The following is a 144179-nucleotide window of genomic DNA, read 5'->3' as shown; positions in this document are numbered from 1 at the left end:
TCACTCTCACTAGTTGATTTGGAGTTTTTTAAAGTATTAACCAATATTTTTGTGTCTTTTATTTTTACTTTTATTGTTTGTTTTATTTTTAGGCCCTTGTGCATGGATGTAGGTTTAGGATCCTTATTTTGGGGACTTATGTCCTTAGTTTTATTGATGTTTTATTGCTTTGCAATTTGTAACACCTCTCTCTCTCTCTCTCTCTCTCTCTCTCTCTCTCTCTCTCTCTACCATGATTATGACTTGCCTAATATTCCTACTAAAGTGGGGGCTAGATGTATCATCTTAAAAAGTGTACACTTTATTTGTATGACCTTTAATCCATCCTTAATGGGTTTGGTACATTAGGACCTCCTTTCTCATCTACTTACTTAAATTAGGGCCTTTTCTTCTTTTAATCCTACTCAAAATATGCTTGGCTTCCCATTTATTCTCCCAATCGCACCAATAATTATTTAAATTAATTTTTTGACCATTTTTGTTGCATATGTCAACATTTTTCCTCAACCCCATAATATTTCTCAAATCTGGAGCCCATTTTTAGGCTCTTTCACCTCTAAGTCAGGGACAATTATATCTCGCCTAGGGTGATGGATGGGATCGTCCCATACCCAGGTGATAATGGATGAGATCATCCTTACATGGGTGGTAAGGGTTGAGGTCACCCCTTACCTGGGTGAATTTCCAAATAAAATCATGCACTTGATGTTAAATCTTGCTTATCCTCACTTGGTTGAGTCGACCCTTCTCGATTTTTGTTACAAAATCACTATAAAAGAAGGCCTTATCTTTTTATTTTCCAATCCATTACACATTTAATTTATCCATGTTTATACTCTTAATTTGCATTCAAGGAGTTTTCAACCAAGTCATCAAGCAAGTGTATTTAGGGAGTTTCAAGCATGGCATTCTTCCTCCAAGTATTCAAGATATTCATCATTCATCATGCATTTATTCTCCTAGATCTAGCTTCATTGTGGAATTTTTTCATCAAAGAGGAAATCTACTTTCATATAAGCACCATCCATTGAATCATATTGCAAGTACATTGATACATGAGGTTTTGTCTCACATGATTTCCTTTTGGTTTTCTATTGAGTCAAGGCTATTATATTAACATATTTGATAGCGTACTAAACATAATTGCATTAAAATTTCTATGATATTCTACATTATGATATTTTCTTCTAGTGCATGTTAACATTTCTTTGTCAATTTCATCTCAAATTAGTGTTGATTCTTCAATCGGGGCTTGATCGAGTCAAGCTCCTCCCCACCAATAAAAAATACCTCTTTTTGTGTGAAAGTACATATTTGACGTACAATTTCAATAACATATCCAAGGATTACTTTTGAAGAACTTTTTAGATCTAAAATTTTCCAAATTCTAATATTCCAAGGTTGAAGATGAAGTCATCCCTGACCCTATCATTTTAGTGATAGTTTAGACCCACATTTAATAACCTAGAGTGTAGGTTGGGAGATTTTGGCATCAATTTTTGGTCTATGCCAAGGTCAAGGTCACCCTTGACCTTGGTTCAAGTTTGAGGTTGTCCTTAACCTCTTAGGTCAATGCTGTCTAGTGCAAAAAAGATTCCAACCTAGTTCAGATTTTACAATTTTTAGGGGCTCAAAATAGAAATTTCATTATTATGGGCTTCTAATTAGTAGTAAATAAGTCATTCAACACTTTTCCCCCGCTAATATCTACATTATACACATTTCCATCTCTACTTCTTTCATTCTCTTTACTAGATCAAACTCACATGCATTATATCTACAATTATCTCACACTTAGGATCAATACAAATTGGTCTCCAAAATTGTAAGGTTGAGGTCCTATGCTTTTTCCCTTCTTTCTTGGCTCTTGTTTGATCTACTTTATGAGCAAGGATTCATCCTCTCTTGATCTTAATGTAATTGTGAAGTGTCTACCACTTTATTCATTACAAAATAAAAGGTTGCCTCCCTCATTTTACATCTAATTTGATCTAAGGAATGCCCATTACCAATATATTAATTCAAGACTTGAAGAAAGCACTAGAAAATTTGAGTCAAATCAAGAATCAAGCATAAAAGATATGGATCAATCTCTAGATCCTATCATGAAAAGGCATTCATATTCTTCCTATCCTATATCCAAGGTCAAGACAATTTTCATGCATTTTCATGAAATATCCAACATTTGTGAATGTATAATATTTATCAAGCCTCTACTGCAAACAACACTATCCTTTCCTTAAGGAAATTTCTTTTCATTTTCAAGGTTAATTCATAAGCAAGATTTTGACCGAGGAAAAATTGTTTTCTCCTAATAATTTTGTTGTTTTCTATGTGCATGTGAAACATAAAAGATTCAAATTTATATCTCAAAAGTCCTCATGGTATACTTTATATCTTGGGTTTTGTCTACTCTTTTTGGAAAAACAAGGGTGACTTTCATATATAGGTTCAAGTCCAATAGCCCCTATATATCTAGGTTTCTCCTAGCACACAAATCTAGCTGCAAATTATTGAATAGGTTAGTGGATCAATTTTTTTTTTAGATCTATTTTTGGAACTATCATATTAGTTTGTTTGTTGTCTATCTACTCATATGTGTCTTCCTTGCATCCTATTACATCCTATTTGTTTCATATTCTCATTGAAAATTGCATCAATCAATTCTACTCGTCATCTAAAAGAAATAAAAATTATTTAATGACTAATTTCATCTTAAGCTTAGTGGATAATCCCCTCTTCCCAATGCAATAGAGAGAATTATGAAATATGGGATGTGACATTTCTTGCCTTGTTTTTTCATCCTTGTGAGCACTCACTCCATATCGCCTCATTTATTACCATATTGCACCAACGTAATTGAATCTTGTTATATTTTTTATAGGGAGGCTCTTCAATGAGATAATCTTAACTCTCCTCTAGGACCTCTTAGGGGGATCTTATTAACCTCAAATCCTACTTCCTTAGGAGGATTCAACTTAGTTTACCCCTACTCCTCCTAGAGCTTCTCTATCAATTCAAAGTGCTCACAATTCTAATTAACTCACAAGGGTATGATTGGCTACTAACTTCCTATCACTTATACAAACACCTTGCAGGAGTCTAGGGGTTTCATGTTAGTCATTCCATTAAAAAATACTTCACATTGTTTGATCTCAAAGTCTTTTCCTACCAATTTCTATATTCCTTCTTTTTAGGCCTACTAGCCCTTTATGCCTCAATTAACCCTCCAAATTAGGTTTTTGGATTCTAATTCAAAAATCTAATAAATTACCCTATGAATAAACTCTCATTTAGGATACCCTTTTGGATGGACTCAAATATTTTGGAGGTCTTGCTTCCATGTTTTGTGTGTACATCACCAAACCCTACTATGGGTAGTTTACAAAGGAAATGCATTTAACAGTAATCTTTGAATTGAAAGCTCCCTCAAATGGATTCAACCAAACTCCAATTCATTTCCAAGGATTTATTAGGACAAATAACTTTATCATACCAATGGATTCACAAATCCAATAAAATCCTACAAGTTAAACACCTATGTTACTCTTTGCGCCTAGCTAGGCTATAGCAAAGCTCACCTAAGGAAAGAGATTAAAATTAGCAAACATAGTTTCTTGAGATCCTAGAAAAGGGAAAATAAATCTTATTGAATATATTCTCAGACCTCCCAAGTCCATGAATTCCCACAGTGGAGATTTAGGGTAGAACCATTATTCTGGACCAAACTTTAACTCAACTCAGCTATCAATACTCAAGTTCCTCCTACTGAGCTCTTCATTCTATAAAGGAATTAGGGAATACTTTCTGCCACCTTTCTCAATAGTAAACACTTTCTTGACACAATCATGCACAACCCTACAATCATACTGCCAAGGTCTACCAAGCAATACATGACAACTGTTCATGTCCACTATATCACACAACACTTGATCCTTATATTACCCAATCTAGAAATCAACAAAGCATTTATCCCTCACTTCCAAAGCATACTCACCTTAAAACCAACAAATCCTATAAGCATCAAGATAAGGATGCACAATCACTAACGATTCTATAAATTTTTTTATCACATCAATACATGGAACACCAAGCAAGTATACATGAGATTTGTAACAACACCATTGGTGAGCACACATAGGATATCAAATGGGTCATAGAAGATAAAATTGCATTACAACATTGGAAGAACACATAAATCAACATGTTCTATGAAATTATTTTCATGCATTAGATTCACACCAACATATAAAGGAGGAGGTAAGGGTTATCATAGAATCTACTATTGGAATTATGACACTTACAAAGACCTACATGGAGTTTGAGAAGTAATTTCTCATCTCATAAAAGTACTCAAAAACAATGATAGATTGACCCAATGTCCTTTCCAACACATACATGTATCCTCTTGGGCATACAAAAGAGTCTTATGAAAATATCTTCCTAATGCTTTAATTTTCTAGCTCCTTATACAAAAGAGTCAACTACATCCTAACTTAGAGGATTTGCATCTTAGGTAACAATCAAATACAAAAAAAATACATGGCATATGGAGATCAAGGTATGAACTTGACATCCTTAGGTCTAAAGGATTCCCCATCTCACGCCCATAAAAAAATAATTCCTACAAAATACAATACAAAAATGACTACATAATTTGAATATTTTCTTTTTAAGACACTCAATCCTTTTTAGAAAATCCTATATTTCAATGACAAAATTCTATTTGTCTAACATTAAAATTTCTATTTTTACAATACTATTTTGTTATAGCTAAGTGTTTGGTGTAGGAGCACCATTACAATTTTGGTTTGAAATGTAAGTAAGTGGTGCAATAGCGTAGGGAAACAAACCACGTGGATTGAGCCTAATTAGGTCTATTTTGTTTGCAAACCCTGAAGGATGGACTTTGTCAACTATATGACTATGAGCTACTAGAAATGGTCATGAGGTGAATCTTTCTTAGGAAGGGTTCTCCACGGTATATTAGGAGTTTAGGATGGTTCATAGTAGATTTGGTACACTTAGGAGTGAAATTTAGCATTAGAAGTTGAAAGTTACAAAGTTGCAACTTTGTAACTTTTGGAACAATTTTTCTAGATTGCAACTTTGAGCCAACTAATATCTATTATGAATACGAAAAACTAATCCAAGAGAATATAGAAAAGCCTTGGAAACTATTTTTGAGATTGGTTGGATTTATCAATGAAAGTAAGCAAGTTTGTGTGTTCAAGTTTACTCTGTCTTTCCTACTAGCTTGTCATTTTTGTGTGTTTCAATTCATATTAGTTTCAATAAGTAGGTGATTCTATCTTCAATATCAGTATTTTAGCCTCCTAAAGAATATTTACTAAAGCTCTAAGGTTGCTTGTGTGAAGAGAGTAATGCTTTTGAATTCAAACAGGCTTAAAACCCTTAAAACTTAGGGTTTTGAACTTAAAATGAGTTTTTCCTAGAATTCCATGATAATAATTTTAAATTACTTCTTGGAATGATAAGATTTATCGTATAGTATTTTTTATCTTTTTATTTTGGACATACCAAGATTATTTTCCTATTTTTGCAATGATGCCCTAGATTGATCACTGGGATGTGGTGAGCCACAAAGAGATAAAGATAGTTTGATTATAATGAAAAATGCATTGAATGATGGAATTTATGGTTAGGTTGGGATTCCTCATACATGTACATACCCCATTCAATTGCCAAGACTTCAAGAAAAGTCAACTAGTAAAGGTTTTGTAATCATTGTTTGGAAAGATGGTCAAAAGTTACTCATTAAGCCTAATCTTTCTCAATTTGGGATGAGGGTCTTAGATGCAAAACCCAAGTGAAATTGTTGGATATTGTTTAGAGCTTCCAATTGGGTGTCAGGAACTACAATTTGTTATTTGGGTTATTCATGTGGTTGTAAAGTTAAAAGCCAAATACTCGATAGGGAGGGTTAGTTGAATTAGGCCTAATAGGTCTCTTACAACAACTTGATTAGAAAGTTTGTTTGAGAAAAAACCATGTAACTATTGGTAAAATGGAATGTAACCAATCTATTTGGATACCATGAAAGGTGTGAAAGAATTGAGATCCTAGTTGGTGGAGGAGTTGTGGTAGTTCTCCTTTAAGTATTGTGATTGTTAGCATAAAAACCTTGGGAAACTTTAGACAAGTCCTTAGTGGATATTTGGGAAGGCCATTGGAATCATTTCCATTGGATTGTTAGTGTGACCTAACTGGCTTATTAAGCCTTTTTTAGAAGTAAGACACAATTTCCTCTACATTATATTGGTATCAGAGTTGACATTGTTGTGAGCAATTTGGTGTATGTCATACATTCAAGCATTAGTGTTCTAGAAATCTTTAAGGATAGTAAAATGCCTCCCAAATAAATAAACCTAGAGGCCATTAGACAATTGATGCAAGAAATCATCACCAGAGCTTAGGAGCAAGAAACCAGTAGGGGAAAAGTAAAAGAAAAAGGAAAGTTGACTGAATGAAGAGACATAAAAGATGATGAGGAAGAAGAGAGCCCCACAATAGAGGTGATTGTATCTCCAAAGTTAGCCAAAGAACAAAATGTATTTCTAGATGATTTTAAATCCATAAGTAAAGATCATTTTGATGGGTTCCCTATCTTCAATAAAAAAATCAATGCAGGAGAATTGTTAGACTACACATACGCAATGAAGAACCATTTTGATCATAATGAAGTGTTAGATGACAATAAAGTGAGTGTTGCAAAAACTATATTGAAAGGGTTAACCTTGTTATGGTGGAACATAATTCAAGAACAAAGAGTGCAAGATGGGAAGAAAAAGATCACTTCTTGGTAGATAACGCAGATTAGATTGAAGACCCAATTCTTTCCTATAGATTATGAGGTACAAATACACAAGATGTTGCAAAATTTGAAGCAAAGGGAGTTAGATGTAAATACACACAAAATAATTTCATAAGATCAATTTGAGGAAAAAGAAAAAGGAGAATGAAGTGGATAAATTGGCTAGATATTTGAATAGCCCAAGACAAAATATACATGATGAGATAAGCATCCTAGCCCTTGATATAGTTCCTAAAAGCTTTCAATTGCCATTGAGAGCCAAAGAAAAAATAAAAAGAAGAGGAGATAAAATATTGAGAAGTAGATGTGGTAGAGGATATGGAGAAAGAAGAACCTTTTGTAGAGGTAACATGTCTAACAAAGGTGGAGAAACCACTCTCCACTTCCTTTAAGGGAAGTGGAGAAAATAGTGGTGGAGGAGGATCTTATAGAGGAGGATTTAGAGAAAAAAGCAATTCTAGAGGAATATTTGGGAACCAAGGTAGAAGTTTCATTTTATTTATTGGCATGTTCTATAAATGTATTCAGGTGGGACATACCATCAGAAGATGTCCAAAAAGGGTTCTAGCTCTCATGTAGGAGAGAGGAGGAAACAATTAGTCCAAGAAGAAGACAAATGCAGTGTAACCTCACTAGTATGGAGAGAAGGACTAGTCATGGAAAGGGATAATCTAATACTTAGAAGAACATTTTTGAAGGTGTCATGACACAAAGAGCCCCCACAAAGGAAGACACTCTTTAGAACCACATGTAAGTCTCATGGCAAGATTTGTAAAGTCATAGTTGATTTTGGTTCCACTAGAATTATTATTGCTCTGGAAATGGTAGAAAACTTGAAGTTAAAATATTTTCTTCATACTAGTTCTTACAAGGTGTCATGGTTAAATAAGGGTCAAGTGTTAGTCACTACAAGATTTGGGCCCTAATTGTGATGACAAGTCATCACAATGGTGACAGCCACCCATCACCCAAGTGACACCAATAGGAATTGGCTCCCATTAAACTTTTGTCGTCGCAAATTGTGACAGCAAGGGCTTCCATCTCAATTGTGATGCCAATAGCTATCATGAATTAACATGAGATAGCGCCATACACCATCACAAGAGTGACAACTATACGTCAAAGACGCCATCATGCATGTGATGTTTATGTGACAATAATAATGTGGGTTTGATGGCTAGCTGTCGAAATTGTGACAGCATCGTAATAAAAAAGTATGGAATGTGTGACGCTGGAGAGAGTGCTTTCCAAACAAGTCTCTCCCAAATGAGGGGAGGATTGAAGACTAATGGAAAAAAATTGTTTGTGTCAAGATTGAATGTATAGACAACTTTTTGTCATTAGTCTTCAATCCTCCCCTCAATAGACAAAATTTGAGAATCACAAGAATCATTCGGTCTCTCCCAAAAGATAAATATAACAAGAAAACCAATTATGGGGTTAGAGTGTTGCAGTTTCCTGATAATGTCCATAACCAAAGTTGAATTTTAGAAATGGATTTGTTAGGAAAGCACTCTCCCAACATCACACATTCCTTTTTTTTTCTATTATAATATCAAAATTTAAAATTTATTGGATTTTTCTTGTTCCGTATATATATGTACATACATACATACATACATACATACATAGAAGCATAACTTTCTTCTTCAACTCCTTACACTCAACTCTTCACTGAAGTTATTCTTCCAATAGTGAGAATAGCTGCTACAAATTCTTGGGAGTCAAGGGACCCTAAACCTATGCTACATTTTCTAGAGACATGGGAGGAGTTCTCATAACAATCTGGATCATATAATGATGCCCAAATTAACAACAACAGTAGATACTTGGAATCCTTGTAGGGAGAGTGTGCCAATACATGAACAATTACATCCTTGGCTTCCATTGTTGGTCTAGCATATGGATCCTTTATATCAAACCACTTATTATAAATTGGGGAATGTGCTTCATGCCTAACATTCAAGTGATGCATCTACATATACAATTTTATCACCTTGGAAAATAGTATTTGATTCATTTTATCATACCTAATCTGATGATAGTTATACAGGAATTTGTAATCAACCCAATTGATCATCAACTAGACCAATGAATCACAGTGACAAAGGCATAAAATCTATGACTAAAGTCCCTAAGAAAAGAGATTCAAACAATGAATCATTTGAGAAGGTACCAGAAAAAAGGGAAAAAAGGAGAAGATATGATCATAACCATGATAGTGAAAATAAAAACTATGGACATACTGGAATGAATTCAAAGAAATATAATAGAAAGTCTACAAAAGGTTCTGATCAGAGGAATGAGATCTATGGAGGTACCAAACATGATGATATTATATATGATGCAGAGGGGAAATACAAGAACATACATATGGAAAAGAATTTTTCTGATCGTAGAAATGGTAAGCATCGTACCTTTGTAAAAAGTCAAGATGATACAGAGCCTAGAAGGGTTGAGATAATGGGAGAAAGAAGTAATTGGGATAGAGATGCTAAGAGTGATAGGTAAAAAGAACAAGGAAGACAGTAATAAGAAAGTTCTGCTAGCTAGGAACAACTGATTGTTCATTTTATTGTACCTAATTTGATGACAGTTCTACAGGAATTTGTACAATTTAGTTTGTACATGGTGTGAGGTTTGTTTTCTCTTTTTGTAGACATGTTACTAAGAAGTAAAAGGTTTTATATTTTAGTTTTCCATTGACTCATAATTTGGAATGGTGGGTTATATATTAAAATTTGGTAATCGCAAGATTTGTTTTTTGTTATATTTCAAAATAGGTTTCTATTTGTAAATTAGCCAAACAATATTTATGGGCTCGCCATTTTGAAAATAATTAGTAGGTTGTTTGATTAATATTAACAATGTACTCCTCTTGAGACTTCATTGTTACCTTGAATGCATCATGCAATGAGAAATTATGTGTGAAAAGTGTATGGGCCACTCATTTTTGGTGGTGCTATTTCTTAAGTTATTCAAAGTTAACCTCTTGTTGGTTCATGGTGGATTAGGATGCATCTAAAAGGAAACAATGAATTTGTCAAGGTTTTGTATCAAACTACTTGTTACTTTTAAGTTGTTACTAAAAATGAAAATGCAAGCAACAATGACAATTCTCACTCTTGTAATAATGTTGTTACTAAAGTCTTCATAAAATCAAACTCATACTAAAAAAGCAACAATAGACTTGGTGAAATAAAAATCACTTTAGGAAAATTGGCGTTGAATTAAAATTCAAGAGTCATTTACTTAATCTTGTTTGTGATGTATATACATAAGTTAGTCAGACATAACCCAGTTGACAGTATTATATCAAATAGGAGATGTTCCATGTTTTGGAATCTAAGACTATATATACACACACACACATTCATACATACATACATACATACATACATACATACACATACATATATACATCCATTGCATGGTTTAGAGGTAATGCCATTATGGCAATGGCTTCTGCAAGGGAATGAACCTCGTCAGTTAACATATAATGTCTTAAAATAGTTAACTTCTACCTAATGATGTCCAAGGCGTCTACACACTAGAGGCATACTCCACCTACTAGGATGCCTACATACCCATATCCATGGGATCAAGACCCTTGAACTACTTATTGTAACGAATATGTAGTTTTGGTTTCTAATTTTTTTGACGTAGTTGTATTCCTATAACCACTGGTGAGGTTTACTCACCTAATACATCTCTTTGTCGTCATACACCCACTCAGGCCAGTCAGGTAGTTTTCTATAATTACAATACTATAATACCCTTGTCCAACCTTTGTGTTGTAGTTTACAGATAATGTAAGGTTAACCTATATACGTCCTAACTCACTCCTTATATAGTTATGTTTAAAAGCTTGTGACAAAATCTTGTTTAAAATCACATATTCCTTTTATTAAATGTAAGGTTGATTGCTTGAACATCCATACATGTATAAGCATGGTAAATTACTTGGAATATCATGAGATCAATCATTAAAGTACATGAAATGTCCTCATCACCTCCTACTACTCTCAAGAGAAGTCCATCTTCATTGCTCATGAGAAATTCATCACACAGGTACATCCAGGAATGTCCTCATCACCTCCTACATATAAAGAATCCATATAAGGTTGCTCTGCAGGTAAAGCTTTTACAACTTTACCTGGAGAGGGCATTTGAGTTGGATTACATGGTTTTCTTACATTTACAGCTTTACCTACATAGCAACCTTACATGTGTATGTAAATGTAGATCCCAGGGATTGGCAAAGGATACGTATACCCATTAAGGATTATCTACAAGAAAAATAAAAATAGAACTACATAAATATAGTAGAAGGGAGGTCATATATATGCCCCCATCCTTATAATGTCCATGTAGTCATATATATCATAAGGAAAAGAATCAAGTATACATACTTCTAGCAACGATGAGATATCCTTAAATAAAAATGTATGTCATAGGCTTCGTAGATAGCACAAACTCTTATAAGATAAGAGAATAGACAATTGTGAAAAGATATTTTGCATATAAGAAGAGGTCCTTGATAGGAAGAGATCACATTGACAACACATCTACCTTCAAGAGTATTAAAACAGATGTTATCTTCAAGACAAAAGAGGAGGAGGAGAACAAGAATGCACCCATTTAGCTCCCAAGTTCCAGGTAAAATATGGATTCTTGATGAAGGATGTCAAACTTTAGATCACACGATAAGGAAGCTATTTATAATATAAACACAATTTGCAAATAAAGCAGAGGTGATGATCAAGGATATACACCTCTTTCATGTAAGAGAGAATCCTGTTGAAAACAAATCCTTATAGGAAAATAATGTCACTTGATAAACAAATTCCATTGTACTAAGGAAAGTTGATTCTTAGACAAAGAGAGAAAGGATGTAAAAATCACCTTTCCTCCCATTATGAAATTATATCGATATCTAAAACTTGTGATTAATATTGGCAACAATAAATGTAAATCTCTCCCAAAAGTAGATAAAAAACATTCCCACAAGATAAGGGAATATGCCCAAAACAATAAATAGTTTCTAGCACTTCCCTCAACAATTCTTCAACACCAACCCAAGATCGAGACCACAAGGAGAAAAATAGAAATCCATGAAAACATGCATCTACTTCTTAAGAAGCCCACATAAGTTCAACATTCAAGATTGATGTACAAGAGACAAAAATATAAATATTAAAGAATGCATGTAATTATCAAGCATACAACACCTCTGAGGTCATTGACCTATTGAATATACAGAGACTAGGATACAAATTTCCATCAAGTCTTGTGATGGACTCACATCCATTTCTAGGTAGAGGGTCCATGATCTTTTTGTTGAAAAACTTTATAGCAAGTGACCATTCCAACACATATATCTCCAAGGTAAAGAAATATTCGGCCTAACCTAATTCTTTCTAGCTTCCATGAGTGCACAACAATCCATCCATGGTAACTTCAAATGCGAGCTAAAAATCAAGAAGCTCTAAGAAAATGATTAATAATCAAAACCAAAGAGAAAGCATCCTCTCCAAAGGAAGAACAAAGACAACTTTATTAAGGAACAGTGTGGTTCATGCATTAAAATAAGATATTAGAGCCTCTTTAGAATGACATGAACAATAAAGAATGATGATTGCAACCCAAGGGCATAGTCTAATAGCTCTTTAAGACACCAAGAACCTTTACAAAAGATCATCCATCTTCTAATTGAATATTATTATCATGACTCATTATGCACTACAACAATAATATCTTAGTACCAAGATTTTGAAACAAAGAGGATCTACTGGTGAATACAGATATCAAAAGATAATGACTTTGCCTGATAACAAACGTGAAAACAAAATCTATTAAAGAAACCCTGTTTACTTCAATCATAATATGAATTTAAAACACTAAATTGGGAGAAGAAAATAACTTATGAAATAAATATAATAGTGGATAAATGCCTAATGGCATTATAAATAATAAATAATTATAATTGGTGTACAGTTAAATTTTAAGAGGAAAAGAAATATAGGATAAATGCTTTTAACGGTATTAAATTTAATTTTAAGAACAAATTGAAGAATGTTGAAAGCGGGGGGCGTTGCGAGAATCGAACTCGCGACCTCTCGCACCCAAAGCCCAGATATGTTTTAGTGAGAATTGCTGGTATTTGACTGTATTAAGTACACGTTTAACTTTCCTTGGAGAATCTGGTGATTCCCAGTTTAAAGCAAGTGCCCGTCTAGCTCAGTTGGTAGAGCGCAAGGCTCTTAACCTTGTGGTCGTGGGTTCGAGCCCCACGGTGGGCGCAGCTTGAAGTCGTATCTTTTCCGTCGCAGTCGCTCTGAAGCTTGTGTCGTGTATTTTTGATGCACCAGCTAATGTGCCGTATCATTTAACACGTGATTCCTCTTTCATTGACGTGCTTCGAAGGGATTCATTTTATGTTTGGTTTATTTGTACTACTGGATTGCAGTGGTGGGTAAGAAGGAGCTAGTGCGTTCGCTTCGTAAGCGAAAGGTCGCGAGTTCTATCCTCGCTGGGGGCTTAATCGCAACCTCTGGTCGCCAGTTGTCCAATTGTTTCATTTCCTGCCACAAGCTATTCTTTTCACTCTAAATCGAACTTCAGTTTCCATTTTTCACTCCAAATCGAACTTCTCCGCTTGGAACAATTTCGCCCTCATGGCCAATGCGACCTCCACCTACTCTTATTTGCAGCTCCTCGTGCCAAATTAACGATTCATCGTCATGGGTGCCCATGATTATCAATGAAGAAAAGGGAATAAAATTGATTGGTTGGCCCAACAACGTTCACACAAAATGAGTTTGTCAATATTTGGGCATCGATTTTCATAACAAACTCAATTGGGATACTTGCAAATCGAAAAGGAATCAAGGGGGCTGGAAGGCTTTAAACTCTTTACAAAACAAGTGCAAGAATGCAGAATTATGGGATTGCACGACCATGAAAACTCTTTTTAGTTTGCTGGTCACTCCAGTTATTCTATACAGATGTGAAGTGTGGGGCGGTAGTATGTTCGAACAGAAATGGCGGGAAGTAGAAAGAATTCAAAAACACTTCATCACATGCAATCTTAAAGTCAAGACCACAGTTCCGTATGAAATCCTTTTGACGGAGGTGGGTTCCTTTCCATTAGAAGCTATCTCATTGATCCAGATGCAAAGCTATTTAAAGAAAACCCAAGGTCTGGAAACACATCGTTGGCCCAAGTTGGTCATAGAGGAAAAACTTGTGAGGCGGAAAAGCACATGGATGAAGCAAAATGACAAATGGATGCAAAAATGGGATATCAACATCCAAACTTGTCCGGATAACATTAAAGAAATCAAGAATTTTGTCAATGAAAAATTTCGCAATATTCTGTGGACAAGACACATAGGGCGAAAAAAATCTTATTACATTAAAGAATTTAATCCCACTTCTAGTCATAATGAAAAGGCCTATATAAAGGCACCTATTAACTGGAAAGAAAAAATGTTGATGGCACAACTTAGAACTAGTTCACATCAGCTATGATGTGAAACTAGTAGATGGCAAGTTCCAAAAGAAGAGTGGGCAGACAGAACATGTTTATTCTGTAATATGAGAACAGTTGAGACAGAGCAGCACTTTGTCAAGGAGTGTCTGGCTTACAACGACATCAGATCTGATTATACAAAAATACTGCAAAACAAGGACTTCAACTATTTATTCGAGGAAGATCAAGTGAAGAGAACAGCGGATTTGATTATCAAACTTCAAAGAAGGAGAGACAAGTTAACCAAAACTTTGCAACTGACTAGTTTCGCTCCTGACTCGGGAGGGTGATTGCATGGGTCCCATAGACTACTTTAGTCTCTTGGAGGTCATTAAAATCTATCATATCATATCATATCATGCCATTGCGTGCACATGCTTAGCTTTTATTTTTTTTTTGGAGATCTCAGTGCATGTCATGTGTTTGTTTGAATGAATGTTTAGCTATTTGTTCTACGAATAGCTAAACGTGGAAACATATGCATACACATAAGAGATTCTATAATAAATGTATCGTGGTGTCTCTTCTACTATGCTGTGGATTTCTTAGGTTAGGATCTTCCTTCTTAGTTTTTGTGGTGACTAGTGCCTGACTTTTTGGTAGTGGCTTGTATCTAGAGATGGGTTACCTCACATTTGAAAGCCATTTTGAACATCATCCAACCAAGGTTTGCTTTTGTGTCTCTGATTGCTTGCAAACCGTTTAAGAAAATGTTAGACCATTGTTCGTCCACTATGACCTCCCAACCCAACCCAATCACATTCAAATAGCTACTTGACCGCATGACAAAAGTTGAGACTGACAATGCAACCCTGAAAGACATTGATGTTGCAGCATCCCCACTCTCCCTTAAGCTTTGTAATCAGTTGAATTAGAGAATCAAACTCTTTGTGATACCGTGCAGTCCCTATGCGAGATAGTTAAAAATTTTAAACAACATGTTGACAACTCTCTCATAGGTATATAGATGGATTTGAAGGAGAAATTTGATTGCTGCCTACAATAGAACTAGGTCACCAACCCAGATAAAATTCAAGATAACATCCGATGCACAACGCAAATGATGGATATCCATGATTTGAAGATGAAGCAAGAGGAACCAGATAAAAAACAATGCTCCCTACAAACCGAAACAAAATAAAAGCTAAAATCATGGGCATTTATTTGTGACAACCCCATTTCTTCCTCCCCTCCTCCTTCTACTACCCTCTCCCATGTAGAGAAGCTAGTCTAGACTAAGACAGCAGATGAAAAGTTCAAGTGTGCCTATGAGCTAAACTTGAGGGTCCGCGGTCTCCCTCTTCCTTGCCCCGAACCTCTTGCAACATGCTACTCCTTCCTTAAAGACCAACTTGATATCACTGACATCTCACTTGAATGTGCCTGGGTTGGGCATGACAATACCCTCTTTATTTGGTTCTTTTCACTTGTTGACCACCTTCAAACTCTTAGGGCAAAGAGGAAACTCTTCTCTCTCCCCATCAAGATTTATCTTGATGAGGATCTCACTAGATCGCAGGTGGTAGAACTTAAGGAGGTTCAGGCTCTTGTTGTGGTTGCAAGACAGGAAGGTAATGGTCAGTGATCAAAAACCTCAAGGCTATGATTCGAGACACTTTCCCTACTGGTTGGGAGTCAAGATCGAAGTAAAGGCAAGTGGCAGCACTTTTGTCGTTCTTCTTTCTTTCTCTTCTCCCCCCCGCCGCCCCCCCCCCCCCCCCCTCTCTCTCTCTCTCTCTCTCTCTCTCTCTCAACTTGGATCCCTACTCCTTATCGAGGTGGTTCTTGCTCACTTCTTCTTTTGGTTTTTGTTCTTGTTCTTTCGCGGACATCGTTTGGTGTTCTCCTGTTTGTTGCTTTCATGGTTATATGTTCTCAATCCCATAGACCTTCATTGGTCTTTCATTGGACATTAATAGAATTATCTTATCTTATCTATATGATCTCCTCTATTATTGGATAGCTTATGTATTTTCTTTTTCTTTTGTATTCCCATGATTTTCTATGGTTGCACTGGGCTTTGTTATATTGTTGTTAAGGGCTATGTTGGCAAGGTGTCATGCTTATCTATGGATGGAACGTTATGATTTTATTGTCGATGGATATGTTGCTAATGTTCATGCTGATTTTTTGGGAGGTCTCATTGCATGTCATGTGTTTGTTTGAATGCATGTTTAGCCATTTGTGTGAGTGGCTCTCAATGAGGGGACTGATGCATAAAGGTCCCACCATGGTAACTCATTGAAGAGCACTAATCAAGTGAAACCATAATGTAGAATAAAATAATGGGATTGGAGTGGCCATGGTTAGTTAATTATTTATCTTAACTTCCAATGGCTCATCATAGCTTACCATAAAGGTCGATGGGTGAAGAGTTCACTCCATCATAACCTAGAGCATTTACATCCTAGGCCACAAACAAATACAAACAAAATACATGGCTTAAGGAAATCAAGGTAGGAACTTGACATCCTTAGGTCCAAATGATTCTCTATGTCACTTCCATGATAGATTTAATCCCTACAAAATACAATTCAAAAAACAAAATAATTTAAATTCAAAATTTTCAAAGACACTCAAATTTTTAAGGAAATCCTAATTCTTGATGACAAAGTTTGTATTTTCTAACATTAAAGTTTTTGTTTTTCAGGAATAGATTGTTGTAGCTAAGTTTCTCAAACACTTTTTTTTTTGAATTGTGTAATGATATTTCAAATGTTAAATGTTAAAAACTAGAAAATAAAATATTAATGAGATTGTTTAATTGGTTGGAATCAACTTAACCATTCACTAATACAATCTTTTCACACAAAAAAATGCCATATCTATTCACTTGAGTTAGGCATTACAAAAGCGTGGAACTTTTCTCTTATGTCAATTCTTCCATTTCTCCAACATGATATTGGAGTTGTGGTAGGCATGGTAACGACGAGTTCAAAATGCTTCACTAGCTAAGTTTTTTAATAATATTTTTCTCTAAATTTTCTTACACTTTATACAACATACCATTTTAGGTTTTTAAAAGCAATCTACTATTTATATGACATTTGTTTACTATATTGACACCATCAAAATTAGTTTTTTTTGTCAAAAGTTATTAGGGACTCCAAATTTGAATGACCTTTACTCTTGGGAGTAGTCCATCAAAATTGATGGTGATATTAGATGACATTAGTTGCTTCCCCCCCTTTTTTTTTGTTAGATAGAATAGTGCTCAAAATTTCTACCTAACGAGGTCCTTCATTTTTCATTTTTTCTTTCCATTCCTAAGTTTCTTCCTTTCATTCCATTCTTGTCACTATTTGGTTAGGAAGAATGTGAAATTTTATAAATATGAAAGTAGAGATAAAGCTAGAACTATTAAAAAAAAACTTGGTTATTTGCTGATTAAAATACTTAATTGTCATAACAGGGGATCAATAGGTGAACATACACATATGGATAAAGGTTATTTGATGGGATAAAGCATGTGGAAATGGAACCAAAGAATTTTTATCTATTTTTTACCACATCATTCTATGTTGTAGCAAATTGATTATGACCTATAACCTTATAGTAGTATTTATATTTAGTCCCTATAATTTGTTTCATTCATTATTGAACTATTTTGATTGTCTAGCTTGCATCCTTAATCAATTATATATAGTCTATGTATTTTTGTATTTCTAGTTAGAGGCCAAATGTTAGTTTTAAATTCCATATGATTTTATTTTTATCGAACTCAATAGTTTCTTGGGTGTAGGCCATAAAATAACATGTAACTTGTCGATGTCCTCTCTTTTATAAATATGTGCACAAATAAAGACTTGACATACATATGTTAATATAATATCTTTTTCTATTTGAAAATCATCTAATGTGTGTGTTTGATCGAGTTGAGTTAGAGAACACATTTATACTACTATTATCAATCAACCAAGTAGGCAAAGCCTGGTGAAACAAGTATCCACCCATGTTTTTGATAGTATATGCTATGTTTATCTTAGTTCCTAGTATGTTCTATCACATTGTTTATCCTTTCTTGCTATGTGTTTCAAATACTTGTTATATTTGTGGTTGGATTTCCAGCATGCAACAACATAAACTTCAATTTCACAATCTCATGGTTTTATGGGTTAGGCATTCATGGTTAAAAACTTATTGGTGAATAGTAACATCTTTCATAATATTATGCAACACACACATGTTTATCATTTCTTGTTATGTGTTTCAAATACTTTTCCTATTTGTGGTTGGATTGCTAGCATGCAACCACATAAACTTCAATTTCACGGTCTCATGGTTTTATGGGTTAGACATTCATGGTTAAAAACTTATGGGTGAATAGTAACATCTTTCATAATATTATGCAATACACACATATGATAATCTATAATTATGTTTTTATGGGTAGTTAATCATATGGAAAATGAATATATGTTGCATATCGTATTGGAAATATATTGTTCCTTATTCAACATTTATGATGCAAGCCAAGTTCATTAAAGAGGAATGATCCAGCAAAGTGCCCAAGCAATTAAGCATGCAGACTCAATATTGCAACTACAAGAATGGTATTAGGACCAGTCCAAGAGTAAACATTAGTGACAACTAGGTTGAGGCCAAGTCAAGAACAATGTCCTTAATGCTAAGAAAATCTAGGAAGTAGTGAGAACTAGATATGCTCTTCATGGTCATTGAATTAGTTTGTGTTCCTCATTTTATGGATGGTTTTGCTCCTACTTCTTACTATGAAATAATGACATCCACCTATTACCTTGATGTGATTAATTAGTAATTAGTTTTCTTGATAAGTAAGTGTTACTCTCCTGGATGAGAATAGTAAGAAGTAGAGAAAAAGAGGAGAGGTGAATTGTGTAAGCAACACATTCTGCTTTATCTAAGTTCATGAATGCAATCAAATGTATTTCAACATTAATTCAATAATGGAGATTTGGATATCTATCCTTTGTAATTGGGTTCTAGATACTCTCTCAAGGGGCCTATTTGTGAGCAACCCTTAGCAGTATTAGTTTCTTTTCCTGCAGTTTATAGTTTTATCTTTGGAATTTAGTTTTTTCCTACAGCCAAGCAGAGTAGTTCCTACCTTATTCAAGCTGAGCATTATTTTAGATAGTCTTGTAAACTCAGTATTAGTATTTCTTTCAACATTATTACTTCAAGATTCTATTATTTTTCAAGCATTTCTTTCCTGCATCCATAAAATAGGTTTCTTCCAAGCATTTATTTCTTGCAACTTAGAAGATAGTATTTCTCTATTTGGCAATTTTGTTACTTTTCAAGCATTTCTTTCTTGCATCCATAAAATAGGTTTCTTTCAAGCATTTATTTCTTGCAACCTAGAAGATAGTATTTCTCTAGTTGGCACTTAGTGCATGTATTGTGTAGTCCCATCTCAAGTACACATCCTTGGGTTTGATTATTAAATGATCCTTCATGATGAGAAAGATAGCTTCTTGGATAGGAAATCCAATCCACGAGTCAAGTCATGAACTTAGTTATGAATCCCTTTGTAAATTCAAGCATTTATGGCATCATTTCCAGGGATGGTGTCAAACTAAGGACTTGTTACAACCATTTGTAGAAGTTAGTTTCATGCTTTCCTTTCTTATCCAAGTTAGAATTCATCGACAAAATTTTAGATAAAGTTAAATCAATCCACCTACATGAATAGAAGGAGAAGAGATTCACTAGGAAGATTACTTAACAAAAACCCCAATAACTAATTAGGAGAAATCTTTGTCAAATAGGAAGAAGAAGAAGAAGAAGAAGAAAACCCATTTGTTGATATTGCTCAAGACTTACCAAATTTCTCATCTTCGTTAAAATAAGAGCCTTTTCTTCTAAACATCTTTTAAGAACCTATTGACCTAAAACCTTTTGCTGAAATCTTGGCCAACTTGCACATTAATCCTCCTAACCATCTAGTCAATCATGACCAAGTTGATTATAGAAAGCTCTAGTAATCTATCAACGAGGAGGCCTACCAAGAATGGAAGCTCCTCCAAATTTTCCATTTCCTATTGCTGATCAACTTGACAATAACATCCCCAAGAAAATTCCCTCTTCAACTCTTCCGAAGTTTTATGGCTTAGCTATAGAGGATCCTAATATCTCTCTCTTTGAGTTTGACATCCTTTGTAAAAGCTATGACTACACTACTGATGGCCACATGCTTAAATTCTTTCCAACAACTCTATTGAGATGGTTCATAGTCCTAGACAAAGATGTTCTTCATGATTGGGATAAAATGAAGATTCAATTCTTGAAAAATTAATATAAAGAAGACTATAGAGGAAATGATTTAAGGGGAGATGGCATCTTTAAGATGACACATAAAGAGGACGAAAGCTTGGAAGACTATATATATCAAGGTTCCTATTTAGCCTACAAAAGAATACTCAACTTGAGCTCAATAAGTCACAAAAGTTGCTCTTTCTTATAGGAGTGAATACAGGATACACAAAAGCCATGAAACTACTAACATTAGGGGATATCACTCAATTTTCTTGTGATGATGTTAAGAAGGCATGTCTCAATTAATCAAGAGTTGTTGTCAAGAAAGGAATATGATACAAACCCACCATGGGTAAATCAAATGGTTATGGAGTTTTAAGGATAGAGATAACCCATCTTTTGTCAAATTTCAGGTGGGATATTATCAACATGACAACACAATTGGACGCTATGCAAGCTAAGAAGAAATATGAAGAGGTTGAGGTTCTGTGGGCTAAACATTGTCCCCATTGCAGACAAAAGAAGAATTAGAGATACAAGATGGTGGCTAATTTTGAGACCTAGCAAATCCCTACTAAGTTTGCTAATAGAAGGAGATGATGAGCAAATGTTCTTTGTTGCACAAAGGTGGTCATGGTCTCCAAGACAAGGTATGCCGAAAGACCCTTTGACTTTTAGTTGTCTTTATTCCAATGCATATAATAATCAATGACAACCTTCTTTTAATTATCAATCCCATCCTTGAAATAACTTAAACCTCAATGGCCAAATTTTCAAAACCCTTCATCTCAATGGCAATACCCTCAAAGGAATTGACAACGACCCCATAGTAAGTGGAAACTACCTCAAGGGTCATGGAGAGTACCACAAGGTAATTGTCAACAAAATATGCAATGTAGATAAGGCCAACAATGAAAACACCAACCTCAAGGATTCTTCCATCCACCCTCTCAAGGATGAAAAGGAGTTCAAGTCTATACAAAATCTTAAGGACTACAAACATTAAAAGTTGGAGAGAAGACAAGAGTGAGGGTGTATTTAAGCATAGTTGAGCTTGTAAATTATTCAGACTATTATGTTTTCCCTTCATTATATTGGATTAGATAATATTGAATATTTGAGTCTCATACAATTTTGGAGTGACCGATAGAAGATTGTACAATTATTCAATGTATTGCCCTATTTATTTTCTTGTATTCATCATTTTTATGGTTAGTGAATCATTCAATTGAACTACTTATTTTCTTCAATAATATTGGGCATGTGAATTACCTTCAATTGAATTACTTATTATAGTCATTAATATAGGATTTGGATCTCGAAATGTTTTATTGCGTACATTAGTTACATTTTATTCTATTATAGTTCATACAACAGAAGAATCTGTAGCAAGGGATTATACAATTAAGTTCATAGATGTTAAGTTGTATTATTGAATTACAAATTTGGTCTTACAAAGATTAGAAGTTGTTATTCTCACACTATTCAATTGTCTTGTCTTGAGAGTTCCATGATTCTTTGCTCTCTTACACTACTCTAACTTATTTTTCCCTAAATCAAATCTTTTTTTAATTGTTTTCTTATTTTCTTTATATATCACAAGAAATTATATGAATTAGTTTTAAACTCACTAATTGCAAGATTTTTATTATCTTATTATGTAGAAAATATTTCCTTATAAATCAAAGTTTCAGTAATTATTATTATGTATTGAAGATTTTATTTCTCTCAATTTTTTACAATATGATAATTTTTTTCCTAAGATGGAGGCTTCTTTGAATAGGATTTATTTACAAAGTAAGTTGGAGAAATACACTTGCTGTGATATTTTTAGTTAAAGACAATTTATTTCTTGCAAAACAAAAAAATTAATTTTTTATATTATATTTATCTTTCTTTCCATTAAAAAATATAAGTTCTATTAGAAAATAAGCTGGCTAATAAAATTGAAGCAATCTACACAAATAATAGTAATATGATTCAATCATTTGTAACATCCAAACTTTCCAGGTCTAAATTAACATCTAACATAAGCATAGAATACAGTTACAACTTTGATTTCATAGGAAGGCAGTTGCATCATTCATGTTCATGTGAATAAAATTTATTGTTAAAAACAATTATACAAAAATTTTTAACTAATAACTTGAATTTCCATCAAATGAAATTACTACCAAAATTGAAAACCACAGACCTCGGAAAAACTGAGTTCAAATCAAACTAGGGATGCTTCTGCAACCACCTGGGTTAGTCCACAAATATACTATAACAATTTCATATGACAATTATCATCTAAAAACCGCTATCTTAAAATCAAATTAAATATTGCTATCATTCTAAATTAGGGCATTACATACCACTGTATCAATTAGGGCATTGTTTACCTTTGGTTCATTTAGGTCTTCTGATACCGCTATCTCATTTAGGGCTTCCAATACCACCAATTCATTTTAGAGCTTCCACGACCACGAATTCAATTTAGGGCTTCCAACACCATAGATTCATTTTAGGGCTTCCACGACTAGGGATTTCAACTAAGGTTTCCAATACCGCTATATCAATTAAGGTTCTAGTTGTCACCCAATCAATTAGGGCTTTGGATTTCTTTTCCTTCCGATTACTTATCTATGACAGTGTCTCAAGATTAGATAAATACTTATATTCAATATTCATATGAAAGAAAACAATTTCACAAATCAATCCAGGTGTAAAATAATGATCAGGATGAATTTAACTCAATTTAATCTTACCTCTTCATAAATAAGAATGATATTACCTATTTTTGATAAACAATTGAATGCATAGCTTATTTTTGTCTGACGCGTATCCGACATCTTGAGAGAGGTAAAACATTGTAAGGGGCTTAACCACCCAACCTCGGACCACAATATATATCCCCACACGATCTCTAACGAGAAATGCCCTCCCTACTTGAAATTAACAGCGAATATCATTCCATCCACTGGACATCATTATATATAACATGCCATATGACTTGGTAGCAGGAGATCACCATAACAGGAATATGCATGAGCTATTATTAATTCATATTAAATGATATATATTAAAATGTCATAACTGATATTACCGGTTCATATAATTGATGATTCTTTCCTCACACCTCCTCACCCTCTTCAAGCCTCCAAGCCGGTGATTCCCAGCTGCTTGTTTCATAATAATAATTTCACTCTTGCAAGGTATGAATGATTGTAATACATTCTGAATTGAATTAGTTATTCACAATTATCATTGCATGTCCATATCTTTTATACATGTTTAATACTCCATTATGAATAAAGAAACATCTATGATTAAAGACAGTTTCCAAGAACTAGAAATGTTTTATTGACCACCCCGATTTAGTTTGCAATTATATTAATAAAAAGAGACACGTTGAACATTCTTGATTCAACAGCTACATTAAAAAGAAAATACGACTGGCCATTCTAAATTCGGCAACATTCTTACTTGTCTCCTACGCTTATATCTTCAACCAATTTTTCAAAATCTATATCCTTGAAAAACAAATTCTCAATACATAATAGTCGTATATGATGAAAGAGTTTATATACAACATACAGATACAATAGATGAGCTCATAATATATCCATCTTGCAAACTAGAAATGAACAACTCAATGCACTCACGATCCATCTTGAATGCTCACAATATATTCTCTGCCACAGTACTATTAGATTATACAAAAGATACGAATATTTCCTCTACAAACAAATATATATTTATATAGCAATGATGATAAATGAAAAACAATCGGCAGAATAGAAATAAGACAAGTTTCAATGATTAAGTAAGGAGGCATACATACTTCAATATAATGAGAAAACGACATTCTGGCATTTAAGTGCAGTAGTTTTATATACTAATTCGGGTTTCACTTCCTCAAAAATAACCTGTCGGCTCAAGGATGCAGTCTTAAACAAAGGAAAACATAACACAATTACTAAAACCAAATCATCTTACACGACTCTATAAATCCAATTTTTCTTGTGATGAATCTCCATTGATATCGATCGTATAACCTAGCTCACTGACTGTGGAAACAATACTGTTTTGTTTCAGGGCAAAGTTACTATCTAGCTGTATTCAATCTCTAACTAATTCAATTAACAATGGCTTTGGAATGTCAAGAGGTAGGAAAATGATAAAGTGTACAGGAAAGAGAGAATGCCCAAGGCAAAGATGAATGCCGATATGTTTAAGGGTTTATATAATAAGTTATAGCCTGACCTTACGGCTACCAAACAGTTAAAAAGAAACCATACGAATTTTCAATCCATTCGGCTAAAGCAAGAAAGAAAGAAAAGAAGATACAAGGTTTTTAAAAAGTTATTTTTAATTATTAACAACTAATAAGCAACATCACTTATTAAATAAATAATAAGAGCCCAACTCTATGGCTTCCATTAGTTACAAGAAAATCCCAATGAAAATCAAGATGACCATTCGGAATCCAAATATTAAATTGACTAAAGAAAAGAATAAAAAGTTGGAAAGAATTGAAAAATTAAAATTCGAAGATTATAATAATACAATTATTATAATCCTAACATTATTATAAAGTACGACTATTAAATTAATAGTGCCAAAACAAGGTTATATTTAAATAAACATTTATAAACTATTATTAAACATACTACGACAAAAGGTAATTTAAAATCCTTTGTTACGATTTATAAATAATTTAATTATTTTAATTAATTAATTTATTAAATAAATCAATTATTTTAATTAAACTATTTATTAAAATAACTCATGCGATTCCATAGATGTATTCTATTCCAAGTCGCTAGGTCCTTTATCTGTCTGCCCAGTGATGGTGACGCCCTACCTAATTCTTTTCTAACAATACTTCCACCCCTTCGGCATGCTCCCTGCAAGGAATTTCTTCATAATTAAATTATAAATTATATAATCATAACAGTTAACCAACTAACTTACCATTTCGCCAGATTATATCAAATTAAACTACCAACGGACTTCATATGAACCTCAACGGCTATATTTCAAGCTAGGTCAAAAATTGGGATGTAACATCATTCATCTGTAATTATCAGCAAGAACACATTGTCGACTCCCTCCGACCTTATATTGTTGATTCCCTCCGACCTTGTAGTAATATTTTTTATATTATATTTATCTTTCTTTCCATTAAAAAATATGAGTTTTATTAGAAAATAAGTTGGCTAATAACATTGAAGCAATCTACACAAATAATAGTAATATGATTCAATCATTCATCTGTAATTATCAGCAAGAACACATTGTCGACTCCCTCTGACCTTATATTGTTGATTCCCTCTGACCTTGTAGTATATTTAGTTGTTATGAAACATCCAGATTTGCAAACATATAACAGTTCAAATGATATTAATAAAAGGAACCCTATAAGATACAGTACTACAAAGTGCAAAATGCTAGTTCTCGGTCTCAGTCAAGACACTTTCCTTCAGTTTATTTCTTCAAACTAGTTGAAAGAGCATTTTCCCTTTTTCATTGGGCACAAAAAATCCAGTCTCTGGCTCATACACAATGGATGATTAAACTGGAAAGGTAAATTCTCTAGACATGAATGGGCCACATGATAATTTGTTGCAAGCTTTCTTGTTACAAAAATACATTAAGGGGCTCAACCTTACTGGTACAAATGATGTAGGTTTCAAAATGGTTAATAACTGACCATGCCTAGCACTGTGCGGTGTTACTGATGCGAAGCTTATAACATTCTTGCTTCTTTTACAAAGAGCGTGGATACATTACAGCGTGTCTGTGCATGTATTTGATCCAACATTTGAGTAATAAGCAGTCGAAATATATCTTGATACAAAAAGTGGATGTTCATTTATCTCAAACGAAAGTTATTGCCATCAATAACTCGTTGCCAGGGCTGTGACAAGCAAACCCAAAACAAGAAACGGCTGTGCACTAGCCTGAATAGAAAGAAAGAAGCATTTTTTTATCAATAGTGCTCATAAAACATCTCATGACCATGATTCTACAAAATTTCAAATAATATTGTTATTGAGAGGATACTACCTGATACTTCACATCGTATTTAATAGGGTCCTTAAGTAGGTATTGGAACTGCCAAGAGTAACAGAAGTTAGAAAACTAAGAAGGCCTTTAAGGAATATTCAAATATGGAACAGAAGAATCACAGCATTGTTCAAGTAAAATTGGAAAGTTTCGCATGTTAAATTCACCATCTATCATGTGTTTGGCAAACAAGAACATATACAGTACGGAAAAGATTATAAACTTTTCCTAGATGGAGTTGCATTAGTAGAAAATAAGTAAATAATATACAACTGCCCCAAATACTTCTGCAATTTAAGCAAAATAAATTCAGGAAAGATAAATTTAAACCCGTGTCTTATCAGATCTTACTAAATATAACTAATTAACATCTTTTTTGTGCCATAATACGAGTCACGTATAATACAAAAATGGCATATCCCATGAAATTAGAAATTAAGAAGTGAAATTTTTGAGAGTTTACCAATAAGTTTTCCAGATCATATTATATTTGATGATGTGTGCTCTGACTAGGTAATGCACAGGGTACAACCAACTAGCTATAGCGAAGGAGAGATTAACCTAGAGTAGTCAGCAGGTTACATTGACCCTGCAATGGAAAGTAAATGTGAATGTGAAACCACAAGCAAATAATGTATGCTTTTCTATACATCTTGAATAAGATATGAATACGAGTCCAAAGTTCCACTTCGACCAGGCTGTCTTATTCCCATGTTTTTTTATTAAGTTCAATAGCTAACAAGGGGACTGACCCTTACACAACCACAGCCAAAAGGGATTAAGAGATCAACAGCGCATAAACAGAGGTGCTGGCTACAAGTGAGGGACCATTAACAACACACTAGCAGCACAGCTAGTAATCCACATCAAAAGTGGGAAGCCAACTCACTCACAGTGGGGTGAGGAGAATGAGAAGTACCATGATTCTTCCTTCATCAGAAGACAACTGTCCAACTAGGGTCCCCAACTACAGCCCCCACTGTGGGACCGTCAACACTAGCAACAGAGTGCTGACAACATTGTGCATGTTGTCGAAGACTAGTGCAGACTCGGAAGATTGTTGAACTTTTCTAGTGTAGTGCTGTTTGGTGAAGACTGACGTGTTTTCTGGAAGATTTGCAGTGTATTTAGCAGCAGTGCAAAGAGAATTTCAACACTCCCATTTATAAGAGTTGCAAAATGAGGTGAAATTGATTGATCTCAGCCAAGCAGACTCAATATTCATTCAAACTGCAAGAAAAGCTGATATGAATAATGCAGCGGTCAATTTTGCAAGAGCTCTGAACTTCAGTGGCCTGAACTGAGAAATCTGAAGCTGAAAATATGTGATGTGCAAATTCCAATGCTGTAAATTTTGTGAGGTTGGTACAAAACCCATTAAAAGTCTCAGTGTAGTCTAGTATTCAACTACAAGATGACACTTTCCTTACCGAAACATTTGCCTTCTCTTGGAAATGAGGTGTTCCTGTTGTGTGGGTGGCCAAAGGTGGACACTTAACCTGGAGCTGCAAAAATGTGTACCACTTCGCCTAATATACATGGTGTCTCTTCTTCACTGCTTGAAATAACTGATTCATGCCGGGTATTGGATGTCTCAAGGATTTCACCCTGTTTGATGGTAGTTAGATGTGAATCCAAATCTACCAGATGCTAACTACTATAGTCTCAAGCAAAGATGGGATATGTAGCTCGAGAAGCTCAACATTGAAGACTAGATTCATGCCCAACTACAGAGGAAGGTCTACAAAGAATTATTTCTCCCCAGTAGTCCAACTTGCAGTGTATAATCAGAAGGCAATGGTTTGAGTTTGCAATGGAAGCCTCGAAATCCCTCTTGCAGCTGCATCCAAACTTTTCACCAGTCTGAAATAAATGTAGAGTTCAATGAGAATCATGACAGTCTCTGTACTTCTGTTGATGGTGAGAAGGGTTCATCAAGCCTGGTGATTCACTAGTTGAATGTGCTCATGAATTTACTTTTCTTCATTGAATTCTATTGCTTGTGTACTAGCCTTGGATATTGCAAGGTGTGGAAATGCATTTTGAGGGGAACTGAAAGCTAGAACCCACATGTATGCAATGTTTACCGTATGGGGTAAATGAATTAATGCATACAGACAATGAAAACAAGAACATGTAACAGTAGTATTCCTTTTATTATTCGCATAGGACAAAGACATTACATTATGCTTATGATGATGATTACAATGATCTTGGAGGGTGTATATATACTTTCCAAAGACCCTTCCCGAAGGGGCTGTCGGCTACACAGTATTTACTGATGACATCAACCCATCGGCTACACAATATTTACCGCCGACATCATCCCCCCAAAAAGAAAAGTCATCTCCGGATGACAACACAACAAAACTCAAAAACAACTAATTACATTAATTCATAGATAAAAAACAACATAAACATCATGAACTAGAAGGATGTGTCTCTAACTGTGTAGACCGGTTGCATCGTAGCTGATACACTTGTTCCGTCCGGACCTTTAAATCAGCTCTGATCTGTGAGTTCTCCTCCACTAGCTCCTTTAGCATCAATGTGACCTCTTGGCATTCAGCTTCTTTCTAATCATGTGCTTTCTTTGCTGTTTCCTTCTCCTGTAGCGCTGCTACAAGTTGTTGATCTGCCCCCTGCTTCCCTCGTGCAATTTCCTCGAGTTGTGATAACAATGCTGTCCACTCCGTTTCCCATGCAATCTGTTGGGTGGCAAGTCAGTCGGCCATCTCCTCCCAAGCTTCTTGCCCAGCCTTTGCCTGTCGTCTCTCTATGAACACCAACTCTGCCAGGCACTTGCTTCTCTTGGTGATGTCACTGAGGCATGAATGGATATCCTTATCCTTTTCCTTTGCTACTGGTATGGGACCCTGCGTCTGTACCCTTCCTTCTGCTTTCTGTGGTGCCGCTACACTTTGATCTCCTACTTCTGGTGATGTGGGGACCTCGACAACCTTGTTATTCAACCAAATCACCTCTAATTGAAGATCCTCTCGCATGGGAGACTGAATGGAAGGACCTCTAGTAACAAGGGCAAGTAGTCGTCGCCTCAGATACTCACTCAACCAACTCACTGAGCTAATTTGTGCGACTGCTGGCACCTGGTGTTCAGCTTCCGGCATGCCCAAATTAGCACCCTGAACTACTGCATCATCCAACAGTATGTCGGCTATCATGACTGCTACATCTGTCCCAATCACCTGTAATTGGACCTGCTCCTGTGCCCTTCCCTGACTACCTCCTCCCTCCGTGGCTGTCAACTCTGCTAATGGATGTGACTAAGGTAGACTTACTGCTACTGATTGAAGTGATCCTTGCTCCTGAGGTACAAAGGTCGATTTCTAAACCGCTGGTTGAGGTTGTGTTCCCGTAGGTTGCATGTCCGTAGGGGTGTCCGCTAGTGATGCCATCCTCCGGCTTCCCGAAGGTTGGGCAGCCCCTAACTGTGCAACTGATCCTGCTACTCCTACTGCTGTCTATGGTGATCTGGAGTTTAGGGTGAACTGGGGTCATCACCACTGGTTGCCTAAACTATCTGAAACCTGGGATGTGAACATCTGCCATAGTGTGGACATGCGGAGCTAAAAAAGATGTAGCTGTTACCGTTGTAGCCATCAACTGCCGTGGAAAGCAAAGTGAGGTTGCTAAAATCAGCCCGACTTCCTCATCATCTTCCTCATCCTGCTCCACCTCCTCCATTTCCTTTAAGTCATCCTCCTCACAAGATGTATCTTGTCGGCCACTATCTGTGTTTCCAGATTCCTCCATCTCCTATCGTACCCTCTTCTGGCCAACGCCTTTCTACCCTCCAAGTGTGTCTAAATGCCTCCATTGCATTATTGGAGACTCACCAGGTACTATCAAACTCGGCTAGATTTCCAACTTTTCTTTGGCTTTAATCCTCGCAATTGCCTTCAAAAAGAATCCGATGGCCTAGTGCGGTATGTAAAACGTTTTATGTTGCAATGTCATGAACTCATCCATGCGTATGGCTAATAGAGAAGCCCAGTCATAAACCCTTCCATTCATGAGTCCGTTCATCATACTAACCACCGGAAAGATATTTGACGTCCTACTAGACCCTGTAAATCTACTCTTTATCAAGTCCATGAGACACCTCCAATGGCCTCCTCTGATGTCAAATTTTCGCAACCCTCTTCCCCTCGAGGTGTCGGTAAGGGCATCTTTCTTCTGTTGTACCTGATCCTTGCACACTAATTCCCCCAGCTTCAATTTTCTCTCCTTGTCCATCTTTCTTGGCTTACTATCGAGTTTCTTTCCTCCTTGTGCCATTCCTGGTATGTTGAATACCCTAGTAAAGTTAGTTGGCCGGAATGATACCGCTACATCGTATCCCAGGTACAAAACTGAACTTTTACGAGAGTGCCTATCATATGCCTCAATCATGATACGCAACACACCTTCAAAATCTCGGATACAAAAAACCGGCATTCGAATTGCCCACTCTACCTGTGCCTTCTGTATGCTTGCTTTGACGAGGTGGTCATCCAAATTTTCATTCCACCATTCCTTACGTTCCAGCCCATTCAACCCTTTGAATGCTACGTTATGCGGTGTTATCTATAAATATGGCTGGTTCTACACTTTGGCCCTTTGTTTTCCTTGTCATTTCCGGTTGGCCGCACTCTTGAAGGTCCTACTTGTGTATTTTGACTCATAGCTGAATTGTGATCAAGTTTCTTCCTCCAAGCCCTTTTTCCGGCTGACTGCATACCTATTATTCCGTTAGGTCAATTACTTTTCCCGTATATCCTGCGTGAAAAATTCTTCTCCCTCTGTATGGATTTGTATGGTCTTCCTTTAATGCCTTGAGAATGGTTGGTTCTCCTATGTTCTAGTACAGCCCTACTGCTTTATTTATCCTGAAGGGTACTGACTTCACTGTACAGATGCAACTAACTACTCCTCCATGCGTCGTACGGCTGTACGGCCTCCTCTTTGCTTGCTGGTGTCAAGGATTTACTCATGCACTAGATATGTTGAAGGTGATTCTCCAATGCCCTAAAACGTGCACCAATTTCTTCAAAATTTTGATCCTTCCACGAATCCAAGTCTCCAATTGATTCCAAATCCACCCAAAAATCCTCTATGTTTGCAAATCTTCACTAACTCCAAACAAAGTTCCTACAAACCCTTGGTCCGAGGAGGGCCCACGTTTTTATTAACTTGTCCTAACAACCTCGATGTGGAATTTGCAATACTCTACAATTTTGGCAAGGATTTGACCTCTCATTGAGCAAAAGTACAGTGATTTCCATGCGCATATCCCCAATCATTTGGTTGTATACTTTGTAGAGCGGCGGCGGCAACAAGGAGAAAAGAACCCGACCCTTTTCTTTTTTTTTCGGAATGTTCTAACTACCTTGAAACCCCCTTCTCTATATTGGTCAACTATCTTGTTGAACACGTAAGGTGAGCATGCTTGTGCTATCGTACTTGATGGGTTTTATATTGCCATACAGTGTTTGCCTAGAGGACTTCATAATGTCGTACGGTGTCTGCTTGGAGGATTTTATATTGCGATACGGTGTTTGCTTCAGGAGGACTAATGTTTTTGTATGGTGGGGGCACTTAACACCATACAGTGGTCGAGGCCTGGGTTAGCTGTACGGCAAAATGGAGCATGCTGCCGTATGGTGAAATGGACTCACACTGTCGTACGGTGGGGGCATGTTGTCGTACGGGACTTTAATTTTTCTTTTTTTCTTTTTTTTTCCACAATCTATTTCTCCCTCCGAGTTTCGTCATTCTTTGATGTTGCGGAGGTCATTCTACATGGTACATCTTTAGCTTCGAACTGTTGACTGCCTCTAGTATTTCTTGTCCGTCTAATGTCCACAACTTTATTGCTCTGTTGTCGCCTACTTCCCATATTTGGTACAGTCCAACCCATTTGACTTTAAACTTGCTTGGTTTAATTTCGTTTTGTCCATCATACTTCAACACCAACTGTCCCGGTTGGAACTTGTTCAGTTTCAGGTGTTTATCATGCCATGCTTTGCGCCTGTTCTATGTCACCTCCATGGCCCATTGTGCCAATAGCCACTTTTTCTCGCGTTTGTTCAGATTATGCAACCTTTCCCTCATGCTTTCCATGTCGCCCAACTTGTTCTCCAATGCGATCCTCAGACTCAGTATCATAAATTCTACTAGTACCACTGCCTCCTGTCCGAACATCAACTGGAACGGTGTGTGTCTCGTTGTCACCTTGTATGTCGTGCAGTATGCCCAAAGGGTTGATGGTAACTTTTCTTCCCAATCTTCTCCCTCTATTGCACAAGATTTATAAATCAATCCGATCAAGATCTTGTTCGTTGCTTCCGCTTGTCTGTTGGCTCTCAAATAGTACGGGCTCAACAATGAATGATAGATCTTAAATTCAGTAGTGAACAATCAGATAACATGGTTAACGAAGTGTCCTCCCCTATCACTTGTCAACTGCAATGGAATCCCGTACTTGGTAATAATTTGCTCATATATAAAACTCGGTATACTTACTGCCAAGTTATCTGGTAGTGCGCATGCCTCCACCCACCTAGTCAGATACTCCGTAGACAAGATAATGTATCGGCAGCTTCTAGTTTTGCTCACCTTTAGAGGTCCAATGAAGTCCAAACCCCATCTTTCAAAGAGTTCCTACACGTGTGAGGGATTCAAAGGCATGAAGTCCCTTTTTAATGGTTTCTCGGCTCGCTAACATGTGTCGCATGCAATGACCCACTCCTTGGCATCATTGTGTATAGTTGGCCACCATAGTCCTGCTAGGAGTACCTTCCGCATAGTTGTGTCTGGTCCCATATGTCCTCCTACTGATCCTTCATGAGTTTCCTTTACTACCTTTGGTATTTTCTCCTTCAACACACTGTCGCAAGATGTGATCCGGCCCCATTTTGTACAATAATCCATTAATCAATTGAAATGTATGGCTCCTTAATATCAATTTTCGTCTTTCATTCTGTGGCATCTCCCTTGGTGGCTGTCCCATGGAAAGGTACTTCCCAATAGTCGTGTACCATTCTGGCAGTACTGCAATTTGAAATAATTGTGCATCAAGAAAGTCATCATTCACGCCACTGTCCACTGGTTCACTTGTTTTAATTCGCGACAAATGGTCTATGCTGACATGTTTCTTCCTAGCTTGTACAATGATTTTGAAGGTGAACTCTTGCAACAAAAGTAGCCACCGACTGATTCTTCCTTGGATGATAGGTTTATTCACCAGGTACAACAGAGCCTGATGGTCTACATAGAACACGGTCTACATAGAACACGAACAGTGTCGCCAGCAAGTAATGCCAGAACTTCTGCACTGCGTAGACCATTCCTAATGCCTCCCATTCCGTTGTACTGTAATTTTTCTCTGCCTTAGTAGTCGACTGGCAAAATACACCAAGTGATCTAGCCCGTGGTTACCTGTCTATGCTAGAGTTGCTCCTATTGCATAGTTAGATGCATTGACATGAATATAAAATCCCTTGTTCCAATCCAGGTATGCCAAGATAGGTGCTGTGCCAATCATACCTTCAACCCTTCAAATGACTCGTCCTGTTCTATCTCCCATTTGAACAGTTCCCCTTTGCATATTAACCTATCCAGTGGGTATGATACTTTGGCAAAAATTTTGATAAATCTTCTATAATAGCCTATGTGTCCCAGAAATGACTTTACCTCCGTTACATTTGTAGATGGTTGCATTTCCATTATCACTCTGACTTTGTCTTGATCTGTTTCAATCCCTCTTTACAGACTATAGGCCCCAGCAATCTTCCCTATGGAACCATGAATCTACATTTCTTTGGATTTAATACTAGTCGTGCCCTTCGACATCTTTCCATGCATTCGCCCAATGCTGCCAGATGTTTGTCTTCGGTGCTAAATACAGACCAGTCATCTAGGAATGCTTTGAAATTTCCAACGGACATTTTTTCGAATATGTGCAATATGATTCTTTGGAACGTCGTCGGCGCATTGCACAGGCCAAATGGCATCCAGTTGTATGCATACACTCCATCTTCTACCACAAATGTCGTTTTCAGCTTGTCCTCTTCTGCTATGCAAATTTGATTATATCTCGAGAACTCGTTCATAAATGAATAAATCTCGTGTCCAGCTACCTCCTCCAATATACTATCTGTGAATGGTATCAAGAAGGGGTCCTTGATCATTACAACATTGAGACATCTGAAATTGACACATATCTTGATTTCAATGGTATCCTTCTTCACGGATATGACTATGGGTGATACCCATTCACTTGTTTGAACCTTAAAGATAATACATACCTCTAGCATTCAGTTGATTTCTTCTATAACCTGTGACGTGTAATTCTTATTCATCTTGTAAGGTCTCTTCCGTACGGGCACTGCACCTTCGACCAGCGGGATGCGGTGAACATAGCTCCGACGGGACTCCTTTCAAATTCTTATATGTCCAAGAGAATACATCTTTGTATTCCAAGAATATTTTAAATGCCACTACTTTTAGTACTGGATCCCAGTTATCCCCCACCAATATGTTTTTTGGTCCGGCCTCATCTCCCAAATTCATGGTTTGCACTGTGGCTTTATTATATTTGATCGGCTTCCCTTCACCGAATACATGTGCAAGTGTTTCATCCAGCGATGCATCTCCTTTTATTTCCGTGAACTCTTTTGGAAATCCGTCTCCGCTATGTCCTTTCCCTATCATGAGTATGTTGCAACTTCGGAATAGTTCATAATCTTCCATCTGCCAGTGAAATAATCCGTTCACCAAATCCAAATCATCGTCCGTCAATCCGCCTTCCAACCGTAGGACTCTTTCTGGATCTAATTCCATTCACTGCTTTCCTTCATCCTCGTCTTCAGAATCAAATGAGAGAGCTTCCTCGCCCACCATTTGTGTGTGCAGATCAATAATGAATTTTCGCCCTTTGCTTTTTAGTGATAGTGTATTCTTCTTCCAGTCATGCTTGACCTTTGCTTGCACGAGCTATATACGGCCCAAAATGGCGTCATATCCTCTCTTCAACAGGATGACAAAATCGAGTAGGAATGGCTATGTTCCAATAGTTCCTAGTTGTGCCATCAGGATGCTGAGAGGTTTAATGTCGTGTTGGTCCGCCGTCAGTAATTGGAAGGTAGGTGGCCACAATGTCGGTTGTCCCAACTTCTTCCAAGTATCTTTTGGTAACACATTCACGTCTGACCCTCTGTCCACAATTGTCTGTCAAAATAGTTCCCAAAATTCCCATCTCAACAACCGCCAGATGTCATCCGGATGTGAGGGCTAGTAGCATCGAGTCCTCTGTACTTGCTCCACTTTCCTTGTCCCTTCCATGTTCTCCCAGTGATTTGGTAGATGGAGCAATGTTTGTGAGTGCCGATCGAAGTTGGGGCATTGTGAGCAGCAGATCGTTTATTTTGACCGGTACTTCAGTTTGTAGTATCTGTTGTACGATGTCTTGTTCTGCGCAGTTCCTTGTTGAGGTACCAATAGTGTCCTTCCATTGTGATTTCTTTGCCTACATTGCTTTCTCAATTTGCACCTGCACTTCTTCCAATCTCTTCTTTTCTTTCGTTGGGTTGGGGTATAGTTTTGCTTGCTTCCGTGTGATTGCCAGAACCTCCTCGTTCGTCCCTATGGTGATCAAATTGACTCCTAATTTCGGGCACTTGGCATCTTCATGATCTCCCAGACCGCACCATTTGCATAACAACTTTGGTGTATTCGCTCTTATGCAATTTCGTGCAAAGTGGCCCCACAAATTGCATGCTCGACATTGAACCATAGAGCGGTCGTTCGCATCGTACCTAGATTCGGCTGTGGCTCCCATTGTTATTGTTGGTATTGCTATTGGTATTGGCATTTTGCCCTCTCCTATTGTTTCTATACCCACCCGAAGTGGCTCCATCACTACTGGTGTTTGCACTCCCTCCGGACGCAGAAGCCTCCTGTGTCAAGAGCACTTGTTGAGGTCCTCTCGTTTTCATATTGAAGGGGCATTATTTTATGGAATGTCTCATAACTTGGCAGATCTCACAGAACTAGTTCTTTGGACAGGATCCCTTCATGTGACCTTCCATCGTGCATTCGGTGCACCATAGCTCACTTCCCTTCATCTCTTTCTGCATATTTTTAAATTCCTTCATCATTCGGATCATATCCATCTGGAGGGCTTGGACCTTTCTGCTGCCCTTTTCGTCATCATTCCTATCTTCTTTCGTAGACACGTCATCTGAGTCGGATGAGCTACTTTTCTTCTTGTTTTTCGTTTTCTGTTCACTCTCTAAGTCCATCGCCCGATTGTATGCTTCAGTGTATGATGATGGCGACACAATCTTCATTTTCTTCCTTAACTCCGGGCGTAGTCCCTCAATGAACCATCGCTTTTCCAGCCCATCTGTCGGCTTACATTCCATTTTATTTATTAATTCTTTGAGCTTTCTAGCATATACACGGACAGTTTCATTTTTCCCTTGCTTTGTGGTGTAGATTTTTGCTACAATTTCATTTTTGTCGCGCAGCAATTGAAACTTGATGATAAACTTCTTTTTAATGTCCGTCCATGTAGTTAATTTTCGGGGATCCGTGTTGGCAAACCAATCAACTGTTACACCCCTTAGGGTTGCTGGAAATTGTTGCACCCATTCATTTGTGTCAGTTACGCCATTTGCCGTCCAAATTGTTTCAAATGTCTTACAGTGTCTGATTGGATCGATCGTTCCATCACTATCAAACTTCAGCAACTTTTCCTTTGGTCCTACCATTATTACTGGATTTTGTGTACGGGCGTTGTTCAGTACTTCTCCCCTAGCAGTGTTCGGCACTGCAACACCAGCACTGTTCTGCACTCCAACATCGGCACTTTGTATCTCGGCGGTTCGCACTCCGACACCGACGCTCTGTATCCCGACAATTTGTACTCCGACACTGGTGCTCTATATCCCAACGGTTTGCACTCCAACACCGGCGCTCTATATCCCGACAATTTGTACTCCGACACCGGCGCTCTGTATCCCAACAGTTTGCACTTTGACATCAATGCTCTGTATCCCGCCAGTTTGCACTCCAACATCGGCGATGTTTCAGTCAGTCGTCTTATCAACAACTACGTTCTTTGGTGAAGAAGGATCGTCCTTGAGCGAAGTTGTCCGTTTTGGAAGTGTATCGTGGATGAAGAGTTCACTCCACGCTCATGCTGCCTCAGCACTCCGAGCCGTGTGAGTTAATTCCCTTCCGTCTGGATTCTCTTCCCTCGGCGTATATAGGTTCAGAAATTCCTCCCTTGCTTCTTCCACCAAGTCCAACTGCTGTCAAGTCTCTTCCAACAATTCATCGGTGCTTTGGTGTCCGTCGGCAATCTGCTAAAACCGTCTACGCTCGGCTTGTTGTGCCAAAATTAAATTTTCTTGTGCGGTGCGTATTCCATCTTTTCCCTTTATCTTATTTCTATCCATCTTAAGCTGATTTGGCATTAGTCTTCATTCCTTTGCCCTCGTTTCAGGTCCATTGGGCAACGGCACCAAATGTTTACCATATGGGGTAAACGAATTAATGCATACAGACAATGAAAACAAGAACATGTAACAGTAGTACTCATTTTATTATTCGCATATGCCAAATACATTACATTATGCTTATGATGATGATTACAATGATCTCAAAGGGTGTATATATACTTTCCGAAGAACCTTCCCGAAAGGGCCGTTGGCTACACAGTATTTATTGACAACATCAACCCATCGGCTACACAATATTTACCGACGACATCAACCCGTCGACAACACAATATTTACCGAAGACATGCAATAGGGCATGCACAATAGCTATCTGATGAAAGGTACTCCCCTTACTAACCCAAACACATACAAATTTATAACACAACAGAGAAATAAACAAAATGTTTGCAAAAACCAAATAATTACAAGAACAAAAACACTTGCCTTCTATTATCTTCAATTGAAATGACTTTACAATATTCAGAAAATAGCGTACTATAGTCACATGGACATTTTCATTACAATAATATACAAGTCAGAGCCACCATATGCATGATCAGAACTGCTTGTGGTAGCCCCTATTTGTCTTCTTTATATTGGGAAATTTAACTGCCCTAGAAGGTTTTGGAAATTGTAACCCCCCTTTTTGAGGTTGACCACCTTCTATATTATTTTTCCCTACTTTGGAATATGCCCAGAATATACCTGAAATGGGTCTTGCCACTCATTGGAGTATTTGAAGTGATTTTATTTTTGCTCCTAAAGTGTGCAACCTCCGAAGGTCATAACTTGTGAACCATGTATTCAAGTGGCTATTATAGCCACATTTTAGAAACCTCTCGATCTACAAATCAATTTGCAAAGCATCATCCCGGACAAAGTTTGATCCCCTTTCAGAACGTCTAAGGCCCTTCAAAACTGAGTTCAAAGTGTTTGTACTTTGTCCCATTGTACTTTGTCCCAGCCACCCGCACCCCCACCCCCCCTCAAAAAAAGAACAGAAAATTCAATATCTTCAAAACCAGACTTGATATTGCCATGAAACTCTACCAGCTGCTTCTATATCCAAAATGAACCTTCATAGAAGTAATTGGAACAATCTGACTTCAAATGAAAACTTTTTTAAAATAGGAAACTTTCCAAAAATAGTAACCCTAACCAAAATAGCTCTTATTGAAAAACTACACAATATTTTTGGGTGACGCAAGATTGCTCTTACACCTCAGATGCTCCTACACCATCCCTGATATGGGCATGTTGAATGTATGGTCATTTGTCATCTCATGTGTAGGGAAGAGAACTATTATACATTCACATGCATTGGAAAGATGTTTACTGCTTTAGTTTGCCAATTGACCTAAGCATAGATTGTTGTCAATTTATCTAGAGATCTATAGAGAATGTTCCAAAGAGCACACAGAAATGACTAACCTGCTTGGCTATTTATCAAATACAGTGGAGTGGGCAATCTGACAATATGTTGGATGAAAGATCTTGCAGTGTCAAGTGTATTGGTTCTTTTTATCTATGCTATCACAATTGTGACCTTTGGGAAATGATCAACAACAACAAACACATAGTTGTACTAATGTCTACCCATCAATAGGCCAAATAAGAAACCCATGGTAAGTGATTCCATAATTTGGACACAACTGGAAGATTTATGTACAGTCACAATTTAAGGTTCATTCAGTTGACCATGCTGCAAGGAAAACAAGACGTACTTTGTGCACAAGTGCTCAAAAGAATGCTCTTTAGATGCTTCTGGTGTCTTAGTAACTCCAAAGTGGTCAACTGATTTAACGTAATGTGCCTTCTAGATGAGCTTTATACAAGATGTGCTCAAGAAGACACACACGTCCAAGCTAGTAGTGACACTTGTCTTTCAGACAATTCATCTATGTCCTTCAGAAAGTGGGGCAAACTGAGGTTTTGAAACCTAAACTTGAAAAGCATTGCAAAGCACAGCCCAGAATGTTGTGGTCTCAAGCATTGTGCAAAAACAACTGGAAGTTTTCTCAGGTGGTCAGCTACTTTCTTGTCATTGCTCTTCTTGTGCTTGATCACCAAATGAGATTGTTGCAAGTACGTTGTCAATTACATATGCCTTGCTTTCTCCAATCAAAATTGTGAATGAAGAAACTGAAGAGGCTTGTTATTAAAATGAATGATTATCTCCTTACCTGTGATATAGCATTGCCATTGCTTTACAGATTGAGCTATTGCAGAGGGCTCTTGCTTGCAAGTAGAATGTCTTTGCATATCAATAAAAAATTTTCAGCGGTATGCAACTTGTTTTCAATGTTGAATGCGTATAGAATCAAGTAGAAAATCATGTCTTATTCTCAAATTCAAAGGTCTGGTTGATGTGTTTATCCGATTGCTTTTGGATTCAACTGTGTATCTACCAGTCAACGTTTTGGATCACACTAGGTGATCCATTATCAAGAAGAGAAGAGTGATGGACCGTACCGTAGGCATTGCCTTTAAAAGAGGCGAAGGGAGTACATGATATGACCAGAAAACAAAGGACAAGACATGAAAGAAAATGGGATACATATAGGGGAGGGAAAGATGGAATTTTAACGAAAATGAAATGTGGAGATGAAATGCATAGGCAAGTTTATGACTGAAAAAGTAGGATAAGGCATAGAGAATCAGATACTAAATACATAATAACGCAAATCAAGAAATAAAAAAATTAGAAACAAGGAAATAAATCAAGACAAACATCATAAAATATAAGCACATAAGTTGGGCCACAAATGTAAACTATTTAAAATTATAGGTTAATATTGTATATCATATCATCTATCTCTCTATAAAAGAGACCTAAGTTACCATATTCGCCCCTCAGAATGCAAATTCGACATTCGATTCATAGATAATTCAAAGTCGGTCTTGGTTCTTGTCAAATTCATCATTTGTTTGATGAATTCCCTGTGGATTCTCTTTTTTGAACCTTGGACGAATTTGGGCGAATGTCAAGCGAATTTTGTAGTTGACGGAAGAGCCCAGGAGGAATGATTGCGAATTTGGGCATGCAAACAAAAAAGTTTGACTTTTTAATGTTTTTATTGTTTTGTAAAGGTGTTTTTTTGGTTTAAATATAATCTGATTTATTGTCCAACTGACCCAACCCTAAAACACACCCGTACTTCATATAGTGGTGTATGAAATTATTTGCTGCAGCATATTTCTACATATATATATTAAAAAAAATAAAAATCATGTATGGAGGAACCCAAAACAAACCCGAACCTAACCCCAAAAAAATCTGATCGAATTTTGAACTCACATCCGAACCAGAATCTGAACCAGCAACTTAGAAAGAGATTATTACCCCAAAAAATTGAAATTTTTGGTCTCCTTGGAAATTAAATTCCCCCGTTTTGCCTAAATCTTTGTTGCCATCCATGTTGCTCCTACTAAACACCCGGTTGACCCAACTTGCGAAGCGCCCATACTTAACTTTCACTCAACTAAAGCTTGAATATTCCTCGACTTCACCAACTGTGTTAACTCCTTACTGTCAGATTGTCAGCTGAAATCCACCTAACCTTCATAACAGTTCGGGTATTTAATGAGCCCCTGATTGCCCACGATGCAGCTTTCACCAAACCAACTCCAGATGGCCGGTTAGTTGAGCTTATTTATTCTCGACCTTGGGCATAAGGAGTCATTTCTAAGATCATTTTGAGAGGACCAAACTGCAACTAACAGGGATGAAAATGGGCGCATTATACAACGCTTCCTTAAATGACCTCCAACACATTACCAACATCAAAACCACCCTACAACAAGAAACAAAATGATTATTTGTCTTTGCAAATCTCATAACAACATTTTGGATCACCACCAAGACACCTGGAGAAACTTTCCTCCACTTATAAACCCATTGCATATATCTATATTGGCACAAAAACATTCCTGCACAGCAAAGGCTATTGTGCAACAAAGAGAACATCCTATGGAGCAACTAAATTTCACTTGTACAGACCTCGTCCTTCATATGAAAATAAGCTTTCATTGAAATCCATGACAAAGAATAGATAAAAAGATCTCTCAGTTGTGGCTTGGTCATAATTTTTGGATCATTGATCTAGACTACACCTTTAGCATATTCTTGGATAGCCTTGCCAAGATATTGCTAAAGATATTTTAGAGTCCAGACAGAAACTGACAGCAATATGAGATCTTTGAGTAAAACCAGATACCAAACTTATTGTGGTTCAAGATAGATGACTGGAAGTCAAGATAGTGCATATATCTGTGTCTAGGGATAACTCTAGAAGCCACTAGGTTGTTTACACTAAATTTTAAGAGTCTAAAGATCCAAGTTTGGTGATGCACCATTCCAAGACAAAGATTTGAAAAGTGATTTAATTCTAACTTGAGAATAACTTTTTTGCATTTTTACCTTTTTCATTGGGCACTGATGCTACTTTACACTTAAGATTCAAGACTCTTTTACATACCTGCTAATGCATCTATCTATATCACTACGAGAAGGTATAATATGGGCATGAGCAAATCTATATTGCAATGCTAGCAGATAATATCTGCTTGGCAAACTCTTGGGATTACAAAAAAGCTAGATTATCTAAGCAATATCTTCTAATCTCATGAGATGCACAACTGAATGTGTTGAAGAGCCTCTCTATTTTATAGTATATGTCAATAGAGATACGCTTCAAAGATATACACATTGTCATCCACTTCAAAGGTATACACAGCCAAACACATATCAAACAAATTTAGTTTGAATTAATAAAAAGTACTGAAAACAAGATCAACATTTATTCTGAATGTAATTGCCATAGGATCTTACTTGTAAAATAACTTGTGGAGTGACCAGACCAAGAAGGGCGAGACCATAATATAATTTCCCTGTTGCAAAAAGATAACCTGCAACAAGAAGGATGCTAAGTAGTGGAAGATGCTTGTCATATGTCTAATTTAAAGTCCCACTCAACTTTCAAATCTTCTTTCATTTTAAATATTAAGCATTTCCCTTTAAGTGGTTCACAACATTAAGCCACACCTACAAATATAAATAACACATAAGAAGAAAAGTTCGATGCCTATTTAAGATGGTAGACATGAATATTGGTTGCAGGCTGCTAAATATTGGTTGCAACCTAAACGCTCCCAAAATTACACCCAATTAATGCAGCTATCTTAATACAGTCAAATAGGATGAGCTTTACAAAAGCCTCAGGGGTTTCTTAGTAAAGCAAAAGGTTTAAATCCCAAGAAACATTTTAGGAGATGATATTGACTAAAAAATTGCATCCAAAGTACAGCAAGGTATGGCATATCCACAATGAACAAAGCTGAGTGCAAGTCCCAGGTGAACATGATGGAAGCTGTAGCCCTCAGTCCTGGCATCCAATCTTAATGCTGCAGGGGAAATTTACCCCAAACAATAAAAAGATATCAAAATAGCACTGCATTTAATTTGCAGAGAAATAATATCTGAGGATTTTGAAGGAGCAAAATTCTGCTTGAGGAATATCATGATGAGTGTATTATGCCATCAGATAAGTTTATGAAACCACATGAGATAGATATCAAGTACGTCTAATCCATTGTTATTAGCTAGCCTGCTGGTTTCAAATGCGGTCTTCAATGAAGGAATGCACACAAATTTGAAGTTTTGAGTTTTCAAGAAAACAATTTCTATGCCAGCAATTTAATTTTATGCATCAGCCAAACCATAAACTATGCCTCAATCAGATCCAACATTTGTCTTAGGGAGAAAGAAGACTAAATGCCCAAAAGATTAACCTTATTTTAAGCTTGTCTGCAGTAAGCTACAGAAACCAGTAAAGCTAGATAGCTAGCTGCAAGATTTTATTTATGAAGACAAACCGTAAAGATGTGCCATCATTTATTAACCGGTACCCCAGTCTTAAGGAGGAATAGTGATGTAGGAGCATCCAGTGGTGTAAGGGCAATCCTGTATGACCCAAAAATATGCTTAGTGTTAGTTTTTGTTTAATGTGTCTTTATTTCTGGATACCCATTTGGGTCAAATAGAGATTCCAACTCTTATAGTTATTCCGAATTCTTAGAGTAGACGACCCTATCAATTATTCAAGAAGATTACATACATACATCATTTGACATTCTATGATTACATAATTATGTTCTTTAAAAGATTTCAAATTTGAATGTTTAATTAATTAAATTAATCATAACTAGATCCTTTTCCGCGTTCTAACAGATTAACTTCACCTCTTCACCATTTCATGGCTTTCTCTGCCGGTGAATCCCTTGGTGTTGCAAGTATTTGAATTTGTTCAGATAAATTGTGATAACATGTGTATTGATGATGATTCATATAAAATTGCTACAGCTACCATATGAATTTGAAATGATATTGCATTCCACAGAGATAATACTAAGAATATCCCGGTGACTCTATGGAATTACAAGAGATTAACAGCATAGTATTTGATTCCAAACAAAGTATAGTCGGCTGTAAGAAAACTTATGACATACAAATGCATGTAATATCTTATTCACATTCTTAGCAATGCATATCCGGCTACAATCGGACTTAAACTTCAAAGAAGAAGGATTGTGAATACATATAGTGTATCAATCAAAATCCTAGCACTGTGAAGGCGGCTGCAGTCGGGTTTAAACTCCGGTAGAAAGAAATAAAGAAACACAAAACCATGACCTGAGTATGGCTTGAGGTTTGTTTGGCATAGCCCCTCTTGTCCTCTACCAGAATTCTCGTTGGATAGTTGTTTCATCCGCTAGCAAAGACTTGTATGCAGATTTCTTCAAAGTAATCACGTGACCTGTATGCAAACTCGGATTCCTCTTTCTGCCGGTCGGCTGTATATTGCTCTATTTGGAAATCCTAACGCTGTTGGACTTAGAGGAAATCAGAAAATGAACTGGATTTTAGAGCAAGGAATGGTTAAATTCTCAAAATGATATTCACAGGGCTCAATATTAAAATGTAGTAGGTTGGGAGGAGAGTAAAGAAAATGCAGAGAGGAAGAAGAGTCCCCCCAAATCGACTCATGATATTCTTTATAATAGTTGGCCATGACTACTCGGCTACCATCGGTTATCAAGAAGAATCTTCAGATACATCATAAATTCGAATTGAAAAAGGAGAGAAATAAAGAGGAAAAGAAAATAAAAGGTTGGAAGAGAAGTTGGAAAGATTAAGACAATTCAAATTGTCAGATATTAATCATGCCAAGTGTTAATCAATTAAAAGCAAAAATATTAAAAAGAAAGGATAGAATTGGAAGATTATAATTAAAAATTATAATAATTCAAATATTATTATAATTCGAACATTATTATAATCTTATATTTATATTTACATGTGAACATCACTTTATTATTAAATTATAATAATGCCAAATCATTTTTATATTATATGCACATATATAAATTATTATTAAAATAATATGATGAAAGATAAATTAAAATTGTTTGAGATAAGTTTTATATTTTGACTCAATTATTTTAATTAAATTAATTATTTAAATAAATCATGCAGTTCCACATCTGTATCCTGTTTCAAATCGCTAGGTCCTTTACCCATCTGCCCAATGATGGTGATGCCCTACCTAATTCTTTTCTAACAATGCTTCCTCCCCTTTCGACATGTTTCTTGTAAAGAATTTCTTCATAATTAAATTCATATTATCATAATAAATTATTTAATCATAAATAATCACAACGGTTAACCATCTTCTCAATTCTATGAATTCGTGATAAATGATCAATTAACTTGATACTTTCACTTGAAATTATAACGACTATCTTACCATTTCGCTAGATAATAACAAATTAAACTGCTAACTGATTTCATGAGAACCTCAACGGCTATATTTCAAACTAGGTCAAAATTTGGGATGTAATATACCATTCCCCTTGTGGTTCATCATCCTCGATGAACTTGTAATTGTAACAAACATTATAAAGGAGTATTTTAAAATTGGAATGTAAAGTACCATTCCCCTTTGTGTTTCATCATCCTCGATGATCTCTGCAAATTAGATACTAAAAGAATATTCCAAATACAAGATATATATATATATATATATAGCATCATGATATCATCAAAAACATAATTGAAACTCAAAGATCCATTTTTACTTCAAAGTTTCCAAAAAGATACTTGGATGGTAACATAAAATTAAACACGTACTCACCTGAGTTCACTTTACCATAATGGTGGTCATCTTAGCATCGATTGAGTTGATTCTATTTCATATTCCTATCATACTCATGTAGACACTCACCATATCATTAGTTCGATTTCATATTGGGATTTTCAGGGTTCAATGATTTAAGTAAGATAAGTATTTAAAATTGAAATTCTTCACCCAGCAAGTTCTAGATCATAACTTGATCATAATTTAAATCACTCATACATACCATCTGGCATATGGTCCTCATTAATGGATAGATCATCCTTGCAAACTTACAGAGCACCTGTAATAGGTTAGTGAATCCATGTTTTTCCATTGTAACCTTGGCCTTCATGCCCAACATTTCATTAGAATAATCATCTCATGATAGGATATCTCCAAAACAATATACAATAGCTCAATATGTAAAGTCAACATCGCATGTGTATTATACATTTATAGCAATGTGTCAAAGGGTAAAAACATGATATACTATGCAAGATCATCATACATCAAATCAAGTTCATAAGCATCTGAAACAATTCATAAGATTCTTATCGAGTGGCTCATCACTCATCAGCAAAAATCTAGAGGTTTATCTTTTCCATTTCTATGATTTAGGCTTCCATGCCCATCTCGTCAAAGTTTAAATCTGTAAACAAGCATTAGTAGTCTTAATTATGCAAGTGTCTTTACTCCATACTAAAGTACATAATGATCTTGTCGTTTAACCAACATCAGAAAGGATCATGGTTCACAGTTTCGTTTTCCTTCAGTTCAAGTTCAAATAGGTAACAATTTATTTCTGCCATTAATTTATTTAGCCATCATTATGGATTTTGATAACGTTTTATCAAGATTATATAAACTGTTCTAGATTGCGCAAGCCTCGGCCTTGAATCATACTCATCCCTCACAATTCTAACCTTTTAGAATGGCTCCCACGAGATGTTTATCTGTCTGACCATCAGAGTAATTAGGTGGTTTGAGTGTCCCAATAGTTATTCTCCAAAATAACTAAAGCGTATGGACACAAAAAAGATCTTATATTCGGCACATCTACCCATATCTACCCTAGCCAAGGATTTCAAAGTTGGGGTCGTAAACCCAATCTCCACCACTCAACTTGCCAATCATTTTTATCTTCTTAATTAGGTTTCTTCTTTATGATATAACAATTTATACATTTGTCCACTTTATATCATTTCAGCCTTCCCAGCTATTCTGAATGGTTTTCCAGTGTGATTTTGCAATTTTGATTGCAATATCCAGCTATGCAAATTAAATCTTTATCAACATTGCATTTTCAGTTTTTCAAAAACAATGTTGGACCCAAGGTTTCAGCATTGAACCCAGCACTATGATACCATATGTAACATCCCGGCTTCTCGGGTCTTAAAGAACAATTAACATACTCAAAAAAAATACAGTTATGACTTCGGTTCATAGGAAGACAGTTATATCATTCTTGTTCATGTGAATAAGATTTACCATTAAAATTAGTTAGACAAAATTTCTTAACTAAAAACTTGAAACACCATGAAATGAAATTACTACAAAAATTGAAAACCACATACCCCAAAAACTGACATCGAAATCAAAACTAGGGATGCCTCTGCAACCACCCGGGTTAATCCACAAATACCACTATAACAAAATCACATGACGACTATCATCTAAAAATTGCTATCTCAAAATCAAATGATGATTACAATTAAATATCACTATATTTAAAATTAGGGCATCACATACCACTGTATCAATTAGGGCATCATTTCATTTAGGGCTTTTGATATCGTTGTATCACTTAGGGCTTCCGATCTTACTAAATCAATTAAAGCTTCTAATACCACTGATTCAAATAGAGCTTTTGATACCGTTGTATCATTTAGGGTTCCAGCTATCACTCAATCGATTAGGGTTTCAGATTCCTTTCCTTCCGATTTACTTAACTGTGACGGTAACTCAAGATTAGAAATTTACTTATATTCGATATTTATATAAATGAAAAACAATCCATGAATCTATCTCTTGCATCTAGGTGTAACGATGAAATAACTCAATTTTTCTTACCTTCTTGCATATTAATCATAAAAGTAAAGTTACCTGTTCCGATATAAACAATTGGATACACAGCTTATCTTTGTTCAACGCACATCCGACAACTTATGAAGAGGTGAAACATTGTCAAGGGCTTAACCACCCAACCTCAGACCAAATCTTATCCCCTCACGATCTCTAACGAGAAAGGCCCTTACTACCCAGAATAGACAGGGGACATCTTGCCATCCTCTGGGCCTCCTTGTCATGTCCCCTTTCTAGAGTGGACATCAAAGACGATAGAATTAGCCTATCAGGGAGTCTCGTAGGTTGGTAGTGGTGTTTAGAGACTCAGTCAGGGTATACAGTGTTCGGATCTAGAGTTTCAGACAATAGGAGGGTAGTTGAGAGTAGTTCCTTAATTGTAGGAGGAGTTTCCTACATTTTAGGAGGTGGAGATGGGTTATAGTCTTGAGTCTCTACGAGATCATTCTATGGTTTCAGTTTCGGGAGATTTAGAGACGTTCCTACTTTTTAAGAGTATCCCTAATTTTGAGGGATGAGACTGTCAGTTATTTTAGATTATCCGGAATCAATCACAGGAGGTGACGAGTTCAGTTTCAGCTTGTAGAGGTGTTTTGGCTATCAGTTTACTACTTGGGAAATATTTTAATATATTTAAATATTCTCCTAAGTTAGCGTTTCAATAATTTAAATAAGGATAAGTCATAGCCATCATCTGGGTGAATATCCCTTGGTGTAATAGCTTGTTGGAAAGGTCTTGAACTTTTTTAAATATTTCTCTTTTGACTCGAAGCATTTCGGAGAACAGATTTCTTTCTATTGGGAAAAAGGTCATTTTCTGGATACTTGACCACTTTAAAAATGAGAAATATATTATTTTATACCTTAACGCCACATGGGGACACTTTTAGGGTTCGAGCTAAGTTTGGTGGGTTATAAGGAGGTAAAGACAAAGTTCGAAGGCATTATTGACATATTACATCTTGGATTTGTGTTTTGGGCTCTGATTGAGCTTTCCACATTTGGGACGCCAAACCCACTTGCTTTGCCTATTTGGGAAGTAGCCCCAAAACAGTGGTCTAGATTCTTGCAGTCAGAAGCATCTTGGAGATTGTGCATTGTTTCTTCTGGGGAATGCAGTATTGAGTCAGAGTTTTAGTTGGGGTTTGGGTATTTTACCCATGTGTGGGCACTTTGCAGTTGTACGGCCGCGCCTGGCAGCCATCTAGTTTTCCACGTACAGCATTTGAGAGTTGGATTCTGGCCGTAGCTTCCTTTTGGGCTCATATTTCACCTTCACGCCTTCAGGTTGGCTTTATTCTTAGTTGTAATCATTTGGATATTATTGTAAATCTTCATCTGGTTACATATTAGGCGTATATTCAAAAAAATCTGCTTGAAGCGACTTTGCTCTAAATGTATTTGGAATACATTCTCAGAACTGGTTCATGTTATTGTACTTCTATTATTACTTATTGAAAAATCATCAAAAATATAAAACAATCAACTTTTGTCTAGCTCTACAAGAAAATTTTAATAAATAGGGAAAACAAATTTAAAAATATAAAATTACAGTAGATCAGCAGAACAGATCCATCAAGGATCTTTCAATGGTATCAGAGCCTAGAACCTGCCAGCCTGTTGGAAAAGAAATCTGTTCAATTACAGGCCAATACAATGGTTAGAAATAAAAATGGATGCTCTAAGGTTTCATCTTCGTTAACAAGCACAAGTAAGATGCCTCTTGCCAAGACATTCAATGTTGCAGTTATGAGCAACTACCATCAGTATTGTTCTCTTCCTGAGGAGATATGCAACCTCCTTTCCTTTACAGAATTTATGGGTGTACATGAAGCAGATGATAACTGGGTATCTACAAGCTCCTTTCAGCAGCAAAAAGAGAGAAATATTAAATGATAATAAAGAAGCCATTAGTCACAAATTGGAAGAGATTACAATCAGGGGCCAAACCATTAGAGATGTTGGAAATGTGACACCAAGGTGTGAGGCCTATTCTGAAATTTGCAACAACAGTTTAAATCATCAGGCAACATTTATTTCAAATGGAGGTAATGATGTTGATGATGGTATTCAACTTAAGAATGGGATGACAAGTTTAGTATGCAGGCAGTCTGATTTTGAATCTCATAGAAGCCAAGTTGAAGACTTCTTTGAGCCACTTATATCTAAGCATGTGAAGAATCAAGATGGGGTGTTGTTTGATGATTGGAATGGAAGCATGGAGGAGGCTCCCACAACTCTGATTTGGGGCAGCGATAGCTTACATCCTCCTTGTAATATGGTAACTCTTTCACTTGGGAATAGTCATGAAGGCTCATATGCAAGTGGTGGTCATGAGGCTTTCTATGATAATACACTTAAAGGGGTCAAAAATATAACTAGAACACATCATAATAATTCTGAAGTTCATAACAGCAATGACACAATTTCGTTACCTCAAGATGTGGCATCCTTTGGTCAAAAAGAGAACAATGATTTGTATTCTATATTTGAGAGTACACATGGTGCAAGCATGGGACATGATGATGGGAATGGTACAAGTCATCATAAGCCTGATTTTGTGTACTTTGGGGTAGATGATATAAAACATTGTCAGAGGTTGAATAAATATTGGTTAGATAGAGCTATGCAAGCAAAGATAGTTGCTGCCCAAGCAAAAGATACTTCATGAAGACGCTTTTCACTTAAGAGGCTTCAACTTCACAACAACAAATTATAACATGAAATATCATAAGGTGCTTCAATAATAATAAAGCCTCATTAAAAATTTAATAATAATTTGGCCACTAAAATAATAATAACTCCCAATATACTTATCCTTTAAATATGTCGTCTAAAACAGGAGTCACCTATTATTTCCTCATGTAACCAAATGCACTTTCCTAAAATAGAAAGGGTCCCTCTCAATCATCACCCGACTTGCCATAAATAGCGAGTCCATGAAACTAAGCCCAAACAAAATCCAATCTGAGTCAAACAAAGACCAAACTAGAACATATTGAATCGCGAACAAGACAAGACCCTCCCACAGCCAAGATTAAATTAGTACCCTCAAACCCTCACAGAAGTCCATGGAACACACCATTTTTGTGATTTTCTTCTGAACCCATACTCTTTCTGTCAACTGCTTATGTTTTCTTCACTACCTATTTATGTCTTTCCCTTCAGTACCATATGTTATTCATTGTGAACTGTTTTGATTTGTCGTCGTCATTTTTTTTTTAAACCTCCTAGCACCCTTCTTTTGTGTCCGTATGGCAATCGTCTCTTGTATCTATTTTACAACTTCTCTATGGCTGTTGTACGGTGTACGACACTCTCTCGTTCGTATGTTCTAAATAGGCAAGTCTATACGGTATTCCACCTCTACCATACGGCGATCACTTTGACTACCCGTACAGTAATGTCTTTCTTATGTCGTACGGCCGTACAGTCGGCTTCTTCTTTCCAAAGTTGTTTGTACAGTGGCTTTTTGTTCTCTGTTTGGTAGCAATCCTTGGTTGTACGATGCTTAGTATTTTTTGGCCTCCAGTCCGTACAACACTTCTTATGAATCCTTGTGTATTCCGTACAAGATTCCACTTATCCTGTTTGTTACATACGGTGATGCTTCTCTATCTTTTCATGCCTTCCTTGTAACCATACGGTGCTTTCCTCTGATTGCCCCTAGCCATACGGTATCCACAGTTCTTTGCAACCTCTGTGTCTACCGTACGGTGTATGGTGATCTTTCCCTTCCAATCGCTTCTATACAGTGAACTTCTACTCTCTACTGGCCATATGGACTCAATATATGCTTCCTTTCCATACAGTGATCTCCATTCCAATTTTCCCATATGGTAGGCTCTCTACTTCTTGTTTGTGTGCTTCTCAAAATGCTTCCTTCTATACCATACAACTGTACAGACGACCCTTTCCTCCAAGTGTTCATACCGTGAGCTTTCCTTCAAGTGTTGGTTGTACGATCATCTTTTATTTAACTATTCACCATACTATATGGTATCCAATGCTAATTATCTGTTTCCCTACTGTATGGCCATACAGTATCTTTAAATCTCCTGTTGAATTTTGTTCACATGTTTTAGCAAGACCATACGGTATAGTACTTTCCTCATACATATTCACCTTGACCATACGGTGTATTTATATAATCTTCAACTTATTTGCTCCAATACATATTATAATTTCTCAATCTCCAATATTATAATTTCTCTTTTCTTTTACGTTATTTACATTTATTTTACATATATACATTACTTATCTATTATTTATATTCTCTCTGAGTTGTTTGTCTGCAGAGGTGTTATTTCTTTCAGGGTAGACTTTCAGTTTCAACCCATTCACTGCATTGGGCACTTCCTTCCCATTGAACATTCATAATTTTATTGCTCCATTATCGCCCACTTCACGGATTTTATATGGCCCGACCCATTTCACTTTAAATTTGCCTAGTCTGATCTCGTTGCACCCATTATATCTCAACACTAGTTGGCCTAGTTGAAATTTGTTCAATTTTAAATGCTTGTCATGCCATGCCTTATGCCTGTTATGTGTAACCTTCGTGGCCCATTGTGCCTACAGTCATCGCTCATCAAGTTTATTTAAATTATACAATCTCTCCCTCAGAACTTTTCATATTTCCAAGCTTGTTTTCGATCATGATCCTTAAACTTAGTACCGTGAATTCTGTAGGCTACCACTCCTTGCCGTCATTAACTGTATTCTTGATTCTAGGACCTTCGCTTCGTACTACTGAAATTTTTATTAAGCCCTTCGTTTTTGTTTCTTGTGCAAACCGTACGATGTGTTTTCCTTGTTATCAGCACCTTTCTACTAAATCCGTGCTGCGACGTAACCTTTTCTTTCCACGCAGTCCGTTCACCGTGTACCATATGGTGGAATCTTCCCTTTTGCTAGGTTCATGTGGTATGTTCTTTCTCTTGTACTAGTCGTACTGTATGTTCTTTCCTTAGGCTTCAATTGTAACCGTCTTTCCTTCTTTCACTTCTATGTATTCCTTCAAACATTCATTTTCCTCTCCTTCATTACCTTCGTCGACCCTTCACATATTACAGCTCGAAAAGAGCTCGTAGTCCTCCATTTGCCAATGGAGTAGGCGGTTCACTGAGCCCAAGACATCATCATTAGACCCTCCTAGTTTCAATACTCCCTCTTCATTATTTTCCATTCTCTTCTTCCCCTCATTGTCCCCTCCACCTTCACCTTCAAAATTCGACGACACTGCCTCCTCACCTATCATCTATGTGTGTAAGTCGATTACAAATCTTTGGCCTCTACGTTCCATGGATAAGGTATTTCATTCCCAATCATGTTTCACCTTCACTTGTACCAGCCAACCCCGTCCAAGGATGGTGTCTACCCTTTTCTTTTTAAAGGGATGACCACGAAATCCAATAGGAATGGTTGTGGCCCAACCATTACAGGTTGCGCCATCAGGGTCCCTAAAGGCTTAATCCCATGTTGATCTATAGTGAGTAATTGAAATGTAGATGGCTGCAACATAGGTTGTCCCAACTTTCTCCATATATCCTCTAGTAGTACATTTACTCCTGATCCTCCATCGATGATTGTGTCTGTGAGTAATGTTCCCAAGATACCCATTTCTACTACAATCAGATGTCTTCCCATTGTGAGTGCCAGTAGCATTGGGTCTACTGCAGTTGCTCCACTACTATCCTTTCATGTCTCTTTCGTTGCTTTTGGGAGTGGTGTCATGTTCAGTATCGTCGTCCGCAACTAAGACATTGTAAGAAGGTCATATAATTTTATAGGAACTTCCAATTGCATTACCTTTCTAATCATGTTTTGCTTTGCCAAGTTTCTCTTCGAGGTGTCGGCAATGTCTTTTGCTTGTAATTTCTCCATTTCCATTTGTTTTACCAATTTCGTTCATGCTTGCTGCAACCTCTTCTTTTCTTCCTTTTCATCTGGGTACATTGCCTTCATTGCTTGTTCGCTAGTGATGGCTAGTATCTTCTCATCACATGTTTCGATGCTTAATAGGTTCACCCCTTGCTTCAGGCATTTCGAATCCTTGTGGTCTCCCAGACCACACCATCTGCATAACAGTTGTGGCATTTCCTTCGTAGTACAGTCTCTAGCAAAGTGCCCCCAAAGGTTGCACGCACGACATTGTATCATTGACCGTCCACTCAAGTCGTACTATATCTGACTTCAGCCTCCATCATTGTTATTATCATTATTGTTATTGCCTCGTCTGTGCCATTTATTGTTACAGTATCCTCCTGAGGTTGTGTCGTCGTTCGTGTTCGTTCTTGCTCCTGAAGTGGATACTTCCTATGTCAATAACACTTGCTAGTGTCCATTCGTCTTCATATTGAATAAGCATTCCTTGGTAGAATGTCCCGCAATCTGGCAAATATCACAAAATTGTTTAAGATTTTTAAATTCCTTCATCATCCATAACATATCTTTTTGCAACACTTGAACTTTCTTACTCGATTCTTCGTCACTGCTGCTACTTTCGGAAGATGAATCGTCTGAGTCCGATGATTTGTGCTTCTTCTTTTTGCTCGTCTTCTGCTCACTCTCCAGATCCATCGTCTGATTATACACATCTGTGTACAATGTTGGAGGTACAATCTTCATTGTCTTCTTTAGTATCGGTTGTAGCCCTTCAACAATCCATCGTTTCTTTAATCGGTCAGCCAGTGGACTCTCCATCTTCCCCACCAACTCTTTCAGCCTTCTTGCATATACACTAATCATTTTATTCTTTCCCTACTTTGTACTGTATATTTCTGCTACAATTTTGTTATCGTCCCTTAGCAGTCAAAACTCTGCTATGAATTCTTTCTTAACATTCGGCCATGTAGTTAGCTTCTTAGGATCGACATCCGCAAACCAATCAATCGCTGCACCTTGCAGGGTTGCCGCAAACTGTCGGACCCAGTCATCCTGGTTTGTTACACCATTTGCCGTCCATATTGTTTCGCATGTTTTTGCAATGTCTGATTGAATCTGTCGTCCTATTATCATTGAACTTCGACAATTTTTCCTTTGGTCCTGCCATTACTACTTTCTTCTGAAGCAGTGGTGCTTGTTGCGCACCCACGTTGTTCTGAACATCCGCGTTGTTCTACACAACCGCGCTGCTTTGGACAACTACCCTACTTCCAACAATCGCGTTACCTGGTGAGAAAAGATCTTCCTTAAGCAAAGTTGTTCGATTTTCTACCTATATCTGTTCATCAAGTGTATCAAGAATGAAGAGTTCACTCCACGCTCGTGCTCTTTCGCCACTTCAAACTGTGCGAGTTACTTCCCTTCTGTTTGGATTCTCTACCCTCAGCTTATACAAGTTAAGGAACTCCTCCCTTGTCTCTTCCACCAAATTCAATCACTATCAAGTCTCTTCTAGCAATTCCTTGGCACTCCTTGATCTGTTAGGTGAATGCACTCCCTCCATTTGTGCTCTTTCACCCCCTCGGTGTCCATCGGTAAGTTGTAGCTTCTGTCTGCACTGCGCCTGTTGTGTTAAAATTAAAACTTCTTGTGTTGTATGTATCTCATCCTTATCTTTTATCTTATTCCTATCCTTGTTAAGCAGATTTGGCATTAATCTTCATAACACTTCCTTCATTCCAAGTTTGATTAGCAATGACACCAAATGTTTACTGTACAAGGTAAAAGGATACTTATCGCATGTAGTACAGTAAGATATAACACAAAACAGATACTTTATTCATATACGCAATACGCACTCCAATGCTTACAATATGATTATGATGATTCTGATGATGTTCCAAACTTCGTTCCGGACGGTGTACACATACTTTCCCAAAGGGGTGACTCAACCGTCACACGCCCTTTCAAATATAATTCTACCCGTCAGCTACAATATAGAATTTACTGACAACATCCTCTACATCAGAAGATCCTCTACACACAATAATTAACCTATGAGGATCATAATAATAGGATAATTTCTCAAACTTTGATGCTTACAAAAATGGGGACATTACAAATCTGTAAGGCAATTCTTGTACATATTTCCTAGGTTGTTCTCCTTTGTTCTTTTGTAGTAGCTAATTTATGCACTTGTGAAAATGCCTTTGCCTTACATGAATGAAAATCCAATTTTTAACCTTTTTCTCCCATTCAGCTACCTTGTGCATGTATCTTGCCTCGTATTGGGTGTTGCTTTTCTGTATTTCAGGTTTGTATGCATTTGTCATATCTGATCATGAATGATGTAGAGTGAATGTATCTTTTCTCATAAAATATCATTAGTTCTAACCTGCAAATGAGACATTGTGAAATGGATCAGAGTGAGACTTTTGTATGTCTGGGTGCTTTGTTAGTGTAATGTGTAACTGTTGGCAGGGAGAAACCATGTTTCAATTTGATGCTTCACCTCCTTTATACATTTTTGCATTCTCTCTTCCACTTTTCCCTACAAATTAATAGTTTAGGTAGAATAGGTGTACACTGATTGGAAGTCAACCTTTTTTGAAGGTTCAACCTCACATGCGCAATGTCCCACAGTTTGAGATTGATTCAATGTTTCACAAAGCATACCTCAAGCACGAGTGCAAACTTTAGTTATAAAAGTTTTGGCATAGCAGGTGGGACAAAGATTCAAATTCATTCCATAAGTCCACTAGTTAGCCAATATGAATTCCATTCACTACGAATTTGGATGGTTTTCTCAGTGTCATCAGCCTTCGTAGGCATTTTGTCAAACACCATGGTGACTTTGCGTGCAAAATCTATTGGTTTCAAGTAGTCTAGGTGTTAATATATGTAAAGATCATTTCTGACCTGTCATTTTTTTACGAGTTTTCTATGAAATAGTAGTTTATTTGAATGCCTAATGGACTCCTTTTATAGAAATGTATATTATTCCCCTACATATCATGAAATGCTCCCTATCAGCCCTCTTACCACTAATATCAACCTCAGCCTCAGCCCATTTATGGCCCAAATTCCTTCAGAACATCATATGGCCAGCATATCAAATACACTTACTATCCTCCCACCACCACTCCTCTGATTCCAACATCTTAAAATGTTGAACTTTACCCATGATATTGGACTTCCAAAGACAAATTAACATGAAGTTTCAACAAAGAATTCTAGCATTTCAAGACCTAGACATGAAGGTAGATTAAATTGCAAGGCAGTAGGAGTAAGATATGCAGCAATGGGTAGATCAACAAGTACAACATGGCAAAGACCATATTTATCAGGATTATCCTCATCAGCAACAAGAGCCTGTTTATCAAACCCACTTTCACTCTCTTGAGTGGGAGGCACCACAAAGGCAATGTGAGGAGAAACTTGCAAAAACAATTGTTGAAGCAAAGGAGAAGACGATGCTTAAGCTTTCTTAGATGCAAGCATCTGAAGCACAAGAGGCTCGTAGCCATAAATTTACCAACTTCAGATCGACAAAGCCCCCTCCAGTGCAAGAATCTACAGAAGTCTGAGACCCACTCGCCCACACATCGCTACGTCCACCATCTGAAGAAGAACCACTCAAAAGCAAGTTTGTCAACTTCAAAAAGAGTGAGCCTCCCCAAGTTGACAATCCAAACATCAAGGCCCCTTAGCCCATTGATGTGAACCCTCCACCAAAGGAGATTGAGTCAAGGCTACTGCCATGGTGTACATTTGGAAATTATGAGTTGCAGCAATATGTCGCCATACGAGAAACTAAAAAGAAGGGAGAGGACTTGGTCCTCTCATTTGATTATCATCCCTTCTTCATGGAGGGAGAGTTGTCTCATCTAAAGTATACAAAGGAGCTTCTCCAAAAGGCTATTGAGAAGGTTATACAACAACAAACCTCTCTATAGACTAAGAATGACGTAAAGAAGATCCAATCCACTTATCTAATGAGTTCCCAATTTTGGTTGATATGGTGGTGGACGAGAAGAAAGAAAAAGTGTGTGTTCCTATCCTTCAGGAACAAATTATATACAATGATCCTTCACATGCATGTTATCGCTCTTGGTCTGGGTTTGTGTTTGTCCCCGCATCATCTTTGTCTATTGTTTTTGCAACTTCTATCTCAACTACAGCTTCCCACAGCCAGTCTTTAGTCATTGCCTATCATTCTAGGTTGATTTGTTGCCTCTTGCCATTGTGGCTTCTTCATAAACTTCTGCATTTTTTGAGGTTATTTCCACCTACTCTAGGCGCGTTTTCTCTACAAGTGCTTCGTGCTTTCTCTCTTCTATTAGCACTATTGTATGGGTGTGTTCCTACCTATTGCTAGGGGTTCTAGGCTTCCTTTGTCGGCTTCCTAGGTTTTCTACAATGTTGGTCTAGTTTCTAATGACTAGAATGGATATTGAAACTCCAACACTGCCCACAACTATCATAGACCAGAGGCTAATTGGCCAAATGTCTAAGTTGGAAACTGACAACCAATGCCTACGAGATACCATGCATTCCCTTTCTGTGACTATGCTAAACATGAAACAAAATGTTCACACTAACACTGCATATTAAGGGTTTTTCTTAAATTCTTAGCATTGAAACAACAAACCTTTAAAAAAAAGTTAGCCCCAATAAAGAATAGGTCCATGAAATCTGTAATATCAAGGGCAAACATGTTGAACTTGATTGCAAGTAGACTTCTCTAATGACAGAAACGGAACAACAACTCAAATCTTGGGCCTCCATTTGAAGCAACACCAACTTCACACCCCTTTTTGGTGTAAAGAGCTTTTTTAGGCTAGTTTAGTAGATAAGTGTATTAGGCAAGTCCATTGGCTCAATCTAAGTGTTTGGAGCCTTCCTCCCTCTTTCGTCGATCCTATTTGAGCAGGTCACTCTTTCTTCATCAATCAACAAGGCATTACAAACATTACATTTAACAGGGCCTTAGTTAAACATGATGACACCCTCTTTCTTAGGTTCCTTTCGTTGGCTGACCATCTTCAAGTTCTTAGGGTGAGGAGGAAGCTTTTCTCTCTTCCCACTCAAATTTATCTTGATGAGGATCTCATAAAATCACAAGTGGCAAAGTTGAAACACTCCACAGAGCTTGTTGTGGAGGCCAGATGCATCGGGAAGTGGGTTGTTATCAATAACCTCAGAGCTATTATTCAGGATTCCTCCCCTTCTGGATGGGAATCGAGGCTGGTTTCCAAGTCCAAATGATAGTCTCAGTAGAAGTTAGCCATGCGAGAGCCTCACAATGGTCTCATGTGTGTTAGTTGCTAGAATGACAATGGTACTTTATGGTCCTTGTCGGGTCTCTTTCAAGATGCTATGGGTTTTTGTAAAAACCCCTATCCGGCTATATCCTTAGCAAACATCAATTTGCTTTTGATAATCAACTATTTGATATTTTGTCAAATATTTGGCAAGCAAATTATTATCACTCAATAAATAATGCTTTAAATTCACAGCCAGCTGCTCACAATTTTAATTGATTAAATCTTTATCAATTTGGACAAATGAACACCACTAAACAATTTAGAAGTAATTCTATAATTCATGGTAATGCTACTAATATCCAATCTAAAAAAAATTTACTTCTGGAAATTTACAAGCATGCAATAATGAACCTAGAAGTTGACTTCTAACAGATGAAATATGAATCATATCTCTCAAAAAATAATCCAATTTACTCGCGGTGCTCCTTGCTTATAATCACAAGTGCTCTAAAACCTGATCGCTGCCCTCCAATAATTGATTGCAGCCTTCCACAAAGTCTGAAATCTCTGCCAAATACAAGGACGACAGTCACAATACATTCCTCTTATAACCATGCCAAACAATAGACAATAATGGCATTCCAAATCACAAATTCTCCAGCCACAATGAAATTCCCAAGTACAATACATAATAGTCAAGAAATACTATAATTTAATTAAGACAATTCTTAGAATTAATTCACAATACCTTAGTTGTGAATTACCAGGCACTTTTTAATTCCAAACCCTTATACTTCAGCAAGGGCAAACAAATCGGCAAATTCAGAAACTCTTCGTAGGCAACAAAAGAAAATATTCAGTTGGATGCTTTTCTCATCAAATGTCCTCATATTTATAATCTCCAAATGGCACCACTTTCCCAAAAGAACTCCACTTAAGAAGCTTACTCTACACAACATTAGAATATGTTAAGTGTCATTAATATAATTTATTAATTACTTTTGGCTCCAGAAAATGACTTTTTCCACCATAACTTAAAATTTTGACACACAAGGCCACTGTTTCTTGTTCCCATGATTTAAAACTTTTTGTCCCGGTTCTAACGAGCTACAATACTGAGGTGACCAACAAACAACACCAACAAAAATAGCAACCTCAGCGTATTTAGATGAATAATAATAATTCACCCGTCTTGCGAAAACAACTGAAGAAGCATCAAATTTGAAATCTGACAACACCACAGTGATCCTAATGATGAAAGATGGTGAATGAACTTGACTGGGTGACTTATTATAAATAGATGCTTTCTCCAAAATGCTTGGAGTCCAAACCGAAATTCCAAAATAAAAACCGAGAGCATCACCCGACTCCTCTTACTCAACTGAGCTCGTCGGAACAAACAGTTTGACACACTAGAAATAGTAAGTCCCTCAAATGGAGCCAAAACACACCATAAGTTGTTGGAAAGCCTATAACAACATAACTGAGACCCTCAAATCCTACTACCAGCTCATGTGGGCCGCGATGGTGAACTAACCTCGCCAACTGCAGGAAGCTACTAAAAAAGGGGACATTACAGTTTTGCTGACATTTTTTTTGTTATGGAGACTCATGAGAGCCCTATCCATCCTCTTCCAGGCACCAACAGTTACCAGTGGTTGTTTGTTTATAGAGACGAGGTCAGGTTGCCTAGCAAGGTCAAAGGGTCGAGTAGTGTTGCTTGTTTGGTCAGAGACTGTCTCTATAGCGTAACTTCTATGGTTCATTAGTATCGAGAATCGCCATGAAATTGCTTGAATCACCAGTTTGGCAATTCAATTCATGGTTTCGATTTTTTTGGAATCCGTGAATCAGTTTAGTGATTTCATGGCATGAATCGCATGAATCACCTCTATGAATCATGAAAAATTGGTCGCGCAAGTAGGGAGCAAGTCAAGTCAAATTTTAATAAAAACACATTTTTAAAAAAAAATTTGCCTTTCTTCTTTGTTTTAACCCTAAAGGGCCTTCTAATTGTTTAGCATGAGTACAAGAGAGCAAAAGGGACAGAGAAGAGAAGAGAAAAACCACAAGCTTGCAACCAACAAGAAGGAAGAGCACCAAAAAAGGATACGTTTACAAATACTAATAGACATACATTTACAGATACTGATAGAGATATGTTTCATGGATCTTGATTCTTCATCTTACATACATTTATGATTTTGATGTCTTCTGGATCTTCATCTTACATACATTCTATGATTTGACTCATTATGATCCTATGATTTCTATTTGCTTCAGCTACAATTTACATTTTACGTGTAACATAGTTACGTATGTGATGGATTTATCATGTATGTTCCATGTTTATGTATGTTATCTTCTATTTGATGATGTTATAATGTGTTTAAGTTATATTCAATAAAGGGTGCATGAAATAAGTTTTAAATTGCTAATATCTATTTTCAAGAGATTTTTTAATTTGCCAATTCGTGGCCAATTCGATTTTGATTCATGGCCGATTCACAATTCGATTCGGCCTTGACGATTCAAATTTTTGTTACTTTGGTTCATTCTAATAGCTCGGCCAAATTTGTGTGGATTTGTATCGATCATATGACATCACTTTACAAAGACATCTTTATCACAATTTTCTATTTCCTGTCAGCCTCCACGTCCTATGCTATACACAGTATGGAGAGAGGTGGCCCTTATGAGGACTTACATCAGAACATTACTAGGTTTTTGACCTTAGGGGACATCATCATTTTGGGAGCCTTTGATGTACAAACCAGAGACTATTAGACCCCTCCCCATGACCATAGAACTAACTCGATTTGTACTTCTAAGTTAGATCCAAGCATGCTAGGATTACATCGATCTTCTGAGGACAATGGTGGACCCCTCAGGAGATACAGTCACCATTTACACCAGCTATGTGAGTCCTTAGACTTTTTTATCTTGAATGCGTTCTTTTGCTTTCCTAGATCCAATTTATGTACCTGTTGGCCTCAATGCAGTGGTGCAAGTGTAGTAGACTACGCCCTTTTCTGTGCTTCCTTCATTCCCTCCAACAACTTCATTGTTTCCCCCATTCCTTGGCCAATCACACTCTCCTCAGCCTTACTCTTAGGGTCTCTCCACCACCCTCACCTCACCTCACTACCCCCTCCCATGAGACGACCCTCGCCTTTTTCTTTGCCGATGATGACTGTGTCCTCTTCGTTCTCCATCTTAGATGGATCCTTCCCTAGGATCCCTTCATTGATTATGTGGGTGCCTCCACCATGTTTGATCTAATTGCAGCCGCTCTTTCGAAATTCACCCTTCTCTCCATCCCCCACTACACCACCTCCTTATCCCACAATTCCAAGCGCAAGAACTCTTGTCCTATGAATTAGTAGTTTGATGAGGACTGTAAGTCCTTTTAACACTCAATTTGCATGGACTTCTCCACCCATTAACCCTTATTTTCTCAGTCGAGGCTTGCTTATGGTTGTTTTCTTTGCCATAAGAAGTTTGTTCTTTGCAATGTAGTGTAGATCCCTTAGTGCCTCTCTCCAGGTGTTCCCCAAGCTCTTCTGGCAAACTTTGTTCACCCACCATCTCGTCCCCTTCCATCCTAGATCACAGGTCTTTGGTTTCGCACAACTCCACTCTCTATGATATCCCTTGCCAACCTCTGTCCACCTCACCTTGCCCATTTTCCATCTCTTCACTTTCTCTAACATCTATGAGGCAGTAAGATTCATGAATAGTACAAAGATAGTAGACGACGAAGGATTCCAAGCGGAACTCTTCAACCTTAGTAGGACATTTTCAGGCTCCTTCCTCATAGTGCTCTTTAACAGAGTGGTTTGTACTAGTTTTCCAAATTTTTTGATCACAACATATTATCTATCTAGTTCATAAGACAAGGCCAATCTTGAACCTTGACAACAACCGGACCGTCATGGTTTGGGCGCACTTTTGTCAAACTATATACCATCATGTTGAACACTATCTTATCCAAAAGAGCTTGACCAACGTCAGTGTCAGGAGAGGGGACAAGCTGACTTTAGACCATCGACCACATTTTGACTTTTCAGGCTATCATCAAGGAGGCTTGACACTACTCAATGAAAGTCTACTACTACTTTGTGGACTTTTGCAAAGTGTTTTATTTTATTCCTCAAACAGCTCTTTTTCAGAGCCTTAGAGACATTGGGATCCCAAAGATCCTTCTAACAAATATCATGAGACTCTATGAGAGCGTGGTGGGTAGATTCACGATCCTACAGGGTTTCTTGAACTCTATCAAGAGCACCATTGGGGTGAAGTAGAGTTCTCTATTGTAATAACTCCAACCGGTTATAACTTCAACAAATAACAAATTCTTTTATAATTCAGTTGTTTGACATTTCATCAAACACTCTGCAAGCACACTCTGATACCACTATAATAACCCCAACCAGTTGTAACTTCAACAAACAACAAATTCTTTTATAATTCACTTGTTTGACATTTTGTCAAACACTTTGCAAGCAAGAGATATATTGCATATCTAAATTCTGATTGCTTTCTAAATGCCAAACTTCAATAAATATGCTTGCAAAGAACACACCAAACAAATAACAATGAAGATGCAATTGTTTTTGTATAACACTGATTACAAATAGGAAAATATGCATCTACATCAATAAGACATTAGGGCAACAAATTCTGATATAAAACTCTGATATAAATCAGGTTACAACAGATTTTACAAACCTTACCAATGCCCTAAATATCTACTCTCAAACAATGCAAAATGTAGTAGATAAAAACCTAGAATTGCTCCAAAAATATGAATTTCCCTATAGTAAATCATTGTAGCAAGTCACTATAGCAGCGGTACTGTAGCAATATCCAACTTATTCCCTACTCCACAAAATTGGCCTTAGGCCACAAATTTGGCACAATGAAAAAATTGATTTGTCTTCTCTAACAGTCGCAACCCTTCGGAAGATATTTCACCACCTCAGTTATGCAAATCAATGGGAGTGTTCATTCCCAATGATCAATGTAGCAACTATAGAAACCTTTGGCTCCACAAGTTAACCGGAAGAGTAGTTGGCAACACATTCGATGCTCAACAATGAGGCTGCCCTCCCTATTTATTATTTTCCTCCAATAGATGGACCGCCTTCTAGAACAAATAAAGTAATATTTAATTCCTCCTTCTAGAAGATTCTTTTAATTTATTTATTTTAGTCACTTTTAATTAAATTAATTAGAAAGAAGTCACCTTTTAATTTTAATTTTTTAATGACTTTACAAGAAATTAATTTAAACACTGTCTCCTTATTTCTCCACTTAGCCTTCGAAGAATGTAAAGGCTAAGAACTCCACTGAGAAGCTAAAAAGATGGGGACATTACAGTCTGCCCCTCCTAAAATTGCTTGTCCTCAAGCAATGTCAACTCCAGATGCTACAAAATTTCCTCACCTTCCCAAGTAGCATCATTAACCGGCAAGTCCTTCCATTTGATCAAATATTCCCTGGTAACTTGTCTCCTAAATTGTTTCTCCCTAACATCCAATATAGCCTCAGGTACCAAAATCAACTTACCCTCATCATCTAAGCGTGGCAGAATTGTAAAAGGGACCACAGGATGTCCTAACGCCTTTTTGAGGCGTGACATATGAAAAACATTATGGACCTTACTGTTAGCTGGTAACTTCAATTCATAAGCTACCTCACCCACACACCTAATCATTCTGAAAGTTCCATAGTATCGTGGCTTGAGCTTCCCTGAACTGTTCTTTTTTAGTGTAGAATGTCTATAAAGCTGTAGCATTAAGTACATCATATATCCTACCTGGAATAAATCTTCAACTCTTCCTTGATCTGCATATTGCTTCTGCTAGATTTGTGCTCTCTGAATATTCTCCTTGAGAGCCCTCATGATATCTTGATTTCCCTGCAGCAAAGCTCCAACACTAGGCACTCTACTATCACTCATCAATAAATCAAGAAAGTTGGGTGCCTCATAACCATACAAGACCATAAATGGTGTCATCTGAATAGAAAGATGGTAGGTAGTATTATAGCAGTATTCACAAAGACATATACACTTAACCCATCCCTTTTGCTGCCCTGCAAAATAGTTCCTGAGATAGCCCTTCTTGGTTAGATTAGAAAGTGGTGTTGCATGTTGTGAATATCCATTAACAAATCTGCAGTAAAAACTACATGAGCCCAAAATTCCTCTAAGTTGTATGAGACTCTTGGGTGTAGGCCACTCAACGATTGTCTTGACCTTGTCTAGATCCATGCATACTCCCTCTATGCTAATGATGTGTCCTAAGTACAACAACTCTCTAGAACCTAACTCACACTTGAATTCCTTGATATGCAAGGTTTGTTTGCCAAGAATACCCAAACCTATATCAAGATGTGTAATATGATCCCTCCACAATTTGTTGTACACAAAAACTAACACAAACTGCCTCAATTGTTGTATGTCTAGATGATAAGCATGATTTTTCTGCTCCTCATCTATTGGCATCAAAACACAATCTATGTCATGACGCCATGTCATCCACAATACCATATCAGCATCTCCCATATTTACCACATAATAATATGCATTAAAATCAAAGCTATTCAAATGCATGGGCAGATTTGAAATCTTCCCGTCACAGCTAAGAGTAGCCATTTGTAACCTTACTCTTATACCCTCAAATACCTCCGTCTATATGTTGCATCTCTCAACCAACCAAGCATCAATGAAGTTATGTGTAGCTCCTGCATAAAGCAAGGTAATGATCTTCTGCCCATCTAAAACTACACACATCCTAAAGGAACCCTCACATTGTATGTTAGTGAGTCATGCTTCCTATTGCTGAACTGACTCTTCCCTTTTAGCCCTTTCTTCCTCATGTTCTGATCCTGCTAGCCCAGACCCTTCTTGATCAAATTTTTTATCTAAATTTTCAGATTCAGAATTCTCATTATATGCCCACATAACACAGTCAATCTTCCCCTTACACCCTAATGAACAATCATGGTTTGCATCATGCACCCCTTTGCAAAAAAAAACTTATTTCTACTCAAATCATTAAGCATTTCTCTATCTAGGGGTGCTGCTGATTCCCCCTTTGGATTTAACTTTTTTTGAACTGCCCAAATATGATCCTCAATTTGTTTGTGCATCATGTCATGATGAAATAATGCTGCAATAATCTCATCCTCCCCCACCTTTAACCAAGTCTCCAAGCTATGAAGAACTTCAGTTACACCTAAAGAACCCTCAAACTATTCTTGTTTCTTCATGTTCGTCATCTTTACCAAATCCTTTAGTTGACTAAACTCATCAACTTCATTGTTGTCATTGGAACTAGGTACATTTTCAGATTCATTCTCTGATTGAAATAAGAGTCTTCTAATGTTATCCATCCTCTTTTTCCTTGCTATGTTAAATTTAATGGACATGCAAATCTGAATTAGGAAAATAGTATGACAGACTAGTGCGATGATTTTTCTAATGAAATAAGAGTCTTCTAATGTTATCCATCCTCCTTCTAGAAGATTCTTTTAATTAATTTATTTAACTTTAGTCACTTTTAATTAAATTAATAAAAAATAAAGTCACCTTTTAATTTTAATTTCTTCAATGACTTTATAAGAAATTAATTTAAACAATTTCTCTTATTTCTCCACTTAGCCTTCGAAGAATGTAAAGCAAACTCGGTCCGAAAGCAATCTCAGCTCGAAGGAGATCTTGTCCTGAAGGGAATCTCTTTCTGGAGGTAATCTTGACCTGAAGGGGATCCCTATCGAGAGGCAATCCTGATCTGAAGGCAATCTCGAGTCGAAGGGAATCTCAACCCGAAGGGGATCTCAACCTGAAGGCAATGACTTCCCGAAAGGGATCTCGGCAATCTCGGCCCGAAAGGAATCTCTGTCCGAAGGCAATCTCCATCCGAAGGCAATCTCGACCTGAAGGCAATCTCAACCCGAAGGCTATGACTTCCTAAAGGGGTTCTTGACCTGAAGGCAATTTCTCTGATACCATTGTAATGTTTCAAAGGCAATTTCAACCGACGGCAATCTCTGTCTAGAGGTGTTTTCTGAAGGGATTCAAAGGTCACACAGAAGGAAGCTAAAGGTCCCACGAAAGGATGTTGAAGGTCGCACAGTAGGGAGAATGAATTACAACAATCAGGTGTACAATGGGTGTGAAGTTGTCAGAGATGCTTGATGGCATACGGCCAAGGAGTAACGAGTAGCATACGGTAACAACTATGAGTCGTACAATGGAGGCAGAGGGTATGGTGCGAATCATACACCATTCTATAATAAGTGTGGGGTGTGTAAAACTTATGGCCAGGTCGTACGGTGGAAATAGGAGGGTGTCCATATGGCAATGACGGAAAAATGAAGATGGATGTGCTGTGATTGGTGGTGCGGAAAGTATGTCAGATGTACGGTTAGGTGGTCATACGGTTGGGGAGGATCGTACGAAGCGATGAAGGGGTGGGAACGGAGGATGGCAGCGAACTACCTTTAATGAGATAATGCAGTTGTTTATCAATCACAGAAATATCAATATGAGCCAAAGCATACACTGCTACACGTGAACAAATAAATATATATAATCTTCCAAAAACAATGATACTTGCAAACAAGAATGATGCTTTGATTTTCTAGATCCGAGCCAAGTAATACAAAGATGGAATAGGGTGAGAGTTGAATCCCACCAAAACTAGAATAGCCAAATAGGGAAGATCTTTCACTTCCGAAACAACAAACAATACTGAATTCCAACGAGAATTCACAATACAAAGAAATAATCCAAATCACATGACAACTTCTACCTACATGTCGTACTAAAATACCCTTCAGAGGAACTCTCCAGGGTTTACAAAGATAGTCCATGACAACACCCACAGAAACAAAAAATAAAAATGGATCCGAGATATACTGAATCAATCGGAACCACAAATACAAATATTATTAACTTGGTCCACATATTAATTAATTAAAGTAACTAATTAAAGATCCTTTTATTATATTAAAATTCTCGGACCAATTAATAAATAAATTAACTTAAATTATTACATTAAAATTTAGGGACATGACATTGTCCTCTCTGTCCCACCTTATTTGGCATATACATCGACGAGCTCGAGCCCTTCCCTCAGGATTTCTCGCTCCTTGATGACCATTTCTACTTCATTAGATTTTAATTTCCATTCTATTGTTTGTAGATGATGCGGTTCTTATGGCCTCCTTCTGGAGTCTCCAACAACTTCTCAATGGTTTGACTTCCTTTTGTGACTTGCGGCAATTGGTTGTGAACTTGGGCAAGACTCAGGTGATGGTCTTCAACTGCTTGAAGACCTCCCATCTCCACTTATATTGCCAAAGCAAGGAGATTGAGGTTGCATACTCTTACATTTGCCTAGGGGTCAAGTTCTCTAGACCCCACTTTAGTATGAGACCTCTCGTACAACCCTATGTTAATAAGGAGTTTGGTCCCCTTGCTATGTCGGAGAGCTAATGTTTCAGACACCACATTTAGGATATTATGTCCAAGATGTCTCTTTTGGAATCCTTAGTCAAGTTTATTGTACTTTATGGCTCTATTGTGTGGGGATCCTCTCTCCTGGAGTTAGATTGTGCTATGATCGAGAGAGTCTTGATCTTGCTTCTTCGGCACATCATCAAGTATCATCAATCCACTCCTCGTAGCATTATTTTGGCGAAGTTTGGGGGTCATACTTTCAAGCTCAGAGCCATCTTTGATCTAGTTTGGTTCCTCTGTCTTCAAGGTTTTGTTGACTCGATTGAGGGTCGTCATAGATACTCTTATTTAGCCATTTGCTCTTCTGAGGTGGTTGTGGGTTTTGATTCTGCTGGCAAGGCCTATTGCTAATATGCCCATGCATCTACCTTGTTGGGTTCGGTTGAGGTTGAGATGGATCATCTTCCCCCCCTTTTAGTTCTTTCTAAATGCCCCCGCTCACATCCTTCCTTCTCAACATGAGATGAATGAACATGTCAGACTTGACATATACAAACAATATATTATCATGACATGGAGTAATTCCCCAAGGGGCTCCATCGAAGGATGGCATTTTATGCTGAGCACTATGCATCAACGAGCTCGAGGCCTTCCTTCAAGAGATCTCACTCCTTAATTGTCATTGCTAATTGCATCAGATTCTGATTTCCATTCTACTATTTGTGGAAGATGTAGTTCTTATGGCTTCCTCCCCACAGGATCTTCATGTTTTCTTGATGGTTTGGTTTCCTTCTGTGACTTGCGGTAGTTGTTTGTGAACCTGGACAAGACTTAGGTGATGGTCTTCAATTGCTTAAAGACCGCCCACCTCCACTTCAATTTCCAAGGCGAGAAGATTGAGGTTACATCCTCTAACATTTACCTAGGGGTCAAGTTCTTCAAACTCCATTTGAGTAGGAGACCTACCGTGCAATGCAGCCCCGTGTTAATAAGGGGTTTGGTCCCCTTGCTATGCTGGAGAGTTAGTTCTTTAGACAACACATTTAGGATACCACATCCAAGATGTCTCTTTTTGACTCCTTAGTCAAGCTCATTGTGCTTTACGACTCTATTGTATGGGGACCCTCTGTCCTCCACTCGGATTGGGTTGCGATCGAGAGATTCCAGATCCTACTTCTTCAGGGCATCATCAAGTGTCATCAGTCCACTCCTCACAATGTTATTTGGTCAAGTTTGGGACCCACCCCTTCAGGCTTGGAGTCATCTTTGATCTAGTTTGGTTCCCCCATCTTCAAGGCTTTGCTAACTTGGTCGAGGGTCATTACAAATACTCTTATTTAGCCTTTTTCTCCTCTGAGGTAGTTGCGAATTTTGATTCCACTAGCAAGGGTCGTTTGTAGTACACTAGGCATCTGCCTTGTTGGGTTTGGTTGGGATTGAGATGGATCATCTTCCCCCCTTTCAGTTGTCTCTAGATGTCCCCGCTCACCTCCTTTCTTCTCACAAAGAGTTGAATGAGCATGTCAAACTAGACATATGCAAATAATATATTATCATGACATGGAGTGTCCTCCCGTGGGGGTCGTCCAAGGATGGCTTTTTATCTTGAGCACTATATGGATATTCAAGATGGGATTACTACATGCCTTCTTTACCTTGCTTGACATTGGACCCACGCCTTCTTTCAAAGTGGGCTCCCACAGGCTCCATAGTCAAAGGGATCATCAAATTGATAGAGAGAACTAGACATCTTGACTCTGTCCTTTGGGGGAAGTGGAAACTAAAATGCACTTTATTTTTTGTTGTCCAATCTACTACAAGATCAGGGGAAGGTTTTACTACCTATTCAAGGAGTGCAGGTCCTTTTCTTCTTTCTTCAAATATGACGAGCAATGATGTCTTGCACTTTCCCTCTAAGAGGCCACACAGCTCTGGGATCACACCTTGTAGCTCCAGTTCGCATAGACATAGGCTCTGGGTCGGCTTATCACCTCCTTCAAGTCTATTTCTCTAACCTAGGGCAAGAAGCAGTCACTCAACCCTCCTATTTCAAGACACACCAAATGTGTGAGACCTTGCAAAGTTCACACTCGGCAGCAAAACACCACCTCCAACATTTCCCTAAGATGGCCCGAGGCTCACTCTCACCCTGGACCTTATCCTTTGGTTCTGGACTATTTCTTATTAGCGAAGAGGGTTCAGTTGCACTTTATTCAATACTTTTGGGATCTTGATTTTAATTCTTTCTTGCTTGTTCTTTCCCCAAGAACCAATTTGGTGTTCCCACTGCTAATTGTTGCCTTGTTTGTACTTCTTCCAATCCCCTAGACCCTCTTGCCGTCTCTTGTTGGACATTAATAAATTTATCTTATCTTATCTTGATTTCAAGGATGTATTTATTGACCCTCAAGCCAGAAGGGACATTACAATTGATGAGCATTTTACCTCCTCTAATCTCAACATTTTGCATCCAAAGTGGGTTCTCGGGTAAGAAATCTTGTTTTCAGCTTGTTTATCATTCATTACAAGTTGCATTTGATGCCCTAGGCTCCATTTTTGGTTTTCATTACCTATGCATTTGATTAAGTCAATATAGTTGCTATTCTTGTGCATTTTAATCCTCTATCATTCAACACGTGGCAAGAAACAAATCTTGACTCTAAAATGCATTCATTTTAATTGGATTGAGTGAAGACTCGAAATCTATATAAGTCTCTTTATTTCAACTTTTCTGAATCAAAGAATCTCTTCGATTCGCTTCTGATTTTGCTCGAAGATTTGAAGAGAATTCTCTTGGTTTTTGTGGAAAGAGATAAGAATTGTTGTATTTTTCGTAGGGCTTTCTTGTATATATTTGTGTTCTTATCGTTGTTGCAAATCATTTCATTTCATTTTCAAATTTGCACATGCTTTATATTATGACATGCTCCTATCTTTTGTCTCAAATTCTCTAAGTTCTATATGCAATTGGAACTAAAAACCCCGTTCTATGATTGGAATTACCAAGGAAATCAAGTTCATTTTACAACATGTTAATGCATCCATCAAACCCATTCTCATGCTTTGCATGCCCCTCATCCACACTTAATCTACCATTTCCATGGGACTTCAACTTCATGATGGTAGTTGCTTTCTAGTTCACTTATGATGAAAATACGACACTTCAATATAAGTAGACGTCATAACTTGCACCTTTCATGCATTGTTCATTCATAAATTTTGTTGTCCGCACATGCAGTCACCCTCTGAAAACCCGTTTTTGGGTTTTTCCCAGCATATAAGCATCCATTTTGAGTTTAACCTTATACATCCTTTCCTTGTCCCAAATTTCCAGCCATTCTCGTTGTGCAAAACTCTCAAAACTCATACTTGTGCATCAAAAAAATGTGTGATGGATCCATCACATGAAGATGTTCTCACCTTTTGAATTTTTCATGTCAGAGTTATGTGCACACGCAATATTGCTATGTCAGGGGAAATTGTACCAGGTAAAAGTAAAGAAAAGTAAAAGTTTAAATATCAATATGATAAGTACCACAACCATATTCCTCCTTCACAGGTTACCTTATATTGTGAAGATATCAAGGACCCTGATATTTCACACACTGATATTGATGACTTCCTCAGAAAGTGAACGTTGTCATCACAGATGACATTTTCTACATAAACAAAGCAGCATACACTTAGTTTCCACTTTCTCATTGGCTGCCCATGAACCAGAATTTGTACATGCATGTGCTAGGAACTTTGAACTTTCGTCTCGAACCATTAGAGATCAAGATGGAAATACTATTATTAGTCTAGACCCAAAGACTATTGATAGAGCCTTCCGAGTTCCTCTTGCTCCATTGGCCGCCAACATATCAAAGCAAAAGGCTTTGGACAGATGGAAAAATGATACCATGTATTGCATCAAATACGTGAATAATAACTTGTTGATCAATAAGAGGCCAAATCTTGTCAGATGGCCAATGGAAGTGCATCACACAGATTTCAATCTCATCATTGCAATTGCATCGATGGTCTCAAAGGATCTAATACCTTTAAACAAATGGATGTACAAGTACATTTCTCTCATTGTTAGAACCAAACAAAGGAAGATCTTTTGGGGATAAATGATTAGTGATGTGCTTTGTGAGCAGCTGTCCCAAGTCACTACTACTAGGGCATTCTATATGAATTCCTAATTTTTTGCTCCTACCCTGGGTTCTTTCTCAGGAATAACTACCAAGGGAGACAAGATATCAGTATCAATTTAGGAATACTATGATTAGTTGCCTTTAAAGGCTAGTTGGATGCATTATAGGAGGGTACAAGATGCCTTCTACAGGCATTATATGTGCTTATTTGACAAAGAAATCCCAAAGAAGTGTGTCTGATGAGGCATGTACCTAGTAAATGAATATGGCTGCCTGCTTCTCCAATTTCCCAACTTTACAAAAATGCAAGTTGGGTACTACAAAGGCGAACCATACACACTCCCACGGTACCCCACTAATAAAATCATTTTGATGGAGTTAGCAAGGTAGTGCAGGGCGGTACAAGCATATCGGTCTACATTGTATAGACTGGGGGTGGGGGTTTCCTCAAGAAATCCTCTAAAGATTGGTGGAAACTCTTTGAACATTGTGCCCAAAGCAAAGAATATGGAGTTTGAACTCGAAAGGATCACCCTGAAAATTTCATGCCTAGGACTTGTTTTGACTGGCAAGGCCTAAATGACAAGATGAGGAGGTAGTTTGTGCATGTTCACCATCTAAAAGACATATGGATCGATTTGCACTCAAAGGTAGACAAGGATGTACTATTGTCAATTAACCATCAAGCAAATCATTCACTTCAACCTTGCATGGACCCCTCTTAGAGTTGAATATGATGATGACATTCTAAAACCAGACTACACAAAACATCATGTGGAGAACTTGCCCATTCTACCTCTAACATGGTCATCCAAGGAGAGTACCTTAATATGGGACCGTTCTCAGTCCATCCTTGCAAATATCAACAATTGGTTGAAGAGAAGGGAGCTCAAATGCATCAAAATCAAACTAGGGAAAGACTTTAATCCCACTAGTCCAATTGATTTGAATTCTGAAATAAGGCAAGGGAAAAGATGGCGCACCAACCTCAGCTTCAGAACCCATAGTTGCCTTGCTTCTAAAACTCACCATGAAAGGAGGCAAAGCAACAGAGTGGGTACTTGAGGTGAAAACTACAAAACCTGAAAGGATCTAGATTGATTCAAGTAATAATGAGTTGCCACCATAGCCAAAGAAGTCTACTCCTATGGCACCTCCTCTTGTGGACATCTCAGTTACCACAACATTTCCTGATTTTGCACCTGTGTCAGATGAGTCACTTGATTCACTTTCTCCGCAAAGCAGGCACTTGTTGTTGAGGACCCAATTTTAATAACACCAGCTACCTATCTCCTCAATTGCTCTTATGATCCTGTCAGTGGACCAGTATCAGTGTTTTGAGAGTGTTTGATGCATACTCCATTACTATTTCAAGTAGGACAGTTTCATTCATGAACTTGTTGGATACCACTTCAGCACAATTTGAAGAATTTATGGTTGAGGTTACTCACAACAGTCCTACTCTAATCGCCATCCAAACTGAGACTTTGCCTATTGTGACTACGGTTGCATGGGCTGATTTAGCATCCACATTGGTTACCGCACCTACAATTTCTCTCTTCCTCCTTGGCTCAACGCAATTACTTAGAAGAGAAAGAAAGAGGAACTCCCACCTAGAGATCGTGATTTCAAGCAAGTTGCTAATACTAAGGCCCCCAAGAGCATAAAGGCAAAAATAGTTTCAAGGGTCGTGGTTGGCGAGGATGAAACCAAGTATGCAGAGGTAGTTGAGCCTCTTGTTGAGAAACCTATGGAAGAAATGCAATCCACAGACTACAAGATCACCAAAGTTGAACTTAGTAAAGAGACAAATTTGGGTTGTTAACAAGATGCACACGATCTAGTCAGCTTACTCACACAAAAGAATGACAAGTTGTGGGAGAAAAAGAACAAGTTAAAGGAGGAAAACACGTGACTACTAGACATCATAGAGAAGATGAAAGCCTCTTCTCTATCGGCAATTCTATCTCTACAAAACATGTAGTGCGAGTTGAAAGGAAAGCGAAGGTCATGGATGATTGATGCGGTCACCTAGAATCACAAGGTGTGGGCGTAATTCAAGATAGTTACAACATACTCAGGCATGGGAGAGAAATTTCAGCCAAGTTGGATGAGCTTCTTACTTCTTTCAATCAGCATCTCAAATTCCTTGATGTAGATCTTGACTTAGACGTTTAATGCGATTGTGGGATCATTTCTTCAGCAGAAATGCACTACAATTATTTGCATCTAATGGTCAACAAAGAACAAGATCTACAAGGATTAGTGGTTGAAAGTAATGCAGCAATAGAATGACTTCAGAACCAAGAATGCATGATCAATGGATGCTTTCAAGAAATGACATGTAATGTAGTTGTTGAAAATGACGAAGTTGCTGAAGAAGAGAGTGTTTTGATAGAGATCACAAGAGTTATTTGTCTACAGCTTGAAGCAGATAACTTTGACTTTAGCACGATTGATGTACTAACAAGCTACAAGACTTCATTGAGTATTCTGCAAAACAAATTGGAAGAGTGTAGTATTGTAATATCTGAGAGTGCAAGTATAATCCAAAAGGTAATGGTCAATGCACAACATACAGGTGAACCGGATAAAGCACTTGTACGTGAGTATCTGGGACAGTTTGGACAATTTGTGGATACTCTATGAAGATGTCATTCAAGTGTCCTAGACACTTCATTTTTTATGCTCTCTAGGAATAAGTTTAGTTTTTATGGAAGACTGCATGAAGAAGCAAAACGTTATGTAAATACAGGAAAATATGTACCTGTATAATCGCTTCATGCAATCAAGTTGCAAGTGCATTAGGCATGCAAGTTTGAATAAGTCATGGGAAGTCCTTGAATAAGTCAAGATGGTTGAGGGTTTCCCGTTTTCTCTGAAGTCCTTGAATAAGTCAAGATGGTTGAGGGTTTCCTGTTTTCTCTCCACCTTTCTCTCCCCTCTTTTCCTATATAAAGGAGAGAGCTGATTGTAAATAATCATCTTTTGTTTTGAGCAAGGAGGCTATGCTTGCAATATTATCTTGTTGAAAACTCTGTGTTTAATAGTGCAATTTTCAGAATTGAATAAGAGAAGCAAGACTTCCAAACTTCATGTTGCAAGTTTTGGGATTAAATAATGTTTTCTTATATTGCATTGTTTAATCATTCTTGAGTTCATTTTATAGCTCTGTTGTGTGACTCAATTGAGTTTTTAGTTTGTCTTTTGAAAGACTTTGAACTTCGAAAGGGAAATTGCTATAGTTAACATTGGTTGTAAAATGCTAAAAGCTAAAGACGTTGAGCTTTAGTTGTAGGTATTGTTGTTCTAAAAGACACTAGCTAAGACAAGTTGCACCTTACTAACTGCTTGTTGAATCAGAAATTTGAGATGATTGCAAGAGACATTGGATTCCTTTTATTATTTCAACAAACTTTATAATTAACTGTTGCCTTAGGAGTTGCTCTTACGTCAACCACCCGAGTCACCAGTATTATCGTAGCAATAGGATCTTTTTGTTAATTTTGAGAATTAAAGTTGTTTGCACATCAGTCCTAAAGAAAGAGGAATTGATTATGAGAACCACCCTTTTTGTGAGTTCTAGTTAAGTTTCTATTGAAGCCACCTGCAGTAAGAATAGAGCCTCCTCAATTAGTAAGAGGAGAGATTATCTCACTATACCATTGCCTAAAGTCACAATTTTGTAAGTTGTAGCCATGGTGACTTACAAAGGTTTTAGCCAACACAATGATGGGGCTCAAACCTGCAAGCACATCAGCCAAGGCATACGCATACAATCACAAAGGCCCAACGGAGGAGTTGGTGTTCATGACAACCCCACCACTTAACCAACATACAATGGGATCAACCCCAACTGATCAGCAATTACATGATGTATTTGATATATATTACTCAAATATGCTGTGTAATTGATTTGACAATAAATTCCAACATTTTGAGGGTTTGAGGTGAAATTTCCAGTCATTTGTTGTTGTGATCAGCATTCAGTTTAATTTCAGTTCAGTTATTAGTTTCATTTTGTTTCCAGAATTCAGGAAAAACAGAAAGATCATATAATTCATAAAAATTCAGATTGGGATATTGCTTCTTGACCAGAAACCAATGGTAGTTTACTATGATGTATGTCATATATTGTTTTTGTTAAATATGCTTTTGTTATTTACAAGTTTATTTATGAATTATTGATGTCTCCGGGTTGTTCATGTAATTAATCTCTATAACTCTCATCCAGTTAGCACATCGGAATACTTATCACTTTGGTCGGTTGATGTTAATAACTCTATGCAGTTAGCACATGTAAGTCATCCCTCAATATTCATTCATAGAGACACCTCTAGGTCATTCCATGAGAATTCATTCCTAAAGAGATGCCTCAAGTTTATTTTGGAGTTGACAGTCACAAGCCATCCCTTGAAAGATTCCATCATGGGAATAAAACTCTTCAGTAACTTAAGGCGTCAAGCTAAATATTAATTATTTAATTGTAGTACTAGTAACCATCCACCCTGTCACCTAAATGCACTGTGTAACACTGATGAATGAAATATGCAACACTGACTTGAAATACTCCATCTTAAATGATGCAATAAGAAAAAGAGGAAACAATAAATGACCGTGTAAACATCAAGAGTTGATTAAAGGGACTGTAGGGCTCATAAAGAGAAACATGTAGACATACATATCATGTATACCACAGCACGGTAACTCAAAAAAGATAAAGTTAAAAGGATACCAATGATTTTCCCCTTCTTGACAGTATAGTTCACATACCTGCAACTGACAGTTGGGTAATGTCAATTGCCCCAACACAAATCCACTTTGCAGTTTCAACTCCAAATGCAACTGGAAGTGACTGCCACAAGAAATTTTTTTAAAAAACCACAAATAAATCTAAATTGAAGTGATTGCCACAAGCAAAAACAAGGAAATCTGCACATGGATCTAAAGTTCTGAGTCCATCATAATTAACAAAAATTCAACATTTTGAACATGAGAAATACCTGCAGTCCCATGGCTCGATCTCCTTCAATACTCTTGAAATCATTTACAATAGCTATACCCAGCTGAAATGAAGCAAAGGAAAGAAAGGTATAATGATTCAGTTTGTATCTTCAATGATCCTACTAGAAATAAAAGCTAAAGAATAGTTACTGGACTAAAACTTGACATACCCCTGCTATACTGTACAAAACAGTTAACACCATTATGTCTGGTTTAAGAGTCCCAAACAATGCTTGACCAGCCCACCTAATTATTGAAACAAATGACAATTTCTTGAGTTGAGGCTTCCTTCCAGTTCCAAACAATGAAGCAAAAGCCGCTAGTTCTGATACAGAAAGAAAGAAACCTAATTGCATTTCACTTACTGAAAATTTGTCATTCTTGGCATTGGCCATGTACAATACATATGTAATAGTTCCTCCCACTTTTCTAGACAAACTACTAAAAACAAAATTTCTGAGCTAGTGATGAGGAAAACATATTGCAAAACATCAACATAAGACTACAGAACCAAGAAGCATTCGAAGGCGCTGACCACCATATCCAACTTACCAAGGCAAACATATGTAGCTTGAACCTAGGGCGAAATTCCCAATCCAACCATTCTGCTTGAGCTGTTTACAAGAAATATTTTCAAGCTATTCAAGACATGGTTCAATTTCACCATATGAACCCTCAAGGTCATTGCAAATGTTCCATGTCCCTTAAAGGATCTCATTTGAGTTCCAAATACTCAAGAAAAAGCGACTCACCTTTAGAGGTGGAGCAGAGTATATGTATGAGAGCAAAGAACCACCAACAGCAATATAAAAAACAGTTGGAAAGTTATGCCCTGCCTGTACAGAAACAAAGTAACAGACAATAAAAGGAGCTAAGGAAATCATCTAAAGCATTATAGATGCCAAATATGAATTTCCAATATTTACAAAATCCACTTCACAAACTGTGCATATATTCTGAGTACTTACCCATACATCTAAAACAGCTGCCAAGCCCAGGCCTCCCAGAAGAAGTACCCAAATCTGGGTTATAACCTATATCACAGAACACCAGATGTAGATCCACAAGGACAATTCTTTTTTTCATTAATTACTTTATATTCATTTTTGAAGTGTACAAATGAAACTCTAAACTTATTCCACTAGAAATATCTACATCTACAGTTCAAAGTTTAAAGGAGAAACCCAAATATAAAGTATTTGATAATCACACATTTAAGTCTGCTATTGCAATCATAAGATGATTAATGAAAAAATAGACATTCTTTAGATAAAACATTATGTACGAGTCAGAGTCCCTCAGATAATATGAACCTGATCAATGACAAAGCAGAGTTCAATGTTCCTCAACTTAATCAGAAAAATGGCTACCTAAATATTCTTTGGCCGCCATTTACAATAAATAAAATAATCTTTGTGAAGGGAGCTGTAATATTGATTAGCCCAGAATAAAATGAATGATAATGTTAAAAAAATGTCACTCGTATAGCTTACTGTAAAATGCTGCATGACAGCCTAATTGGGTTGAAAAAGAAGTTATTGTGACAATTCAAGAGACAAAATGACTTTAGCAGGCTATGGAAGCATAATTAACGCATACATGATGGCATACAAATTGGATGACTAGACATTTCCATAACCAAAACTTTGAAGCCCTTATCAGCTGATCTTTTTGAAAAAACTCACCAAGTAGTTTTAACAACTGCTTTGGAGCCCCTGTGAAATCAAGTTTTTTATTTCTCATTGTAAATATTATGTGATTTGCCTTTCAACGAAGGTATAAAGATTGAGTTTTATCTCTTCTGCCATAGCACCATCTGGCTGTCATGAACTTGTTATACTTTTCAACCACCTTCACTCATCACTATATCTTCTACATGAATCTCGCAAAGTTAGCCTCTTGATTGATTTCGGGATTATATATGTTTCTCTATAAGCATCTTTCAAAGTTATCCTCTTCAGCACTTGGATAACGGTAATTCCAACAAAGGTTAGAGGGAAAATTTGGAACTTATATTGTGGATCACAAATAAACACAAGTAAACCTTTATATGGAACAGCAAGTCAGCATGTATCACAAAAACTTTTTGATATTCAATAAATTGCTTGATTAGAATCAAGAATCAATCTACTCACTTCATTCTCAGAAATTGCTCCTGAGGGGATTGGTCGGTAAGGTTCATTGATTGCATCAATTTCTCTATCATACCAATCATTTAAGGTCTGTGATCACATTCATGTAAAGAAAATGAGAGTTCCAACCATGTATAATGAAGAACAAAGAAAATATTACAATTCCCTGCTACTAAATAGTAAAATTTGAAACTATTCACAAAGCAATATACTGGCAATGTACTGCCAGAAGAGCCAAATACATTTGATCCTGCCACAGAATAGGTACCTGTGTATAACCAGTAAGAAAGGGCCCTGAAAGGATCATGCAACATAACGACTTCGCTACATCTTCAACATTCCAGTGGAAGTTACCTGCAAAGAAATGTGATGGTAATTTTGAGTAGTGAAATATGACTCTAAACACCTACTTAACCAGAATGTGGTGCTACTTATTAAATTATAAAAACTTCAGGTACCAGGATTCAGGAATGCACATCGACATAAAGAAAATCATGAAACTAAAATTGATCCAAATTTAAGGCAATGCAAGCAGGAACAAATGAGCTCTCTATCTACTATGCACAATCATTATTCTTCACAGAGCCACAAATGTGATTTTAATGTACCATCGCTAAACTACATTTAAATTAAATTGTTGCACATTGCTTTATATGATAAACATAATTAGCTCACCTAATAATTTTGGTAAAAGACAATTTCTTTATTCAAACATAATGAAACCCATTGTACTTCGAGTGTGAGTGAGAAAAGATCTTATAAAGATACTTATCCATAGATTCACAAACAAATACAGAAAAATATAAGGACCATCCAAGGAAAAAAGGAAAGGCATCATATTATAAGTTTTATTGGAAAAATCAGAAAAGCACCAGAGGCAGCAGCACCACATACTACTCCCCAGATCAGTGGTGCCCAGGTAACCGGCTTTGTAAGTTGTAAGCGAATCTTCCACTTATCCTGCAAACCAAAATGCAAGATGTATTAGTTAACTGTTAAATACCCCCAAGCTAGAAAGCAATTCATTACTTTGATGTGCAAAGAGCATAGCAACCATGTTCTATCATTTTCACCATACCCTTTGCAAATTTGTTAAAAATGATATGCATATCCTCAGACAGATGGACATAGCATAAACGCTGTATCTCAGAGTATGCCCCTCATCAAGTGAAAACAACTTCCATAGGCAACTAATGAACCAAGATCACATGCCAAGTCGAAATCCAAGCTTTAAGTCTTGCATTTTTTTCGTTTATTTTTGCTGGGTAAAGAATATATTTTTATTAATTAAAATAAAGCTTTACATCACACATGTAATATCCTCCCCTGATTTGAACTCTGACTTGTACAAATTTAACTTAAGGAATATTGTCAAACACTTTGTATGCAAACTCATAAAGCTGATTTCCTCAATAAATTGCTTTCCAATGAGTAGATTTACGAACAACTATGAAGTGACATTAAAATGCATAATACACATCATAACATCTTCACAAACACTTGGCACACATTCAACAATATATGAAAAATCTGGAAACTCTTTCAATCTACTGATAAAGGGTGATTTTTTAAATGTAGATGTGCACTTACAGCTGCCTTAAAGGCTGCAACAACTATTCAGACTTGTATTCAACAATTATTATGCAAAGTATCAAAATTTGACAGAAGAAACCTGGAATTAGTTGCCGTAGTATTTTGCAGATGTAGTCGGCAGCCCTCCAAACTTCTAATCAACCGGAAAAACAAGTAAACTTGATACCAACACTGTTCACACCGTACTATAGCAAAATACTGTTCATGCCGACTGTAGCAAAATACTGTTCATGCGGCACTATAGCAATAACTAACTTCAGATCTGCATCTCAAACCCTTGTAAATTTCTTTATGCGAACGCCCCAAATGAAACCCAGTGTGTTTCCTGAAGTGAAAACACCCTTGATCCTCCTGACTGTGTCTTCCAACAGCAAAGAGAATGCTAGCAAAGAGGGATTCCGTCCTCCAAGCCCGATAATCAGATATCCAGCAACATAACATTAATCTTCATCCAAGCATACAAAAAAAAAGCTCTTCCATTTCTTTTATAGTGTTCTCACAAGAGCTCAATCCTTCATTTTCTCAATGTGGGATAAAACATAACTCCCTTTATGTACCTTATGTCTCCAATGTGTTATAAAAATAAAGGGAATTCTTTTAATTTAAATATTTTCCACAAACTATAGTCTATGCATTAATAAAGTTAAATATTTAAATTTAACTTTATAAAATGGCTTTATCAATGCATAACAAATCTTATCAATGATAAATAAGTTTTCCTATCGATTTTAAACAATTACCATCGACATACCACTGTGACTGAATGTCCGGCCATGTCCAAGATGACTTACTATAAATAGTAAGTATGCCCAAAGTTGCCCCAGAACCCCTCAGAAAGACCTGCAACTGAAACTGTCTAAGCCAAATGGCCTCTAAGCCCCTTTAATGTCCTAGTTAGCCTACGGGACTGTGGGGAAATAGGCTAACGACAACATCATGCTATGAATGCTAGAAAGGGAACATTACAGTCCGCCCTTCCCAAAAGTGCTTGTCCTCAAGCAATTTCAGCTCTGGATGCTGCAATATCTGCTCATTTTCCCAAGTAGCATCCTCGATAGGTAGGTTCCTCCACTTCACTAGATACTCCCTGATAGTCCTCCTGCGAAGCACCCTCTCCCTGGAGTCAAGTATGGCCTCGGGAACCAAGATAAGCTTTCCCTCATCATCAAGAGGTGGCAATACTACTGAAGGCACCACATTGTGACCCAATGCCTTCTTAAGGCATGACACATGGAACACATTATGCACTTTACTGTCTACAGGCAACTCCAACTCATAAGCTACTTCGCCCACTCTCCTGATTACTTTGAACGGTCCATAGTAGCATGGTTTCAATTTCTCTGCTCCACTCTTCTTGACAGAGGACTGTCTATACGGCTGTAACATGAGGTACACCATATCTCCCACCTCAAAAGACCTCTCAACCCTGTGCTGATCAGCATATTGCTTCTGCTGATTTTGTGCTTTTTGCAAATTTTCCTTCAAGGATCGCATAATGTCCTGGCACTCCTGCAAAGTATCCTTGGCCTTAGGCACCCTGCTGTCCCCAAATAACAAATCCAAAAAATTAGGAGCATCATACCCGTACAGTGCCATAAAAGGGGACATTTGAATAGACATATGGAAAGAGGTATTATAGCAGTACTCCCCTAGATGTAGCCACTTCACCCAAGCCTTCTGCTTTCCTGCAATGTAGTTTCGAAGGTACCCCTCAACCCATTTGTTCACTATCTCTGTCTGCCCATCAGTTTAGGGGTGGTAGCTGGTACTCGGAGTGAGCTCTGTTCCACATAACCTGAACAACTCCTGCCAAAAGTGGCTCATAAATCTGTTGTCTCTGTCACTGACTATGCTCCGTGGTATCCCATGTAGTCTGAATACCTCTCGAAAAAATAGTTCTGCTGTTTGTGTTGCTGAATATGTAGACGAAATTGCAAAGAAATGTGCAAATTTCGTCAATCTGTCTACCACAACAAAGATACAATCCCAACCCTGTGCCTTGGGGAGGCCTGTGATAAAATCAATGGAAATGCTATCCCACTTCTTCTCTGGTATGGGTAGGGGCTGTAGTAAACCACCCGGAAAAGAATGTTCCTGTTTTTTCTGCTGACACACAGGGCATTCCCTCACAAACTGAAGCACCTTTGATTTGAGTCCTTCCCAAGTGAAGTGCTCTCTCACCTGCCGATATGTCTTAAAGAATCCGGAATGTCCTGCCATTGGTGAATCATGAAATGCCCTCAAAATCTTCTGCTTCATAGCAGACCCGGGTACTAAATAAATCCTTTCCTTGTAGATGATTAGATCATTTACGACAGTGTATCGACTATCTTGAATAGCTCCCTCAATAATGCTAGATGCCCAACTACCCTTAGCATATTCTGCCAAGATCATCTCTCTCCAATCATCCATGACTATCCCAACAGCAAGCAAATGAGGCCTTCTAGATAAAGCATCTGCAACAATATTTTTCTTTCGTTTGACATAGGCTATGTCGAAATCATAGGCCTGTAATTTACTCACCCATTTCTGTTGCCTGTCATTAAGGTCCTTCTGTCCAAGGAAATGTTTCAAGCTATTATGATCTGTTTTTACTGTGAACCGGCTTCCCACTAAGTACTGCCTGAACTTAGCTAGCGCGTGCATGATTGCTAGCATCTCTTTGTCGTAGATGCTGTAGGTTCTCTCCACACCTCGTAATTTCCTACTCTCATATGCGATGGGATGTTTGTCTTGCATGAGAACAGCTCCTATGCCCTCTCCCGAGGCATCACACTGCAGCTCAAAGGGCCTGGTGAAATCTGGAATGGCTAAAACAGGACATGTACTCATCAGCTCCTTAAACCTGTCAAAACAATCCTAAGCCCTCTCTGACCACTTGAAACTATCTTTCCGTGTCAAATCTGTAAGTGGTGCTGCTATCTGTGAAAATCCCTTCACAAATCTGCGGTAGAACCCACAAAGCCCGAGAAATCCCTTGAGTTGTGAAGTGTTCCTCGGTGGTGGCCAATCCCGAATGGCCCTGATCTTGTCTGGGTCAACCCGAACACTTCGTGCACTAATAATATGCCCTAGATAGAGCAACTCTGTCATCCCAAACTCACATTTACTCATCTTGGCATATAATGACTCCCTCTCTAGAATACTGAGCACTGTATCAATATGCTTCAAATGTTCCTCCCAAGTACGGCTGTATATCAGTATATCATCAAAAAATATCAACACAAACTTCCTCAACTGATCTCTGAACACTCTATTCATACAGGACTGGAAAGTGGCAAGGGCATTTGTCAACCCAAAGGGCATGACTAAGAACTCAAAATGTCCATAGTGGCATCTAAAAGCTGTCTTCTCCACATCCACCTCTCTAACCCGTATCTGATGGTAGCCGGATCTCAAATCAATCTTGGAGAAGTAGCATGCACCATGCAATTCATCAATAAGCTCATCGATGCGCGGGATAGGGTATCGGTTCTTGATTGTCTTCTTGTTTAGCTCCCTATAATCAATGCACATCCTCATTGTACTATCCTTCTTCTTTACCAATACTACTGAAGAAGCGAAAGGACTTTTGCTTGGCCGTATGTGCCCCATGTCAATCAACTCCTTAATTGCCTTTTCTATTTCATCCTTACATCTCTTCGGATGGCGGTAAGGTGTGATGATAACTGGCTTAGCCCCTTCCTCTAATTCAATAACATGCTCGATTCCCCTATCCGGGGGTCTCCCTGGAGGTATCTCACCAAACACCTTAGTATGTTTGGTTATTATTTTTTGTACATCAAGTGGATACTCTAGTTTATGCTGCTCTGTCATCTCAGGCATTACTCTAAACTCTGCTGCCCAATGCACCTGATCATGTCTAAAGAAACTCTGCATCCGCTTGAGTGACACCACTCGAAGTCTCCCATCTGACAAACCTCTGAGCACTATCTTCTTACCATTTGCCTCAAACCTCATTTCCATTTTCTCAAGGTTAAATGTAAACTCTACCAGAGACTTCATCCAGTTCATCCCAAGCACCATATCCTGATCACCAATGTTGACCACAAAGAAATCTCCTGTCATGTCATAATCTCCCAAACGAAGCTGCAAGTTGGAGATTTTCTTGGTACATTCAATTTTGAAGCCATCGGCAACCATTACCTTAAATCCCCTATGCTCCTCTGTATGTAGCCCTCTGCGTGTCACAAACTTCTCATCAATGAAGTTATGTGTCGCCCCTGTATCAATGAGTGCCACAACTCTCTGTCCATCCAAGGTTCCCCTAACTCTGAAAGTGACGGCCTCCTGTATACTTGACAACTGAGCTATCGTGCTATCACCGCGTGCTTCCTCCTGTGAAGAACTATCATCATCTCCATCTGATTCGGATGACTGCTCTGAATCTCCATCTACTGACTCTTCAGCTGAAAAGTACTCCATCTGCTTAGCTTTTGCTTTCAATGGACACTTATGTGACAAATCTCAAGGCTCCCTGCAATGAAAACAAAGCTGCTTCTTCCTGAGATCATCAAGTGTCTCATTGTCCAACCTCTTACTTTCCTCCCTAGCTGGCTGAACCTCTTTATGAAAAGGTTTCCTGTCCTTATCTTTCCTTGAAGGGAAACTCTTTGCCTGGAATTTATTTTTTGAAGATGAAGAGGAATCCATGTCACGAGCTTTCTTAATGGCTTCCTACAAAGTGGGAGGGTTGAGAGCTTTAATCCACCCTCTCAACGGATCAGCTAACCCATCCATAAATAGAACTAGTATCCTCCGTTCAGATACATCTGTTACTAACACTACAAGTTTCTGAAACTCTGAAATGTATGTTTCCAATGATCCCCACTGTTTAAGCTGAGCTAACTCCTTGAAATGGAGTTCTGGATCCTTCCTATCAAAACGTTCAATCAGCCTCTCTGTAAACTCCACATATGAGGTAATGTGTGCATGTCCCATAGTGACCATACCATGATGCCACCACTCGTGTGCTAACCCATCCAGATGAATTGCTGCGTACTTAATAGCTTCTTCCTCGGGCATAGGGTTCAATTGAAAGTATGTGTCAAGCTTTTGAACCCAAGCTCTTGCTGTAGACTTTCCTGAGCCATCATAATATGGTAACTCAAGTCTCCCTACTTTCTTCCGTAGCTCATAGCTCTGGTTCCTATCATGTCCACGTGGCATATGTTTCATCCGCACATCCATATACTCCCTAAAGGTAATTGCAGCAGTAAAATCTGGCCCTCCGGCTTCCCAATCTCTCCTCAACTGGTCCTGTATATCAGTAATCTGGGGCTCTGGTACGAGCTGCTCTGGAGCTCTAGGAGGAAATGTAGGAACCATGGGCCTTGAACTCACTGTCCTAGCTCGCTGGGGTGCATGACCGAAATTGTTCCCAACTTGTTCATCTCCATTATGTGTCCCATCCTGATCATTTCCATTCTGATTGTTACCATTCTGATTATTTCCTCCACCCATGTTAGCATTCAACCCCATTTGACGAGCCATCATCTGCATCATAAGATCCAATCTCTGATTCTGTTCCTGTGCCCTTTGTTCTGCTACTCGCTGACCCTGTACCAAGGTCTCTAATAACTGTAAGAATCTTTCCTCTCCAGGCTCTGGACCGGCATTTCGGCCTCCACCTAATCTTGTATTCCTGTCATCTCGGTCACCCATATTGCTGTCTTGATCAAAGAATACCTCCGCTGTGTCTGTATGACTGGATTCTATACCCCCCTGTACGGATGAACTAGACTGTTTGCTTTGCAGGTCTGAACTCCTACTTTGTCTTGCTCTGGTATTGCGGAAATTATAAGGCCCCTGTCGCATGCTCAAACATAAATGCTCTGATTTTAGTGTTTTGACATTTCATCAAACACTTTCCCCTCTATCCGCCAGTTCCAAATTTCCTATAAGACCTCCACAGGATGGCAGGACTTATAGCTCTGATACCACTGTAATATCCTCCCCTGATTTGAACTTTGACTTGTAGAAATTTAACTTAAGGAATATTGTCAAACACTTTGTATGCAAACTCATAAAGCTGATTTCCTCAATAAATTGCTTTCCAATGAGTAGATTTACGAACAACTATGAAGTGACATTAAAATGCATAATACACATCATAACATTTTCACAAACACTTGGCACACATTCAACAATATATGAAAACTCTGGAAACTCTTTCAATCTGCTGATAAAGGGTGATTTTTTAAATGTAGATGTGCACTTACAGCTGCCTTAAAGGTTGCAACAACTATTCAGACTTGTATTCAACAATTATTATGCAAAGTATCAAAATTTGACAGAAGAAACCTGGAATTAGTTGCCGTAGTATTTTGCAGATGTAGTCGGCAGCCCTCCAAACTTCTAATCAGCCCGGAAAACAAGTAAACTTGATACCAACACTGTTCACGCCGTACTATAGCAAAATACTGTTCATGCCGACTGTAGCAAAATACTGTTCATGCGGCACTATAGCAATAACTAACTTCAGATCTGCATCTCAAACCCTTGTAAATTTCTTTATGCGAACGCCCCAAATGAAACCCAGTGTGTTTCCTGAAGTGAAAACACCCTTGATCCTCCTGACTGTGTCTTCCAACAGCGAAGAGAATGCTAGCAAAGAGGGATTCCATCCTCCAAGCCCGATAATCAGATATCCAACAACATAACATTAATCTTCATCCAAGCATACAAAAAAAAAGCTCTTCCATTTCTTTTATAGTGTTCTCACAAGAGCTCAAGCCTTTGTTTTCTCAATGTAGGATAAAACATAACTCCCTTTATGTACCTTATGTCTCCAATGTGTTATAAAAATAAAGGGAATTCTTTTAATTTAAATATTTCCCACAAACTATAGTCTATGCATTAATAAAGTTAAATATTCAAATTTAACTTTATAAAATGGCTTTATTAATGCATAACAAATCTTATCAATGATAAATAAGTTTTCTTGTCAATTTTAAACAATTACCATCGACATACCACTATGACTGAATGTCCGGCCATGTCCAAGATGACTTACTATAAATAGTAAGTATGCCCAAAGTTGCCCCAGAACCCCTCAGAAAGACCTGCAACTGAAACTGTCTAGGCCAAATGGCCTCTAAGCCCCTTTAATGTCCTAGTTAGCCTACAGGACTGTGGGGAAATAGGCTAACGACAACATCATGCTATGAATGCTAGAAAGGGGACATTACAACACATCACAATATATTTTGCCAGATGAACATGAACACCATCCACTAACTGAAATCCAAACCCAAAACAGCTATCCACATCCCCTAAGATTTTGCAATCCAATTGTAAACATCTATCAACAAACTTATAGATTAAAGAACACTATATTTGCATAAAGACCTGACTAACAGTAACAACCCATCCTCCTAGCCATAGCATCAAAATTTTTCCATCTCATTAAAACAGAATGATGATTGCTCAAAAATCAAACTACCTCTCCAAACCACTACAATGTAATTAAAAAAATGATCATGCATGGACTCAAAAAACCAGTTACCCTTACCCCTTATGAGCTCATGCTTGTCTGCAATTGCAAGCTTTTAACTGCCACCCTCGTCTATGGTCTCCTTCGTACTGTGTTGTCCTGCTTTTTGTTACCACAAACTGTAGGTAACAGTACAAAACTTTTCAACTTAGTTTCACATTTCTTTGGTTTTAGTTCATTATTTAATTGGTTAGTATTGGTCAATCAATCGACCCCAATTGATATAATGAATTCTTTTGTTGAAGGCTTTCATCAAGTCTTTTTAGTTTTTCTGTTTGAGCCTATGCTTGATTTTTGAAGCCTTCAGTTTTTGAGTGTGCATTTGTTGGTTTTTGGTCCTTTGGTTTTGCTGAAGTTATTTCTTTTAGTTTTCCCTTCGATTTGGTATATCTTAGGGCTTAACTGGAGTTGGCAATCAAAAGATATGACCATTTTAGTGTTCAAAAAGTGGACCTTTTAGATGCAACAACAAATTAAAATATCATGTTATATTTTGAAGTTGACATTCATTTTTGAAAAATATAACATAAATTCATGTTTTTAAGTTACTTTATCACTTTTATTGTTCACTTAAAATAACTATACAGTGCTTTATGTTATATTTTCAAGTTGACTTGCTTTTTAATTTTTCACTTAAGTGACTACATTAACAATATAGTTTGATTTAATTTTTGAGTTTTAAATTAAAACATCCTAGTAAATATTAGTTTTAAAACGATATTTGCACATTATATATTTGTCTATATAGTGTAAATATTATTTATGACCTGTCTGAGTACTATTTCTTCAAAAATTAAATTGACATGTGCTTAATTCGTCACTTAAGTTGTGCATAACATGTCTACAAGCACATTTTCATCGAAGTATGCATTTGCGCCCAAAAAGTGGGATTTGAATGAAAAGGTCATTTGAAAACACATAAAACATGTCATTACATGTGTTTTAAAATATGTAGTGACTCCAAAAGGTGACACATGCATATTTGAGTGTTTTCGAAACATGTAGTGACCCCCAAAACGTGTGATTTTGCACTAAGGGTCATTTGAAAGCAAATTTTAAAATATGCAAATGCATCCAAAAGGTGTGATTTTGCTTAGACTTCATTACATGTGTTTTTAAAACATGTACATGCATCCAAAAAGTGTGATTTGCCTTCAAATGCATGTATATGTCTTCATGAAACCCGAAATCAAAGATTCAAGGGCAAAAAACTTGATGTTTTCCTCCTCCAAGAACATGTTTTTCACCAAAAATGCTTTGATCTGCCCATATAATGGCTTGAAATCCATCACAAGAGGGGCGTGTTTGAGTTTTAATGCATATATATGCATTTGGGGGTCAAGATTTTGCATATCCAAAACAAAAAAGACCCAGATTTTTGCTTTTTGAGCCATGTTTTTTGTGAAAAAGGCCCAAATTTAGGGCAGTTTTGATCACTTTTTGGCTCAAATAGAAGTTGTTTTGAGGTTTCGATCCATATATATGCTATTTAAGATAATATTTTTGCCTTTAAATGTCAAAAAGTTTCATTTCATGCCTTCCATAAATCACATTTTTGCTAAAAACGCCCAGAAAATTGGGTTTTTTAATCCACTTTTATGCGTTTTGAAGTCACGCTTTTGCATTTGGGTCCATGTATATACATTTGGGGAAGACGTTTTTGCATTCCTAAATCAAAAATGACTCAAATACATGCATTTTTTGGCCACGTTTTTACAAAAACGACCTATGTTTTTGCATGAAAAGGGCACATTTTTGTGAAAAACACTCAAAAAATGGCATTTCCAGCCCATACATTTGGATTAATGGGGGTTGTTTTTTAGTTTTAATGCATGCTATTGCCTTTGGAGACCACGTTTTTGGCATTCTCATGTCAAATTCAACGCTTCATTGCTCATTAATATTTATTGAATCCAAGTATAGAAGAAGTCAAATTATTGTTTGGGAATCCGAATTTAAAGGAGAATTAGTCTTCAAGTCTATGATTCTTGCTATTTTGGCTCTTTAATCTCCAAGTGGACATTTTCAAACTTACTCATCAATTCATACTTATCTTGCTATTTCCATGCATACTTTAGCTTAAAGTTGCACACTTGTTGATATATATGCAATGAAAAGTGCATTTTTTCTCTACAAATGATAAAAATTCTCATTTCCATACTATAGGATTTTTCCCAAATTCCAAATTCCAAATTGCTCTTGAAAGCAACTTGCTTCTTGACATGTTTGAGTCGAAAACCAAAGGCATGTGTTTTTTTGTGCTTGTTTTCATTGTTTGTTTGTTTGTTTTCTCGTTTTTCTTCTTTTTGAAGAAATTTCAAGTTCTTTCCCAGGAACTTGAGCACGTTCCACTTCACTCCACCTTCCACCTCTTCGTGCAAGTGCACCATTTCATTCCATATTCACCATTAAATGCCAAGGCACATTGCATCCATTCCTTTCATATGCAATTACACTTCAAGAACAATTACATGTAATTCCACTTTCCATGTCATGACACATTGCATCTCATTCTCCACATGTGATTACATGTAATCTCACCCTCCATCCACATTTACATGCAATCTCATCCTCCATTCCCATATATACGCATTTCCATCTTTCGAACCTAAATGCATGTTCGTTTTATATGTAATCCACTTTACGTGTAATTACATCCAAAGAACCCGTTTTTTACTAAAGGTCACACTTTTAAAGTCAAAAGTTATCATTTGCACACATTCATATGCATCCCAACTCGCATTCTTGGCCATACCCACGAAAGCCTATCATTGCCCACATGCAATCCATCTTTCCAAGTCTGACTTTGGCCCTATCCATCCAAATACATATGCTTTCTGATTATTTTCCAGCCATCATATGTGTTCCATAAGTGTTTAATCCATACTTCGAATACCCACCCCTCATGGATTCATCATTGTAACTCAAATCCCAAAATTCTCAAGGATTCAATCTTATTGGAAGATGTTATCATCTTCACATTGTAGTACACTTTTCAAGATATGTCAAAACTTCTTCAAAAAATGGAGATATCCCATCAAGAAGGCATGTGTTGATTCTCAAGGAGCAGTAATTCATTTGATCTTCATTTTCCCAATGGTTGTCCGAGAACCTGAGTTCGTGTGGGAATGTGCCAAACACTTTGTTTCAAAAGAAAAAAAGGAAGTTGCAGATGCTTGTTGGAAAGTTGTTCCAAGTTTACTTCTAGACATCATTGAGAAGGTCTTCAAAGTGCCGAAAAATCCAGAATGTGCAAGTCCAACAAAATAATTCATAACTTGGAATGAGGAAAAGCTTGATCACATTGATTTTTCAAATCACAATTGCAAACTCGTCAAAGAGAATACAGTGGCGCAGAATACAAGAATCCCCGATCCTGTGGTCATCTGGGATAGCATCACTAAGTACAAGGCCTTTCAGAACAGTCCCTAGGATTGTTTCATTTCTCTTTCCTCTTTCTTCTTCTTCTTCTTCTTTCATGTTTGTAATTAAAGAGGATGTATTATATGAAAATGTGTAATTATATGTAATACAATTTACATTTGAAATGACCTGTAATCTAATAATTTCTCTTGTTAGTTAGACCAGGTCAAAGTCGGTTGAGTTGCTCTCCCTTTTTCCTCATTTTTCTCAACTCCTTTGCCTATATAAAGGAGTGCCCCCTCATTGTAAAAATCATCTTTTGTTGTATGCAAGAAAGCTCTGTCAAACTTGTGCAAGCATAACTTTGATTGTGTAGTACCAATTTGAGAGAAAAGTGAATAAAAGAAGCAATTGGATTCGAAGCTTTGACTAGAAGTAAAGAAAATTAGAAACTTTGACTGTAATTTGTGCCTATTGTCTTTGATTCATATTATTATTGTGTGTTCAATAATAAAGCATAGTGAGTTAAGAAGCAATCGAAGCCGAAGCTTTGACTGGGAGCGATTGTGGTGATACATAGACTAGAAGCTTTGACTGTAGTCAAATTCATGAAAGATAGTTAAAATTTCCCTACTTCTGGAAGACTTTATGCCCCAATGGTAGTAATTTTTCTTATAAATTAAACAAACAAGATGTAGAGCCAAACTGGTACGCTTTCAATCGGCCTTTGAGTTGGTGTTGGTTTATCGATATCACCGTTTCTAGCTACTAGATAGAAGTTTGGTTAGATATTTCATCTTGCCCATTACTTCCTCCACAGGTAAGTTAATTCTTTCCTGTAAGTTAAGAGGAAAGAATATTGGTAATACCCTTTCAAATGTCTCGACTTCTTGCTTACCTTGATTTGATCCAAGGAACGGTGAGAAGGGGGAGAGGCAAGAGAGACTCTTTCTCACACATTGTGGCTGGTCATCATATTTTGTGACTAGATTTTACCCAAAACTGTTAGTTGCGAAATATCTACCCAACATACCATAGCTAGGAAGTTTCTCGCAGCAGAATTGACCTCAAATTCATGGTGTCTGATCTCCCATTCAATCAAGATCTACAACTTATATTCTTCTTTCTCCACTTTGCCCATCCACCTTACAAATGGAATAAACCCATAATCTCGCACCTCCTCTTCATCAACAATCCCCTTTGAGATGCCAGTTCCCACTCTTGGCACTGCCCATTCAAGAATTAAGTCCAGACACAGAAACAAATCTTCTTCAAATAAGAATTTTATAACCCATTTCACCATTTCTATGTCTTCACCAAGCCCCAAATCCCGCACAATCACCATGGAAATAACATCAATGTTCAACCTCTAGCTGAGTGTGTTCTCCTAAAACAATAGACCCAAAACACCTAGCATAGAATCTGCCATTTTGTCTGTCTTTATGTTTAAGAGGCCAAGAATTCTCTCTTTACTCACTGGAAACCCCTTATGTTGTTTCTTTGTATTCACAGTGAAGTTTTCTTTCATCAGTGGTACAAATCTACCTCAAGTGTTGCCAACATTCACAAAACAAATGCACTTAATTTTGTGTCTTTCCAAAAACTTACCGCCATTTAAGAAATTTGCCAATTGTTTTTCCATCTGACTTGAATGCCAATAAGACATTCCCCACCTAAAATCTCTGCCCACCATCATGCTATTTTTGGGAAGTTGCAAAACATGCCTCCCATGATCCTTACCATTCAGATTCATTAATGCACAGACATTTTAACAACCCTTTGTAGACTGTAAATCACTATGTGATGAGTCCCTTAGCTCGTTCGAGCTTCGACCACCATAATCTTTCATAAATCTCTTCACACTTTTCAAAGTTTAATATTCGTGCCTTGTCAAAATTGTGCCATCCTTCATTTAGGATGAAAAGCTGTCAACTTTTATGTGTCCTTTAAAATCTGAAGCCCTCCAATTTAAATTTATGTTCCTCATTGAAAGATAAAAGCCTACTTCAATAATATATCTGCATCTATGATCCCTTCTCTTAAAATGTGGTTTACTTCAAAATCTTCAAAACAGGCTAGCATGTCTAAAACAACATCTACAAATAGTTGTAAATGCGAAGCCTCTGACCATCCTTTGATGATAGCTTGGATCATAATTAGTAAATCCCCCTTAAGATGAATGCGCTTGAACACCATTTGTTTACCAATCTTAATAGAAAGCATGGCTTCCTTTCCTTTTGTCATATTATTAGTTCCATTTGTAAACTTTTGCGCCCCAATTGCCAAAGTTCACCTTTGTAATCTCAAATGATCACCGCTACTCCTAAGGCTCTTGATTGGATTGAGCGGCCTAATCGAAATTTACCTTTATCCAATCCACACCCAATTTTTGCCATCTTACCTCTGACCGTCTTGTTAAAGTAGTTTTATCTTGAATGTTCTGACCTGCACTTTTAACTTTAATCCCCAGCCAATTTAATTGAATCTTTTGATCCCAATAGTGTATAAGGCACCCCTTTACTGAAATGGGTTGTAGCATCTTCAACTACCTCCTTAATCAAGAGTGTAAAGTGCCTTGACAATTTTTGAAGTTTTATCCCTATTTTTCTACCTTAGGAATTTTGTCAAACACTTCCCTTGCAGCCTCAGTTTGCTGATGTTTGTTGTTTGCTATGATTTTTGAATGCCAATGATATTGATGAATACAAATGATTGCAAAATAACTAATTGGAAGTCAAAGTGATATGCAACTTCTTTTTATTATTTTCCAAATGCAAGTACATGAAATTCTGATGTAAAATGCACACCTACAGCCAAGAGGTATTTTCACAAACACTTGGCATGCATCCTATGAATGACTATGTAATGAGATGTTTTTACAAATATTTGGCATACAAACTGAACAGCTGAATTAAGTTGATTTCCCTTCAATATTTCAATGTTTACAATGACTGAATACTTTGGTAACAAAAAGACATATATTACTTGTCAAATCTATCCATCTACAATTGCCAAATGTAAATACCAAAAGAACCTGAAATAAGTAGCTGAGATGACATGTTTTTTGGCTTTGCTTTTTTCGGATTTGCTTTTTCGGACTGCTTTTTTGGATCTGCTTTTTCGGCTCTGCTTTTTCACTTTGTTTTTTCGGATTGTTTTTTCAGATCTACTTTTTCGGCTCTACTTTTTCGCTTTGCTTTTTCAGATCCGCTGCGAAAACTAAAACCTTTCTCCTTGCCAACTGATGTCAAAAATTAGATGCACGGGCTGAACAAAAATCAGTAAATATTATCTCCCAATTAATCACAAATGAATTGGCTGAATAACAATTCCTCCACTCCCAACTAGGGTTGATATTTCACAACCGAAATTGGCACCTTAGAGTCTTCAAACCCTCAAGCAAGTATGCAAGCACTAAGGCTCTCTGCACAATAGATGAATATGCAACTCAAGATGTGTAAAATGACCCCCCAAAGGCTCCTTATAAAGATTTCACAAGCAACTCCAAGAAGCTTCTAGAGGAATCCAGCACTTTATTCTTTTAAGTGACTTTCTGATATTTTATTATGTTAGTCACTTTAATATTAAATCAATTAAATATAAAGTTACTTTTTGATATTTCATTGTTTAGTAACCTTATAAGTAATTAATTTAATATATCTTTTCCCCCTTATTTCTTCCATTTTTAGCCTCTGGGGAAAATAAAATAAGTAGCTGGTGCTTGTCAAAAAGGGGACATTACAGTCCTCCCTTCCCGAAATTGCTTGTGCTCAAGCAATTGCAAACTCGGGTGCTGTAAAATCTGCTCATTCTCCCATGTGGCATCCTCTAGAGGCAGATCCTTCCATCTCACCAAGTACTCCTTAATCACTTTGTTCCGCAATTTCCTCTCTCTGACATCAATGATCTCTTCAGGCACCAAGACCAAATGTCCCTCCTCATGAAGTGGTGGAAGACCCGTGGAAGAGATAACCTGCTGACCTAATGCCTTCTTGAGGCATGAAACATGAAATACATTATGAATCTTGTTGCTCGCAGGCAGTTCTAACTCATATGCTACCTCCCTAATCCTCCTGGTAACCCTGTATGGACCATAGAACCTTGGTCTTAGTTTCTCTACTCCACTCTTTTTAAGAGAGGACTATCTATAGGGCTGCAATCGTAGATATACCATATCACCAATCTCAAAGCTGCGCTCAACCCTGTGTTTATTTGCATAAGTCTTTTGCTGATTCTGTGCCATTACCAGATTATCCTTGAGTGCCTTCAATATATCTTGGCTTTCCTGAATCCAATCTTTTGCTTTAGGTGCCCTACTCTCACCAAAAGCCATCTCCACGAATGAAGGTGCATCATACCCGTACAAGGCTCTGAAAGGACTCATTCCAATGGACATATGGTGTGTGGTATTGTAACAATACTCTCCTAAATGCAACCACCTGATCCAAGCTCGTTGTTGTCCTACCACATAATTACGCAAGTACCCCTCAACCCACTTATTAATAATTTATGTTTGCCCATCAATTTGAGGGTGATAACTGGTACTGGGTGTCAACTCAATACCTGTCAATCTAAACAGCTCTTGCCAAAAAGCACTCATAAACCTGCTATCCCTGTCGCTGACTATATTCTTAGGTAGCCCATGCAATCTAAAGATCTCCCTGAAAAATAGCTCAGCCACCTGTGAAGCCCTGTACTCTGTCGGAATAGCAAAGAAATGTGCGTATTTTGTGAGCCGGTCTACCACAACAAAGATGTTGTCTCTCCCCTGTACCTTGGGTAGGCCTATGATGAAGTCCATCGAAATGCTCTCCCAATTCTGCTCAGGAATGGGCAAAGGCTGAAGTAACCCAGCAGGATGTGTATGCTCGAACTTATTCTACTGGCAAGTCACGCACTCCTTCACATGCTTCAACACATCATCCTTGAGGCCTTTCCATGAAAACCTCTCTCTAATCTGTCTATAAGTTTTGAAGTAGCCCTGATGGCCTACTAGGAGTGTATCATGGCAAGATTGTAGTATTTTCTCCTTCAATTTTGATTCCGGTACTAGGTAGATCCTATCCTTGTAGTAAATCACATCATCAACTATCCTGTACTTATCATCTTGAATCAATCCATCCATCAACTCACAAGCAAATGTATTCTTGGAGTACTCCACCAGTAAGATGGATTTCCAATCTGCCAAAATCTCGGAGAGTGAGCAAGCTGAAGGCCTCCTGGAGAGGGCATCTGCAACAATGTTCTTCCCCTTAACATACTCTATGTCGAAATCATATGCCTGTATCCTACTAACCCACTTCTGTTGTCTCTCGTTCAAGTCCTTCTGTTCTAAGAAGTATCTGAGACTGTTATGATCTGTCCTCACCACAAATTTTCCCCCAACTAGATACTGTTTGAACTTCGCCAAGGCATGCATAATGGCGAGCATCTCCTTATCATAGATGGAGTATAGTCTCTCAGCTCCCCTCAACTTACGGCTCTTAAAGGCGATAGGGTGTTGATTCTGCATCAATACTGCACCAATACCTTCCCCTGAAGCATCACACTCTAGAATGAAAGGCTATGTGAAATCAGGAAGTGCCAACACTGGACAACTGCTCATCACCTCCTTGAGCTTATCAAAAGCTCGTTGCGCCTCTGTTGTCCAACAAAATGCACCCTTCTTGGTCAAATCTGTCAAAGGTGCCCCCAACTGTGAGAACCCCTTAACAAAACGCATGTAGTAACTGCACAGTCCGAAGAAGCCCCATAGCTCTGTAAGTGACCGTGGTGTGGGCCAATCTAGAGTAGCTTGTATTTTCTCTTGGTGCACTTGGACACCCTCTGCACTGATCACGTGTCCCAAATAAAGAATCTCTCTAAGGCCGAACTCACATTTCGAAGCCTTAGCGTACAAGGACTGCTCCTCTATGATGGTAAGGATCTCATCAAGTTGCCGCAAGTGTTCTTACCAAGTTTTACTGTATATGAGCAAATCATCAAAGAATACCAAAAGGAACTTACGCAACTGTTTGTTGAAGATATGATTCATACAAGACTGGAATGTGGCAGGTGTGTTAGTTAATCCAAATGGCATCACCAAGAACTCATAGTGCCCATAGTGGCATCGAAAAGCAGTCTTGTGCACATCTTGTTCCCTCACTCTAATCTGATGGTAATCCGATCGAAGATCAATCTTTGAAAAATATACTGCCCCATGTAGCTCATCCAATAACTCATCGATCCTGGGTATCCGATACCTGTTCTTGATTGTTTTCTTATTGAGGGCTCGGTAATCTATACACATTCTCATGGTCCCATCTTTCTTCTTCACCAAGACCACTGAAGAAGCGAAAGCGTTGGAACTAAGATGAATGTGTCCCATATCAAGCAATTCCTTGATTGCTTTCTCGATCTCATCCTTAAATTTCTTAGGATGGCGATAAGGAGAAGTAATCACTGGCTTGGCCCCTTCTTCCAAATCAATAGTATGCTCGAAGCCTCTGTCTGGTGGCCTCCCGGGGGTATCTCACCAAAAACCTTGTCATGTTTGCCCAATAGCTCCTTGATGTCAATGTGGACTGGCTGTCCTGAATCTGTAGATTCCCTAGGAGTGATCACACACTCTACTGCCCAAACTATGTCATCATGCCTGAAAATACTCTCCATACGTCTAGCTCAAACAATCTTAGGTGCTTTAAAGCCATACCTCTAAGCACCACTCTACGCCCATCAGCATCTCTGAACTTGAGTTCCATGGTTTGGAAGTTCTGTGAGTACTTCCCTAATGACTGCAACCATTGGACCCCAAGTATGGCATAGATATCACCCAAGTCAACCACATAGAAATCATCTGTAACTATGTGGTTGCCCATCATAATAGACAACTGTGGAATCCACTAAGTACAAGCTATCTTATGCCCATCAACCACCATCACACTGAATCCCTCAATATCCTCTAGAGGAATTTGTCGCTTGTTCACCAATGATGCATCAATGAAGTTATGAGTAGCTCCACTGTCAATCAATACTACTATCTGATGACCTTGTAGGACCCCACGAACTTTGAAAGAGTTGAACTTAAGAGCACTAGAGATAAAAGCAATGATCTCGTCATGATTTTCCCCATCTGAACCGTTATTGTCTTCCCTTTGAGGTTCCTCTTCCTCAGAACTGCTCTCATCATCTAATATCACCTCAATTAAGTGAGTCTTGCCTTTCCCTAGGCAACAGTGTCCACTAGACCATTTCTCCTTGCAATGATAGCAAATCCCCTTAAGCCAACACTCTTGTCTATAGGCTTCATCAAAGTTCTTATTACTTTTTTTCTGGAATCACTTCTTCCCCTTATCCTTATGGGATGTGAAAGGCTTGCTAGGAGCCCTAATGCTAGATGTAGAATATTACATGTCTCTAGTTTTCTTGATAGCATCCTGGAGAGAATCTGGTTTGAAGGCCTTAACGCAACCACGAAGAGGCTCTGTCAATCTCTCAATGAAGAGCATAACCAACCGCTGTTCTGAAACATCTGTCACCATAACTGCCAACCGTTGGAACTCTATGATGTAAGCATCCACTGAATTAATCCGCCTGAGTTGTACTAACTCCCTAAAGTGGAGTTCAAGATCCTTACGGTCAAACCTGTCAATGAGCTTCTGGGTGAAATCCAAATATGAAGTAATGTTGGCATGCCCCAAGGTGACAAGTCCATGGTACCACCATTCATGTGCTTCACCTTCCAAATGGAGTGTGGCATACTGAATAGCCTCTGTTTCCAACATAGGATTGAGCTGCAAATATGTGTCGAGCTTCTAAACCCAAGCTCTAGCTGTACCTTTGTTACTTCCATCAAATGATGGTAAGGTTAGTTTTCCCACCTTACACTGCAAGTCTTGATTTTGCACTCCCCGTTGATTGTTTCTTGGTCTATTTCTCAATTTAAGACCACAAAAGTCTACTAGTGACATGGCAGCCTTGAAACCATCACCTAGAGAGTTGTACTCCCTCAAATAATCACCATATCCCTCTTCTCTTACTTGCTGGTCATGATTTGCAGCACCCTGTTCTCTCAAAAATGTAGGCATAAGAGGCCTAGGAGTAGTTCTACTTGCTGTTCTAGCACTGCTTTGAGCTATGTCATTGTTTTCTTGACCCCCATTGTGTCCATTCTGCTCATTAGTCCTATTATGCTTCCTATCATTTCCATTGTTTCTGTTATCTACCAGCTGTCCAAGGATAAGTGACAGTTCTTCTCTTCCTCTTTCCATTTCATCTCTCAACTCCTATTGCCCTCTTGCAAGAGCATTAAGCATTTGCTGGATATTGCTTTCTTCCATGAGTTCTAAAGGACTTAAGCCCTTTCTTGCCCTGTTATAGAATTTATCCAAAAGATTTATGAATGGAACATTTGGAAACTCTTCACTCATAACCCATTCAGGATGGCAGGAACTTTAGCTCTGATACCACTGTAAAGTGCCTTGACAATTTTTGAAGTTTTATCCCTATTTTTCTACCTTAAGAATTTTGTCAAACACTTCCCTTGCAGCCTCAGTTTGCTGATGTTTGTTGTTTGCTATGATTTTTGAATGCCAATGATATTGATGAATACAAATGATTGCAAAATAACTAATTGAAAGTCAAAGTGATATGCAACTTCTTTTTATTATTTTCCAAATGCAAGTACATGAAATTCTAATGTAAAATACACACCTACAGCCAAGAGGTATTTTCACAAACACTTGGCATGCATCCTATGAATGACTATGCAATGAGACGTTTTTACAAATATTTGGCATAAAACTGAACAACTGAATTAAGTTGATTTCCCTTCAATACTTCAATGTTTACAATGACTGAATACTTTGGTAACAAAAAGACGTATATTACTTGTCAAATGTATCCATCTACAATTGCCAAATGTAAATACCAAAAGAACCTAGAATAAGTAGCTGAGATGACATGCTTTTTGGCTTTGCTTTTTTCAGATTTGCTTTTTCGAACTGCTTTTTCGGATCTTCTTTTTCGAACTGTTTTTTCGACTCTGCTTTTTCACTTTGCTTTTTCAGACTGCTTTTTCGGATCTGCTTTTTCGGACTGCTTTTTCGGCTCTACTTTTGCGCTTTGCTTTTTCAGATCCGCTACGCAAACTGAAACCTTTCTCCTTGCCAACTGATGTCAAAAATTAGATGCAAAGGCTAAACAAAAATCACTGAATATTATCTCCCAATTAATCACAAATGAATTGGTTGAATACCAATTCCTCCACTCCCAACTAGGGTTGATATCTCACAACCGAAATTGGCACCTTAGAGTCTTCAAACCCTCAAGCAAGTATGCAAGCACTAAGGCTCTCAGCACAATAGATGAATATGCAACTCAAGATGTGTAAAATGACCACCCAAAGGCTCCTTATAAAGATTTCACAAGCAACTCCAAGAAGCTTCTAGAGGAATCTAGCACTTTATTCTTTTAAGTGACTTTTTGATATTTTATTATGTTAGTCACTTTAATATTAAATCAATTAAATATAAAGTTACTTTTTAATATTTCATTGTTTAGTAACCTTATAAGTAATTAATTTAATATATTTTTTCCCCCTTATTTCTTCCTTTTTTAGCCTCCGAGGAAAATAAAGGCTAAAATAAAATAAGTAGCTAGTGCCTGTCAAAAAGGGGACATTACAGAGAGATAATGCGGTGCTTGATCCTCTCCATTGATTCTACTTTTCTAGTGAAAAATTCTATGATTGCATTCCTTCTGAATTTCCCACACCACTATTGAATGGCCTGTTGTCCACACACTAGACCACTGAATTTTTTTGCTTGTAGGGCCAGCTGGTGAAAACTTCCTTAAAATTATTTTACAATGGGCTCTATGACCCAAAAATATGCGCAACGACATTTCCCATCAGTCCCTTGCCACCTTACCTTTTCCTCCTTTCTCCAGATATTGTTCTACCTCTACCAGCCAGCCAAGCAAAAGACCCAACTTTAGGCAAACAATCCTTCCCCCAAACAAATGGTCATTCATCCATCTCTCCCCGTCTATATATAATCTAATATCCTATCTTCACCAAATAGTTCCCAGTTTTTGCAGCACACCAAACCAATTGATCCTCCTCATTGGTAAAAACTCCCTGCCTCAATCTGAAAATAGCATTCATCAATTCTTTTTGTTGTTTACTGAGGTCAAGTCCTTCTAAGAATTTCCACTTCCATCCTGATCCTCCAATCCCCTATCTCAATTCTATATAATCCGTACCATTATCACCCCATACCTATAAGAAAAAATTTCTCAAGTCATGTAGATCTACATTGTCTTTGAAAATCGGAAGAACATTCCAAGAACTGTCCAAAAAATTTTACTTAAAGCCATTGCCAACCTGGCCAAGAGATATAATTAGTGATGGCTGACCTATAGTCCAAAATGAAGTTCTAGATAGTTGAGCCCTTAGGAGGGTTCCTCACTATTAAAATTCTACCAGTTGCCATATTATCCAAATATTTGGCTTTCAACATTAACCCAGAGAAAATCTGGATTAGAGTAAATAGACCAAACAAGTTTGGCTCCAAGGGGTGTATTCACCATTTGCCAATCTCTAATCCCAACACACCCACCATTTTTAGTTTTACAAATTTCCTTCCATGCTAAAAGAGGCCATTTGTCCTCTTCCAGAGACCCATTCCAAAAGAACTTTCACATTTTTGTTCAATAGTTTTAATCACTTTCTTCGGGATTTTTATACACGTCATTGAAAAGGCAGGGATAGCAGAAATGTTTGATTTCAACATCAAGATTCTGCCCGCTAAGGTCAACCATTTGCTTTTCCACCCTTCCATCTTCTTGAAGCAACTATCCACTAAATCCTTCCATAGTAGTGCCTCGGAAGCACCCCCAAAAAGAGGGACACCAAGATATTTGCTTAGAAGAACAACTCTCGTTCCAAGAATCCTACCAATGTTCAGTTGTAACTGTCTGGTAATATTAAAGAAATAAACCTCTGATTTGTTAAAATTAATGCTTTGCCCAAATGCTTGATTGTACTTATCAAAAGTGGATCTGATTATTCTTGCTTCACCCACAGTTGCTTTCCCCATTAAATATGTATCGTCAGCAAATTGAAGATGTGATAGAGGATCAATCCCTTCTGCAATTTCAATGTCCTTCCACTGTCCATCCAATCACTTCCTTGAGATTAGCTTTGCCAAAGCTTCTACCATTATGACAAAAAGAAAAGGAGACAGTGGTTTCCATTCACAAATGCCTTTGCTTGATTCGAAGAAACCTTGTGGGCTACCATTGACCAAAAGTTAAAATCTAGGAATGCTTATGCAGCTTTCCATCCATTCAACCAATTCCCTACAAAAACCAAATTTATCCAGTGCCTTCAACAGAAACTTGCAGTTAACTGCATCGTAAGCTTTCTTTATATCAAGCTTTATCATCATCCTTGACATTTTTGCTGTCTTTACTAAATGGATTGCTCCATGCACAACGATGGTGCCTTCATAAATATATCTGTTTGGGGAGAAGCCACTCTGCTCACTGAAAATCACTAAATCTAGAACCAATTTGAGCCTACTAGCTATTGTTTTAGTGACAATCTTATAAATTGTGTTGCACAAGGAAACAGGTCTGGAATCACCAAACCCATTCCTTTCCTCCTTTGTCGAATAAGTGCAATGGATGTATTATTCAAGTCCTTCGGCATAAATCGTCCACTCCTCAATTCTTCTACAACCTCCCAAATTTCATGTCCAACAATATCCCAAAACTTCTGAAAGATGGCTAGAAAGCCACCCAGCCCAGGGGCCTTTTGCCTCCCCATTGAAAAGAGTGACTTTCTAACTTCCTCTATAGAAATAGGACTCATTAGCGTTTGATTTTGTGCTTCTAAGACACATTTGGAGATAGCTTCCAATATATCTATATCTGAAGTGGAGCTTACTAAGTTATCCCAAAAAATGTTTTTGAAATAGCTTACCGCCTCAGTATTTATTTCATCTAGAGTTTGCAGCACTTCCCCATTTGCATCCAAGATTGAAAAGATTTATTGACAAACCTTTTGACTTTAACTGAGTTGTGAAAAAAATGAGTTCTTTTGTCCCCAACTTGGAGCAGTATTTCTTGAGATTTTTGTCTCCATTAGACCTATGAGTTTTAGTTTCTGGATTTGATTGTGTGTAGTTTTTTATCATCAACGTTTCGGATCATACTACATGATCCATCATCAAGATGCCAGAGAACATGAAGAACAAAAAATGATGATGGATCATGTAGTATGATTTGAAACGTTGATGATAAAAAACTACACACAATCAAATCCAAAAACTAAAACTCATATTCATGGATTGTGGAAATCTCATAGATCCATTAGACCTCTTCCCTAGCTAGAAATTTTGCACAGAGATTATTCAAATCATGCTACAATTGGAATTCCACTTCATCCATACCCTTGTTTGTAACTATCCAATGTAGATTTGAGAGTTCATCATCAATTTTTAGTTTCTCCTCAAAAATATTCTTAAAAACCTCCCTATTCCAAATCTTTAACTAGTCTTTACTATATTTTAGCTTCTTGACAAGGATGAAAGCTTTATTACCTCTTCTCGACAAAGCTGAAGACCAACACTCTCTAACTTTGTTTTCCGAATTTGGGTACTACAACTACATCAACTCAAACTTAAAAGGATCTCTCTCAGGGGCTACATCTTCCTCAACCCACAAGCAAATGGGGTAGTGATCTAAGCCTATGATAGGTAAAATCTCAGCAAGCACACCCAACTCGACTTCGCCCAATTCGCTGCTATAAGAAATCTATCAAGCTTTTCTTCTATATTGCGAAAACCACTTCTTTTGTTGGTCCAGGTGAATTGACCGTTTCTCACATCAACTTCAATCAACCTATTTTCAGTTAATCTGATCAAAGCCTTGCTTACTTTTCCCCATCCAACCCTTTCCCCCTAATTTTTCAGCATGGCTCAAAATGGTGTTAAAGTGTCCCCCAAAAACAAACATGTCATTAATATTGTTTTATAGAATTTTTTGAGATATCTTGTTTTATATCCTTTTCATTATTTGATTGTAGGGCCCGTAAATGTTAATAGCTTGGAAAACTGTCAATAATTGTTTTGATACAACCTTCACCCACATCGAATTCCTACTTTGAAGCTTAACCCTTACATCAACCATTCAATCTAACCAAAGAATGCTTAAGTTGCTTGAAGCACCAATGGAGCCAATGAAACACCCCTTCCATTTTGAGAAGCGATCTGGAATGAAACAATCTCCTCACCACTTAATTTGTTTCTTGCAAAAAGATCAAATTTTGTCACATCTGATCAAAACATCTTTTGATTAGGCGTCTCTTGTTCGAGGCATTGTAGCCCCTGACATTCCACAAAAGGAGCCTCTACTCTCAGGAAAGGGCATATCCCTTTTGCAATCTCAAGAGTTTGGCTTGGTTCGCAGCATTCCCTATCATGGCCAATTTCACTTTAGTAGATCTTGCACCCCACTTTTTATTTTCCCTCGTATTTGGCTTTTTTCTAGTTGTTGGAGTTTGCTCAGTGGTTTTGTAGTCTAGGACATCTGGAATGTCCATGATCTTAAAATAATTTGGTGGCACCTCATCCTTGTGTGAAGCATCTTCATAAACCGAGTCCTCTACACTCTCACTACTATCTCTAACCCCTTCAAGGGAGCTCTCAAGATTGCAAATAGGTGGAATCTTAATGTCTTAGAAGCCATTGTCAGCAATTAGATCCCCAACACTCTTCAACCCTATATCTTCCACTTGTCCAATCCATGCCTCAGATCTACTTTGTTGGAGATCCAGCTTTAAGACTGGTTTTCTAACCTATCATTCTCCAAAAAAAAATGGTGTCTTTGATTGCAATTAGTCAGGGATTATGGCATGCAATGTAAAGCTAAAGCTTGTCGGCCATCATGTTCTTGTGAACCCCCCGCATTTCATTATCTACATTTTGTTTCTGCTCTTCATTCTTTGGCTCCACAATAGATTCCTCCTCAAGGGTGTTTGACATATGTAAAGCACCACACCTTGTGATTTCAACTATCCATCCCTTTTGTTAAATTGATCTTCATCTCCTAATGTAGACTTGAATTCATTTGAATTCGTTGAGGAATAACCACCATCCTTTTCAATAAAAGTGATGATTTATGATTTTTTTCAGGGATCCCATTAAGAGAATGCACTTATGCCATTCATCTTTGTCCATGAGTGATCCAAAATAGCACCTAGCACCAATCCTTCAAATTTTATCCTCTTTTTGCCCTCAAAAAGCTTAACACATTATTTTTCCAAACAATCTTTATCTTATCTTTTTCCTTTCTCTGAAACTGGCTCTATGTCTCGTTTGGTTATATCCTTCTCATTAATACCCGTATCCAGACTGATGTCAACTTCGAGTCTTTTCTTCCATAACCCTTCTCTTGTTTGGGTTTCTATCAAATCAGGGAGAGGGTGAACCTTCTACCATAAAATAAGCATGCAAGGGTAAAGTGAAAAATCCTTTTTATCCACAGCTTCTTCAAACTTTAGAAAGGTGTTGAGTTTGTCCCCTGTGAACTTTGTAGTTTGTGAATCACGATATTCCTAAGGTAGGTTTGGCATTTTGATCCAAACCAAAACCTCCATTACCTTTTCTACATCTAGGTAAAAATTTGGAGACAAGTCTACAAAGTATAAACCCTTTCATTCTATCAAAAATGGCCCATTGTTAAAGACTCATTCCTTATCTTTTGCAATGGAGCCAATTACAAGGAAGGACCCATTAGATAGGGTTTCTAGGGTGTAATCCATTCCTAAATGCCTTTCACACCATTGCCTTATTTCCACAAAGGAAGGCCATCACCCCGCCCATTTGAGATAAAAGGCACTTGAATTCAAAAAAACCTATAGTCTCACTCCATTCTTTGTTGTCAATCAGCATAGAAGCAACCAAAGTATGCTCTACATCGGGGCTTACTGGTTTTTTGGTTTCGACTGTCACCTCTTTCATTTTCGACTGGCAAAATTTCTTCTCAATCTATTTAAAATCGGAACCTCTTACTATCCTTAAAGAGTCATCCCCAAATAGCACCTTCCTAAAGCATTTTTGTTGACCTTGAGTAATCGGACTATCTGGTCCCCTCTAAAAGATTACATTGGAGGAGCCCCATCTTTGTTGCCACTGCAAATCCACCCTTGTTTTGTAACTTGGCTGGTACTTGCGATTAAACGATCATCCATGACCTACACGTCTACTACAATGCAGCCCACCATGCCTGTAAAACCCTAGTTCCAGTGCCCACTGATTCTCCCATCATTGTTCTGTCCCTTGATCTTGTCTTTTCTATTTTTTATTAGACAAGCTAGGTTTTGAAAGGATCCAAAATCCTTTTACAAAAGAAAGATGGAGCAATAAGCAAAGTACAAAATAATAAACCAGCTCAAAAGAACAAACAAGAAGCAACCATGAAACAACAAAGTAAACCAGCTAAAGGAACCAAGAGAAATGTTGTGCTCAATTTTGACATCATAAAATTGACGCAACCCTACACAATTTTCTCATGGATTCGTAGGTGCAACCTCTTTGTTTTCACGCATCGATAAAGTATCATAAAGACACTTCATCATCCCTGAACTGTGCTTTGTGTTGCTCTATCTATGCTTTCTTTTGAAGGTTTTCATTGAATTGAATCCCCAATTGTTTGTTAGTAAGTTTTTCTTCTCTGACTGAAAACACTCGATTTTTGGCAAACGTTCATGTCTTTTCTTTGTTTATTATTCACCAAATTTGCACCCTACTATTACTTTTAAGCTTTAGTAATCTAGCATAACATGGGACTCAAATTCTGATTGTGGTATATGCCATTATGAATATGAGACCTCCGGATTCTAGGCCGGTTCCTTATGGATAATTATCAAACTTGCTCTTTAGTACTTAGTGAGGAAAAGGGCAAAAGATGTTGCAGAAAACTGGCAAAAACTTGAAAACCTATCTAATAGGTGATTCACCAAAATATTAACACAAAACATATGACTGACTTCACTTATCTTAAGACCCTATTTTGATGTTTAGACACTTCAATTCTATAAAAGTTTGCAAAAATATTTCACACTAAGGTCATAAAATGACATAATGTTAAGGAAAAGATGATATTCACTTAACAATCCTTACAAGTTCAATAGACACACAATGCAACTTGCAAACAGACTTACACTTCTGTAATTTTGATAAGAGGTGAGACAAAACAAAAAGGAATCCAGAAATTCACTAATTGCTTTTATTTATCACACGTTTACACAAAATTGCAGAAAAGAAAAGGACTTTGTAAATCTTGCTAAAATAATCGAGCCATGATATTCAATATCCAAAAACTGAGTTACAAAAGATGCAAAAATAACAAGGACACAATAATTTGTCACAATCTCTTCCATGCATAATCAGAACTGAAAAACTCCAAAGGAGTCTCAATAGACTAAGTACAAACTCCTTGGGATCAAATCCATGAAAAAAGCCTCCAAAGAATGAGTCAATACTCATCAAAAAGATGATTCATTGGCTGATAAACTGCACTAAGTCATAAAGGAACCTATGACTCCCTCCCAATTGCCCATGAAACGCTCCAACTGGCCATAAAGACCTCTAAACAGACTGGGTAAAGTCAAATTCGACCTTGAACTACCTCCTAAAATACTCTTCGTGACTTTAATTGATAATACTAAGTCTTCAAATATAACATCTCCATAACTCCTAAGACTAAGTATTTCAATACCTGTCACTTTTGACCCATTGGTCATAAGAGTAAATTAAGATTTCACTCTTACTTGTAGTAGGAAATAACAAAAATATTTAAATGATTTATAATTATCATTTAATATTCTTGTTTTACAATATAGATTGAATGCAAATAAAAGTGTCCAAATAACACTTAGCTCTATCTCCAAACATTTTCTAAATATCCCCCTCCCCACTGCATACTTGGAAAATAAAATAAAACAAACCTCATGATAATACTCGGATTCCCAAATTAAAACACTTTAGTTGTGAAAGACAAACATATGCATCTTCAACTAGGTATTCCTCACTCATTTTATCGTGAGCAATTTGGAAGGTTTGTGAGCCAAGAAGAAAAACGGCTAGGGTTTGGGGACATTTTACTCCATTTTGCAGTTGTTTTTGGAGTTGTTCTCCTTGTTTCTGAGTACATCTGGAAGGTTTGATGTCTGAAGCATGATGATATCCTTTTCTTTGTTTATCTCCATTGTTGTCGCTGCTAGGGTTTGACGAATTCTCACAAACTTTGAGTTCTTGTGATTTTGAGCACATTTGGTGCTTGAGCTTCCATGTTTTGGAGACAACCCTGTAGCTTTGTGTATAACTGCTGTTGATGAAGACATTTACGCAATCTCCACTCATTCTTACTGCCCTTTTCTAGGTTTATGGAGTTAAACTGTAATGTCATGACCTCTGAACGGCTGCTTTGTCACCTATTCCAGCCCACGTTGGTGTTATCTTGACATCTGGAGCATGATGTGATTCTGGGCACGCTTTTCTGGAAAAAACTGGGAACTAAATGTGACGCTTCCGCTGCTCTATTATTGTTTGCCTGTTGGAACGGCACATGTTTTCTTTTACATTCGACCCCATCTGCATTTTCCTTGCAGGTATGTAACCACTGAAGCATTCCAAGATTCTCTTATTTTTTAAATATTTAGACTTCGTTCTTCTAATAGCAATTGCTTTAATAAAACTAGCAATTTACTCGTCATTTTGCAAAGGTTTTCATCTGTTATTTTCAGTTGATGGCTTCTAACAAAACCCAAACTGGGTTGCATGCATTTCGTAGTATAACATATGTTTTATTTCTTCTAAGAGCTACCACTGTTGTAGGGTTTTCTTCTATTCAGCTATCACTGTAATACATTCTGGGTTTTAATAACTGATTCAGGATTTCATCTTCCCTTACATTGCAAAACTGTAGGTTGTCATCAAACTGGATCCAGGTATTTCTTATTTCAGTCATTTTGCCCTTCGCTAGTTGAGGCTCTGTCATGATCATCTGTTTTGTGAATAATTGATTAATTACTCAAAATATGTTTGCCATACTTTGCCATTTACTCTTGTTCAGCATATGTTTCATGAGATCTCTGCTTAATTTTAAACAAGATTAGTCATAAGATTTTAAGCATATTCTTTTGATTGTTTTCTATGTGGACACTGCTTATATTTGTACTTGGACTAACCAAATTGTTAGTTCCAAATGCATTCACACAGCTATGGATTTTAATCCTGAAGAGATGCACCATATAAAACCTTGTTTTTGTTTTATTTCCTTGCCACGAAATCCCTATACAAAATGATGCTATTTTAGAAATGCCTTCAGCTTTTACACACATGTCTGCAGCTCTACCTTGTAATTGCTAATAGATCTGAAATAATATTCTTATTATGATGACTGAAGTGAGAAACCAAGTATTGATAATACCTCCACCATTATTACCTCTATATTTTCAGATTGCTGAAATTTTCATCACAACCACAACAGCTGCATTTTAAAATAAACAACAGCATCATGACTTTTTAAGATGTGTGTAGGAAAATATCACTATGTTGTTGTTGTCTTATACTGCTTGGTGTTGAGCTTATTTGAAATTAAAATGCAAATGCACTGATGCCCAACTTATATTGCTGATTTAAGTTCAATCTTTCAATACTGAGAATCAACCTCTGCTACACATGTTATGATACTCTTTTACTGTTGCACCTTTGATTTCTCAACTGTAAGGTTTCAAATTAGGGATTATTTATCCCTTAAACAGCTATATGATTTAATCCTCCTCTGAAATTTGCAATGTGATAATAAAAGGTTTCAAACATGGTGAATACATGTCCCTTTTATATTACGCTTTTCCTCTGTCCGATCACCGCTGATAAATGATACGCTGGGCTCAAACCCTTGTGGGAGCCATATATTACATCCACGTGACATTGATTTCTTCCTCCACATAGCACAAACTCTTAGAAAATAAATCAGAGTCTCGGGATTATGAATGTAGATGCATATGCAGGGGGGTAGGATGGTGAGATTGTCGGTCATTGCTTAGATCTTTAGATCTAACTCCATTTTTTACATCTGCAGGATTTGAAGCGGTAGCATGGAAGGCGGATAAGCGAGACCAAAGATGCAAGCAACCAGCAACACAGCCAGTCATTCCAAGCAATGGCTGGCACCCATGACCCAGTTTACTTTTCTGTTATTTACTTTCTGCATTTGCATTTACATTCGTAAGATCAGATCTTGCTTTATTTTCATTGGTTAGTTTCATGGCCTGTGTAAAACGTACAGAACACGTTACGAATAAAATAAATTTTCAGAAAAGATAATAGCATCCATCTGCTTTCATGTGATTTTTACTTTTCGTCATAAAATGTATTAAATAAGCTTGAAATGACAAGTGCTTTAACACAACCAAATACATGATCATAGATATTTCACTTAGCAGTCAGTCTAGCAATCATGGCTTAATGAATTTTTAGCTAACAGGTGAAAAATGAGCAACAATTTTGGCAACATCTGCTTTATGTCTGCCTGCTAGACATTAGAAAACCAGTAGCCTGAACACCTCCATTGGGTTATAGAGTCTTGAAAACAAACATATCTAGGACCTGAAAACACAAATGAATGATTTATGTGTTGGCTGATTAGAGCATATATGTGTATGAGCAGGTTCAATGGGCTCATTGACTTGACACTTATTGGACTTATTAATATGCAGGTATATGATTCAATCAGCCAGCATATGAGTACTTTTATTTCTATTTTCAACTATATGGACTAGTTATATACGTGGAAATGAATCTATTGGATGCGATGACCTCTAGATTGGTTTGTATTTGTATGGCTGATTCAGATAGGAATGACTTCAGTGTAGTCGGAATAAAGTAACTATTATGTTTAGTACTTGTTTAAGCTAGTCGGGTCGGGTAGTTAGGAGGTGAGGGAATGCGTCACTGACCCTTCTATAAGTACTTGGAATATTGTCAATGTACAGATATTGATTTTTGGTATTAATAAAGAAATCATTTCCTCGCCTACTGGTATTGTGTTATGAATGGTATGTTCTGTGTTTTACTTCATATGTACCTCAATTGGACTATTTTGTATGGATAGCATATTATATTTCTATGAATTTGAGTGATATTTCTACTCTACATTTTTGGCGTTGTTGCCTAAGTCTGAACTTGGAGGTCAGTAGGATGGAGTAATGGGAAGGGCCTTTGTACCGCTCATCCAAGTAACCAATAGTGACGGGAAGAGAACGAAATAACCAAGGAAGATCACTTGACACGTGATCTAGTGACAGCCTGGGAAGTTGCGGTTGATCAGTACGTACAAAGGAAAGCCCATGAGAGAACAATCCCTAAAGGTACGGTATGCGACCAACTTTTAGTACCACCAGCGATATACAATCTTCTAGAAGAGATTTCTCGCCTGTTAGCACGCAATTTCTTCCGAGTAAAAGAGAAAACACAATAAAATTGATTCATGCCCTTGATTCCAAATATATATCCTAGGGGGGTATAAGGAGAAGAAAATGAGGAAGAAGTCACCTTGAGGATACTATGTCCCCAACAGTAGGAGAGACGTCATAATTTGAGGAGAGGACAAGGGGATTCCACGAGAACCCAAGAAGGGTTGATCGAGCATACAATTGAAGGTATAGCAAATTTGGTCACCTCAGAGACACCAGCAAGGAAGTTGGGATATAGAAATCCAAAGACACCTGCAAGGAGAGATCTCCGACAGGAGCAAAGTCAATAAGAGGAGGATACTTTAAGTGGTTCCTCCTCGAGAGCAAACTTCCAATCAGGAGGAGGTGTTCCATCGAGAGGAAGTGTTCCCCCAGGAGGAGGAGTTCCATCGGGAGGAAGTATTCCGTCGGGAGGAAGTGTTCCATCAGGAAGAAGAGTTCCATCGAGAGGAAGTATTCCATCGAGAGGGAGAGTTCCACTAGGAGGCAGAGTTCCAAAGGGAGGGAGTGTTCCATCGAGAGGCAAAGTTCCACCAGGAGGAAGTGTTTCATCAGGAGGAAGAAGTATTCCCTCAAGAGGAAGTGTTCCATCAGGAGGAGGTATTCCATCGGGAGGGCATGTTCCATCAAGAGGAAGAGTGCCATCGAGAAGAAGTGTTCCACCAAGAGGGGAAAAGACCCACATAATGGCAATAGACAAACAAAAATTGCCAAGGTTCACAAGGATGGCTCGGAGGACCCCTCCCGCCATTGTAAAACATGCATGACAATATGGCAAGCCAACGGAGAAAATGACCCAGTTGAGTGGCTAAAAGATTTCCCTACCACACTGAGGGGTATAGCCATTGACTGGTATATCAATCTGGAGGCAGCAAAGAAAAACACATGGAGTAATATCCGCACAGCCTTTGAGGAAGAATTCAGACTCTTGAGGGATGATGATAAATAGTAATGGAGATTTATAACACAAAACAAGCGAAGAATGAATCTATTAAAACCTGTAGTAGAAGGCTAAAAGAGCTAATAGGGAAACTTGACAAGAAGCTGGCTGATGGACTAAAGAAACGATGGTTTATTGAAGGATTAACGCTATCCCTCAGGAAAAAGATGAAGATAGTCCCACCATCGACCTTTGGGGATGCATGTACCTGTGCCATGGACATAGAAAGCGAGAGAAAAACTTCCAAGGCAAGAAGGCATGAAAGCACAGAGGAGAGTGAAGAAGAATCCAAAACCATTCAAGCTCTGAGAAAAGACCTGAGGCAATTGATGAAGGAAGTGGCAAGGAGTAAAGAAGAAAAGAAAGAAGGGAGAGAACTTTGGTGTACTGAGTGTGAAAAAGGCCATACAAAAGAAGCATGCCTAAAGAAAGCATTTTGTCAGGTTTTTCAAGTACTAGGGCATGCAATTAAAGATTGCCCTTACAATTTAAAAACACAAAGCGCTCAAGTATTCTTGACCCAAGCGGGGCAATCTACAACCCCCTCCACTCTACCGAAGAACTCAAATACAGAAGCCTCACCAAGAGGATACAGAAATAACAGGAGAGGAAGTAATAATAATAGCAACAACAACAGCAATATCAACACACCACGACATCCTCTCCAGTATGATTCCAAGGGGAGGCCAATGATCCAATGTAGGAGATTCAATGAATGGGGACATTTTGCACACGATTGTCAAAGCGATGGCGGAAAAATGGAGGAATGCTCTGTAAATGGTGTGGACCAGGCAATCATGAGGATGTGAGTTGCCCGAGATAGAAGGGGGTAAATACGTTAGATATTGAAGATCCAGAAGGCGAGATTCTTGTAGTCACCAGGATGCAAGCTAGGAAGTTAACCTATCCAGATGCTACCACAGAGACGGAAAGATTTCAGGAAGCAAAGAAGGACATTCAAGATGGCATGGGAGAGGAAGAAAAGACAAGGCCAGAGAAACCTACTTCCAATAGAGGTGTACCAAATATTGTGAGGCAAGTACTGGAAACCACTATCCCAGTAAGAATCTCTAATTTTTTAGAAACACTACCCCAATTGCAAGTAGCGCTAACTCAGGGGGCAAATCTGAAAGGGACAACTTCAAAGAAAGAGGAGGGAAGACTTCAGTTTCAAGGTTTGGCGATTTTGTCTACAAAAACAGTGATTTCTTGCAGCTATTCTAGATCGCAGGCAACAGTCTACACAAGGGTTTGTCAATTTTTCCTCAAAATCGTGGTCTGAGGCTTCACCATCTGATCTCAAAGGGCTACCTTTCGATCTCCTTAAATAGAGAGGTTACAAACAAAGAGTTTCTAAAACATTCGGGCACTATCCTACCCTATAATTTGATTATAAAACCGATAATTTAGTTGCCTTCAAGAATTTATGTTAGGATCAAGTCTAGCATTACAAGCCGTGATGCTCATGCTTCCCTTTCGAAGACCCTATCTGATGGGACCCATGCACCAAACACGTCCTGCCAAAATTTTCCAAAATTGTTGCCATTTCTAGTGTCCACCTTCACAATTCAGAATCTCATATCAATTTTCGTAATTGGGAGCCTAAAGTCGGCTTTTTATCAAACATCCATTGTTTTCCCTATATAAATCACATCTTCTATCATTCATAAGCTAGAAGTTCTAAGTAAATGCAATAAATCCACATTCTACACAATTATGGATCTAATAATAAGGAGAAAAAAATACAGAGTACTTGAATTCAAGCATGATTTCATGTTTGTGATTTAACTTTATCATGTTATTGCATCAATACTTGCAAGACTTGTCTAAAGAGCATTGCATCACCACCTTTACATGAAACTCCATGAAAGGGTTGCATCATTTCCTTTCAACATTTACATTACCACTTTGCCTCTATCCCTCCAAAGATAATCTCTCTTTCATATCAACATAGCTGTTGTGGAGGTGGGAACACCAACACAGGGTTTGACTTAGGCAAGCCTCTATGCAACACAACCATTCTTCTCTATTCTCATGTGTGCAGGTTCAGATCCAACAACAAAATGGTACCAGAGTGCAAAGCAAACAATGCTAGTTTCCCCAAATTTCGAGCAAGCGTAAATGCCCAAATTAGGAACCCAAAAACACATGTCCAAGGCTTTTTGGCTGGTTTTTTGAGAGACAGAGCTACAGTACCTCTTGACTGCATTTTTGCACCTCACTATTAGTTTGGAAGCCCCCTATACCAAAACACCTACCACACCATTCCTACACTTTCAACTCCATATTGCAGCTACAATTTTCTCTCTATATCTTTTTTCTAGATCTGGCCTATTGTGTTAGTTTTTTGTTATTTAATTTATTGGTATTGCTGAGAATCATCATTTTTATACCATTTGACCTAGATCTTCTAATGTTCCATTCTTGGCAATACTTGACGAAGGTATTCTCAGAGGCAATTCACCTAGAAATTCTTTCACCAGCCAACACTCAAAACAACCTTTTGGATTCTTGTTGTGTGACTGGAAGTAAACAGTGATAACACGACATGGTGATGGGCATATGATGAGTAGGAGCCGTACAGAAGTGGGCAAGACTGGTCGTACGGTGTGTGTGGGACCCGTATAGTAGTGGGGCTAAATAGGTTGTACGATGTAGGGGTCGTACGGTAGTGGGGAAGATAGGGTCGTACAGTGTGTGCGAAAGCCATACGATAGGGTGGTTGGAGGTAATGTCGTGACTGTACAAAAGGAACAATGTGTTGAAGATGGATGGTGGTGGGGTTACAATGAAGGTGATCTCCCTCAACGCGGTGGTGGAAGATGTCCTACAACCGCACGGATGTCGTTACTATTAGCATGAATGTTGATGATACTACATTAGGGGAGTATCCTAAGCATTGGAGAGTATTGACATGTTGCATTCATGATTGTGTTTGTCATTGATCTCAACATAGTAGTAAGTCTATGAAGACTGACAGAGCAGTAGGGAGAGATCTTAGTTGTACGGACAAGGTTTTTCTTGTCTAGTGATGCGCGGTCATAAACATGTTCAGTACAGTGTCCTGTTGATGTGGTTCAATGTGCAGCACGAAAGTCGAAGAGGTGCGAAAATTGTACCTGATTTACTGAGAGTAGTTCAAAGACAAAGTGCTTAGAAAGCAGTTCTTGATGCTTATATTATATCTTTCATCTAAGATGTAATAAAGAGATGCACGATTAGATAGTGATAGTGGATAGTCGTGGGATGATGCCAGCGAATGCACGAGCCCTAGTATCGCACGTGTAAAGTTTTGTATAGACTGTAAGCCGACAGTGCTTTTGTAATTGTAATTAATTAGTTATCTTATTATAATTAATTGAGAATGCCTCAAGGCCGACTCAAGGAACTATTTTGAAGATATGGTATAAAGGAAAGATGTTTTCCTTGTTTGTAATGTGTGGAAATGTATCAAGCATTGTATGAAGTGCGAAGTGCAAAGTGCAAAAAGGAGCAAAGTGTTTGGTGAATGCATGTAAGTGATCCAAGGATTATTGGATGCAAGATTTATGATCTCGTTACAAGATCAAAAGGAGCAAAGCTCTGGTTGACAGGACAGGGCAAGGAAGTACAATTCATTTCTATTATTCTGTAAGGAATAATACAGAGATCATTTGGACAGTGGGTTCATTGGTCTTGCCCTTGAAGTTGTTTGTACAATGGATCCAGCTGTCTTCCACAACTTCTAACAAGGTTGGCACAACTCCTAACAAGGTCGGAATCTCCTAACAGGGATTCAAAGTCTTTTAACAAGGACTGATATGTACTAAATGTTGTAATAGACTCCTAATAGGGTCCATCCTCTAACAAGGAATATTTATATTAGTACATCATCTTGTGGGTACCACCCCCACTAGGGTTTTCCCTCTGATCAAGGGTTTCCCTAGTTAACATATCTTGTGTTATTTTGTATGAGTAACTTCTTGTGGTTTCTAATTATATTGCTTATATGTTTAAAGTTTAATAAGGTTGATAATTGTGATTTTAGTTGGATAACTAATCACACCCCCCCCCTCTCAGTTATATTGGTGGACTATATATTCTAACAGTTAGAGTCATCCAGTGAGGAGTGCAAACTTAGGCTGGGAAGATTCACAACGAAATCACAGATGTACAAATTACCACACTTACCATTACCAAATGACTTGCCTAAGATAGAGATTAAATCGTAACATAAATGAAGCAAGTATCACTCCACATATTGATTTTAGATGCACATATTTGCCAGACCCATGCAAAAATAATACAGAGTACAGAATAGGGTGAGTGTTGAATCCCACCAAAATCGAAGATCTTTCACTTCCGAAATGGCCAACAATACAGAACTCCAACAAGAATTCGCAGTACAAAAAAAAATCCAAATCACATACCAACTAGTAACTACATGCCATGTTTACCATTCGAAGGAACTCCCAAGGTGCCTACCCTCGTTCACATCTTCTCTAGACATATTATTGCTATTGTTATCAGACTTTGATGGACTAGTTTCATGTAGATGGATTAGTGGTATTGTTTTGACACTATCAGACATTATATTATGGATTCAGTTATCATGTGATGAGATCATTTAGACTTCACATTTCATGTATGGATGATGATCACTATATTGTTTTCAGTTACTGCTGATGATTAGTTAGATGGTTGATTATCTTATGTGCTTTATTATGGATACTTACCCCATACTTGCATGTGTATGGTGTGCGTGTTTTCTTATTGTATGGCGTTTCTGATGTGGTTAAAGAAGGGAGTCATAGTCACTTGCTTAGTCGGGATCTACACGATGCACCACTTCCTACCATTGCCTGTTTAGCTTAGCACTATATATTTTGTATGTACATGCATGGCTTTTCTGCAGGTTGTAGGTGTCGGATATCGACTTCCCTGAATTGCCAGGATGACGTACCCTATTATACTATCTCAATGATAAAAGAGGGGAGATAAATTCTCAAGTCCAAATCCCAAACCCTAAAACCATTTGTCCTAGTGAGTTAGGACAAGTATCTGAGTTGAGTACCCACTGAATGTGTCGGATGACATATTTTGTGATTTTTAATCTTTTAGACTGATTTGGTATGAATTGTCCTATAATGGGTTTTCATATTTTATCATGAAGGTCTATGGTGAATTTTCTATTAACTAAGTTTTAATAAATAGATTTAATTAACAAATTAATTATTTGAGAGATTAAATATCATGATTTTGATATTTTGATTATAATTAATTAAAGGAGAATTAATTGAGAGAAAAGAATTAAATTAAAAGAAAATTAGAAATTAAAATAAATAATAATTATAAAATACTAATTAATTAATAAACAAATATTAATAATAAAAGTTATAAAAATTAAAATAAAAGTTATGAAGATTAAAGTGGGAGTTATAAATATTTAAATGAAAATTAATTTAAAAGTTATTGGAGTTATAAGTTTGCATAGGAAATAATGCAGTTCCCTATTTTTCATGTGTCAACAACACGGGGGTTAGTGCATCAATTAAGCACATGGTGTCTACAACCCTAGGGCTTATCTAAAAGGTTGGAAATAGCTCCATGCTTAGTTGGCGATATCTTCCAGCTGATTCTAGAAGCATTCTAGGGTTATCCGAAAGCTCTTTATATTCGGGCATTCCTTAATAGCTTGGATATAGCGGGGACATAGCGTGGATAGTATGGTTAGCGTGGAGAATAGTTGAGGCATTGGAGGATTCGGGAAAATTCTGAAGAAGGGGAGCTTGCTCTGCGGGTTGTCTGAGGATAAGCGAGTTTAGCATCAGAATCCGGGTAGATTCTTGTGATTTCATTATGATACTTCTGCATCTTGCTTTCCCCTGTCTTCTTCGTATTTTCCATATGTCTTCATTGTGCATTTTCAATTTGGGCAATTAAGTTTTATTTAAGGATTCTATATGTTTAGATCTGAAAATAATACGAACTAAGGTTGCAATTTCATGGACAAACCCATTAGAATTAGTCATCAGAGAATTTTAAAAGAACAAGTTTCATAGAGAGGTTTTGAAAATGAAAGCTTGTATTTTTATAAACATACTGTGATTCTGTATATTATATATATATATATATATATATATATATATACACATACATAACCCTTAATTATATATATATATACATATATATATATAATATATATTTATATATATTCATAACCTTACTGTGGCAGAAATGTTTTAATAAATGAATTCCGCAACTTATGAAATCGCGTTGCGATTTTATGTTAAAATATATTAATGCATGCTTGGGTGGGGGCGGAATCGCACCCCGTACCCGTGCTTTAAAGGGGCACACGATACCTGCTGCGCAGTGTACCCGCGACTGTATTGGTCGCAGGGTACCTGCGACAGCAGGGTACCCGCGGCAATTGTCACCACAGTGACAACCGACGGCATAATTGATTCGGCTTTGTTCTAAGGAAACTTTGTTATTCGATTTCCTTTATGAATCGAAATTAATAAAATTCGGTTCCGTTTTTTTATAAAATGCAAAAAAAATAATAAATATTATATTATATATGTACGTATGTATATGTTTAAATATAAATATATATATGTATATATGTAATATATATATATTAAAAGATTTAAGGTTGTTAATAAAAGATTTATAAATTCATCTCTTTTTAAAGATGAATAGTTTTGTAATTTTATAGTTTTAACTATTATGAATTAATAGTTTAAGATTATAAGATATATGAAGCATATGAAAATTAAGTTAGTGGAAACGTCTTTTAAATATAATTGGAAACTGAAGTTTAGAGGGAATTTTTAATCCATCCAAAAAATTAATACATGGAAAAACGTAGGAAAATGTTCTTTCTCTAAACTTGGGATACAAAAACTGAGATTTTGCATATGAATTCAAATTTGAAAACTTAGCAAAACCAAAACATGTGTTTACATTGTGTATTCATTATGCTAATGTTTTGGGTTTTGGGTTGACTAGTGTTGACCGGTATAGGACGTCTACCAGAGGCTTGGGGGTTATGTGAATGTGATGTCTTGATGATGTTTTAATCTCGATCTTTATAAACCCAACCATGATTATGTGATGGAATGCTCTATGAATTGGTTGTGAATACTGATTGTTATAGTTAAGATTCTTATGTTTGGAACCCTTGACTTAACCATTATTTTGGTCATCGATCAGTTATCCTTGGATATATTCTAGTTGCCATGATGGGACTAATATGTGGATTTATTATTGATGATGTCATAATGTGACATGTTTGACTCAACCATTTTGGAGTCTTCGATCAGTATGATTTTGAGATATATTTTGGTTATTGAGAACCAATGGATATTTTGATTATCAGTGATACTTCAGTTGCCAATAGAGAGTTGTTGTGGTCATGATTTTCTATGGATACTTTTCGGATGCTCATGGAGATTTTGATGATTCTTATCTTGGAGATTTGATGATTCTTATTATGGATATTTTATGCTTATATTGTGGATATTTGATGATTCTTTTTATGGATTATCTTTTGGATTTCTTTACAGTCGCTTGTACAAGACTGTGGTGATTTATGATTCCATGAGCATTAGGGTAGGTAATCTACTTGTAGTGTCGGGAAGTGGCTTGCAATGGGGGTCGGGGCCCTAAGAGGCTGCTAGGGTAACTCATTGTAAGTTGGTTAATAAGTGATAACATTCACACACTTAATACTAACCGAATGAACCTAAAAAGATAAGAGTTTTTGGTTCTCGCCCATGCCTTGAGTGCTTGTATAGGCTAGGATGGGAGTAGAGAGAACGCATGGTTGCGACCTTGCATTCCATAGTATGCCTTGTCAGTATGAAAGGATACTAGTGGCCGCATGAGATCTGTATGGACCCGTGGAATTTACCTAACTGCCAGGGTAACTTGTACGAGATAAATGCGATGACACTTTCCCGTTTGCATAGTAGGTTCCTACATGTCATTGTGTGCCTCTGGGAAGTAGATGTCTGTTTTGTGATTGGAACCTTTGAGTTAGTATACTTTTAGGTTTCCTGGACTTTAGAGTCGTGTGTTATGTGGTTTTTGATAACCTGTTTTGGGACTTGAGATTATCTCCTCAGCACGGTGGGAGTGGACCACTTAGGTACCACGCGGTCGGATGGTAGTGTATTTTCCACTCTTATCATTTGAGATTCATTGAGACTTTGTGGTTAATGCGTCCTTCATGATGGTGGATATGTATCCTTTCATTGATGATTAGCATATGTTAGATGATGATATCTTATGCTTTACTTTTTATGTTAGTAGGATGTTTAGGAGTGATATTCCTACTATGATAATACCGATGATCTCTTCGGTGCTTGGAATGTTACGCACGGAGGGATGGCTAGGATCCACGATGGTCTAATGATGCTATTAACGGTTGGGAGGAACCGTGCACTTAGTCTATTTATTTGATCTTTCTGATAGATGTAAATGGCTTTTATGATGATGTATCATGAGTATCATGTGACTATCTTTACTTTGATGTATCATGGATTAGAATAGGATGATGTACCTTATTCTACATTTGTATATTCTTTTAAGCCTTCATACCCTGTGACATGTACAGTGGATGAATGAGCAGTTGGATATGTAATAATTGAACATTGGACTTATCATATTATTTCATGTGGATGTTGTACTAGATGAATTCATGTAAGTAATTCACATTAAGGGGATCTTAAAGAATGTAATCTGTTGTATATGTTAAGTTTACTCTTTAGATGGACATTGCTATTGCTTCCGTTATTGTGCATAAGTTGTGAGTGGTAATTACTTTTTTTTTTTTTTTTTTAAATGCTACCAAACTTAGTGAAATACTAGGTTAATTCTTTGGATCCCTTGACGGGGCATTACAAGTATCACTCCACATATTGATTTTAGATGCACAGATTTGCCAGACCCATGCAAAAATAATACAGAGTACAGAATAGGGTGAGTGTTGAATCCCACCAAAATCGAAGATCTTTCACTTCCGAAATGGCCAACAATACAGAACTCCAACAAGAATTCGCAGTACAAAAAAAAATCCAAATCACATACCAACTAGTACCTACATGCCATGTTTACCATTCGAAGGAACTCCCAAGGGTTTGGAAAGACAGCCGACGGCAACACCTACAGAAACAATTAAAATAAAAATGGGTCCGAGATATACTAAATCAATTGGCCCATAAACAATGCTTTGATTAATTATTTATTTTATGACGAGAACATTACAAATCTTGAGCACACACTTCACAATCTCAATTCCATTACATTATCTCAAAAGGGAACAATCATATCAAAAGGTTCAACTCTCCTATCAGGACTAAGGTGAACCTTAGCCATTGTCCCCCAGTGATTTGTGTAGACTACTGAGATCTTAGTTTACATCCATATGCAAGAGTCACATTTCCATACATATCAGAACCACACAATTATTGTGCTTGTATTTTAATTTAACTATTCAATCAAAACTGGGCCTCTACACGGATTGGAAACCCTTGTAGCAGAACTTGTCAACGTATTTCAGACTCAGAATAGTTAACATTATTGTTCTATGCATCTATTGTCTGATTCCGTTCCATTGTGTGAGTTTTGTGTATAATTTTTGTGCTGACCGCATGGTGCATAGTCCTTAATTGAAAACTCTGTCCATGACTGCTTCAAATTTTGTCTTTTGTCTTCAAATATCAAATTAAAAGAATTCATAAGATATTTAAGAAAGTTGTGTGGATGGTTTAATGCTGTTATGTTATGTTGTTTACCAGTTTACTTCGATTATTTCAATCGTCAGATAATGCAGTGTCAGTAACATGATAGTTGCAAATAGCTAGACCAATTGACTGATATCTATCATAGGATGCAAGCTAGTACAAACTCATGCTAGCCTGATATGACCAAAGAGTGATGATACCAAATATGTAATAAACATGCAACAGGTCCCAGATGCGAGGCAGCCTTCCAAGTTTCCTAACTATGACACGGATCCATAGTTTCTCAAAGCAATCTTAATTCATGATTCACTCAACATCTATTTGCAAATACAGATGCTTTAAAATCTGCATCCCATTTCGTAATTCTGCACACATTGCCAAGAATAATAATTTTCATAATGAAAGCTTATGATGCTACATGCCAGTTCGGTAATATTGAAACTACACAAATCTTGAAATTCCCCATGACACTGTTGTGGTTGAGTTGAAGTAAAAATGTGACAATTTAAATAAGGAACTGCAGTATTTTTTGGCCACTAGCATTGGAAATAAGATAAATCGAAATAAAAATAAAGCATTTGAAATAAATTAAATTGAAATAAACAAGACGTTGGATATAAAAAAAACATATTTTCATTTAAACAAAACAATTGAAATTGTAGGAGATAGCATGCACATACCGCTTCTTGTGCTGCTCCTTTCATTCCAAGAAGCTGATTGATGTTAGATGATCCTGCATTTGTGGCCGGTGCCTTATCTGGGCTTCTCGATGTGACTGATAAAGCATTAAATAAAAGCATAGATTCTTAGAACAGCATTTAAGATAATGTAGGCCACAATACCCAATAAAACACTTATAAAGAAACACGAAATGGCAAAGGCAATAGCTGCCCTGGGATTCAGATATCAAATTGAATGTCAAAGACGGACGGGGAGAAACTATTTCTACCAATAAATCAACAGTGCCGATTATTAATAAGGTGATGCTTCAAAGTGGGCTTATACGGTGTCTTGCTGCTTACGACTATTTGATTAAGTTTCTTTTCTTACAATAAACTTCTTAATCATTTTCTGCTAACGTTTCAGGTTGCGCAAATGTTACTGTTCTCTGTCAGTTTTAAAGCAACTAGATTGGGAAGTCGAGATCTGTGGCTGAACAGTTTAGGAGTTGCCTAATTTCAAGCCTAATGACAAAAGAATTATGTGCTATTGCCATCAAAGAGACTTCCATATAGAGACTCTTCGCAGTCAAACTCAAGCTCATCCCCACTTCTATTCCAAGCGCTAAAGAACAATTGCTTTGGTCGGATTGACAATAGCTAAAATCCTAAAAGTGGAAAGGTGAACCGTGGGGTGATTTTGCAATGAAAAGGAATATCCCTTTGTTTTCAACATTTTCACTATTTTTCTGGCATTTTTTCTCCACTTGTTGTCAATAGAAAGTTTCTGGTGAGTACAAATTTCGTCCTACCTACGACTGGAAAATGGCTTCAATGAAGCAGTTTTGATACGCTTAAAGGAAAAGTATGCATCCATAACGTAATCATGGTTTGGCACTGACATTTAGAAGCTAAGAATCAAAAAATTCAGACAAGACAACATCAACTGCGGAGTGGCAAATAAAATACACGTTAGGGAACACTAATCTATATGCCCTAACGAACTGTTACACAATAATTCATTAGCCCTTTATGACATAATGTTTTTGGAAAAGGTAGAGATTCAAATAATGACCCTCAGTTATATATGCTCTTAATTTCTGATATAAACTCCTACCTTCATTGGTGTCTGTATCTGCTGCTCTGATTTTCAAATCAAATTTCCGCCCTGCTAGCATCATCAATTCGTAAGCATTGAATAAAATTAAGGCCAAGAACTCGTAACGAATTAAAGTTTGAGCATAGACTCACCCTGAACAGACAAAAAAGATGAGTGGGTATCTTTGAAGAGCGGCGCTGTCCTGCCCTTATAATTGCAATTCTTCCAAGCAATAGAAGAAATGCCACCATGGATGAGGGCAGCCATGGCAGTACACGATGAGGAAGATAAGCTGTTCTCACTTTGAACAAGGGATAATATTTTTTTTTAATGATTTCCATTTATTTAAAGTCGCTGATATTATTCGTAAAGAGTTTAAAAACTAAAAAGAAGACATGTAATATTTGGTGCGGAAAGGACTCCCTCGGCTGCAACGGGAAGCGTCTATCTAGCCGACTAGATTTTCTAACTAAAATATTTTCTACAATTTAAAAATTAGTGGGTTTCTATTTAATAATTTAATAAATAAATTATTATAAAGGAATTTGGTCGGCTAGTTAGCCACTCGCATCATGAATCTCATTACTGGTTTGGCTAGCTAAATTTTATAAGAATGTATTTTAATGATAAAAAAATTCAAAATGTGTCAAATTAGAAAATACATGTATAATTTATAATTTATAAATGAATTTTAAATTTTAACAAAAAATATGGGAACGGTTGGGAGAATGTGGAGAAGCGTCGGCTACTGGTTGGGCTAGGGTTTTTTCCCTAGCCTGTTCTTGGTGTTTGATCTTTACTATTTTTTTGTTCTGTTTGGATTGCTAGCTACTGGACATAATTTGCGTCGATGTTTTTGGAAATCTTCTGCAGTCAATTTTGGATTGGGGTTTTATTGTTTGCATGGCAAGGCCTGGGATTTCTTCTCCGTTGGTGAGAACAGATGGTTCTTCTCCAACTATGCATGCAATGCAATCTGAATCGTTTTATTCAGGGGAGAGCTCCAAACTGAAAAAAGTTAATGGTTGTTTTCTGCGTAGCCATGATCGCCTTGTTCTGGTTATTCCTCTAACGGCTGTAATGGAGGACATTGATTATTGGACCAAGCATGCTTTGATATGCAAATTTTTTGGAATCCAGATTTCCCTATCCGCTCTTGAGGCATGGATCCACCGCTCATGGCAGGTGGAAGGCGATATGGAGATCATGTTGGCGGGGAATAGTTATTTTTTTGTTGTATTCTCTTGCATGTCTGATCGAGATCGTGTTTTTGAAAGAGGCCCTTATTTCTACAACCATGTGGGGTTATTTGTCAAACCTTGGCATTCAAGTTTTAATTTTGCTGAGGATCTCCCTTCAACAGTGTCAGTTTGGGTTCGCTTGCCTTGTCTTCCCTTGGAATTTTGGCGTGAATACATCCTTCGACAAATTGCTGCTTTGTTGGGGAAGTCGGTTGCAATCGCACATCAATCCCTCGATAAAAAGGTTATTTCTTATGCTAGAATTTGTGTTCAAATTAATTTGAATAACCCATTACCAGATTCTTTGGAAATTTGTATGGGGGATTTCTCTTGGGTGCAGTAATTAGATTATGAATCTCTCCCTTTCCGTTGCTGAATTTGTCATGAGTATGGTCATTTACTGCGTCAGTGCCCCCGTAACTCAAGTTTCAAAGCAGTGGATGGTTCTACAGCTGGCAATACTAGTGGTTTGGCAGATACTACAGGGAAAGGACAATCTCAAATGGCTAATACTACCAAGGGGATGAATCCGCAAGATGCTACAGGTAAGGGTAAGGCTCAAATGCAGGATAAGGATGGATTTACCCCTGTTCGCCCTCGTGCTAAGGGTCGTGGTCAAAAGAGGCCTTTGAAAGAAAGATTATCTGATTCAGGTTTTAACCGCTTTGAGGTGCTGGATAGTATGGTTCTAGAGGAGGGTATTCCTCCTCCTATCTCTTCTGATCCAGTTTGCCCAGATGAGAGATCTGTTCCTAATGATGCTTGTGGGGCATCCCAAGTTGTAGTATATCAGAACTGTGAGGTCCCTGTAGCTCCTATGACAGAGGCTCTGGTGACTCCTGCAATGTTGGAGGATAATGATGTTGTTTTAGCTGATTTGGTTAAGGATGTGCTACCATTAGGTAAGGGCAAGGGTTCTCCTCTCCCCTTGGGGTTGATGTCTCGACCCTTTAAGTGGGCTTCTTCTACTCCTCCTCTAAGGAGTGGGCGCAAAACAGACCAAGAGAAGATTAAACTCACAAGAGATATATTGATTGAGGTTGGTTCAGTGAAACCTTTGGATTCTTATTTTTCCAATTCTACCCAATGATGATTATTCTCTCATGGAATGTAAGGGGGTTGAATAGCATCCCTACACAAAAGGTTATTCATAACTTGGTGGTTGATCATAGCCCTGATGTTTTTTGTATCCAAGAGACTAAGCTCTCTGTGGAGTCTATGGTCCAACATGCCTCTAGTATTTGGTATCATGGCCAATGCCATTATGTTGGGGCAACAGGCAGTGCGGGTGGTTTAGCTATATTTTGGGATCCTCAAAAAATTTCTCCTCTTGGCTGGATGTCTTCTCGCTCAGCTCTCTCTATGGTAGCTTCTACTCTAGACTCAGGAGAGGTAATCATGGTTACCAATGTGTATGCACCTGTTGATCTTGTGGGAAAGGAGGAACTTTGGGAACATATTCAATATGTTAGAAATTGTCATCCTTATCATCCTTGGGTGTTAGCAGGGGACTTCAATTCAGTTTTAAGTCTGGAGGAGAAGCATGGTGGTTTGGCTAGATTGGGGCCTTCTTCTGCTCTTTTTCGGCAACATATATCTCTTTTGCATCTCTCTGATGTTAAGCCTTCTAATGGTCTTTATACCTGAAATAATCGCAAGATTGGTGTTGCTTCTATCTCAGAACGTCTGGATAGATTTCTTGTTTCTTGCTTCTAGGTTAGTGGCACCCTTACTATCTCTTCAGAAATCCTTGATTGGAGGGGTTCAGATCATTGGCCAATCAAATTTTCCGCTATAGGGGCTTATGTTCTGAAGCATCCTCCTTTTAAGTTCCAGTTGATGTGGCTTCGGGACTCCTCTCTTCATGATTGTGTTTTCTGTTGGTGGAAAGATGGTGCTCCTGCATATGGTACTGCAATGTTCTCATTTTCTAAAAGGCTTCAATATATTAAAAGGCAGCTCAAGATATGGAATAGGGAATGCTTTGGGAACCTTCACTTTATGAAGAGGCTTGCTCAAGAAGATCTTGATGTCATCACAAGGGAGATTAGAGATCGAGGTTTCTCAGAGGATCTTGGCAAGGCTGAATCCCTTGCTTCTAGAGCTCTAGAAGAATGGGAACTTCGAGAGGAAATTTTTTGGAAGCAAAAGGCTAGAGTTGATTGGCTCTAGGAAGGTGATCGTAACACTGCCTTTTTCCATAAAACAGTGCAATCTCGCCGGAATCAGAGCACTATCTCTTCTTTGGTTAATTCTCAAGGTATCCAACTGAATTCCTTGCCAGCTTTGTTCCAGGAGGCTATTTGGTACTTCTCTACCCTCTTCTCTGAGGACTCTCCTCCTGCTGATAATGAAGAAGATCTTATTTTGTCCTGTATTCCTTCCCTTATCACTCAGGAAATGAATGATTATCTCATGCGTCCTATTTCTTTGGAAGAGCTGGAGGAGGTGGTCTTTGGCATGCCTAAAGGGAAGGCTCTCGGTCCTGATGGCTTTCCAGTTGAATTCTTTCAGGAATTTTGGGACATCATTAATCATGATTTGTTGGAGGTGGTTAAAGAATCCTATGCTAGCAAGCAGATGCTTCGAGCTTTGAACTCTACATTCTTGACCCTTATTCCTAAGAGAGAGGATGCTAATCAATTGGAGTTTTTTAGACCAATTGCCTTATGTAATGTGGTTTACAAAGTTATTACTAAGTTGATTGCTGAGAGATTGAAAAGGTGGCTTCTCATTATTATCTCAGAAGAACAAGGTGGTTTTGTTGCTGGTAGACAAATTTTGGATGGGGTGGTTATTGCTACTGAGGCTATTCACTCTATGGCTACTTCAAGGGAGAGGGCCATGTTTGTTAAGCTGGATATGGCTAAGGCCTACGATAGAGTTAAATGGAGTTTCCCAAGGAGTATTCTTCTTTCTTTTGGATTTAGCTCTAACTGGGTGAGTTGGATTATGAGTTGTGTTACTTCTGCCTCTTTTTCAGTTCTTATTAATGGTCAACCTTCTCAACTATTTGGTGCTTCTAGAGGCCTCCGCCAGGGTGACCCTCTCTCCCCATATCTATTCATCATCATGGTTGAAGGCTTGGGCAGATTCATTAAGCATCAGGTGTCCCAGAATTCTATTCAAGGCTGGCGATGGGGTAATGGCTTACCTTCTCTTTCCCATCTTCAATTTGTTGATGATTCTGCTCTTGTTGGTCTTGCTAGGATCAAGGAAGTTGAAGCCTTTTGACATGCTTTGGACGTTTATTTGGCAGCTTCAGACCAGAAAGTTAATGAGCACAAATCTTCCATTTACTTTTTTAATACTCCTGATTCTATTCAGCACAGGACTGTTGGTATCCTACAGTTTCAGATAGGATCACTTCCTTCAACTTATCTTGGCATCCCTATTGTTGTTTCCAGGCAGCCACGTCTCTTCTGGCAAAATTTTATTACCAAGCTTCAGGATAAGGTAAATCATTGGACTCATAGATGGCTTTCTACTGCTGCCCGGGTTACTCTTCTTCTAGCTGTTATCCAAGCTCTTCCTACTTATCGAAGCATGGTTCACGTTGCACCTATTTACTTTCTCAAGGAGTTTGATGCTCTTTCTCGACAATTCCTTTGGAGTGGTAATTTGCGTAGTACTAAATGGAGCTTGGTTAATTGGGCAACTGTTTGTAGGCCTAAAAAGGAGGGTGGTCTTGGTCTTCGATCTGCTCTATTGAGTAGTCAAGCTTTGGCTGCTAAACTTTATTGGCGATGGTGCTCTGGACAACATCAACTTTGGGCTCGTATTATCATTCATCAATATTTTCATGGTGCTGATCCTTGCTCTGTTTCTACACTTCCTCTTGAAGGTCGTGGCTCAATGGTTTGGCATACTTTGAAGACAGGTGTGATGTTGGTAAAGAGGGGTCTGTTTTGGATATGTAAAGGAGGTTCTCAGGATTTGTTTTGGTCTGATGCTTGGGATGGATTCCCTTCCATTTTATCCATATACCCTCATCTTCAGCCTCTTTGTGACTCTTTTCTGGCCGCTGGATGGGATAAAGTGGCTCATTACAAGACTCCTTATCAATTGGGACCTGTTGTTGGTTACAGATGGAAGCATTCTTCTGATTGGCCTCTTGGAGGTACAGACATGGATCGTCAGGAGCTTTCTCAAATTCTGGCCTCTAGGGAGTGTTCTTCTTTGCTTGGTCCAGATGTTTTGGCTTGGGGCGGTACCTTGTCTGGTAAATATCATGTCTCTGCTGGGTATCAGGAGATAACTAGACAATTATTTGGGGATGCTGAGGTCCCTTGGTGGAAGCAAGTTTGGAATAAAGTTTCTTGGTCCAAGTGCAATTTTTTCATGCGGCTAGTGGCTTACAACCGTTGTCTTACGTGGGATAATCTTTGTAAATGTGGATTTCAGGGCCCCTCTTATTGTGTTTTGTGTGGTAATGGAGAGGAGTCTGTCTCCCATCTGTTCTTCCATTGCTCCTATTCTACTCAGATATGGCACCTTTAGTGGCGCGCTTGGGGTTGCTCTTGTCGGCATGCTTCCTCTTTGCCTGAGTTCTGGGCCCGCTTGGGTACTGCTCCCTCCAAGTCTTCTTTTCTCCATGCTGCTTGGATTGCTGGCCCATCTTTCATGCTTTGGCATATCTGGTTGGAGAGGAATCGTCGCATATTCCAAGATGTTCGGCTTGGTGTTTTGCATCTTTGGTGGAAAATATCACATTCTCTTCAGGAAACTATTCTTGTGAAGTGTGAGCTTGATGGGGGTATGGATCCGGTTGATCTTGCTATCTGTAATCGCCTCAATTTTCATCTGCAGGATGGGGCTGTAACTTATAGGTTTCCTTCTATGTCTAGGCAGCTTCATCATCAGAGGAAGGGTCGGGTTAATCGGGATGGGCACTGGACTCCTCCTCCCTGTGGAGTTCTGAAAATTAACACTGATGGTTCTTCCCGTGGGAATCCTGGTCCGGCTGGTATTGGTGGAGTGGCTCGTTGTAGTTCTGGGGATGTTAAATTTTTCTTCTCAGTTCATAAGATTGATTATACTAACAATCTCATGGAAGCTCAGGCTATTTTATATGCTGTGGAACAGTGTTGCTTGTGGGGATGGAGTAAGATTATCTGTGAGTCTAATTCCCAGGTAGTGGTGAACATGCTTTCTTTGCAAGAGCTTGAGGATGTTAGTTGGCAGTTGGCTACTTTTGTTAAGCAGATTCTTTTCTTCTCTTCCTCTTTTCAGTTCATTAGGTTCACGTATATTCTTCGTGAATGGAATAGAACTGCTGATTGTTTAGCCAAATGGGCATCTAGTCATGATCCGGGTTGGAATACTAGGGATAGGAGGCAACTGTCCTTTGAGATGGTGCAAGAATTTGATGATCTTGTTGCTCAGGATCGAGCTCCTTGTTGAGCTCTCCTTGTTGTATTCCTTTCTGTCTTAATAAATTTTTACCCCTCTTTTTGCAAAAAAAAATAATTTATTAATTTTAACAAATATTTATCTATACTATACAAAATAATATTGCATAATAGAATTAAAGAATAACATATTTTGATTAGTAGAAATGAGAATCACTAGTTATCAAATAGTGATTACAATACTACTATGCCTTGTCAAGTACTTATAAAAAAGATTAAGAAAAATGAATATCCAAATCATTTCTTTATAACAATAATAACAATAATAATAGAATTTAATATATCAATGGAACTTAATATTTAAACATTAATAATAATCTAAACACTATTAAACAGTTTGAATAGAACCTAGTAGTATAAGATAGATAAAAAAATTTAAGCAAACAAAAGTGGACTTGTCCAAGAAAATTGTAGAAAAATTGTGATAGGCCCAAACTCATTAGCCAATCACTATGTATAAAAATTATTTTAATCATTTTAAAATCTAAAAATTTAACATCTATACATTAAATCTTTTTTTAAAAATAATTAAAAATACTAATACTAATTGATAATTGGTTGAAATTAAGTTTTATTAATAACTACTTAACAATGATTGAAAGGTAGACAAATATTAATAATTCATATTAAAAAATCATTACTTTTTATTAGTACATTTTACTTGGTACTTGTGGGTAGGCAAAGTACTCTTGTATCATTTTATGACCTATTATTATTATAAATATTATATTTCTTAAAGTACGCACTGTAGTTAAAATCCTCTCAATGGTATGTCTTATCCCTAATTTGGAATAATCTCTTTTGATAAATATATTATTTTAACAAAATAGAACTTGCTTTATATTAATTTTTCTCCAAAGTTTTTCATTTGAATGTAAATCTCTACATTAGGGTATAAAATATTTCTATGTAAATAATAGTCCCAATAAGATTACTTTAAAATTTTGCAGCATTTGATAATCAAATGATTTTCATAATTTGACACTTTTGTATTTATGGAAATAATCCAAAGTGAAATATAATGTCTTTTAGGTCACCAAAATAATTTGAAATATTCTCTCAAAATGATTATTACTTATCCATAAGGGAAATAATCCAAAGTGAAAAATAATGTCTTTTAGGTTATCAAAATAACTTGAAATATTCTCTAAAAATGATTACTTGTCCATAGGGTAAAAAGGTATTTCACCTTTGTACAAAAATCTATTGAAGTTGTCCCATATGTATTAAAGGCAAAAAGTTTCTCCCTTTGTAAATATTTATTTTAATAAAAAAATTGCTTCCCTATGAATTTATTTTCACATTCAATATTTTTTTTTCTCAAAATTTATATAACGTTTCACTCTTTTTAAACTATTTAATGAACAAATATAGTAATTTTAATGTTCTTTCCATCTCTACAAATTTTTTTAACAATTTAAAAAAATTGTTTACCTTTTTTGTATAATTATGCCAATGAATCCATCTTACATGTTGGAAACATGTGTATTTATAGATTTATTGTTCGTGCTTCTACCAATCAATTGAAAACTCTAAACTTATTAGTACTTGCCGGTAGGCTAAGTTGTGACACTTTTTAGATTACTCATGTTAACTAGCTATTAAATGTACTCTCCTCTACCAATTAAAATTCATTGTATTTAATGTTTTTTTATAAGTATTATGTTTCTTTAAAACTACATGTCAACTTTTTAACTCTAAAATATGTAGATATTATTTTTTGAGATTTCGATTGGATGAATGATTTGGACTCTTATATGCCGATTTATGAATTCATAAGATATGATTCTTAAAAAAATTATTTAAATAAGTTCCCCATAGTATAGGGTCTTATTTTGTCTCTAAAAAGTACATAAAAATTCTATTTTTACATTTTAGTTGTTGATTTTTACAATAGTTTTTATATAGATAATTATTGGAACAATACATTATAATACTATAATTAATAATTTGATCTTGTTGCAAAAATATTTTTACAATAGTTTTAAAAATCAATATAGATAACAATTAAAATTAAACATTATTATAATATAATTAATATTTTATTTTAGAACTATTATAAATATGTTGAAATATATTAGAATTAAATTAATTAATAGTTTTGAAAATCAATATAAGTAACAATTAAAATTAAACATTATTATAATATAATTAATATTTTATCTTTCTTATATTTCTAGAACCATTATAAATATGTTGAAATATATTAGAATTAAATTAATTAATTAAAAAATCATATTAATATTACATATTACATATCAAGGAAGCAATATAATATGGATAAGTGCATTATTCGTATAAAACAATTAATTTAAAGATCAATGTCAATTAATACCCAATGATATGAACATTTATCTATGAAGTATGTATGCAAAAAAAAATTATCAATTAAATTATATTGTCATGAAACACATTACAAATGTATTATAATATTTATTCACCTTATGTACATGAATTTTTCTATTATATAAAACTTTATAGTAACATAACTATAGGCAATTATTTAGCCAATGTGTGGCACTTATTTATATAGTGCACTATTATGATATTTGTTTATAATAATAACTCAAAAATAAATCATTGCAAAAAAAAATCAAATAACAATGCTTATTTGCATAACTAGAAGCAAGTACTTAGCAACTCAGTGGCACTTGTTAGAGTAGATTCTCTTTGTCCTCTTTCATTTCTTCATATTCTTTTTTGTTTTATTTTAAGTTTTAATGTTTCTTTGGTTTATCTCTCTTCAATTCAATCTCTTTTTTCCTTCTTGATGATCCATTTAATTAAGAAACATCTATACACAAAATTTACACAATTTGTTTCTTATTTATTAATTATAATGGTAGGTAAGATTTGTGGTCTCTTAAATTATTCTTAATCTTCATGATGTCAAATCTTTAATTATATAAAACTCATTCAAAAATTTATATTGTTATTTTATTTATTTAAAAGAGATATAATCTCTGCTTAAATTTTGTTTGATGATAATGTGTTAGTTGTGTTGTTGTAATTAAATATTTATTAATTACACTTCACTTAAGCTTACTTAGGATAATACATTCATGGTAGATTCTATATGAGACACCTAGGAGTTTGCACCTATATTAGCACATAGTCTAGGAGAAATTTCACTTCAAATAGTGATAGTTCTTATCACATTCCACTTTATGTGTGAGATCCACCTCTAGTGTGCATACCACATTATCATCTTCTACATATTGCACATACTTTATTGCATAATGGGGATTGATCCGCCTTTAGTAGATATGTGATTTCACCTAGTGTAGCTGATAAATTATCTACTAATTATCATAGTCTTCTATTGTCTTACCTATATAAGCAAGTTAATTATATACATTTTCACTATAATTAGTCATGTAAAAACTAAAATTCTAATCATCCTCAATTGTGTTTTAATGAGTCATCTAAAACTAAAACTTTAACCACACTGAATTGTGCTCTAATCAGTCATCTAAACTTAAAACTCGTCTAGACCATGGACTAAATTGTGTTCTAATCGGTCATTTAAAACTCTATTATGGTATCATAGAACACAAGATCTGAAGACTCCTTCTGAAGAATTGAAATTTTGGCTTGATTCAATTATGGGTGTGGAATAAGGTTATTTGGGCATGACCATTACATAAACTATTTGGAGAGAGTTTTAGTACAATTTGGGGTTTTGCATTTTGCAATTTTATATTGTAGTTCAATGTTAGAACTTGTTGATGCAAATAAGAGGTTATCATCATATCATAGCATTGTAGGTTTAAAGACTCCTAAGGAACTCAAATTTTGGCTTGATTTGATTGTGTGTGCAAAATAAGGTTATTTGAGCATAACCATTGCATCTTAATGGAATTTATCTTGGTCTTTCATTCATCTTGGGGATGTTATAGAGTGACCTAAAACTCTAACAAGTTGCACTCTAATCTTTTATTTCAAATTCAACAAGTTGATACTTTGGTTTTAAATCATATTTTACCCTTTACTGATGGATATCGTTAGCATATATTGCAAAAATAATATGATTACCATCTAATTTATAATAAACACAGTGATCTAATTTGGAATGTGTAAATTTCAACTCAACACACGTGTATGAAAATGTTGGTACTACATCAAAGGACTCTTCTTAAGGCCGCACAATTTTTAATTCAATTCACCAATCGGGTTATTTTTATTGTTTATCACATAAAGCTCTAGTTCTGTCATATAAATATCCTCCTCAGAATCACCATGAAGAAAAGTAATTTCCAAATTTATTTTCTCAACCTCTAAATGATTGCTCCAATAATAAATAAAAAACTTAACAAGTATCATTTTTTCAATGGGAGAAAATGTCTCGCCATAATCAACACTCTCAAGATGGCAGTATAATTTTATAACAAAAATTCTTCTTAAACACACATTTGCACCCAATAATTTTTCACCTTAAAAAAATGATACAAGATCTTGTGAATCATTCTTTTTCAAAGCTTTTGTTTCTTTATCCATAGAAATTTTCCAAAATTTTGCACTAGTCATGCATAATGCCTCCTCTATAGATGAAAGTTTAATGGTGTCAGTGGCCAAGGAAAACATGCATGTTCACTTCTAGTGATCATATATGTTGTGTAAACATTTGAACAAGATAAGCTATAGGTTTTTCATTTTCTAAAGATTTAGAGCTAGATTAGCTCTCATTGACCTATTTTCTCTATAAAGGTCCCAATTAAACTTTACCAAGTGTATAATCCCAAAAAGGTAGCACCCATTTATTTGCAAGCTCTAGGACTTATTAGGCCTAATTTTAGAAATTTCCAAAATTTGGATGCATATTTCCTAAATTTTTTCCTTTTCTTCTCGTTTATTCCTACAATATCCTTACACTTCTTGAATCTCAAAACCACTTTTCAAGATTTACCTTCTTATGTTCAACTTAAGTTAGTCTTATACTTGGTATAGGTCAACCCAAGTTAGCCTATACTTGGTATAGGGCAACCCAAGTTAGCCTAGATAGCTCAAAAGGTGAGTTTTAAATGGGTTCCAATCTCGACACAAAAATGTTTCTTTTCATGCTCTTAATTGTGGTCATCATTTGGAAATTCAATCAAAAAAAGGGTATGTAAGGGTATTCAAGCTCCTCATTGTTACATCCTTAATCTCATTACAAGAAACTCTCTTGTGTACAAGTAATTATTTGTGATTTCAATTGCAATCATGCTCTTTTGGATTCAAGATATGACGGCTACCAATTCAATATCTCCAAGTTGTTCCATTCAAATACAATAGTCTCTCATTGATGCAAGGTTATCTCTCCCATGATGACCAAGTAGAGGAATTCAAAAGAAAACAAGAAGACCCGCATCCATCCATTCTTCTTTGCTTTCTTCAACTAATCAAGCATGGACACATTTTAGATCTAGGATTTGGCAAGTGAAGATTTGTCACATTTGTGAAGATATTGTTGATTCTCCAATACATCTCAAGCAAGCATTCATATATCTTTGTGGGTTTATCAAATTTGTATACATCCATGAGGGTTCGAAAAGAAAGGTGGATACTTTCAGTTATTTTTCTTCAACATGCTTTACTTATTTTATTTTAAGGTTATTTAATATATAGAAGCTTGACTAAGGAAAGCCCCTTACTCCAAAAAAAATTTCCATTTTTTCTTGTGAACATCTGACAACATTATAGATTTGGATTCATGAAAGATTCAAAACCAAGGATAGGTATAGAACAAAGCTTGCAATTCTTTCACTTTATTATATAGGACATATTTTAAGTATATCTAGAGGTATAGGCCAAATATAATCTAAAGTAGGTCAATTCCTAAATATTATATTATAACTATATACATTTTTGAATAATACAATGACTCTCTCTTCTTCTTTTTTTGTTTTTTGTTTTTCCTAAAAGGGTTTGCCCACATAAATCATGTATTCTTCTATATTTTATCTTGTTCTTCCTATTTAATGATTATGTATTGTTGAATCTTAATATTTTCACATTGACAAAATTGCTTTTGCTAGCAATTTCCTTGAAGATTTTAATCAAGGGAAATAAATTGTCGTTGATTTCACTTTATGGCATTGTAGTAAATGATTGTATCAACCTACTATCATCTATTTGTGAAGAAACAATAGGTGATAAATGCACACACTCATCTCAAATTATTTTTTTGGGATGCCTACTTTTCCGTCAATCCTAGCACACCAAATAATTTATGCAAAAACCTTAGGATGGGACTCAAGTGCTAAAGAAATAATCTATGAAAACTCAAATCTTAGAAGGATCTAGGTGTAATATCTAACCTAGAAACCCATGAGAACTTAGTACAAACATAAGTTAAAATAATATATGAAAGGATATTATTCTAACATTCTTAAGTTTAGTTAAAAATTCCAAGATTTCCAATATGTAGTTATGTATAAGTTAACTAATCTACTAAGAAAAATCCATAACATAATCACGTGAAATATCTTATGCTCATTTTAAAGCTCAAGTTGAAGTATGAACTAGTTCATTACTTATTCATAAAGGAATGAATGCATATCATTATGTAAAACTAACATAGACACTATAATTGAATAACAAGGTACATTTATTACATCAAAGTAAAAAAGGTACATACAATATGATATATATGATACATCATGGTATACATAATAAAACATCTTCCACTGCACATGTCATAGGGATCAAAATAATAAATCAAATCACAAATACAATAAATAACTTCTCTTGAATGTATGTTTTAAATCAATGCATAAATGAATTCAAGATATACATCTCAAGATGGCAATAAGCAAGTCTCCAAAAAATGAACAAGGAGGCAACAACAACAAGGATATCCCAAGCATAAGAAATGGGAATGCCATATCTAAATGGTAATAAGAATTATTTTGACCAACCATGTGGAACCCAAAGACCCACCCCACCACTGTGCTAAGGAGATAAACACCAAGGCTTACTCAAAGAAATATCTAAAAGAAATACTAATGAAAAGGTACACTCAAAAAATTGTTATAAGTTATCAAGTATAAATGATCAAGACATAAATCAAATGTATTAAATGGAATGTAGGAACTTTTAGAACATATATATGTAAATGTCATCACATATGTCTAACCCTTGAGCTACCCTAATAGGCTCTCTAGACCTCGACCTCCAAGTGATCATATTTAGTATTAGTAATCCTCGTATATAGAAAAGGAAACTAACTATGCCAAACCTCAACGTCAGACTCTAGATGGGAAAATGCCATCTTCTTATCCCATCCTAGCCTATGCTAGTACTCGAGGCATGGGGAAAGGAACCCAAGTATCTATTTAATGTTTCTCTTCTAATAATTTATTAATTTATCACTTATTACACAACTTACAATTAGTTTCCCTGATAACCACTTTAGGGCCCCAAACCCTATTGCAAGCCACTTCCTCTTTATGCTCCTAGATAACCTGCTCTTCTGCTCCAACCAAAAGTAACCAAAGAGAAGGCATAACTAAAACCATTAAAGACTTCTCATAGATTATCAAATCATGAGACTCATCAAAGACAAGTATTGAAGCATAATAAATAATATCACACCCTATACTAGATCCAAATTGTCTACCCCATAATAAACGTCTTGATAAAATAATTACCTATTCTCATAGTTTCATATTACAAGATCAGATAATCATCAATAGCATCTCTCTCCAAACATGCAATAAAACATAACCCAAAATACCATCATATAGCTCATAGAACAATCACAATAGAAGAAACAATATGGTACATAATAAAAGGTCCTGGCGCAATAGAACTCAACACAATAATGGTTCACCCCTTGATGTCAAATAACATAATGATTTAGATTCAATATAAAACATATAATAACACATAGATGCACCCAAAAATAACACAAGAAATAATCGTGACATAAAAATGGTTATAAACATTCCATGGTATAAACACAAAGGGTAAAAAGTATAAATCCATAAAAATATTCCTAATTTTAAAAACACAAGTGCTACCTAGGGCACAACTCTACTTGTGATGATAACATAAAGCACTTATGAAATATATTTAATATATAATCAAATTTGACTATATAATATTATCGTCTTACTAATTTTAAATAATCTTAAATCATAAATAACTTAATTAATGACATAACTATACATTGTTAGGTTATGTATTAATACTAATTCTATTTTAAGAATACTAATATAACTTTCATTTAAAGGGTATCTACAGGATCATGGTGTGCCAAAAAGTGGTGATGTGAAAAAAATAGAGTTCGAAAACATCTAAAAGCGTTCCAAAATTTGCTTTGACTTTTTTTCACCCATCCAGATACCAAACCTGGAAAGTAAGGCCCAACCCTTATTGGGTATCTGATTTGATATCGGGTATCCAATATTATATCGGATATCCGATAATATCGAGTATCCAATAATATCGGATACCCGATATCTGTCAGTGTTATTAAAAAAAAAAGCACAACCTGCGGGTTGTTTTCACAGTCATATTTCAAGTTTTGCAGCATGGATATCGGGTTTTTAATCGAACACATGATATAAGGTGTTTTTAAAAATAAATTTTAGTATAAATTTAATAAATTTTTTCATAAATTTGTTAGTTTTAGTTGAATTTGTTAGAATTTAAGTTTTTTTTGATAGAAATTGTTAAAATTAAGGTTTTTTTTTTAAATATAAATTATGTTTTGCAAATTAATAGGAATGGCTGATCAAAATGATGACACTGAGGCAAGGAATACTATTCCTCATAACCCCCCACCAAACGATCCAGTGCCCCCGCAAAATCATCCACCAAACGATCCTTTACCCTCTCAAAACCCTCCTTGAATCGAGGATTTTATAATTGAAAATCTCACCAAATTGAGGGCCTTGCGAACAACATATAATAACTTACCTGCATTGGCTCCTATGTTATCCACATTAAACACTATAGTGGATAACATTGAAACCCTTACTAACGAACAAAATGCCGCTCTGCATTGGCTTGATGAAATGCATGAGATGTTTGATGATGGCTTGGACTATGATGAGGTTGCAACCCTCAATATAACAAAAGATGATTTGGCTGGCCTTTTTGCGAACCCAAAAATTGGTATACCCGTCGATCGCAAAAAACCCAAACTATCGATTAAATGGTGCACAAATGACACCATACGTGCAAACTTTTGGGATCGTTGGTGGATGGTTTTTGATATCCCTCCACATAGAAATTTAGAGGTGCCATTTTATTTCCTTAGAAAATTATATGCAGAATTTGTGTTGGGCCTCAAGGTGAACTATTGGAGCATGAAGCCCAACATGGGTGTAGGGTTAGGAGCTCCTCAGAATATACCCTCTTCCTAGCAAAAGAAAGCTGGCACTTTTGTCCTCCCTACTGATGTCTTCCCCCCTCCTCGAGTGTAGCATCCTGATATTATCGCAAAGGCTAGCTCTTAGAGCATTAGAGCCATTCATAGACTGAGTAGCCTATTGATATCTTAGACTAGGTCAATCCTACCTCCCCGTGTTGATGATGCTAGCACCAGCTCATCATTAGCTAGCTCATCACACATTTGTGTGCCTCGCACTTGCATTACGTGCAAGAATATTTGCTTGGGTCCCATAGGTGATCTTCTTGAGTATCATTTTGTGTTAGACGAGGATACACCAGACACATGTGCAGAGGCTATAGACCCTAATGCAAGAGAGGAGGGGAATGCAAAGGCATGGACTCCTTCTGTGTGGGTACATGTATACATTTTTTTGTTATGACATATGTAATTTAAAGTTAATTTTTATAATAGAGTAATTTTAATTTTTAAGCCATACTAACTTATACATGTATGTGATCTTCATTCATGTTTAGTTGATGACCGAGGAGGACCTGAGACAGGTTGATGGTGCCATACTCTTAACCATTTCATTTGGCCTTGAGACATCTATAGTACATTATGTTGTGTTCTCATTATTTTTTCTATTTGATATTGTAGCATATATGGTTTCTAATCTTTCTTTTATCTTGCAGGTACCACTTGTCCCTAGGGGACAAAGTGCAGGGGATGAGCTAGCACCCATTGACAAAGGAGAGGTAATTAGATGCTTTCTATTTGATTAAATATTGATGCATTCTTGTAAAATGTTTATGGTAATGAAATTTAATTACATTCTTTATTGTATATAGGGCATGGCTACTAGTGATGAGCCCATACAAATTTTGCATTACACCGAGAACCCCATTGTATGTATAATATCATTTATTTTTCATTTTCCTCATCTTCATAAATAAATTCAAAACTGAATTCCTTGATATTAACAACCACTATTTTGTATCTCATAGGAAACTCCTTGTGCACACGAGGTTCGACGGGAGAGTTTTGTAGATTTGATGATGCAGCCACTATATCCTGAGGAGGAGCCTACACTAGTAAGTTATAGTTTGAATTCATGATTAAATATGTTATAAATTTAGCATGATATGAATTATAATGTTATAGTTTAAGTTGTAGATTCATCTGACAAACATATTTGAACATACATAGGCCACAATCAACGAGGTACAAGCATTGTTGAGGGCATACGAGAGGACTCCTGACCAACACAGGAGGTTGACAAGAGAGGTATTTATTATGAAAGTTTAATAGTATAAATCTTCATTAAAAAAAAGATAATTATGCATTTGAGTAATTCAATGTTAGATACAAAGAATCATATAAATTTAGTAGTCTAACTTTAGGTTTTCTTTTTTTGTTTGTGTGGAGGCATCTGATCCACCTAATGTAGTGAAGAGGTTACATTTTGATCATCCACCAGCACCCTAAGATAGTATAGTTGTCATAGGATGCGTCATGAGACATTTTGATATGGCATATGCCACATTGTTTATAGAAACATTGATATTATACACATTTCGATGGCATGATCATCCACATTTTGTAGATAGATCTATGTATTTTGATATATATTTGTGTACTTTGTCTATGGATACATGATCTTTGATATATATTTGTGTAATTTGTCTATGGATACATGTATTTTGATATATATTTTTGTCATTTATATGCACAATGATATACATATTAATTTAGTATCTAGTATCGTTCAATTTATCGTGGATCATGTGTATCGTTCATGTGTATGGAATATCATTAATTTTGATCATGTTTCTTATATTCGATTCAAATGCAATAATTTATGAATAACATTTTAACAACCTTCATTATCAAATTTTGATGCAATGTTTAATTTGAAGTGCTATCATGACATAAACACACTTGTTAACCTCCTACACAAGGTTCACATAACCCATATTGATCCACTTAACAAAACTAGCTTCATTAATGCATGCTATCATTTCACACCTTATATAGGTGTTTCCAACCTTGTATGGTCATGCTCAAACCCCTAACTAACTCTTTGCACTCATTTTCACTTTGCAAGAAAAAGTTGCAAAAGTTGCAAAATTGCAATTTTGAACAATTTTTGTTATAACTTTAAATTCTTAATTAGAGAAGTTCACCAAACTTGGTAAGGGGTTATTGATAGCCCTCATGAGCTCCAAGTTACAACCCTCAGAAGATCGACCTCAAAACACACTTAGAGCACCTTGGAGACTCCTCGGTATGGGGTGGTCGCAGATGATGGATGGTCTCCATGGCCAGAATAAGAGTGTCACTAGGGTTTTCCCATCCATCCAAAGGTAATGGCACTAACGATTCGATGCCAAAATTAGTAGTTTAAAAGTTATGTTGTGGTGCACCTATGAACTAAGGTACACTACGAGTTTTGACATCGAGCAAGATCGCTGTGTCGAA

General features: G+C 37.0%; 1 protein-coding gene and 1 non-coding gene across 3 annotated transcripts; one reads left to right on the top strand and one right to left on the bottom strand.

The window, feature by feature from the left end:
* The first annotated feature begins 13064 nt into the window (after window positions 1-13064).
* TRNAK-CUU (transfer RNA lysine (anticodon CUU)) lies at window positions 13065-13137 on the top strand. The gene has a single exon. It is a non-coding gene; the product is annotated as a tRNA-Lys (tRNA).
* A 12828-nt stretch (window positions 13138-25965) lies between these two features.
* On the bottom strand, window positions 25966-126043 carry LOC149550584 (chlorophyll synthase, chloroplastic-like). 2 transcript variants are annotated; one of them, XM_089793571.1, is made up of 15 exons: window positions 125880-126043; window positions 125746-125796; window positions 124650-124744; window positions 81196-81283; window positions 80592-80677; window positions 80327-80413; window positions 79160-79225; window positions 78944-79027; window positions 78744-78805; window positions 78362-78437; window positions 78191-78253; window positions 77961-78042; window positions 42999-43075; window positions 26661-26708; window positions 25966-26554 (listed from the first exon to the last, which is right to left on the bottom strand). In XM_089793571.1, exons 1-15 carry the CDS (start codon window positions 125992-125994, stop codon window positions 26492-26494), a joined length of 1143 nt encoding a protein of 380 aa, XP_089649697.1. In that variant the 5' UTR covers window positions 125995-126043; the 3' UTR covers window positions 25966-26491. The 2 variants fall into 2 exon arrangements, with proteins under 2 accessions (XP_089649697.1, XP_089649698.1); XM_089793572.1 differs by lacking the exon at window positions 42999-43075.
* Between the last annotated feature and the right edge of the window lie 18136 nt (window positions 126044-144179).

Source organism: Cupressus sempervirens, chromosome 7, assembly GCF_028749045.1.
Source record: "Cupressus sempervirens isolate cs-2001-9-10 chromosome 7, ASM2874904v1, whole genome shotgun sequence".
NCBI lineage: Eukaryota > Viridiplantae > Streptophyta > Pinopsida > Cupressales > Cupressaceae > Cupressus > Cupressus sempervirens.
Note: the sequence above shows the minus strand (reverse complement) of the source record. Positions and strands in the feature narration are given on the sequence as shown.

Excerpts from the sequence above, each read along its gene's own strand:
- LOC149550584 (XM_089793571.1), bottom strand. The coding sequence starts at position 125,994 with ATGGCTGCCCTCATCCATGGTGGCATTTCTTCTATTGCTTGGAAGAAT. Across the intron at positions 125,797-125,879 it reads ATCTTTTTTGTCTGTTCAGG|GGCGGAAATTTGATTTGAAA; the intron begins GTGAGTCTATGC and ends TGATGCTAGCAG. Across the intron at positions 43,076-77,960 it reads TACCCAACTGTCAGTTGCAG|GTTATCTTTTTGCAACAGGG; the intron begins GTATGTGAACTA and ends TTCTTGTTGCAG.